The sequence below is a fragment of the Elgaria multicarinata genome, chromosome 16 (assembly GCF_023053635.1).
Source record: "Elgaria multicarinata webbii isolate HBS135686 ecotype San Diego chromosome 16, rElgMul1.1.pri, whole genome shotgun sequence".
NCBI classification, from domain to species: domain Eukaryota; kingdom Metazoa; phylum Chordata; class Lepidosauria; order Squamata; family Anguidae; genus Elgaria; species Elgaria multicarinata.
This window is the reverse complement of record NC_086186.1, coordinates 28824356-28968534: the sequence shown is the minus strand read 5'-3', so window position 1 is coordinate 28968534 and position 144179 is coordinate 28824356. Positions and strand designations below refer to the sequence as shown.

The 144179-nt window shown below is 46.6% G+C and overlaps 2 protein-coding genes across 3 annotated transcripts; one reads left to right on the top strand and one right to left on the bottom strand.

Annotated features, from left to right (window-relative positions):
- The first annotated feature begins 7235 nt into the window (after positions 1-7235).
- Positions 7236-28687, top strand: AAGAB (alpha and gamma adaptin binding protein). Its single transcript, XM_063142355.1, has 10 exons — positions 7236-7336; positions 15886-16076; positions 18399-18495; positions 19532-19621; positions 20926-21009; positions 23748-23830; positions 24339-24432; positions 24700-24804; positions 27448-27497; positions 28216-28687. Exons 1-10 carry the CDS (start codon positions 7270-7272, stop codon positions 28291-28293), a joined length of 939 nt encoding a protein of 312 aa, XP_062998425.1. The 5' UTR covers positions 7236-7269; the 3' UTR covers positions 28294-28687.
- An 8029-nt stretch (positions 28688-36716) lies between these two features.
- Positions 36717-106400, bottom strand: SMAD3 (SMAD family member 3). Of its 2 annotated transcripts, none has more exons than XM_063142846.1 (9): positions 106195-106400; positions 55228-55421; positions 54921-55055; positions 53052-53126; positions 52005-52055; positions 48211-48423; positions 46476-46613; positions 41128-41272; positions 36717-38598 (listed from the first exon to the last, which is right to left on the bottom strand). In XM_063142846.1, exons 1-9 carry the CDS (start codon positions 106398-106400, stop codon positions 38475-38477), a joined length of 1281 nt encoding a protein of 426 aa, XP_062998916.1. In that variant the 3' UTR covers positions 36717-38474. The 2 variants fall into 2 exon arrangements, with proteins under 2 accessions (XP_062998916.1, XP_062998918.1); XM_063142848.1 differs by lacking the exon at positions 106195-106400 and adding an exon at positions 58708-58732.
- Positions 106401-144179: the final 37779 nt, after the last annotated feature.

Here is a 144179-nt window from a genome sequence, read left to right as displayed (position 1 = left end):
TTCTATCCTATCAGATCCTCAACATAAAGAAAAATTACACAGATTTGCCAAAATGCATCTCATTTCTATGCCAATTTTAAGTGATGGTTTTTCACTGAATTTAGAAAACGTAGGCAGTGTTCGGACAATACAATAGTCAACAGTGGGATAATAATCAACTGGACAATTGTTTATCTAGGGGTATTCCCCACACAGCATGATAATAATCAACCATGGTTTGGATTAGGATCAGCAGGGGATGAGTTGACTCACTCATCCCCTGCCCTCTCTCTCCCCGGCTCAGTCCTCCCACTAATGCCGAAAGTCTGTCTTGATGGATGGATTAGAGCAGCAGTCACCGCTTTCATAATTCTTGCCTTGCGACTCTGTGTCTGAGGAAATAACCAATGGTGCCCTCCACACGACACGATAACCAACGGTGGTTCAAATAGCCAACTCTGCACAGCGTTTGTTCTTTGTGTTATTTCAGCCAAATAACCAACCGTTGGTTAAAAACTCCCACCACACAACATAACCCATGGTGTGTTAAACTATAACTATTTAAACTACCACTGGTTATGGTTCCAAGGCTCTGGAACTCCCTTCCTAGGGAGGCTAGGCTGGCTCCCTCTGTGCTACAGTTTTGGAGGCAGGTAAAGACTTTTTTTCTTTCAGCAGCCTTTTGGAACTATACTGGACCTGTGTTAATGCACTGGATTCCCCCCCCCCCCCTTTAACCTGTTTTTTTAAAAAAATTAACATGTTTTTAATTTTACTGTAGGTTTAATTCTATTTTAACTTTTGTAATTTATATTTATATGTTTTAATTGTACATGTTTTAATCTTGTAAACTGCCTTGAGTCCCAGTACTGGGAAAAAGGCAGGATGATGATGATGATGATAATAATAATAATAATAATAATAATAATAATGATGTTGTCTGAACCCAGGCGTAATCAACTCATGTAAATTTCTAACCTGCCCTGTGCTCAAAACCAAAGGACAGGTAACAGGCCTCAATTTCTTAGCTGGATTTCACAACTATTTAAGAATAAAAAGCCATTTGGCCAATACGCCAATCACAGAGAGCAGCTGACCAAACAGAATACATTTATTTTTGGAAGGAAATTATTATGACTCCCTTACGTGTCAGCAGATGTCATAGTGATATGACGTGGAAGGGCAATGGCAATCAACCACGCACACTGAAGTGGAGACTTTAAGAACATATATAAAGGGCCCTGCTGGATCAGACCAACGGTCCATCTAGTCTAGCATCCTTATGACATGCTATACACACGTTGCCAAAAGAAAATATTCCACTCCGAGTACTGTCATTTTTGAGATGGGGCTCACATTTTCTAGTCACAACGCTCATAGCAGTATTAAAAGCAGGGAGAATCCTTATCCTGTAGTCTTGCCACACCTTTCTCTAGCCCCAGCTCATGCATGCAAGGCCTCACATGGTGCAGCTGCATCCATGCCATTGGTGGGGAAAGGATCCACTTTTTGCCAGAGCAAAACACTGCACTGACCCTGACCCTGAGGATTCAAACGGCCTGGTTCACATGATGAAAGAACCCACAATTCGTTAGTTATGAGTTGTTGGAGAGCATGCAGGAGCAAGCGAGTGTACTGGCTCCCGACTGCTGGCCTACTTCTGGTGCAAACCCAGAACTCTGGATTGTTGGGGGAGAAACAACCTATAATGATAACCCATGGTTTGTTTTTGGGTTATAACTCTGGATTGTTTCTCCCTCAACAACCCAGAGTTCTGGATTCACACATCACAGAGAATAACCCAGGGATGGGCCATCCCCAAGTTGTTTTGCACGCTGGAAGCGGGCGGGCAGCTGGGAGCCAGCACACTCCCTCCCTTCTGCATGCTCCCAAATCATCCATGGTTAACAACCCGTGGCTTGTTTCATCGTGCAAACCAGGTCAGAAGGGTCTTTGGGAGAGCACTTGGGGAAGGGGGATCAGTCAGAAGCATAAGATGGCTGCAAAACTGTGGGAAGGGTTCTGGAGTAAGCGTTGCTTCACACCTTTGAACCTGAAGACATTTGCACTGATGACCTGCCAGGCTGAGTGGCAATCGCAGACGTCTCCGGGAAAATTATTTCTTTCTGAGACGTCTCCAAGGGGATCCCCCTGAGTTAGAGATACAGAGAGAGAGAATGGAATAGTAAAGAGTTGCAAAGTTTGGTTCAGTTTCAGCATTTTTTTCTACACCTAGAAGAGCTAGAAGTGCTGCAATTTGGGTGAACTACAGGAAACCACAACAGTCATTGTCATTAACTCTATAAAATAGACATAGATTTGAGGAGTCCAGGCAATATCTAGTCCAACCCTTGCTATGAGACATTGAGCAATTCTTCTGGTACAACAGTTTGGGTGGGGTCGGGTGGGGTGGGGGGTCATTGGTAGGGCTGGGCAAAGCTGGTAATAGGCCTGAGCCAGATAGGAAATGTAGGCCTCATTTCAAACTGCTCATTAAGTATTTTTTTAATCAGTTCTAAATACATATGAACTAGAACGATTTATTAAAAAGGTAATGGAAAGCACTCTTATTCAAGATGTATATAAGACATCGCTTCTTCACATCCAGAAATGCTTTACATGCTTTTCTTTGGGCAAATTCATCATCAACAACAACAAAATCAAGCAACTTTGCCCAGGGGGACTCGGAGTAGGCCCCCTCAAAAACATAGGCCCATGCTAACTGGCCCCACTGCCCCCCCCTCTCTGCCCAGCCCTGGTCATTTGTAAAAAAAATAAAAAAATAAAAAAATAAAAACCCACTCTTTGAACAATACAGATAATCAAATAATGCACTTATTAATACATTATGGTTTAATATGCAACAAACCAAGTGTTCTTACCATTTGGAAATCTGTCTTGAACTCAGGTCCACATTATCAGTTGACGAAATAGTTAATACAGATCTGTTTATAGCATTCAAATACTTCTCAGCATGTTTCTGTTTAGAGGTAGCAGAAAAGAAAAAAGCAGACTGTTAGGATATTGTCAGAGCTAGTTAAGCTAAGGAACCCGGGCAAATTTAGCCTTTGATAATGAAGTGAAAGACGTAACAGGTTCTGCATTTCTTGGAGATTGTGCCATGTCTAAGGTAAGAAGCCAGCCAAATACTGACAATCCAAAAAGTGCAGTCATGGCTCTGCTCCAGAGTACTTGGCACATCAAACTCTTTATTACAAATATGAGGTTTGGCCCCATAAGCTGAGAAGGAAATACTGACTCAGACTTTACTGGGGGCCAGTTTTCCCTTTTCCACTAGACTAGAAGAATCGCAATCCATTTACCCGCAGTCCACTCTCTGTCCTTTCAATAGCCGCTTCAAGGCTCTGAGCATCCAACACTTCCCGGTCATGGCTGACATCGCGAAGTTTCTCCTTCAGCTGATGGAGGTCTTCTTGAACCTAGAAAATTAGTTGTAGCTTACAATGTACACATGTATCTCCAGAAGTTATTAACGTGTTTCGCTAAGGTTAAAAGCAAAACAGATTTCTTAAATACAGCGCACAAAGACACCTCTGTGAACCCTGCAAAATGGAACACAGAAAGGAGAAGAGCAGGCTGAAAGTTAGCTTTTGAAGTGGTGGGTGGGATGGGGCAAAACAGTACTGCATGTGTAAAACATTTTCCAAAAATGGCATACAACAGCAGAAACTGGTAACTATTTATTTAATTGATTTAGGGTGCAATCCTATCCATGTTTAGACAGAAAAAAGCCCTACAATTCCCGGCATTTCCTAGCCAGCAGGGCTGGCTGAGGAATGCTGGGAGTTAAATGACGTTTTGTCTTTCTAAACATACATAGTTTTGCACCCTTAGGCAGCAATCAGAAACACCCTTCCTAGGAAGTATGCTCACTGAATGCAAAGGGACTTGAATAAACCTGCCTAGGCTTGACCTGCATGGTTGCAATCCTATGCATACTGATCTGGGGAAAAATCCTATTGGATTGAATAGAACTTGCTTTTGAGTAAACATGCTTAAGACTGTCCTGTCAGATTTTTTAATGCACAACCATCTAAAGTGCTTAGGGCAAGTAACCATAGTAAATATATAGTTAAAATCACAGGTGAAAATATCCACTAAATATGAAGTAAAATGTCAAATTAACTCTTCAGAGCTTGAACAAAACAAGAAAGGCACACGGTACTTTGGGCATGGACTTTTGTCAAATCTGTACGGGAAGAGGACAGCCAGCAAGAATGTCATTGCATACACCATTAGCAAATGAGTGTTGTATTATAAAAACAAAGGAGTGATCTCAGCCGACTGCCAATATGGCAATGTATCGCAGGGAAGGAAGCGGCTTCTAAGTACAGAGGCCAAGGCATTTAGGGCTATATAGGCTAACATGAGCACCTCAGTTTGTATCTAGAAACAAGAGATGCCTGTGTGCCTGATGTAATATGTGTCCAGCAACGAGGCAGGCTTGTTCTGCACCTGAGCAGTCTGTTACTATTCAGCTGTGCGGTGGTGGTATGAACAGTGGTGTCTGCTACCAGTGGATAGCTACCTGGAAGGCAGCATCCTCCAAAGGAAGTATGGTGCGCAAAGGTTAATGGGAACTGGGCCCAAGAGAAAAAGGGCATAAACTGATGGAAATGGAAGCTAGTCTCATGTGAGAGAGCGTATTATAAGCAGGACTGGGCAACTTGTGGCCCTCCAGGCGTTGTGCAGTGCAACTCCCATCAAACAGTATAGCCAATGATGAGTTGCAATCCAATAACATATGGAGGGCTGCAAGTTGTCTACCTATTATAAAAGCTCATGAGAGTTATTATTTATTTTATTTATTACATTTATATCCCACCTTTTTTCCTCCAAGGAACCCAAGGTGGCACGCATAATCCTCCTCCTCTCCATGTTATCCTCACAACAACAACCCTGTAAGGTAGATTGGGCTGAGAGTCTGTGACTGGCCCAAAGTCACCCAATGGGTTTCCATGGCTGAGTGGGGACTAGAACCCGGATCTCCCGACTCCCAGTCCAACACCGTAGCCACTTATGCCAAAGAAAACCTTTCTTCAGCAGTGGGCAATCTGTGGTGCTCCAGATGTTTTGGCGTACAACTGCCATCCACCCTAGCCAGCAGAGTCAATGGTGAGGGATCATGGGAGTTATAGGTCAAAAGCTCTGGAGGGCCACACCTGCACCTCTGTCCTCTGCAATAGGAGTCACTTGATTTTAAGGCTGATCTCTCTAAGCACTGCCTTCCTTCTGGTCAAGTCCACATTCATGGATTCCATTTCCTAAACAGTGTTACTAGCAATTAAAGTAGCATTTCCAAGATTAAAGCAAGGCCAGCTCAATTGCAGACTAATCAAATGTGCTGTCCAATCCTAAACATTTTTACTCAGAAGTAATTCTGCTATTCTATTTTTAATTGTTTTAATGCAGTGGTTTATTATTGTTCTAAGTTTTATTTATGATTTTAAGTCACCTTGAGAGCCATTTTTCTTAGAACGGCAGGTTACAAATCAAATCAATAATAAATACAGTAAGGCCCACTGAATTATGTAATATATATGTAAGTATGCCAGTGTGGTGTTAGTGGCTAGAGTGTTGGACTGGGAGTCAGGAGATCCAGGTTCTAGTCCCCACTCGGCCATGGAAACCCACTGGGTGACTTTGGGCCAGTCACAGACTCTCAGCTTAATCCACCTCACAGGGTTGTTTTTGTTGTGAGGATAAAGTGGAGAGGAGGAGGATTATGTATGCTGCCTTGGGTTCCTTGCAGGAAAAAAGGCGGGATATAAATGCAATAATAAACAAATAAAATAAGAAATATCTGAGCAGTGAACAAAACCAAATCGAATTATACCAAAGAAAGCAACACTAGTAGGGTGACCATATGGAAAGGAGGACAGGACTTCTGTGTCTCTAACAGTTGTATAGAAAAGGGAATTTCAGCAAGTGTTATTTGTATGTGTTCAGCACCTGGTTAAATTCCCTCTTCATCACAACAATTAGAGCTGCAGCAGCCCTACCCTCTTGACCAGATGCAAAGGAGGGGCAGGGCTCCTGCAGCTTTAACTGTCCTGATGAAGAGGGAATTTCACCAGCTGCTGCATGCACACGAATGACACCTGCTGAAATTCCCTTTTCTATACAACTGTTAAAGATGCAGGAGCCCTGCCCTCCTTTCCATAGGGCCACCCTAAACCACTAACACATTTCTTCACACACAAAACAGCAGAACTCCCCCTGCGTAGAAATCCAGCACACCAGGGAGAAGGCTTGGCTCGAGCCCCCCTGTCTATGTGCAGAGTGACACAGTGGTTGATGGCCCCAGGGAGAACCAGGCCAGGCCCCCCTGTAAGCTAGGGTGACCCTATGAAAAGGAGGACAGGGCTCCTGTATCTTTAACAGTTGCATAGAAAAAGGAATTTCAGCAGGTGTCGTTTGCATGCATGTCGCACCTGGTGAAATTCCCTCTTCATCACAACAGTTAAAGCTGCAGGAGCTATACTGTGACCAGATTTAAAAGAGGGCAGGGCTCCTGCAGCTTTAACTGTTGTGATGAAGAGAGAATTTCACCAGGTTCTCCATATATACCAATGACACCTGCTGGAATTCCCTTTTCAATACAACTGTTAAAAGATACAGGAGCCCTGTCCTCCTTTTTTTATGGTCACTCTATGTAAGCCTCCCCAATATTAAGGCCGACATTAGCGAGCTCCTCCACGCTGGCTCCCACCCAAGCAGTGAGTTAATCCACACACCGGAGCAGTGCATCTTGGGAAATTTGGGGCCTGTATGTGTGCGGGTGATAGAAGCAAAGGCTCATGGGAGTTTGGTCAAGCGGCCACTTGGCCAATGAGCCCCTTCCCCCCGACCCACCTGGGCTAAAATGCTCCCTATCTCCGCCCCCGGCTCGGCCACCTCAGCCATGGCTCCTCCCGCCGGAGTCTCCCCCCTCCCACACACACAGCGACGCGCCACGTGACCGAGGCCTTAGCAACGGGACGCGCGGCCCGGGCGGGACCATTTGCGCCTGCCAGAGGAGGGGGGAGGGCAAGACCAGGGAGAAAATGTAGCCCCCTGGGGGGTGGGGGAAGCCCCTCGCGCCCTCCTCCCGAAGAGGGAGGAGCCTCTTCTTAACCCCTCAGCTTCCCGGCGTACAAGGCTGAAGACGCAGTTCACGTCGCCACCCTATCTCTGGCGCTCTCATGGTACAGCCCAAAGGGGCGGAAGAGGCGGGGCCTGCACCGGAAGGGGAAGCGCAGGGCCGCGTCAGGAGGACGAGGCAGTGCCATGGCCGCTCCTTGCGCCTTAGTTACCAGCTGCGCCGCGGAGTTCCCCGGGGAAGAGCTGGTGAAATGTGAGTCGCCTCAAGGCCCCCATCTCTCTCTCTCTCTTTCTGGTCATGGCCGCGGTGATGTCATCTCCCGGCGCCGCCTCTGTGCTGGGCAGTGGTTCCCTTGGGATTCCTCCCGGGCCCCACAGAGTTCTCCTCTCCCCAGCTTGTAAGATAACGAAGAGCCCCTGAGCATGTGCGGAGCGCCACCAGCAGAGGAAGGCTTCGCAAGGCTGCTGCTCTCCGTGCACGGGTCAGACATGCTAGACCGGCTCCCCTCCGTGAGGTGCTTTCGGGGTCAGGCAAAAGCTTCTTCGTCCCGGCAGGGCCTTTGGCGGTTAATCTGGGCCTCCGCCTGTGCTAAAGGACTTTTAAAACTCTCATGTATTTTAAATGTTTTCATGTTGGAATATAGGCTTAACTTTAGTGTACTTCTATTCATAGGTTTTAAAATGTATATGCTTTAAATTTTGTTAGGCTGCCTTGAGGCCCAGTATTGGGCAAAAGGCGGGTTACAAGTAAATATAATAATAAATAATGATAAATGCCTAATGTCAAACGACGGGTGGGGAGAGGCTGTCTCTGCAGGGGTGCACTGAGTGCTTTTTGCCATGTGTGGAGGAAGCTTTTAATAAAATTATTATTATATTAGTATTATTATTAAGGGGCCTCCGTTCAGGTACTCAAAGGTCAAGCTCTGAACCCTGGAGGTCCTGTGCCAAGTGACAGATAGTGCCTCTGAGCATCACGTGTAGAAGGGCTTTCACTTGCCTGCTTGGTGGCTGGAGACAGCCCTCGCATACGCAGGGAAGGGCTTCCATGCCCCTAGCGTCACAGAGTTGGAAGAGTTCTTGGCGGTCATCTAGTCCAACCCCCTGCTCAAAGCAGGGTGTGCAATGCAGGGTGCAAACTGCAGCATCCTTGAGAGAGGGCCAAATGCTTAAGTACTTACAGTAGAAGGGAGCCCACCACCTCACAAGGCAGTCTTCTCCCCTGTCAAACAGCTAGCGTCAGCAGGTGGTTTCTACCTATGTTTCGCTGGAATCTGTTTCCCTGTAATTTGTACCCATTTGTTCTAGCTACTCCCCTTGATTTTCCGTTATTCAAGCTAAACATGCCAGCTGTTTCAACCATTCTTAGTAGGAAATGGTTTCCAGGCTCACTGTCCTGCTCACCTGTGTGACATGTCAATGTCCTTATAACTTGGTGCCAAGTACTCTAGGTGCAATCTGACCTGCACAAAATAGAGCAAAACTATTCTGGACACTGTGTTTCTGTTAAGATTGGATTAGCTGGCTCATGTTCAGCTTGTGATCTGTGAGGACAATTCTTTACCATTCTATACTTTCGCCTATGCCTCGTTTTGTATCTAAATGCAGGACATTAGTCATCTCTGTTGAATTTCAGCTTGTTTGCAGCCAGTCAAGATTATTCTGAATCTTGATTCTGTGTTTTGTAATATTAGCTAGTCATCCCAGCTGTCATCAGCAAATTTTGTAAGTATACCCTCTATATCTTCATCCAAGTAATCTATGAAAACTTTGAACAGCACAGGGCCAAAGAGAGAGCCCTATGGGACTCCACTTGAGATATCCCTCTAGGTTGACTCCATTATTAATAAGCTGGGTGAGGGTGTTCAAACAGCTGTGGAGCCATCTAACAGTCTTGTTAAGTGAAACCACAGGTTTTACCATCTTGTTAACTAGAATCATAGGAGACTTTAGATGCTTTGCTGAAATCAAGGTAGACTGTGCCCATGATCTACCAAATTAGTAACTCTGTTAAAAGTGAGAAAAAGAGAAAAAGAGAAAAGATTTATCTGGCATTGTTTATTCTGGATAAACTTGTGCTAGCAGTTGGTAATCAATGTGTTCTTTTCTAGATACTCACAAACCAGCTGCTTAATCTAGAATTCTGCTTAGTAACAACATCAGGCTGGCCCATCTAATTGCGCAGATGTGCCTCCCCTCCCCCTCTTTTGAAGATAGGGTCAAGGGATTTGCCCATCTCCAGTCTTCTGGCACTTCATATGTCCTCCATAAATTCTCAGATTAGACAGCAAGCTTCTTCAATATTCTGGGATAGAATTCATCTGGCCCTGGAGACTTGGACCCATTTAAAGTAGCCATATGTTCTCTAATGATTTCCTCACTTTTAATAACAGCTAAGCTTTCTCCAATGGAAATTCACTATTCCCTCTCTGACCTTCCCTGGCATTGCCTTCCATGTTTCCTTTCCCCCCGTTATCCATGTAGAAAGCTTTCCATTAACTTATTCTATTTTCTTATAACACCTCTATGCTGTTTTCCTATCGTTTGCCTACAAGTTGTGTCATAAAATAATCAGAACCCACCCCCGGCCAGATTCTTGAAACCAGTCTGTGCAGTGGATCATTGTCACTTCCTTTGTAGAGAGAGGGGATCAAAGCTGTTAATGTGTCACTTGTCTAAGGGTGCAATCATATGCATGTTTAGACAGAAAAAAGTCCCACAACTCCTAGGATCCCTCAGTTGTCTAAACGTGCTTCTGCTTCTTCTGCTTCTTATTATTATATCCCACCTTTTCCCCAGTACTGGGACTCAAGGCGGCTTACAAGATTAAAACATGTACAATTAAAACATATAAATATAAATTTACAAAAGTAAAATAGAATTTTAAACCTGCAGTAAAATTAAAAACATAAAAAAATTAAAAACAGTAACAGGTTAAAAGGGGGGGGGGGGAATCCAATACATTAACACAGGTCCAGAGTAGTTCCAAAAGCCTGACAGAACAAAAAAGTTTTTGCCTGCCTCTGAAAGTGTAGCACAGAGGGAGCCAGCCTAGCCTCCCAGGGAAGGGAGTTCCAGAGCCTTGGAGCAGCCACTCAGAAGGCCCTCTCCCGTGTACCCATCAGGTGTGCTTGGGATGTTTGTGGGACTGAGAGAAAGGCCTCCCCGGAAGATCTCAGAGCACAGGCAGGGCTCATATGGGGGAATACGGTCTTTCAGATAACCTGGACCTGAGCCATATAGGGCTTTATAAGTGAAAACGAGCACTTTGAATTGTGCCCAGAAACAGACCAGAAGCCAGTGAAGCTGTTTTAACAGGGGAGTTGTCTGCTCCTTGTAATCATCATTTATGATTGCACCCTAAGTTATTTATAAGGACAGGCAGGCTGTTCTTACAGTTTATGTCCAGGGTATATTTATCTTAATTTCTCAGCTTTGTATCTCAAAATTCCATCCAAACTGCTGTCCTCATAAAATAGTACATTTTGCTACTTATTTCTTGGTGAGAACAGGATTAAAAAACATTGGGAAGTCCACAGTCTTGAAAGGGAACTAATAAATAATTAGCATTTGTTAAATTCTGGGAGTTGCAGGACATTTTTCTGTCTAAAATGCATCTTAAATGCTTAATTTCATTCTAACAATAATTCCAATATGTCCCGTAATAGGCTGCAAGAGGTTACAGCTTTATCTCCAAGGCACTTACATCTTAGTTTATGCCACTGGGGAAAATAGGAATACAATAAAATAGGAATTGTCAACATTGTACAATATAGAAACTATCAATCTTGTAGTAAACAAACAAACAAAAGTTTTATCCAGCCTTAGAAAAGAGCCTGGATATAAAGAACCATGCGATTCAGTTTTGTATGCCCAAGGAGGCTTTTGGCTTCTGTTTCTGAAATGATCCTTTTTGAAACCTAGCAGGGGTTTAACAATAGCTAGTGATTTGGCAGTAGTGTCTTCCACTCAAAATATGAGCTGGGGGAATCAAATACTCCACTAAACTCATACTCATACTCTGGGTATGCCTAACGTTTCTCTTTGGGTCCCAGCTGGTGCATAGACTTCTGTGTTATCCTGCAGAAATAGAAGAAACATATTTTTATTTATTTGTTACATTTATACCCTGCCTCTTCCTCCAAGGAGCTGAAAGAACGGTGCATGATTCTCCTCCGCTTCATTTTATTCTCACAACAACCCTGTGAGGTAGCTTTGGCTGTGAGTCAGTGGGCCAGTTTGCATGACACAGCCAGCTCTCTAGGGGTTATTTAACCCACAATGAGATGCGGCGTGTAGGGCTGTAATTTTGAATACGCAACCCCTGATCAGGGCAATTTTAACTCTCACATAAAACTACAGTGGCTGGGTTTGCATGACAAGGCGCAACTCCCAATTGGGGATTGCATGTTCAAAAAGTGGCCACACGTGCCATAGCTCATTGTGGGTTAAATAATCCACAATGAGCTGCCCGTATCATGCATACCATGTCTGTGACTGGCCCAAAGTCATCCAGTGAGCCCCATGGCCATGTAGGGTTTAGAGCCCAAATCTCCTGAGTCCAGCACTCTAACCGCTACATCACACTGACTCTCTGAAAATAAACATCCCTATAATATAATTAAGGAGTGACAGTAAGCTTGGCTATTTGGTTAAACTTCAAAGTAATACACATTGACCTCAATGGGACTTGCTTCTTAGTAAATACCTAAGATCGGGTTGGATGATGTCATAGTAACTATAGACAACATCCTGAACCCGTGTTTGTTCATTTTTTGTATTTTTATACTAGCCTGTCCTAATAAATAGTATATCCTTGAAAATGCTAGCACAGCTTAGTCTTATTTCTCTAATTGGAATCCATGTCTGAAAGATCCGTAGCTTCTGATTCTGAGCTTTCACTCTCAGCTTCAAGGACTTTAGAAAATGGAAGGTTTGCATGAACTGAAGTTTGCTTCTCAGCTCTTCACATAGCTTGCACCTTGCTTTTCCGTTGGCATCTTCACATATTTGTCAGTTTATTTCAGTTATTGCAAAAGAAACTGAGGCGAGTGAGACGCAAGAGCTGTCAGAGGCAGTACTGTACAAAGCCTCCCCCCCTCCCCGTCTTTGCCACCATGTTCCAGGCGTCGTAAGCCTGGAAGGCTCCCACTACGGCGTTCTGCATTCTGCAGTGTTTGAAAGTAATTTCCTAACTGACGGGGAATTGTCTTGGGTCTAACATTTGCAGTAGGGTGAATGGACTGCAGCAATATTATTTCAAAACATTGCTTCCCAACTGATGGGGCATTACTGGTATTTCTTTTAAAAGCTGGATGTTCTACTTTGGAGAAATTCTTATGTCTCATCCTTAAAGAGGCACAACAAAGCATCTATGATAATGGTTTTGCATAAGGCAACAGTAGAATTAACTACTGCAGTTACGCAGAAAATTAAACAATTAAAATTACAATCGGATTACAGAGCCCGTTGTCTTTGTAAAGCAGAAATTATTTTTGGAAATAACCAGAATTATACCAACAAGCATAAATTCCTGTACAGTCTTTATGGAACAGGAAAAAAATGCTACTTGAATTATGGGTTTTGTTTTAGCAAGAGGGGTTTGTTTTTGGTTTTGCTTGAATCTCATGCACGTCCTTCCTTGCAGTTGTATGGGAGGATTTCTGAGGTTCATTCCACCAGATGGCTCTCCAGACACACAAAGGAGTAGCTCTTTTTGCAACTCAGCCCAACAGAAGAAAATAAATAGGATCACTTTAAAAGCACTTGAGAATTAAACAGCTTACACTATAAAGCAAACTGAAGACCAGTTGGGAACACTGTCAAAAGTTAGGTGAGAAGGAATTTGCAGGGGTAGTTTTGGAGCTGTAAAAGTTCAGCTAGTTGTACTATACTAAGCATTTTTCATGTTCTGGGTTGGACTCAAGACAACAGCTAGCTATAAACTGGATGTGGAAAGCCAGAATTCTACCACTGCATGGTCTTGTCTCATTCTCCTGCCTAAGTACTATTATACAAAGCCAGGAGCACAGAACCCGTGCCACAAAAAAGGTGTGATATTGCAGTGTGGTGTTTTATACGTGACTGTTAGGTATTTGAGATAAACAACTATCCTCTTCTTTTAGGGTTGGAAATAAGAGAGCATATAATAAATATGAGGTCATGGTAAGTCAGATGTGTCTTTCTCAAAAGCTAAATGAGATGATGGAAGAAGAATCCTGACACACCTTCGTTGATGAAGGAGATGAAAAATGAGTCTGGTTTAGTTGTGTCTGTGACCACATGTTGCACCCCCAAAGGGGCCACAGCGGAAGCCTCTGATCCGGGCCCTGCCTCCAATCCTAAGTGAGAGTAGAAAGGTAGTCTCTTGCTTCAGTTCTGAGGGAAAGGCCTTGTATACAGGACTGCAGCCATTGTTGAATCCTTCTGCTTTTGCACGTTTTAGGCCGTGCTCTTCTATTCAGAATGGGTCCTATTCTACCATGCATGGTGGACCTGCAAAAAAACGCAAAGACTTTCTGGATACAAATCCATTCTGTAATCCCAAAAATCCCAAAAATTAATATCCAGTTGAAACCAGAATACTTTCTTTTGGAATTTATGGATGAGCAGATGAAAAAGAACCATGGGACTCTATTCTTATATATGACGACAGCTGCAAGACTGATATATGCACAAAGATGGAAGGGCAAAATAGTGCCCACAACAGAGGAATGGCTACTGAAGACGTTTGAGCTAGCGGAGATGGCGAAACTCACGGCAATAATGAGGGGGAAATCGACTGTAAGATTTATAACCGAATGGGAACCTTTTGTAAACTTTATGAAGGGACGAGAAAAAGATGACTTGTATATATGTGGATTCAACCAATAGTGTAGAAAATGTGGAGAGAGAAATTAGAGATTTGGACTTGACAGTGATAAAGAAAAACAATAATAATAACGATAACATTGCTAAGGAGAATATTGGAAGAACATTTTATTTGGTGTTTTGTTTGTTGTCTTATTTTTGTGGGCGTGTCTTTATATGTATATTTTGTTTTGTTAGTGTTTTTTTTATTTACTGATGTTTGGAAATAATGTAAAGATTAAAACTTAAAAAGAATGGGTCCTCTGGTTCAAATGGTAGCCTGCATCTATCCCTGGGCTCAGCAGTTCACTTTGCAAAAGCTGGGTCAGACGCATGCCAGCAGCAGGTTTGAAGGAGCAGAGTGAGAAGGTAGTGTCAGAAAGCTGGCTTTCGTCCTGTGAAAACCCACGCCTTGAGGCGTGCTGCCATGTTGTGGGCATCAAGTGCGTCAGCTAAAAATGTTTTCAAGACGCTTTGGATGTGAGACCACAGGCCCTCCCAAGGGTTGGGAAGATCAAAAATGAAAAGTGAGCAATTCTCTTAAGACACGGTTGTTTCCAAACCCACACACTTTTGCCGTTATAGCAGTTTCTGGAAAGACTTTTGAGGACCTAAAGCAAGTGTGGACTTGAAAGCTTATCCTAAAATGGATATGTTTCACTCCAGCCAGATATAGAAAGGTGTCATTACCGTGGGAGGGTTGGATGATATTTGCATTAAAATGTACAGTTTGGGGGACAATTTCGAAACCCAGTGGTCTGAACACATCTATTCCAAAGTTCTGGAAGGCTTGTGGGTGTTCTTCTACACAAATGTGTGGGATATACCTTTGAGCTATTTAATGCGAAATGGTTGGCAGATGGATATCAGCCTTAACTGGACTAGCAACTAGTTTTATGGGTGGGCCGCTTCGAGGATAGGGTGGGTGGCGGCAGGCCACAATTCTCCCCAAACCACAGCTAGTAAGCCCTATGGCCACATGACTCTCTGCACAATTCCTGTTGTCTCTGCATAGCAACTGGAGGGAGGAAGTTGGGGCCTGGTCCTTAGCGACTGCCTACTCCTTCCCAAAGCCCTTGCCCATCATCCGTGACTCTACTCTGCCCCCCTTTAAAACCTGTGCGTAGGTGGAGAGTATACCAGCAAGAGTGATTTCCCTGTCGTGATGTACCCGGAATATCCTCCCCAGAGAAGCTCACCTGACATCAACACTGATGTCTTCTTCTTTTTTAATTTGCCTAGGCATTTCATCACGTTTTATTAACCGGGTTTAGTCGTATGTGAGTTTATTGTATTTGTTACTATATTTGTTGTACAGCTGTGCCCCGGGAGTCTCATACTGGAGGGCAGCTTATAAATAAATCAGTAGCGTGGGCTGGATTTAGCCACAGGAGCTTTCAGCTGATGATCCGTAGTTGAGATGGTAATTGCAGAAGACTGCACTGTGCCCGTTTACTCAAAAGTAAATCCCAGTGTGGTCAATGAGGTAGGTGTGAGTAAGATTGCAGCCTACATTTGACAGGGTGCCCTCTTGGGGCAGCATCTCTTCTCTTTGGCCGTGGTGCTCACAGGGTGACCTTGGGCCGGTCTTGTGCACTCAGCCTCACCTGCTTCCCGTGGTGATTGCAGTGAAGGGGAAGGAGCCGTGTCTGCAGCCTTGAGCTCCTTGGAGGAACGGCGAGATATAAATGTAGCTAATAAACGAGAACAAACCAGAAAGGAGCAGCCGTACTTAATATCCATTAAAACGGAGAGAATGCTGCAGTAGTGACACATTTGACTGTGCTATCGTAGTACGTTCCTCCTTTAGCTTGTGCTTGGAAAAGCATGTGCCAGAGCACTCTGTGGGAGGCGTCTCTCTTCCCCTCCCCTGGGCTCACTTTTCAGCCAAGGCTTTCCAAAGAGAACAGCAACTGTTGGCGTGTCTCCAGGTGACTTTTGTTCCTCCTACAGGTATCATTGGGAAAGATGAGCTGCCAGAGGATGTTTCCACAGGGAGTGGAGCCCGGTTTTACCCCTGGACAATAGACAACAAATACTACTCGGCTGCCATCCATCTCTGTGTTGTGACAAATCCGTTTCTTGTGACAGCTGAAATTGCAGAGTCCGTGCAGGCCTTCTTGGTCTATTTTGACAGCACAACGGTAAGTATTTCAGGATGTCAATGCCGCCTGTCTTAATTAATCTTGATCTCTGTAATCCTGTACGTGGAAAATGTAACGGCCCGTAATAGAACTGACTCCAACAAATAGCTAGATAAATTCCTCAAGATAATTCTTGGGTTGTTTTTATCCGAATACCTATATAATTTAGAGGTTGTAACAACAAGAGAGCGCTCATTTGTGTTCCTTTATTTATTATTTGTTCATAAAACTGCTGTTTGGCTGCCTTTCTGCCCAAACTGGCCCTTCCCAGCCCTTTAGGAACAGCAACCTGTGCATTGATAATTCCAGTGTCAACATTCACATTTGCTTGATGTTTCTTCATTGAGCACCTGTGGGGGACGTGGGGGCCCCAGGTGTCGTTAAAATGCAATTCCAATCAGTCCTAGCCAGAGTAGCTAGTGGCGAGGGAAGATGGACATTGCAGGCCAATAACATCAGGAGGGCCAAGCGTTCCCCGTTCCTACTTTAATATCACCCTTGTAGATCTCTGCTTTCAAAACAGTACCCACCCAACTTTTGAAAGGTGGTTGTAGGGAAATTCCAGCACAGCAGAATCATTTCCATTTGCGGAGTGCAGTCAGGAGAAACGTTTGTCATTACGTTCTATATATAATGGTCTCAGAAATAATTTTACTGATAATTTGTTAAGCAGCTTGCAAGGTGTTGCTGATTTTATATGAAACAATATAGCTTCGGTCCAGTGAGGATGACGTTGTTACCTGTAATATCTTTGTGAGATTTGCTGTGGCGCTATTAGAATGTTGTTCCTGCTTTAACAGAGGCTTATGTTACTTTTGCAACAACTACGTTGGTTAAACAATAATTTGAAATACAAATACAAATGTGTGTTTAATCCAGGTTTTAGAAACTCAGTCCAAAGGTCCAGAACTCTGAGTTGCTCTTCTTCATGTGTCCACTAGGAGGCAGGCTCCTTCCCAGGTGGAAGACTTAGCTGGGGTGGATGTGGAGGCTCCTCCCACTTCCTCTCGAGAGCCAACCTGTTAATCAATCAGCCACAGGACTTCCTCTTGACCAACACCTCTTCTAGAGACATGGAGCGACTGCAGTATGGTGGAGGAACTCTTCCTCCTCCCCTTTGCATTGTACTAGTTGCGTGCCTGCCATTTCTAGCGTTTACATTGTTGCTTCAAGGTAGGCGAGCCGTAACGCCTTCCAAGGCACAGACCCCAAGCGAGCATCCAGCTGCAGAGTCAAGTCTTCCACACGGGTCCCTCGCTTAACCACAGAAGCGCCTGAGATGAGTAGTGCAAGAGTTCTCCGTCATGCTTGCAAGCCTTCCTTCCTGGAAAGAAGAGGTGGTTGAAACCGAGGGCTGCAACTAGCTGAGCTCCTGCCCAGACCTGCCCCCTTCTACCCATTTCATTCACCTCAACAAGGCAGGAGTTTCCAGCCTAATTGGAGATGCTTGATTGTTGCTAAGTGGTGGCAATTAAAGAACAGGAGGAAATCAAGTGTGGAGTAATTGAACAATGTTCTCAAAAGCAATGGAAGTGATCCTGGAACCTAAATCTCTCCCTTTTCTCCCCCCGTAGAAAGTCAAAGTTTACCAACTAGGGTTAGATGTCAGTCCCAAATCACAACTTGTAAATATCCTTGAGCAAGTTGCTCTTCCAGGCATTAATTCCCTGTCAAAATACATCAATGAATGGAATGTTTTGAACACCAATTAGGAGTCTATTTACTGAGCACAAAATGGTTTAGCAGGAGTAACGGGATTTAAATAGACTGTGCATGCTGGCTCACATGCCCGTCCTCTATGTTCTGCTCTTGTCCCTTAATTAGGAACACCACAAGCTGCCTTCTACTGCGTCAGACTCGGGTCCATCTAGCCCAGTATTGTCGGCACTGACTGGCAGCGATAGCTCTCCAGGGTTTCAGGCACGATTCTTTCCAAACTTTACCTGGAGATGCCGGGGATCGAACCTGGGGCCTTCTGTGTGCAAAGCAGGGGCTCTGTCACGCTGAGCTGCGGCCTCTCGTGGTTGGCAATAGGGGACCAGAGAGCAACCCTTAGAGTTTGGCCCAGGGGCTCTCCAGTAGTTGGCCCTTATCTGCAAAGACACCCCACTTTTAAAAAACAACAACATTCTAGGATTTGCATTGCATCTTTTCACACATGCTTCAAGGCAGATTTTCCTCTGGCGGGACTCTCTCTCTCTCCTCTTTGGCTCTCTGCTTTGCTTTCTTATCAGGACACTTGTAGTACTTAAGACATGTTGACTTGCAATGCTGTAGAAGTTATGTATAGAGGAAGCCAGCAACTCTTAGGTCTCTTTACAGATATCTGGGCTGGACAGCATCTCTGCGTGGCTTCCTCTTGTAGAAGAGTGGCTTCCAGAAGTGATGATTTTGGTCTGTGACAGAGTCTCTGAAAATGGTAAGGCCAAGCTTTTGGGTGGGCAGCGTGGTTCCAATAAGGGTGGGCAGCAATGGGTCTAGTAAGGGTGGGCCGCAATATGTCCAGCTTGTGGAAAATCTGAGCTTGAGAGTTTGCCCATGGATGTGTCACTGTCAAGGACAGGTGGATTCTATGGGATATTTTCCCAGGACAAATTTTGTCAATATCCATGTTACGGCCACTGTAGAGGATAACTTCTCTGTAATCACAGCTTGTTGTTCTACATGGAGCATTTACTCCGGAATACAACTGCCGCAGATTGTAAGATGTAAAGGTGGTGATGCACGCATGCATGGACACACAAGCGGGGTTCACTCAACATGTTAGCCCACCATGGGTTATCGTCTTGTCTGAAGCCAGTGCGTGGGTTGGGTCAACATGTTGTCTGAACACAGTACATTTTCTGCAGCGTGGGTTAACGTGTTGTCTGAATGCAGTATGTTTTCTACACGGTGGGTTGCTAACTATGCAGTGTGTTTTATTTTTATTGAACAAGCCACCTTGAGAAGCCATGGCTTGTAGTTGGCTTGTTCAGGGTGACTAACAAGCCACACTGCAAGGTTAACAAGCCACCCTGTGGAAAACATGCAACATTCAGATTGCACAATAACCCACCCTGCAGAAGAAGTGCTGCATTCAGACAACACGTTGACCTACCCTGGAGTGCCACCATTGGTGATAGTGTGCTAAATGCTGACCCTTTATGTATTTAGAACACCTATATCCTGCCTTTCTTCCATCGTGGAACAGAAAGCAGCAATTGATGTTCTGCACAAGCTGAAAATCCCACCTTCCGTTTTTAGGTTTCCAGTTCGTATCGTTGCAGAAATTAGTTTTAAGCCTGATGAGTCAGTGCTTCAAGGACCTCTGGGTTTTTGTGCTGAGCAACTTGTCCACATATAGCTTCCACCAAGACAAACCAGGCGTCGGCACCATGTGTACTATAGTTCTAACACAGATGCAAATGGAAGTGTTACCAAATTCTGGAAAACCAAATTCTATCTACTTATTTTAGGCATCAGTCGCCAGAAAGCCCAAGAGTGGTGCATCAAGCACAGTTTTGAGCTGGTGGAACTCAGCCCAGAGGAGCTGCCTGATGAGGATGGTACGTTTCCGCCTCTTGCCTTCCACCCCCGAAGGAACGTGATGCCAGGCCTGGGCTTCCATGGAGTTAACTTCACAGGTTGCCTCCTTTGGTGTCCGCATAGATGGCTGCAGATTCTCACTTCTGGGCATGTTTCTTTCCTTATTTCCTCCAGCCCCTTAGTCCCCCCCGCTCCATTTTCTCTGCCAGCAGCTGTGCCTTCCATTGTGGGTAGCACATGTGCCATCAGAATTATAAACAGGCTGTCTTCCATGTCATAGACCTGTCGGAGCTGCTTTTTGCCTGCCCTTGCTTTAGGATTGCCATACAGTATCATCAACACCATTGCTTTTCAGAGTGTTGGTTTCAAAAATTACTAATATTTTATTGGAGAGCTTGCAGATGGGTGGGCAGAATTCAAGGTGACTCATCCATTTGACAATAAAACTGAGCCAGCTAAATTGTCCCAAGCCTTTTGATGGCGTTGCCATTTCTGTAGCTTGTTTTGAGTCAGTGCTGAAGAAAATCCGCCCCCACGATTTTCTTTGTTTACGGTCCTCATTCCATCCACTTAGGGCCAAGCAACACGTGGCATTAGTCACTGGGTTTGTCTTTGAGTGCCGGTCTTGAATACTCCCCCCACCACCACCACCACTGTGGTCTGGATTGGGGGCCCACACCTGCGATTTGCATTGGTGGTGGGAGATTCCATTGGCTTCAATGGGGGCTTTTCCCACCATGCATGTAGCTGCCACAAAAGGCCCATTCCAGATTGCGATTGTAGCTGGAGGGCAAAGTGTTAAAGTCCCACTGCCTCCAACCACACTCTGGTCTCAGTCTGGATTAGTGTCTGTGCCCCCCCTGCACACACACCCCCCCAGCACTGGCTATTGGGAGAAAAATCCTGCACTCATTCGCAAACCACACAGCTAACATTCCAGGTAGTTCGGCCTTATTTGCATCCTGCTCTGTCCCAAATGTTCAGGATGGACAAGACCACTTTTGACTTTCGTTGGAAAGTAAGAGTGTGATGTGAGTCACTGCAGCAAAACACGTTTTGTGCTGATCTCAGGAATTTGAATGAATAATCTGGATTGATGTTTATCTGTAGACAATCTGAAAGTGTTTCCCAGAATTTACAGACAGGCTTTTAAAAAAACGAGACTGTTCTCAGAGAGATCTCCCTGCAAGTTTAGATTAATGCACGCGCAATAACCAAGAGTAAAACCCACACTGTGTATGTCCTTCCCAGGTTCTGAATTCACATTAATCTCTTTCTGAAGAAGCCTTTTTACAAAGCACATTGCATCCCCTCCCCTGTTTAGATGACTTTCCAGAATCTACAGGAGTGAAACGAATCATTCAAGCCTTGAATGCCAATGTCTGGTCAAACGTGGTGATGAAAAGTGGTACGTTGTTTTTAGTTCTGCTTTTAGAAATCAATGTGTCTTTTTGCCATGTGTGCAGAGCAAGTTTAACCATATTTACTCAGAAGTAAGTCCCGTTGTGTTCAGCGGGATTTACTCCCCAGTAAGTGTGCCTAGGATTGTCCGTCGGCCGGTCACCCAGTTTCTCTGCAACGTGAGCACTTGGGCTAACGATGGGCTGCGAGCGAGAGCCTCTTGGGAAATAAGCCGGCGATGCTTCACGCACAGCCTCTTGGCTTAAAAGGCGAACCCCCCAGGGAATCCTTGACTCTGCCCCGCCAAGTGTCTTCCGCGTCTTCCTTTTCAGCCAGAGCTCCGTGCGTTCTGTCCGTGCTTTGCTTCAGATCCTCTTTATAGCTGTCTGTAACAGAATTGGCGCTTGAGGCTTATGAGAAATTAAAGTTCATTCAAGCAGAGCTCGGGCAGCCCAGCCGCCAGCTTCAGGGCGGCTGTAGCCCCTAAAATGAGTACTGAAGCTCCCTCTGGTGCTCTGTGCTTCCTGACCAAATTGACTGCCCTGGACCCCATCACAGAGTGAAGGCTTGGAGCACGTCTCCTAAAACTGGGTTTGCCGCGATGCGGCTGGCAGGAAATACCTGGCTGGGCTGACGCTGTGGCTGCTTGGAGTGGGTGCCATCCTTGGCAGCGAGGAGAAGCAAAGCACGCCTGGATCGGTCAGATAACACGACCAGTTCAGCCTCTCCTTCTTATTATTTTTAACGTGCAAGTTACGATAGATGCTAGCAGAAAGTTGTCCTTTGGTTGTCTTGTACTGTGTTTATTTATTTATTTTATTTATTACATTTCTATACCGCCCAATAGCCGAAGCTCTCTGGGCGGTTCACAAGAGTTAAAACCATAATAAAACAACCAACATGTTAAAAGCACGTGTTCCTCCCCTCACGGCTTCCGTTTACCTTTGCGTTCCTGGGGGTGTGGAGATGGGCCGGGCTTTCACTGTGTTTCACCGAGTAGAATGCGCTGAAGGTGTCACTGCGTCACTGCGAACACGAGAGCATAAGCAGTGGAGGCTCACTGTTTGAATCTTCCACGCTCGTTAGTCCCATGATCGCAGAATGAGATTCCAGAAGTTTTGGAGCTCATCTGTTTCTCTTGTGATACATGAAAAGTCAACCATCTCGTGGCCTGAAGGTGGGAGATGACGATTCCTGGTGGTATTTAACCTGCATGCACAGATGTTACTTACGGACACGCACATGAGTCAAGCATTGTCCTCTGCTGGATTCTATGGGGAGAGCGAAGAGGGAAATTCCTCACTCATCTCATATAGACGGCTGAGGGAACTCAGAGGTCTTCACCAATTTCAAGCGTTCCAAAGTGGCCTTTCCTAGCTTGTTTGGCTCACACACTTGTGTGCGCTTACATACAAACAGTTGTTCTGAAGGGGGGGAGTGGGAGACAGAAGGTCAGGTCAGTGATCTTCACTACTTCTCAAGTGGGAGGCACTTCGGCAGAAAATCTTCGCTGCGAGGGCCCCTACAAGCAAAATTAACGTAGAATAATGCCATGCAATACTTCCTTTGGACTCCATCTCCCATCAGCCCTAGCCAGTACGCCCAGTGGTCAGGAATGCTGGGAGTTGCTGTCCAGAACATCTGGAAGGCCTTGATGAAAAAAGGGAATTGAGATCTCTGCTCGCTCCTTTGCAGGGCAGGGTGGAGGGTGACCCTCCAACACAAAAGAAACCACCCAAACCAGGCCAGGGTCACCTCCAGGCTGCTGCTGGCCGGCACAGGCTAGGAAGCGGAGGGCGGCCTCAATCCCAAGGCTTCAGCCGCATGCCCTTTAATTTAAAGCACGAGAGTGGCAGCGTACTCAGCCAATCAGACTTCACCTGTCGGGTCACACAGCCAATGGGAGCATCAGTGGATGGGCAAGGGGTCCCCCTCGTTGGGTGGAGTCAGGCTGAGTTTGCGGCTGCCATTGCTCCTCCAGGTGGGAGGCTGGAAGTTCCATGGGGCTGTCAGGGAGGGAGGGAAGGAAGGAAGGAAGGAGAGGGGCTGGAAATGGGCCTGGGGCCGCCAGTGGCCGTGAAGAACAGTGGGTGAAGTGTCCTCTTTGGATTTTAATCGGGGTAGTTTGCGGGTGTGTATAAATCATTGCTACCTGCCCCAAACCTTGTATATGGGGGGTGGGGGGAGAAGGGGCAAATGAATCTGCCTGATCAGGGGGACCTTTAACCTGGACAGAGGAGCATCCAGAGCCTGTTTCACTTCATATCAAGAGTACCAGGAATGCTTCGCATGGCAGCCCAAGGAGAGACTCTGGCCATGCCAGATGGCTCCTGTTTGATTTGCCTCTGCTTACAGGCAGAGTTATCTGCACACTCGGGCTGCTCCCTCCCTTTGCACTTGGGAGAACACCTTCTCTGCCCTCCCCCCCCCCCCCCAGCCTCCTGCTGCTCTCCTGCTGGGCTGCTTTAATGGCCTCCCAGTCCATGAAAGTGTAAACTTCTGGCTTGTGTTTGCTGCATTGATTAGCTCTGGGCTGTTCCTGATGGGCTTCCTTTCCTGTGCTGATGACTCCAACGACTCCTGGGGGGTTGGATCTGTGGATCCAAGGAGTGTCTGTGGTGCCCCCAGATGCTCCTGTGGGTGGGCTTCCCACATTCCTCTCTCTCCATACCCCCCCCCCCCCGCCTGTACCTAGCAAAGCTTCCCAAGGGCGCGCGTGTTAAACTAACAGCTCTTTCTTTTCAGATGTGAATCAGGGCTTTGGTTTCCTTCCTGCCTTAGTGGGTGCAAATCGCAGCGTTCAGTCAGAAGAAAATGACGCTCCAGAAGTAAACAGTAATTTTTAAATTCCTTTTTGTATATTTGTTCCCCCCTGCTGGTTCAGCCTTCCGCGTCTCTCGCGGCTCAGCCTTCCGCACCCTCCTGCCTGTGTAATGGCAGCGGGACGTCGCTGGGCTTTCGCTGTTGGTGCCCCTTGGCCAGCTGCCGAATCCTCTCTCTGCCTTCGTTCATTTCGCCACAGAGGGTCCTTAACTTCTTCCCAAGCTTTTCAACACAGTCATAAGGGCTGTAAACTTGACCTGTTTTTTACCAGGGCTTTAAAAAACAACAACACAGATTCCAGGGATTCTTGGTCAAGTACCAGGATTGTCTGACGTGTGGAATCAGCCCTGCCCTGCCTTGCCTGGGTTTGGGGAGGAATGTCCTTTTGAATGGGCTTGGGACGTGTTGCCCTGGCAGGCCGTGGAATGGCTCAACACAGTCCGTGCGGCAGCTCTGCACTCTTCGTTGTTGCTTACGATGCCGTGTCTGATTTTCTGTCCCCCTCTCTCCCAGCCCAATCCCTTGCCAGCCGAGAGAGCCGAGTGCACTGTAGACCCAGGACAGGATGCAGCTGATGCGAAAGGCTTGCCGGCCGACTCCGTTGCTGGTGAGAGATGCCTTTGTTTAGTAGGACACTGCAACGGGGGGTGGGTGGGAGGCCGGCTGGCCGGCCCGCCCGCCCTCTCCCTTGGAGCCCCGAGGGGCCTGTTCCTCTGTAAGCGTCCTGCAGACCGTACACAGCCAGCCACCCAACTCTTTGTGCCCAGAAGGACCGTGGAGACCGTGATCCTATCTGAATTGTGGGTGTCTTTGGGCCTGAACCCCCTTGCTGAGCAAAACCATCTAGTTAAATCCACTCTTGTGCTTCTTGTAGATCCCATGCTGGATATGGACATCCAAGAGCTGGCAAGTCTCACTGCAGGAGAAGGGGACCTAGAGAACTTTGAGCGGCTGTTCTCCAAGTTGAAGGAAATGAAAGGTACGCTCTTGTTTCCCCAGACTCGGGGAACAGCTCGGTTTGATTCCAGGCCTGTTTGTGCTCCACCCGCCCACCCTCGCCCCCTGACATGGGGATAGCTGCAGCAGCCTGTCTTCTTCGCTGCTTCAGCAGGGAAATGAAGGGAGGTGCCCCTCCCCTCCCCTCCCCGACAGCTGGTGTGTTGCCTCAGCAGTGTGCCGGCAGGAGGAATGCTGGGAAATGTAGTTTTCCCCAATGCTATTGCCATGGGAGCGACATGGCAAGAAACGCATAGCCCAGTGCTCCGTATGTCCTGGTCTGCTGCCGTAGCAATGTCCCAGGCATCTGGGTGGGAGGGAAGGAGGGGCGGAGAAGCCTGCCCCCCGCCCTCACAGCAGGAAGCAAAGGTAGGTGAGAGGGTTAGAGGGGAGCAGGGATGGTGGAGTAAGAGCTGGGCCAGAGAAGAACTTCTGAGCTCATCATGCTAGCCTTCCCTTTGCCGTGAACATTACAAGCCACCTGGACTCTTACTTCTGAGGTTGGAAATACACATGTTGGGTTCATCAGTGGTTTCAGCCTGTATTGAGCCATGCAGATTTGGTGTGGTCGAAATCTAGATGAGTGAAACAGCCGCTGGAACCAGTGACCAGGCCATGTGTAGAAGGGGGACATCTGGGGGGTGGGACCTCCCCTTCCTTGCAAATCCTCGCGTGGCTCCAACTGCGCCTGGTGAGCGTAAAAGACCACGGAGAAAGGTTGAGCAGGCAGCGAAATGCCCCCAGTGACACGTTCCAGACCATCTCCTTTTCCTGCTGCAGTAGCAAGAGCCACTTTGCAGCCAGCTCAGGTCCCAGTCCCCTTTGAGGAGGTGGCTATGCTGGATCCGGCCCAACGGGCTCTGTACGAGGATGCCATGCTGGGGAATTACGAGCATGTGACCTCAAGGGGTGGTTGGAAATGTGGCACTCTCTGCAGTACCCTGGGTAGCTACCACACCCCTGCTGTTTGTGTGGGAACTGCCCTGGCCCTTGGCTAAACTCGCCGACCTGCTTGACTTCTTACCGCCCTTTACGTTTTGTCCCTGGGGCTGAGATGCTCCGGCTGGGCTTCGCCTTGCGCTCACAGAGCAGACGCCTTCACAGGTTCGTCCCACCTCCTGTACTCCCCCCCCCCCCCGCTCCCACGACCTTCCCCACTGAGCCCTCCCTGTTTGGAACCACCGCCGCATGTCGTCCCTGGGACTGGCAAGCTTATCGCAGAGATGCGCAACTAGCTCAGTGGTGCACCTCCAGCAGCAGAATCCCCCTCCCGTCAGAACCCTGGGCCAGAGCACCTGGCAGCAGCTATGGAGAAGAAACGGACCCAGAGCAGTTCCCGAACCACCAAAGCGCCTCAAGCAAGGAGCCGCAAACTCAGCCCCTCTTGGCCTCTCCCACCACTCCTGCGTAGAACTCCCTGTTTGTTCCTGGTTGCTCCCATCATCGGGCTTCTGTGGGTGGGAACTGAGAGCACCGATGCAGGAATGCAGCGGATGCCATTCGCCACCCAGCAGCTGCTCCCTCCAGGCCGTTGCCATTCGCTGCAGACGAGCTGGGCTAATAAAGCACCCACACGTTGCATGTTTCTAGAAAGTTATGCTGCGAGCCAGTATGTGGAGAAGTCAGTGTGTGTGTGTGTGTGTGTGTGTCTCCCCAGCTGCTTTACTAGGGGGAGTTCTCCAAGCCCTACTGGGATTTTATTTATTTATTTATTTATTGTTGCCTTTATATCCTGCCTTTTTTCCTCTAAGGAACCCAAGGCGGCATACATGACCCTTGTCTCAGTTTTATCCTCACAACAACAACCCTGTTGAGCTGAGAGTCTGTGACTGGCCCAAAGTCACCCAGTGGGTTTCCATGGCTGAGTGGGGACTAGAACCCAGATCTCCCAGCTCCCAGTCCAACACTTTAGCCACTGCACCACACTGGCTCTCCACTGGGATTGGATGTGTATTTGGTCTATCCATTGTGGGAGCAGTTTCCAGTCGGGCTCTGGTTCTTCAGCAATATTTATTTTATTTAAGGATTTTTATGCCGCCATTCAGCCAAAAAAGGCTCTCACGTCGGCTTACAAAAGTATTTCTTGACAGTCCCTGCCCACAGGCTTACAATCTAAAAGACGTGACACAAAAGGAAAGGGGATTGGGAGGGAGGAGGAGGAGGAGGGGGGGGAAAAGGAAAGCAAATTTAGGCACTACAATCTTAGTTGGGAAGTTCAGCAGTTGCAATTGGTAGCAGGAGGGAGGGGGCTCTCAGCTGGAGCTGGACCCAGGCACGGTGGAGAGGTGCCTGGCTGCTGCTTCCTCCCTCACTGGTGGCCTCTCCAGAGACACTTGGTGGCAGGAGGGAGGGGGCTCTCAGCTGGAGCTGGACCCAGGCACGGTAGAGAGGTGCCTGGCTGCTGCTTCCTCCCTCACTGGTGGCCTCTGCAGTGACCCAATGAAATCGTAACATGGCTGCCAGGCTCAGCTTCTATGTGATCCTCTTTGCTTTTTTGTGTGTATCTTCCTCTGGCCTTGGCCTCTTTCCCACCCTATCTGCCCATCTGGAGAAACGGCCTTCTGCTCTAGCTAGTCACTTTTGGCAAATCAGAATCTTAACTTTTCTTTCCCTTTCATCCCTGCAGAAAAGGCAGCGACCCTGCCTCATGAACAGAGAAAACTGCATGCAGAAAAGGTGAGGGAGCCAGAAGGGCTAGAGACCCTAAACGTGCCGTTCCTGTCGAACCTTTCTAGAAGCAGTGGCAATTCCACTCCAAGCATTCTTTGCGAGGGGTGGGGGAGGGGCAGGGAGGCTGAATTGCCGGATCACACCTGGTCCTCTAAGAGTTAATTATCATATTCCCAGCTAGAATCAGGTGGGCTTCGTCTCTCCCCATTAGCAAAACCAGAATGGTTTGTACAAGAGAAGAGACCTTGTTCAACCTGACGCAGGTTGCAGAATTTGGTTTAAGTGTGGAGTCTATGCATCTGTGTCCTTATATCATGTTAAAGACCTAACATTGAAGCCTGTGTGTGTGGCAGGGGCAGCCTTGGCAGATCGTGTTTTGTATCTGCTGCAGGTGTGGTGTGAAGATCTCCAGCGGCTTTAGCTTATAGAATCATAGAATAGTAGACTTGGAAGGGGCCTACAAGGCCATCAAATTCAACTCCCTGCTCAAGGCAAGGATCCACCTTAAAGCATCCCTGACAGGTGGTTGTCCAGCTGCCTCTTGAAGGCCTCTAGGGTGGGAGAGCCCATGGCCTCCCGAGGTAACTGATTCCATTGTCGTACTGCTCTAACAGTCAGGAAGTTTTTCCTGATGTTCAGCTGGAATCTGGCTTCCTGTCACTTGAGCCCATTGTTCCGTGTCCTGCACTCTGGGAGGATTGTCTTGTTCACTCTTGACCTCTAGGTTGCCAAAGCGTTCTGGATGGCCATTGGCGGGGACAGGGATGAGATCGAAGGGCTGTCTTCGGATGAAGACAACTGAGGCCCATAGGAGGGCACGTCGTGGAGCGGATGGAGATGATTGTCTTGCAAGTACCAGCAGTTGTTGGCTGCCGTGATTTTTCTTTGACGAAGGCCTCGTTTTTTGCAGCGGGTGCAGAGACACGAGAGGCTGCTCCTTGCTTATTTTGTTTATCTGCCATCCCACAGAAGAGGAGATGGCTCAGTTTTGTTTCCTTGCCTGGATTCGGCAAGGGGAACATAGATTATCAAGTCAACGAAGTAGCAGATGATCTTGTTGCATCTTGGAAAACGTAATGGCCCAGACCAAACAGAAAGAGTTGCGCAGGATCTCTCCTTGTAACTATATCCTTTGTGTGCCCTGTTCCTCTTCCCACTTTCATTTGTCTTCATTTCAAGTCAGAGACCAAGATCTGGGGCAGGGCGGGGTGGGAGGGAGGCCGTTTATTTCTAGTGGGGGTGGGGGAAGAGGAGGCGTGATCTCTCTGGAAATACTTACACATGAAGGAGAAGCTCTCTGTTCCAGGATGGTAACTTGCATAGGCTAAAATGCATTTTGGACATTTATTTTGAGTATTTATCAACCAATTGTCATGGCAGGGGTGACAAAGGTATGGCTTTGAGTGGCCCCTGCCTTCTCCCACCCCTCCGGCAGCTGAAAAACACATGGCAATAACAGGCAGGAGGAGAAAAATCATGCATCGTTCCAATCGCACATTTTGACATGCCCCGTTTGGCTTTCAAATAATTTCCCCCCTGTGACAGTGGGCCTTGGCTACCAGTTCCCTGTAAGTTGTACAAGATAAATGAGAAAAATATACTACAGAGGATGAATGCGGAGAGTTGCAGTCCTCACTTTGATTTAAAGCACAAAGCGGAGTGCAGCGACTTCAGAAATTCTCGTGTGAGCAGATGGAGCATTTTACTACACCACAGGGGTGAGGGAGGGGGTTCTCTGAGACAAGTCGAAAAGGCCACCCTAGTCTACCTTGGCTCTCAAGTCACAGTAGCAGCTTGCTGTGCACGAGTGTGGTGCTCACACTTCAGATCTCTATCAGCCTACAGAGAGTAAGGTTAGAGGGCTGCTGCATGCAGTTTTAGCCAGATTGCAGTCTTGAAGAGCAGTTGTTTGTGGGCAAAATGCTGCGTATACATCCCCCCCGAGGGGTATTTTATCTCTGACCAATCAATGTCTGAACATAATGATCCATTACACTGGAATAAAGGAATCCAACTGCTCTTGGTATAAGCATCTTTCAAATCGGTTGAAGCACTTTAAACCCTAAAGAATCTTGTTAAAATTTAAGTGTGGGTGGAAAAGCAGTGGTTTCCTTTTCTCCCTTTGGAGTAGATTCAGGCCAGCGTCCACTGGGAAACTTCCCTGCATAAGGGAAGGACACAGAGTTCTCGCGTAGCTTCAGTTCATCACAGGGGCTTATGTAGAAGTGCTTTGCCATAGGTGATGGCTAAGGCAGTCATGGAAAAAACGCAGCAAAAGCCTGTTGTACTCTTGTTTCTCTTGTGTACTTTAAATGGGCTGAATAAAGTCTGCTTAAAATACAGCCTCCGGCATGGTCCTTTTGCATCCTTCGCTCTCCCTTTGAAGTCTTAGGATGTAGACTGGGCTTGGAGCAGCACAACTAAGTCTTGACCCACTTGCAAGCTTTGCCCGTGTGGTGCAGCGGTTAGACTGCTGGACTGGGCCTCGGGAGACTCCGGTTCAGTGCACTGGTTGACTGTGGGCCCATCACGGACTCTGAAGCTGACCTTCCGCAACAGGGTTGTTAGGGTAAAAATGCAGAGGGAGGGGATCACCACAGAAGTCACCTTGGGTTCCTTGCAAGAGGGAAAAAGGGCAGGATAGAAGTGAAATAAATAAATAATGGAGAGATGCAGGGAGAACAAGCAAGGTGATTGCAGCCCAGGGAGGACCTCAATGTTTGGCCCACAACTCCCATCAGCTCCAGCTAGCATGGCCAGTGGTGAGGATGATGGGAACTGTAGGCCAGAACCACTGGAGAGGTGCAGGTTGTGGTCTAAAGCCAAGCGGGTAGGGTTAGAGGGAGGACTATAATGCACGTGTTATGAAACTTCTTTCAGAATTATGAAACTCCTTCCCACTCGTTCTACTGGGACTTGGGGCACTTGCTGAATTGAGTAAGTATGTTTGGGACTGATATAAGGCAGTAAGTAGCACATACAGGGCACAGAAACATGGGGATTCTAAAGTTGTAGTTCCAGGATGGGGAGCCTCTGTAGGTACCTCCCGGGGGGCAGGGGGGTTCCCTGGAAGAATCCCACTGTTCTCTCCGATGGAAAATAACAGTGGGATGTAGGCATTGGCCAAGCCTTCCTTTGGCCTCTCTGCCCTGGATGGGGATGGCACAGAGAAGGCGTCTGACTTGGCTGGTGTGCGCTGGCTTCGTCTGTTCATGTGCTACTCATCGCTTCTAGTGGGTGGGGGGTGCCAGCATGGAGAAAGGGACTATGCCAAGAGAGGCAGTTTTCCGTGCCTTGTGCAGCTACAATCAGAAAGCTGAATTTGACAGAACGACACCTTAACAAGCAAGACAATTCTGACATTTACTTTTACTGCAATGTTTACTTTTGGGGTAAAAAAAACAACCCCAGGTAAGGCCCGAGATGGTTGGGGCCTCTGAGTTGAATGCGTCTCATTTTATGGGGAATAAATCCAGGTCATAAAATGAACAAGAATTTTGTCATGACTGCGTGAAGTGATACATACAGGGAAGGCCTGAACCATGAACAGCCAATGCACAGTGCTGCAAGGCTATCATCTGTCTAGAAAAAAAAAACACCATTCATGCTGTTTGCAATTTAAACGTACAATTCTTGAGAAATCAAGCTCCGCACCAGCCGCTTCCCCATCACTGCCGTGTGCTGCTCCTGTCCTCTCTGTCTACGTGCTGAGAGGTAGGAGAAACACCAAAGCGGGATTTTGTTTTGTTAGGTGAGAACTGTGAGTAAGCCCTGCATCTCCGGCACTCGTGGTCTACAGGTTGTGGACAGAGGCCCTTCCGGAGTAGTCAAGGCTGGTTGACTCTGTGGCTGCCACCATAGAGGAGGGGAGCAGATTTCCAACGCAAGTTTGGCACGCTCTGAGTCAAGCAGAACAGGAATACATGGCAACCCATCTCTTTTTCAGTTGAAATTGCCTTTTCTTTGTCATTGCCTGCGAAGACTAGTTAGGACTTGCGCTCAAAATAAATGCAAGAAACAGGAGAACAGATCGTCCTAAAACTACCTCTGTGGTACAAGGTGCTCTAATGTCTAAAGAAGAAAAAAAAGAAGGTTTGACCATGTGCTTAGTCAAGCCCAGCCATCATTTGAATTACCTAAAGAACCAAGGCAGACAAGGGATTGACAATTCGCATTTCACGGCCACCCAGCCTGCATTTCAGCAGGGGCTCCCACGGCCTCCCACGTTCAACCTGGTCCCTCCTGACTTGAAGCTACTGGCCTCGGTGTCATTTTAATTCAAAAGCTCTTCTAGGGAGTAGAGAGGGATCATTAAAAGTTTATTAGGATGACAAAAACAGAACTTACAAGTTTCATGTAAGAAATACGAGGGCAAGGATGTTACAGGCTTTTGATAAAAAATAAGCTAAAGACCCCTAGATGACAGACAAGGTTCATAATACACAGTCTCAGGTATAAAATACATAGAAAATAAACACTGGATGCAAACCATTTCACATGAGCTAGAGATAAGACTGTTTCTCCTCAAGGACTCATCTACCTTTATCTAAAGACGAAGGCTTACATATGAGGACCTTGAAGAACACGGCAGCCTCTTAAAACAAGTGGCTACTAATTGCAGGGAAATGGATGGGAAAAGGTGAACCAAACCAATTTTTTACTCAGAACATGTTACCTTGCTGAACAAACAGCCTGAAATACTCAGAATCCTTGGAGCACTGAGAGTAACGGCTCGTCTACATGAAGATGTTGAGCCACTAAGCAGGACAAGGCATAGAGGACTGTTACAACCCAGCCACCATTCATTTCAGTGAGGTTAGCACAGAATCTCCATTTAACCATCCTGAAAATAGAGGATGCGTGATAGCAGCACTTGGTGTATTGTACCAAGAATATGTCATTTATCAAACTTTTCAGACTGAGGGGGAACGTTGTGGGCACAATCCACCCAAGGGTAACTACTTTTCCATTGATCCAAGCATGCACATGGCTTAACTCCCCTGTTTCGGTCAATGAGATGTAAAAGTGCTTAACTATAACTGGGCTGTGTCATTTGTCTCTTCTCCCCTCCTTGGGTCCTGCTGTTTGTTACTGTCCAAAATACAGCTCCGTCAGTAGTAGTATTTTTTTTAAAAAGATTTCCCCCAAATTAAGTCTTCAAATCTTCAATCTCAAAATGTTATGTTTAGATTAAAAAAAATTAAATATCTGATCCAATCTGACTACTGAAAGAAGTTATATAAATAAGGAAATATATAAAGCTATATTAAACATAAGCACACAGCTCGAAATTGACTACTCTATGAAAGGGGCTAATAATTTTTCACTCTATCCTAGAAAAGTTCTTACGCTGCCGGCCCCTTCCCAACCCCAGGTGGCTGATAAAGATCTAGAACAGCCGTCAGGGCTAACACAGCCTCAGCCGCATCCTGCCTGTTTAAGTCCAATCAGAAACTGGCATCAGATGGTGGCAGATGTAAGCATTTTTCCGAAGTGAGCTGACACCCGCCTGCTCCGGTCCATTTCTCCAACTGCCACATTTATTCAGCCATGGACCTATTTCCAATTCCTCCTGCAAGTTATTGCTGCTAATTTTGATTCTACAGCACAGCCTTTAACCCTACAGCAAGCTAAATGCAAAATAATGCACACTGCAACTTGGTTCAATACGTTAATTAAAAAACAACCTCCCCCCACACAAATTAATAGTTTCACCAGAGTCACTTAAAAAAAAAATCAAAATCAAGGCTCTCTGGGTGTGCCCGCCAGCAGCCATATAAGACAAGGACAAGCGTAAGAGTCAAAGGGCCAGCTAGTGACTCAGTAGCCGGTAACAGAAGACCCAAGAGCTCCTCGTAACCGTCGCCAAGAGGCACAGCGAAGAGGAGATCCCAGTAAGGACACACACACACAATCTGATAGCATATGCTGGTGCTACATATCCAAGACCTGTACAAGTCAAAACTTTAAAAGCCCCATCACCTCCCATAGCATGAGGGCAGAGCTTCATTTCAGCCAGGGCCCCGCCCCGGAACGTAGTTTGAAAGCCAGGAACACACAAAAGCATTGTTAACAGGCCCCTGGACAGGTGCGCAGTTAAGATCATGAAGCCACAGGGGTGCGCATGAGAGCCCCTCGTTTTAGACATTAAATACGGCACATGGAATACCAGACCACAACAAGCAAGGCCCAAGTGCTTACGATTCCCTCCCAATTAGTGTCAAACAAGCCTCTTTAAGACAAAACTCGGGGATTATATTTCAAGGGAAGCAGGAAGTTATTTATCTTATGCAGCAACCCATGTGGTCACCCCCCCCCCCGACCACAGGACTCCGCTACTGCCATATGCCCCCCCCATTTCATTTCAGCCGAGGAAGCAATGCTACTGTCCTTTGACATAAACTGAAAGGGCAGCAAGGGAGGGGTGGGCTAGGGTGACCCTATGGAAAGGATGACAGGGCTCCTGTATCTTTTAACAGTTGTGTAGAAAAGGGAAATTCAGCAGGTGTCATTTGCGTGCATGCAGCACCTGGTGAAATTCCCTCTTCATCACAATTAAAGTTGCAGGTGCCTATACTAGAGTGACCAGATACAAAAAAGGGCAGGGCTCCTGCAGCTTTAACTGTTGTGATGAAGAGGGAATTTCACCAGGTTCTCCATATATACAAATGACACCTGCTGAAATTTCCTTTCCTACACAACTGTTGAAGATACAGGAGCCCTGTCCTCTTTTCCATAGGGTCACCCCAAATCTTCAAGGCAGGATTTCAAAGAGTTTATCATTTGGGCACTATGGAAGAATATGTCTTTTGTATTCACTTTATATGGATGTCTGATCAAATTATCACTTAGGCTGGTCAAAGCCTTTCTACACTAAAGTCTGCTCTCTCTCTCTCTCTCTCTCTTTTTAAAAAACACCTTTATGTCACTCCAAACCTATCAGAATTGTGTGGAATAATTAAGTCTCTAAAGTGCAGCTCCAGCCCAAGCAAGGAAGTTGCAAGCTTCAGGGTTCTGGGCAGCTTTACCATGGCGTGTGCTTCTTTTGCAGGCCCCGCCCCCATTTTAATTATCTCAGATGACAAGTATGCGATCTGAAGAGTTTGCATGTGGCATTTAAATTTGAATTTTTTTAAACCTGCAGAATAAAATTTGCAGCTCCTGCACTGATCTGAAAGGGGTCACATGGTCTTCTTCTGTAGCAAAGGCTAGGGAGGCGCTTTCATGTGAGGGTGCAGGGTTGGGTGGGATCTCCTGGCATGGCACCTGTCATTCCTAGGGATTGACAGCTGCAAGAGAGGAAGACACCTCCTCCCACGCTACTAGTTCCCTGATCCCATTGGCCACCCACCCTTGTATGAAGTGGGGCGAGACGGGACTTGTGTTCTAGCAGGTGAGCAACAGGTCCAAGGAAAGAATGTCGTAGGGGAAGTCACGACTGAGTCCCCTTTTGCAACACCTTTTCCAGGTTGCTATCTACTGACCACTAGCAAGGCACAAGGAGTGGCTGGACAGGTTGCAAGGATGCAATTCAAAGGAAGTTAAGTGCACTTGAGTAAATTTTGCTAGATTGCACCCTGTATCAGGAAACTCAAATCTCATCATTTTTCTTTAAACGTGACTAATTAAAGATCAACTTAAGAAGTATATATATATATATATTTAAAAACCCAGCAGGACTTAGTGTATGTTCTTTAACTGCACAAAAGGCTCACGGAAGATCCCCTAAAGGAAGTTCATTCAGTCAATGGGCCAGGTAAGGGCAAAAAGTTATACTGAAAGGATCCGAGCCTTTAAAACCCATTTAGGTACTTCTGAGAATCTCACTGCATGATTTGAGTTCTTCTAGTTCGATGTGAAGAGTGTTAGCCACGTCTCTTAAAACCACAGCAGCCTTTTCACTGACGTCGGGGCTGTGTTGCGTCCCTTGCTGTCTTCAAGGACCTTTTGCGTTGGAGGAAAGGGAAGACCCTCCTGCCTGCCTCTTTTTAGGGGCACTTCGCAGAAGTTCCCTAGATGAAACTGCACACATCCTGGCTGCACACAGATCTTTTGGCTGTATGTGGGAAGCCTTCATTGGCTGTGAGCGGATTCACCTGGTGTGAGAGGGACACAAGTAGTTGAATGACGAATAATTCAGGAGGCGTGATTTCCTACACAGACCAAAGTGATATCCATGAAGGAAGCCTGGCTTGTGTGAAGCGTTCTTGAGAAGCTACTAAGACACATACACGCAGGCTGGAAAGAGAAATCCTCTACGGCAGTTTTTGATTTTTGAAGGTTTCTTCTCCTACTAATTTTTGCAGACTATAATGGGAGTCTGTTTACTCAATCCCTTGGGAAATGAATATAGCTTCAAAGGCAGAATATGTATATAAGACAGATCCATGAAGACCACACCATCCAGTTATGACCGATTATGTCTACCAGATGCTACAACTATATCACATAGTTTTATTAACATGAGTAGTACCACTGAGTTTAGTGGCATTGTAGTGTTTCAGGTAAAGAATAGGCGATGAGCGAAATGGAATTCCCTGACCCAGAAGTTTTGTTTCCATTATGGAATACCTGCCTGTTCTACAAGTATCCCATGGCCCCCGCTCTGACAAGCCCATTGGAATCAAGAGTGGCGATTGAGCTCAAAAATGTGTAGAGCTGCTCAAGCGAAAATATTCCTACATGGGTGAATACAAGGCCTGCATGACTCAATCGAGGGCCATTTTGAAAAAGCTGGCAAAGAGTGTCTTTGGACTGACCACGCTCTGTAGTACAAATGTTACAACAGAACACTGTAGAAATGCCTCGTCTCCCTGAATTAGCAAAACCATCTCTGGGAAACAGCCTTCTCCTGAACATTCAAAGACTCTGCTGTGCAACTTCTCATCACAAGGCATGCAAGGAGCGGCCAAATTCTACACTGCCCTCTTTGTTTATTTTTAAGTGCACATGCAGGTGAACCTTTTAGGTAATATTCTATAAATCGAAGGCTGCTGTTGCAAACTACCTATTTGGCAATGATTTTTCTGGGTATAAAATAGTTCTCAACAGGGACCCCTCTCCTGTACAAGGTCCACCTGTCGCTTCACTGGATTCTTCCAACCTCCTATTCACAGCAGTGAAATCTCGTGGGCAGGTTTGTCCTGGATGACATCTAGTGGGGAGCAATTTCTGTTCCAGCAGGGTGTGGGAGGCAGGGACTTCAATATGCAAAAACATTAAAACTATAACTGAAATGGTATCATATTGCATAGGCACAGAATCCATTTAACACATTTTAAAACAGCCCCTTTTGGCCACAAGGTGTCTCAAATGACGACCTCGAAACTATTTTAGGCAGGTACCCTTATTAAGCATCGGTTCACACCCAGAGCCAAGGTAACAGTCGAGTGATTCCCAGCTGCAGCGCTGAAGAGATCTGCCACTCCGGGCTGGTAGCAGGGGGAGAATCTCCTAGAAATCTTGGAAGTCTCCTCGAAATGGGAATATGCGGGCTCTTAAATCGCAAGTGCCTGTCGCAGGTTCTGGCTGGGCACGGGTGATCTCATTTCTGGATTCGATCAAGGAAGTCACACACAGTTTTTGTCCTCACAATCAAGAATACTGGCCAATACACACACACACACCTACCAGTCTAACAAGGCAGCAACAGTGAATCTGTTTACAGTTCATGAATCACTGAGAACGAAAAATGTATGGTCAGTTAAGTAATCTTGGAACTACAGGGTGGTCAAACATGCATTTCTTACCAATCACTGACGGTATCTTGGTCCAGTGACCAAGGAGATGACAAAGCCATTGCAAAGACCCACCATTGGCTGAATTTGTTTTTAACCTTCCTCTTTCCAGTCCTTCTCTCTTTCCAGTCCTTCAGGATGAGCCTTTGGCTGTCAGCCCTTGAAAGCAGGCCTGGCTAGCTCCCTTTCCTAAAAAAAAAGCAGGCCTGGCTAGCTCTCTTTCCTGAAGGTCTCTACCAGTGAATTTTCAGAACCCTTAAAACAATCTCTCAAAGTCAAGATGGCGCATCAGGAGGGGAAACACAGGAGATATGCAAAATTAATGCAAAAGGGACCACCAGATTTGGCATGTGCCAAGCTTTTCCACAGGAAGTGGCAAGGTCTTGCTGTGATAAGCAACTCTAAACAAGAGAAAGAAGCAACATTAAAACATGCACTGATATGGGAAGAGGTGGTGGCGGTGGTGGGCTGTGTGCTTCACCTCTGAGGTTGTTGTGACAACAGTACAATTCATGCTTCCCACGCTGCGAGGAGTGAGAGATTCCTGCTCTTGGGGCAATGCTTCTTCATTCAATTCCAGCTCTCTTCCTTCCCGCACCCGTCGCTACAGATCGTAAAGCAAAAGGCTTTCCCCACCATTCCTGCAAATGGTGTCGCAGAGACGTGCCCAGCAGGAGGAAATGCAGGCGTAGAAGCAAACACTTAAAAAGGAATGTTAAAAGCTGTCTCGGTCCTTCCTGAGCTGCACCACCCGGTACCAGGTGGATCTTCTTGAACGAAGTGGGGGTGGGGGGGAGAAGAGAGGGCGGCCTTCGCCTTGCCCTTTCCCACCCTGCGAACTGCCGTACGCGCAGAGCCTTGGCGAGGAAAACCATCCCACACAAGCTTTGCTCCACTAAACTGGAAGCCCGAGGAGGCGGTGCGTCAAAACACCTCCGATAATGGTCCAAACGACGACCACGACTGAAGTGCCATCGATCCGGGCAAGAGCCGTCAAACGCTGCTACTGCAAAGTTTCCGTTCATTTCAACGGTGCCGGAACAGTCTTCCACTGAAAGGAAGGACCAGCCACGAGGCAGGATTGGGCCGGGGAAGAGGTGTGGCCACAAGCCAAAATGGTCGTTTTCATTGTGACCAGTTATTCAGGTAGAGAGGGGAATTCTCAGGGAAGGGACTGGCGGATTTTGTTCTTTGCCAGAAGCTAAACCGATCCTACATTCAAGTCTTCGCTTCTGCTTCACTCTCTTTAGGACACACTGGAACAACGGATGCTTGGGGAGCCCATCTGCGTGAGGACTTTGTCCAGCCACTGCAATGGGCCGTTCAGGTGAAGCTCAATCCAGCAGGGAGTACTTGTGACGGTCTGCCGCCTGGAAATCACAAGGGGGAAAAGAATTACTGACATGACAGCCCATTTCCCACGATAAAAGCGCAGGGCGGGGTGGGCCGGAGGAAGGAGGTCCCAAAGTCCTGTGTCGAGGAAAATAACAACCCTACGGCTGTATAGTTGCCGGTTCAGTAAAATTGCCTATCTGAAAGTGTTCATCACTTGCTCTTGCTGCTAATCCATCGGGGCGGGGGAGAGGCAAAGGCCCCTGACAAATGAAGTCGAAGACCAGCCCTCCGGCTAAATACTGTGACCTGCCAAGTGCTTGGCAACCCTGGTCAGAAACAGGAGGTTTATGGAGCCCCTGAGGAGCGGCTGGTAGTCAGGCTCTGTTCAGCTGGGTGGGTCGCAAATTGTGCAAACTTTAGGGTGACCATATGAAAAGGAGGACAGGGCTCCTGTATCTTTAATAGTCGCATAGAAAAGGGAATTTCAGCAGGTATTATTTGTATATATGGAGAACCTGGTGAAATTCCCTCTTCATCACAACAGTTAAAGCTACTAGGGTGACCATTTTAAAAGAGGGCAGGGCTCCTGCAGCTTTAATGGTTGTGAAGAAGAGGAAATTTCATCAGGTTCCCCATATATACAAATGACACCTGCTGAAATTTCCTTTTCAATACAACTGTTATAGATACGGAAGCCCTGTCCTCCTTTTCATAGGGTCACCCTAGCAAACTTGGCAAAGAGGTACCTTGGGGCTCTGCCCAACAGGCCCTGACATTTCACACGCATGGAAGTCTCTCTCCATAGCCTTGAGAACTAGAAACGTGCTTTCAAAAACAGTTTCCCAAAAAAATAAAAAAGAGGGGACGGAGGCTTTGCAGGACGACGCTTTCCGTAGCTCAGCCTCTGGAGGCCACGCACAACTGCTGCCTTGCTCCAAGGCCTCCCTGCAAGCTTTGCAGGCCTCAGGGAGCCGCCCCCCCTCCCAGCTGTCCGCCGTGCTTCCCAAAGATCTCCCTGAGCACCACCCAAAGCCATGCGGGCTACCCTATAATCTTCCAAGTGGGCCACCACACCCGTTCCCAAACTGGGAGGGGCCGGCCACAGTCTACGCCGGGCCGTAGGAGAGGGTCGCCCGGCCGGCTGACTTTGCGCAGCTCCACGGCTCCCCCAGTCCCTCTTTTGCCTCCAAAGCCCGAAAGCGGCAAAAGTGGCTCAGCTGACTGGTTCAGGGAGGGAGGCTTTATTATGCTGGGACGGAGACTGCCGGACGCCATCCCTCGTGACCCCTTCGAGAACTCGCGGGAGGATGGCGGGTGCACGATGCCAAGCGCAAACCCTGCGCTGGACTGGGCTACAATAGCCGGACGAGGGCCAACTTCTCCCCACCCAAGGCAACCGGCTCATCTGGATCTCATTAAGAGCCCTGGCTGTCGGCCAAGACGACAACGCAGCCCGGGCAGGGAGTGAGCCCGTTGCAAAACAAAATGGACTCCAGACATCTGGAGAAACGGCAAGAGGTAACCCGAGAGCTCCGGCTCAGACTCCGGCATCAGCTGCTCGATGGAAAGGAGGGACTGCAAAGCTGCAGCTGAAAGCAGCGCTCAGAAGCTCGCTGAGCCCACTGAACAGGAGCACGGGCTTCAAGGAGCGACACCGCAGGACACCCTTTGGGAAGCTGTCCGGGCGCCTTCTGCCTGCGAAAGTCCCATGAGCCTCCGCCCAAGCCCTCTTTGTATAGCCACAAACATCCATTGCATCTCCACGCTTCCGCCTTCTGCTTGCAGGCTGCCTAACCCAGCTGCTCCCCCTCTTTCTCGTATGCTACTGCCATTCCTCACGTAGTAAAGTCCCTTTATTGCCTTGTTTGCAGAACAGCCTCATAGAATCATAGACTCATAGAATAGCAGAGCTGGAAGGGGCCTCTTAAGGCCATCGAGTCCAACCCCCTGCTCAATGCAGGAATCCACCCTAAAGCATCCCTGACAGATGGTTGTCCAGCTGCCTCTTGAAGGCCTCTAGTGTGGGAGAGCCCACAACCTCCCTAGGTAACAGATTCCATTGTCGTACTGCTCTAACAGTCAGGAAGTTTTTCCTGATGTCCAGCTGGAATCTGGCTTCCTTTAACTTGAGCCCGTTATTCCGTGTCCTGCACTTCCGTGTCCTGCACTCCTCCCTCCCTCCCCAATTCCCTGGCCCTCCCCATGAAATATAAAAGCAAATTTAAAAAAGCAAAGACCTTGAGAGGCGGTTTGAGCCGCTAGGATCCCCTCCCCCCCACATACTAGCAGGGCCACAACCTGGAGACTTGGACCAGCCTCCTCTCTCCACGCTTTGGCCTTGCAGAACATTCTGCCTGTTGGGGCGCAGCCCTCCACGCTCGTCCTCAACACACTCCGCCAACTCTGGGCACAACAGGTGCGCCCCTCCCCTTTCTTGGTGCAGTGGGAAGGGAGGGAGGGAGGGAGGGAGGAAAGCAGCCCCCAGGGACCCCCAGAAGAGAGAAACCCTAGGACGTCGCTCTCTCTTCTCTCCACACTCTCCGCCTTCTGGACAAAGGCGCTACCTGTACTCAGCACCCCAACCCTTGACGAAGCTCATCCGGATGGTGCACATTCTGGTCAGCTGATAGACTGCCTCGAAGCCCTGGTTCACAGACTGGGCCAGAAGGGCAGCAAATTCCTGGTTGTTAAAAATCTTCAAGTTGCATCCTGTTGAGAGAGAACACAACACCAGGGCAAATATTAGCATGTGACCAGGGAAGTACACACACACACACACACACACACACACACTTACTTTTCTATTACAACTTCTCTATTCTTCACCACCCTGTTGCAATAGACAACGCCATGCTGCAAAACCCAGAACTTTTCACAAAAGGCATTCAGGATAGTAAAAAAGGCACACACAAAATTGTGCAAACCCTGGCTAAAACTATTTGCAAAGACGAATGTCTCTTGAAGAGAGAAAGAGGAAAGCTTACTAATATTATAAAAGTCTCATTCTCTCCCACAAACCAAAAATCCCATTCAAAGGTAAAGTTCCTACTAAATAGTAGTTCCAAAGCTTGCCTTTTAAAAAAAGAGGGTCAAGCTACACAGAATATTAAGATACACAGTACTTTTTATTTTCCGTAGTTGGGTGAATATCTATATTGCTAAATATAGCACATATTCCAATGCTATTCCAATGTTTTACCCTTAAAGGCAGACTAAAAATTATTTTAAATAAATAAAATATATGAATGTCTTAAGATTTGGGTGACTGCCTAATTAATAAAATGGTCTTATTTTACGAAAATCCACCTTGGACATCAAATAGATACACTTATTGAGAGATGGTGGCCATTTGCTAACTTTTGGAACAAGTAGGAGGACAAAATGGAACCATATATTCCCACACACACCCCAATCTCCACCCACCCATGTCATAACAGACCATTAATCTGTTGATAAAGCAATTGTTTTCTTACATTAGCTCTGATGTATCTCCTGAAACTTTTCTTATTTTTTGTAAATGATCTGTTACACTACAATGAAGATTATGACCAAAAGGCAGGCAAGCCGTGAAAATGAGCAGCAGCCATCAGTTTCTCTCAGCAGGGAGTTCCAAAGAGCTTGACCCATGGCCGTAACCATACTGGCAGTACTTCCACAACATACTGAAGTTTAATCTTTGGGGCCGGTGTCTCCGGGGTGGTTGCTCTCAACATGCATTCCCGGGAGCCCTTGGAAGCTTATCAGCCCCCCCCCCCCCCCCCAGTAGAGGGGCACAAGATGCCCTGAAATGGCAGCCGATTCACCACAACTGATCCCCGCCTCTCGCACTGTGGGCTCTCAGGAGAGTTCCGTTCCAGGGCAGGCTTTTCAGTTCATGGAGAGCAATGGTAACACCCAAGAAGCTAAGGCAGTGCCCAGAATCCTTTGCAGCAACCTGTGTTTCATGGCAGAGGTTTATCAGGAAAGACAAGCTGATGTCAAAATGGTTCCCCGGAGACAGAAAATATAAAGGGTGAATGGAAGGCCTGCTGCAGCTGTGGGGAAGCCACCAAGAACACCTCTCCACATAGAATCATAGAATAGTAGAGTTGAAAGGGGCCTAAAAGGCCATTGAGTCCAAAGCCCTGCTCAATGCAGGAATCCACCCTAAAGCATCCCTGACAGATGGTTGCCCAGCTGCCTCTAGGGTGAGACAGCCCACAACCTCCCTAGGTAACTGGTTCCATTATCGTACTGCTCTAACAGTCATGTCCACTACCAGGTAGGTAATGCTGCAAATTAAAACCAAGGTCTGACCCCAGGGATCAATCTCATCTGCTCCCATCTCCAGCGAGAGACTTGGGGTGGCAGGGACCAGGGGAGCTCTCTGAGCATTGTGCAGGAGGGGGATGAAAACAACACACACACAGTTCGGGTGGGCAAACCACTCTACGGAATGCCTCCGTTTCCAACCCCCTATGCACTCTTATTACTCGCTCAACGGTTGAAGGAACTCCTCCTTTCAAGCCCAAGTTTCCCATGCATGGGCCCAGCCGCAAGCTAAAAGGACACACACACACACACACACACACACACACACACACACACACATATATATATATATTCACAGCTGTTTTGGAGTGCAAGGAGGTAGAAAAACAAACGCTCCCGGCTGTCAAATGCGTCCCAGTGTGGCCATGCTTCCCTCAGACTCCTCAACCCCAACCAGATGAACTCTGAAACCTGGCATGTGAGAAGCTGCTGATGTAGGCATGAGCCCAGGGTCACACTTGGAAGCCCCTGCGTCTTTTCTGACAGCAGGGTTAGATGGCAACTGAAAAGGAAAGCTCAGTTCCTAGATCTAAAAAAGTATCCCTCCCTGGCACATGTGAATATGTTGAAGTATTCCAGACCTCTGTTTTCAATTAAGTATCACAGATAAACCCTACAAACAATATACACTAGAACACTGTTAGCCCATTATCTATTTTTGATGACGCACAGAAACAGTTATTGCATAAGGACCTAATTTTGTTGCTATTAGCAGGGGCAAGGAAGAAAACACCTCCGTGTTGGAAAACGAGTCAAAGATTTGCAGCGAGTGGATGGCTTTTAATAATTTGGACAGTAATTTTAGCTGAGAAGTTAACATAGCATCATAGGTTAATCAGAGGAATAATGAAAAAGGACACTGAATGGAAACGTGGCTTCCCTTCATGTATTGTGCTAATACATGCTCTGCCGACCGGCTTCCACCAAATCCTCAGTCATATTTCTGGAAGGGAATAATAGCTAGGAAGACTGGAAACTGAAATACAGGGATGTTACTGGTAGTAATAGATGGTGAAGCTTATTTCATAATTATAGATTTCATCTCAAAGTCTCCCGTATCTCCTAAGATATCTGTAAGGCAAGCTGTGCATACTATGTACTTTTGATGCTTGGTTATATGTTAAAGTCTTTATGTACCTTAGAACAAAAATGAAATAAAACATATCCCGCTGCCGGTCCTTTCTGAAATGAAGACACACAGGCTCAGTTCAGACAACATGTTTCTCAATAGTGGTTTTAGAACAACTCTACAGTGGAGTTTTTACACCACCGTTGAGAAATGTGTTGTCTGGAGGGAAAACTCCACCCCAGGGTGGAGGTTTATTTTTGGAAAACACTCCATGCAGAATATCCATGCTGCGCAGGGGAGAGTTCCTGCACAACCGTTGTGTGATGTGTAGAGGGCTCCATAGAGTTTTCCGTTGCGTTGCCTTTTCTCACTGGCTACAGAGTTCCCTGGCAAGAGCAGCGAAAGGAGCAAGTGCCGCTCTAGGGATTTTTTTTTTTTGCAGCAATGGCTGATGGGATACCATCAGGAGGGCTGGGTGAGGAGACAGGGTGGAGGAACCGTCAATCAAACATCCCGTTGACTTTTACCCAACTCCATGGGAGCCCACAGTCACACAACGGTGGAGTTAGAACATGTTGTGTGGGGAGAACCTCCTAAAAACACAACCGTTGAGTGGAGTTTTCACACTGCGTTGACTAATGTGTTGTCTGAACTGAGACACAGAAGGACTTTGAGATTAAGGTTAAGGGCCCCCGTGCATAAAGACTGCCCCTGCCACTGAAAAACTGCATGATTTAGGCCTCAACTAGACCTATCTGGTCTAGCGTGACGGAGGGGTGAAGATCTCACGATATTTCTCTCGCAAGATCTCCCCGTTTACACGCTGCGCATGACGACTTCGGAAGGAGAGGACATCACACCCGCCATTTTGGGTTTTTTTTTTTTTGTTAAAGAAGAAGAGCGCATGAATGCTTGTACGCAAAAGGTAAGTTTTTTTTTATTTTAAACAATTTTCCCCACTCCCCCCACCCCCCACGGACGCAGAGCTAATCAGGAGCTCTGTGTCCCATGTGTGGGTTCTGGCTCCTCATGAATAACCATGAGGAGCTGGGACAAACTGCGACGCCCGTGGAAAAAGCAGGCTCAAATCATCCCTCCCTGCTCCTGGGATCCCCCGTGCGTCATGTGGATGCACAGGGATGATCCCAGGAATCGCCCTGAGATATCGGCCCGTCTAGCTATGGCCTTTGTCTACCATAGTTGCTGAAGATTATTATTCTGTCTTATTTCTTCTGCTAACTGTAGTGCACGTAAGTAACTATGTAGAGAACTGAAGTCTTTCCCTGTTCCTGCTAGAAATATTATTCAGCCACCTTTCTGACTGTTCAGATTTCACCAGATATTACACACACTCTCAATCTTCAGTCATAACAACTAGAAATGTGTTTTTTTCCCTATATGAAAGCTGAGGTGTGTGTTTTGCCCCTAAATGCATCATTTGAGATTTTCATTATCTATAGTGATAAATAATAGGAAAAGAACTATAATTAAAAGGAAAAGAACTATAATTAAAATTCGTACAAAAGCTTGAAAAGTGGGCCATCTTCTCCTGTTGGGTAGTACAGAACGATCGGAAAGAAAAGAGGATTTTGAAAATTCACTTTGATTATGACTCTGTTGTTACAGTCTTGGTCCTCTCTGGGATTACTGGATATTCAGTCTTCTGTTTCTTTATTTGCAGACCAAAACAGAACAAGAGAGAGGAAAAGGGAAACTAGAGGTATGAAGGAGGAGGAGAATGGGGGGTGGTATAAAATTTTATGGGTCAGCTGGACAAGGAGTCAGGTCACCACGTCACAGCAATTACTGTTGAAAAGGGGATGATACGGTTGAGACCAGAGCGTTTTGGACGTTCTGTATGCCATTACGTTTGTGCAAGGTTAAATCTACTGAGCCGGTTCTGCTGCCTTGTCCTCTCTCAGGTGGAGAGCAAGATTTTGAGGCTGGTCAAGCCACTTAGCAACTTGTTCAACATGTTGCATCTCAGCTGCAGGCATCTTATTCGGAGCCCACTGGGCTGGACGTAACCAAGGGTATAGAGAGCGAATGACAATCCGCAGACTGTGCCTTGTGTGTGGTTGATCTTTTGCTTGACATCTTTCAAAACGAACAAGCAAACAGACCCTTTTCAGTTCCAAACAGGCACGTAAGAACAACCGCTGCTTCTCCACCAAGCAGGGCTGTCAGAGTAGTTCAGTCTGACCAGTAGGGAAGGGGAGCAATGAACGTTGTTTTGAAGGAGTGGAGAGCACAGCCAAAGAGAGGTTTGGGGAAGCTGAATCCTGCACCCAATCGCACAATTTGGGCGTGTGCAGAATCATGGAAACGCACCAAAGCCCTTCTGCTTAAGTCTGATTTTCCCCTGGAAAGTTCGCCGGGGCAGCTTCCATCCAGACAGTTGTGTCCCACCTGAAGATCCAACAAACGCTGCAGCAGCCAATTCTCCCAGGCCGCTCCCTGGGCCTTCGCCAGGACAGAAGAAATGGCCGCAGATATGCAGCAATGAACAGAAGGGGAGCCACACTGAGTTACCTGGTGGGATCTTGCACACGGTGGCTGGATGCCAACCGTAGCGCTGGTTGCAGTTGGGAGACTGGACAAAAATGGCGCTGTCGCTAAGGCACTCGGCAAAGACCTCCCCTCCGATGTAGTATAGCCTCACTCCTCTCCCTAGGAAAAGACAAAGTCAATGGCGTCAGGGCAACCGGTCGAAGGCAGCAAGGCACGCGGGCTGAACTCATCCCTCTCACTCCACCCCTAAAATGGCTGGCCCAGCGTCCTTGGGGCTTCCATTAGTTCACTGTAGACATGGTTGACTTAGGATTTCAATTTTAACCCACCCTCCCTTCAAAGGGCAACACACTCTTTAATTGACCTTCACAGCCACCCTATGAAGTAGTTCAGGCTGTGAGTGTGACTGGCCCAGGGTCACGGAGTGAGCTTCATGGCTGGAGATGATTTGGACCGGAGTCTCCCTAGCCGGAATCCAGCACTTGAGCCTCTGGCTCTCTTACGCTACGAACTGCTTTCCAAAAAGCAAGTAATCTTGTTTTTAACCACCAGGGGTAGGAATCGAGAGGAATTCAATTCTCTGAAGGATCCTTAAGTGATGAAATCTATTCACAGCGGTTGCAGCACAGCCCATTTTTCTAAAAACGGCAGTCGCGGGGTCAATCTTGTGTTGGACTCCTAACAACACCGTCCTATTCAGTTCCCACACAGTTCATTGTCTCCAAAAAGTAATTTGCTTGTCGGGAGAAAACTGGTTGTCTGAGTCTGGCCTATCATAGCATAACTCAGGCGCAGCTCCATAAAAAGCTTTAACTCTTTCAGAATTGGTAGGAGATTTGACAGGTGGGCTTGCAAAGTCATTTGTAGTCTTGCAATTGAGCTTTTGAGCAGACCCAATGGAAGAAAGTCAGGCATTCAGCCTCTATTTGTGAGAGAGAAGGAAAGAAAAGTAACCTCTCGTGCAAGCACTGAGTCATTACTGACTCTTGGAGGGACGCCCGCTTTCGCTGACGTTTTTCTTGGCAGGCCTTATAGCGGGGTGGTTTGCCGTTGCCTTCCCCGGCCGTTATCACCTTTCCGCCAGCTAACTGGGGACTCATTTTACCGACCTCGGGAGGATGGAAGGTTGAGTCGACCCGAGCCGGCTGCCTGAGAACCAGCTTCCGCTGGGATCGAACTCAGGCCGTGGGGAGAGTTTCAGCTGCAGAAACTGCTGCTTTACCACTCTGCGCCACACGAGGCTTCGTGAGAGAGAACCAGCTCTAATAAATGGAGATATCCGGGTTGTAGAGCAAAGAAGATTGAGAATTACAGAAATGTCATGAGAGCCAGTGTGGTGTAGCAGCTACAGTGCTGGACAGGCAATTGGGAGACCACTCAGCCATGAAGCTCATTGGGTGACTTTGGGCCAGTCACTGCCCCATCCCACAGAGTTGTTGTTGTGAGGATAAAATGGAGAGGAAGAGAAGGATCATGTACACTGCCCTGGGCTTCTTGGAGGAAAGGTGGGATGGAAACATAACAAATAAACAAATGTGTTCAAAATGTTAAATTTCCACATACTATGTACACAACATAAGTAACAAAACCAGCCCATTTCACGTGATTAAAATTGAACTGAATAATCAAAGCTAATCCAAGGAGCTACGAAGCCCTCTCAAGGACAGGCGGGCTGCTCCTGCCCTACTGGAGTGCGTTACAGGGGAGCCCACTGCCCAGGGCAACCCCAACCCAACAAGAAGACAACAGATGCTACCAATGTGCCGCCTGGTGAGTTCCACCGCTGCATTGCGGTTCACGTTTGACAGCAATCCAAGGCAGAACCGCTCCGAGTTGGAAGGGTCGGTGAAGCCGTCCACGGTCATCGAGGGCTGAGAAGCGTGGAACGTCTCCCCAACTCGCTGGTTGAGCTCATAGTAGGATATGGAACACCAGAACGCTGGTTCACAGTAGGTTACAGGTTGCAGGTCTGCAGGAGAGAAAGAAGAGGAAAACAGTAAGATCCAGCTACAAGAGTATTCCTTCTTTGGCAGTGTTTGCCACCCAAAGCTCTTGAACGATTTCCAGTGAGATTCCAAGTAGAAAGTAGCGCTATGCGCCTCCCTTGCCTGTTCAAACGGTTCCTTTAATCCTTAAGGTGGCTAGGCTCTCTGGGTGCTTCCAGAGAGAGGGATCCCAGCGAGACCAATCACCGCTCTTCTGCTATCAGCTATGAGCACAAGTGCATCTGACCATGAGGACCTCTGGCACCTGGTGGGGTTTTGGGTGTGTGCACCTTGCTATGTTCTTATCCACAAGGTGAGCTTGACGGGGGCTGTGTGGGCGGGATTTCCCCCTTCCCCTTTCATCCCCTCCACGTTGGTCATCACTCTCAAATTGCCCAAATTGCAATGAAAACAACAACAGCCCTGCAGCACAGGGAAAGAGGATGGCAGCTAAGCTGTAAACATGGCTACAGATTGGGTGTTTATTCCCATCCATTTCACCTGAGAATATTCGATCTCTAGTCCTTTCACACCCAGATAAAACCAGACAACCCATCTAGTCAGTTTCACAACCTGACATAGTTGGTTTCACAATCTGCACCTCTGCACACCTCAGAAGTAAATGCTGCCGATTTATTAATCTACTACTTAAATAGCTAATTGAAGTGTGTGGGTTGAGGAAACGTCATTCCAGGAAGCAATTATTTAAGGAAAAAGACTGGGGGTGCAGGACACTGAAATGAAAAATGCACGGCAAGCCATAGAGAAAGGATGCCCCACCACCACCATCCACCTCCCCCAGGGGCAGCCGTGCCTCAGTGGTGCATTTTCCTGTCCGCACCTGCCAAGGGATTGTGCTGCTGTGCTGCTGTCTCCCTCCTGAATGGATTTTCTATAGTATGAAAAAGGACCTAAGAGGTGTTGCGAAGATACAGGACGATTACAACTGGCAGACCAGGTCATCTGGACCCACTGCAAAACTATGTGAAAAAGGCATTAGAATTGCACACTACAAGCCTTGTCTGGAAACACCTCTGCCTGGGATCCTGGAGAGCAGCTGCCACTCAGTAGCCCTAAGAACTCTGTTCCCACAGCGGCCAGCCAATTGCCTATGGGAAAGCCACGCGCTGAACATGAACGCAATGGTATCCTCTCACTCAGATTCCACAGCCACTGAAATTGAGAGCCATATTGCCTCTGGTCTGGAGAGAATATAGAGCCACCGCTAGCCAAATTGCAGGGATTCGTCTAATTCCCATTTTTAAAGCCGTCCACATTGGCGGCCATCACAATTCCACCATTTAACTAAGTGCTGTATGAAGAAGTACTTCCTTTTGTCTGTCCTGAACCTCCCAGAATTCAGCTTCACTGGATGACCTGATATTGGGGCTGGATGAACAAAGAGTCTGACCTGCAAAGAGGCAGCTTCCTGCGTTCACCAAGAATGCGCCCCACATTTGGGTGGAGAACTGTAGCGCATGATTTGCATTGAGAGAGTATCAGGCGCAACCCCTAACCTCTCCAGATAGGGCTGTGAAAGGTCCCTTTCAGACCTTCCTAACCTGGTGCCCTCCAGACATGTTGGCCAACAATTCCCATCATTCCCAACCAGCCCCGCTGGCAGGGGAAGACCGGGGTTAGAGTCCCAACACATCTGGAGGGCATCCAGTTAGGTAAGGCTGCTACAAGCAACACTGAGCAAAATGGACCAAGGATCTGTGTCGACATAAGACAACTTTTTATGTTCCTACATTATGGCTCCAAATTGACCATTTCCTCCCCGCTCCTCTCCCAGAAATCGGACTGTTTGCAAAAAGACATCCTATTGGCTCAGCATTTTGTGGCTCAGCAGCTACAATGTCTGTGAACAATCATGACATCTGAGCTGCTCAGCCAATCACGGGCAGTAGCTTCACCACCACAAAAATTCCTTCTGCATTGTAGTACAGATATATTGCATCCCCATGCAATCTCCACGCGTGGATTTCAGGTTTTAAGCCAGGGGTGGGGAATGTCCAGCCTGTGCCCCAATCTGCCCCCACCCCCAGATGTCCCGCCCCCTTCTCTCAGCTGCCAATCATTTGGTGGTGTCTTAACCTATTCTGAAAGGTTGAAACACCCCTCCTACGGCTTAGTTGCTGGTTCATTTTCTTTGCCATCAAAATCAGTCCTGACGGCTCATGCGCATTTCAGGTTGTTCGTGGGGACACGGGCACATCCCAGGTACAAACACCTCTAGGAGTTCCAAGTTACTCACAACTTCCACAGGAGTCGCAGCAACGTTAGTCTTGAGTTTAGTGAACCGCCCAGAGAGCTCCGGCTATTGTGTGGTATAGGAAAATGAAAGGAATCTCTCGTGCAAGCACCTGAGTCATTGCTGACTCCTAGAGGGACGCCTGCTTTCGCTGACGTTCTCTTGGCAGACTTTATAGCGGGGTGGTTTGCCATTGCCTTCCCCAGCCGCAGTTCCCTTTCCCCCAGCTAGCTGGGTACTCATTTTACCGACCTCGGAAGGATGGAAGGCTGAGTCGACCTGAGCCGGCTGCCTGAGAACCAGCTTCCGCTGGGATCGAACTCAGGCCGTGGGGAGAGTTTTGGCTGCAGTAACTGCCGCTTACCACTCTGCGCCACAAGAGGCTCTAATTGGGCGGTATAGAAATGCAATAAATAAATGAATAAATAAATGTTCGGTGGCTGCAGCGAAAACAACCAAGAGCCTTGTGGCACCTTAAAGAGCCGAACGCATGCATCATGCGTCATGGCATGAACTTTCATGGACTAGAGTTGCATCTGATGAAGTGGACTCTAGACCACGAAAGCATCCGCCACAATAAACGTACTCGTCAGATGGCACAAACCTCGATGTTGTTTTAGTTACCCACAAGGCATTCAAGAACTTCCTTGTTGCCACACAGTTGTCCTTGGAAGTGTGAGGAAAGAAAATGTTTTAAGGAAAGTAAAAAATGATCATAGAATCATAGAATCGCAGAGTTGGAAGGGGCCTACAAGGCCATGGAGTCCAACCCCCTGCTCAATGCAGGAATCCACCCTAAAGCATCCCTGACAGAGGGTTGTCCAGCTGCCTCTTGAAGGCCTCTAGTGTGGGAGAGCCCACAACCTCCCTAGGTAACTGATTCCATTGTCGTACTGCTCTAACAGTCAGGAAGTTTTTCCTGATATCCAGCTGGAATCTGGCTTCCTTTAACTTGAGCCCGTTATTCCGTGTCCTGCACTCTGGGAGGATCGAGAAGTGGGATTGCTTTTGTCCCACAGTCAAACAGGTGTGGTGAGATTTTGAAACAATAAAAAACAAAATCCTGAAAAATCTGTTTTCTGGGGCAAATGTGGGATGAGCCTACACACCACAAACAGCAGCCCCTCTGTATCAAAACCTGTGTTAGGCTATTAATGTTTTCAAAGCACCCAAACATATTTCTAAGAGATCTCCATGAACGTGCTTTACCCACCTCTGCTTCACATTCAATACTTAGGCCATTACTGAAGCATCATCACACAGAACCAACCATACAAATGTCAAAAGAGCCCCAAATTGTATCATCCTTACCCAGATTATTGTGTGCAGGGGACATTGGATTTGGAGATAAATTTGGAGAACCTAGGGAAAGAAAAGGACAATTATGGTAAGCTGCTACCTGCTAAATGAGAGAAAGTGACATGCTGTATTACTTTTAGAAGACAGATCTCGTTCATCTCCACAACAATCCCTTAAGGAAGTTCAGCGTTTCCATTGTACAGATTGGAAACCGCGGCTGAGAGGCAGGAACCTCTCCAAATATGTACCAAGCATTTTCAGACATGATGAAGTCAAGCTTACATCGTAACATGTCCCAACATACCTGCTGCACATCCGTTACATGTGTACATCCCTTTTTCCATTCCTCTTATGCATTTTTATTTTGCACTTTATTATATTATAAACACTTTTTTATTTTAAAAAGGTTGGGAATCCTGGGAGTCAACGAAGCGCTAGAAAGAATAGACATATGTTTCGCAAATAGATTGGGCACACATAGGGTATATTCAAAGCCAATGGCAATGCAAGTAATTACACCCCAAAGACCTCATATACATTTCAGAGATTGACCACATTACCCATAATTATACACGCCAAAAATGTAGTGTCGTACAGGCCACGCATGAGACCTACTGAAAATCCCACGCCTGCCTCCTTCCACCTGTATCATTATGGTAAAGGATGATAAATGCAGCATCCCCCCTTTTAGAATCCCACATGCATTCTTCAGCCTAAGCTACGCACAGGGAGATGGTAAACTTAATATGCCATTTGGATCAGGTTAACTTGTTCCATTCCCCTCCAAACTCTCCCTTCCTGGGCTTTGGTTTTAGTGTCTGCTGTTGCTTTCCTCTTCAGCTGCAATGGAAAGAAGAGGCATGTGGAGCAGAAGAGGAGGAAGGACAGAAGCCAAGTGGAGAAAAGTCAGTATAGGGCGGGCAAGAGCCAGGCCTTGGGAGAGAAGAGGATGTACCCGTTGAGTCTTCAAGCCCGGGGGCGGCGGTAAATCTGCTAAGAGGAGACGAGAGATGAACACAATTCCATCAATGCTGCAAAGTCATTTTCAGTGTCATCTACCTGCATCCATACTATGATTCATCTGAGGGTCACTGGTTTCTCCATCCTCGCTCAGATAGCCAGGTGGGGGTGTCTCTGCAGGGGTGGGGGGGAGAGGGAAAGAGCTGTCAAAACATCCAGCAAATATCCAGGGGTTTATAAACAACTTTGATCAAAATCCGCAGGCCAGACCTTTTTTCCTTGAAAGACACAAAAAGGGGGCTTTATCCCTTATAGCAACACTGCCAGGTAAGGAGCTATTGATTCCCATTTTACAGATGTCAGAAGACAACTGAGGCATGACCAAGGACCAGGATTTGGAAAAAGAAACTTGTCCTGTGGGTATCACTGTCTCTCTTTGTCCATAGAAAGATTCTGGGGCTTTGGAGTAAGGTGCCACCAATATGCTGGTAACACCCAGCTCTGTTGCTCTTTGTCACCTAACACTTAGGAAGCAGTCAAAACCCTCAAAGGTTGCCTGGGTTTGATAATAGGGTAGAAGAAGTTGAGGTTAAACCCAGATAAGACGGAGGTGGTGTTGGTCAGAAGAAAGCCTGACTCGGAGTTTGGGATTCAACCTGGGGCTGTGCCGCCCCACAAGGATCAGGTCTGTAGCTTGGGAGTGCTCCTTGATCCTACGCTGCCCCTGGATCTTCAGGTAGCAAGGAGTGCATTTGCACATTCATTTAGACATATATTTATTTTGGAATATAAAGCCCAAAGTGGTGTACAGCAGATTTTAAATTAATACATGGTTATAGAAGCACAGCAACATGTAGGCAAGTTCATGGCTGGGAAAAGCCGGGGTAAACAAGGAAGTTTTTAATAAATTGTAGTGCACCACCTTAATGGCTTTTTAGCCAACAAAGTGGTATATAAAAGTTAAAAATAAATACATAAGCAAATTGGAGTATCTGTATATTTGTCAAACGCCATCCTTCACCGTGCGCCTTCATTCAGTGTCAAGAAATACTTTTGTAAGCCGCCATGAGAGCCTTTTGGCTGAATGGCGGCATAAAAATCCTTAAATAAATAAATAAATAAAATAAATAAATAAAGGCAAACACAACGTTGAATTCCCACCGAAGATGGCCCATATAAGAAGTCCAGAAGTGACACCCTTCCCCCCACACCAAAATGCCCTCCAGATGTGTTGGACTGTAACTCCCATCATCCCAATGGCCATGTTGGCTGGGAACAATGGGAGCTTAAGCTCAAACACATCTGGAAGTCACCAGGTGGGGGCACGCCACATTAGTACTGCTGTTAACACCGCTTTCGTTGCTGATTTTACATGGTGTGGAGCAAGTGGATAGGGAGACATTTTTCTCCCTCTCTCATAATACTAGAACCCAATGGGGTCATCCCATTGGTGGGAGATTCAGGACAGATAGAAGTACTTCTTCACACTGCACGTAGTTAAACTATGGAATTTGCTACCACAAGATGTAGTGATGGCCACCAATTTGGATGGCTTTAAAAGGGGGTTAACATGGATGAATTCCTGGAGGAGGCCATCAATGGCTATGAGCTACCTCCAGTATCCAAGGCAGCATGCCTACATACACCAGTTGCTGGGGAACATGGGCAGGAGGGTGGTTGGCCACTGTGGGAACAGAGTGCTGGACTAGATGGACCCTTGTTCTGATTCAGCAGGGCTCTTACGTTCTTAAGATTGAAGGGCATTTGCAAACAGTGTACCTAGTCCATCCACACGCACGCACGCACGCAGGCACTACGAAGGAAAAGGTCGCCATTTATTTATTTATTTATTACATTTCTATACCGCCCAATAGCCGAAGCTCTCTGGGCGGTTCACAAAAATTAAAACCACAGTACCCAACAGGTTAAAACACAATAACACTCGTTTCTGGGGAAGTCGTACAATACCTGGAATGTAGTTGCTCTGAGGCTCTATGCCTGCTGGGAAGTTCGTGTTCTCTGGAATGGAATGGCTGTAGTCATCTAGCGGGGGGAATTCAGCTGGGATATCTGCATGCCTTGGAACCAATACTGGAGGTAATACTGAAGAGACAAGAAAAACAAGAGCGACATCAGCAACAAGCCTATCTATGAGCCGAACGTCCGGCAAAAAGCCTGGCTGCCCCTCCATCCTTTGGGCTTCTGATTTCCCAGCAATGAGCCTCCTGCTCAGCCCACCTGCCCCATCCTAAGGCCTCCCAGGGACCCGCAGTACCTGGCGTTTCCACTCTTTGATAGTGATACGGATTGACGCAGACTTCATCCTTCTTCATGTTGAACGCGTATTCACACATCTCCATGGCACGTAGTTCGTGATGGCTATGAAGATCCGGCCACCGCCACAGCCGGCAATAGATGACGTGGGGGAGACCCTTTCGGTGGGACACCTGCAGCCGCCCATCCAGCGATCTGAATTTTGGAAACACAGGATAATAATGAAGACGAAAAGCCTGAATAGGTTGGTTTGGAGTTCCTACACTTTTATGGCAATTAGAGAGAAATGATTCCCTGAAACAAGTTCAGCTAGTCACAGTCACGTATCTGTCCAAATAACCAGAACGAGAAAGATTTGCTTCTCTGATGTTGTTGTTCTTAAAAATCAAGGAACAACCCACTTCAACAGGATCCAACCCATAACACAGCTGACAGAGCTTCACTTTGAGTAGGGTATGTACCACAGAAAGAAGGGGAAAGAAGTGAGATGTTGCCCCCTCAACAACAACAAAAGCTACTGAGCCATTGGGTTGTTATTTACTGCGCATGTACTTAACTCTCACACACGTCCACCCATAAATAAATTTAAGGGGGGTTCTCTCTCTGGGCAGCAGCAGAACAGATAAACTCAGCTTTGTAAATAACAGAAGTTACTAGCCTGCAGAAAGTGTTAGTTGCCGACTAGCAGAGACGGGAGGAACATAGAGCCAAGGCTGGCATCAGTACCCGGCATTCTTGGGCAGTTGCCAGGGCCCTGATGGATGCCCGAGGGCCCACTTCCATTTTTTCCTAGTTGGTTCGGTCAAACCACCATTTTAGTTTGCCACCATGCCCCTAGGACCATCCCTCTGGGGCACAGTGGGGAATTAAAATTGTGGGCCCCACCCCCTGGCCCACAATTCTCTCAAATCTGGAGCCGGTTCTGGGGTGAGCTCCGTCCCTCCTGCGGCAGCTCATTCTACGATGGCTGTGAAGAAGGGGTTTTTCCATCCTCTGACAGCCTGTTATGTTTCTGTGCTGGGCGCAGAAGCGAGGTAGAATTGTACATCCCGTTTCTGCTAGTCCCACTCACTCAACTGCATGCAATCCCTGTTCACCTGTGACTACCGGGCTACTACTTTCATACAAGACTGGACTCAATAAAGGCATTACAACCCACACCAAAAAGAGCCACGCAATAATAAAATGCAACCAAGAAATTAACATATAAAATTAAAATCTATTCAACTGATTTTATAGGCTAGAAATTCTCAGTGCACTCATTTATTTTCCTTGATTCATAGGGATATGAGCCAGCTTAACTTCCTGTGTCTAGAATGCTGGGGCTGTAAAACTCTTCCCTGTAGAAAGAGTACGATGAGTCCTGTAGTCACGGGCATTGTCAGGCCTCAGCCCACAGGAACTTTTTCTCTCTGCTTAAAGAACACGCAGGGGGCAATTTTCAAGGGGGATTGCATCTGGGGAGGGAAGAGTCAACCCTTCTCTCCCCACAGGTGTAACACACACACACACACACAAACACACACACACACACACCAAATCCCACTCCCCTTGGCTTGCTTTTGGATTAGCTCATTGGTCCTGTTCAGACAACACGCTAAGCCATGGTTAGGCAAGCAACCCTTTAGAGCAAATGGTGAGTAAGTGCATTTAAACCATGGTTATGTAGCCATCACAGTTAGGAATGGTTCATGTGACACACTAAGCCATGGTTCACACGGCACGCTAAGCCAGGTTTAGTTCAAAATGCTTAACTACCATGGCTTAGTCATTTTTTTGGAAATTCATTTGTGGTGCAATAGTTGCTTTTTTAGGTGTGTGTATAGGGTGTGGGGGACTCATGAAAAACTCTACCACTTCACTGTCCTTTTTGCATCCCCCCCCCAATACCACTGAGGAGCTACTGATTGGGAATTATCTGGGGCAGGGTGCAAATTAATTGCATAATTTATTTTATTTGAAGTGATTTGAATGAGAAATTAATTGGCTGGCTTAGGCTTCTGTGAAATTTAAATACATCCTGGTAATTATTTGCAAATTACCTGTAGGTTTGCATCCTATGGGTCTAGGCACCAAATCTTTTAAGTGCCTACTGTGCCTGTAACACCAGACTCCTTTTGCAGAATGTTTTATAACAGTTTTCATTTTAAGAAGTGCAACGTGACTGATCGTAATGACAGAGAACTTCTCTTAGCTTAAAGCAGAGCAGAGATGAAGAAGAGAATTTCAGGAGTGGAGAGTAGCCACCACCCACATAGCTCTCAAAGAGGCACATTCAAGAGACTGCCGACAGCAGGTCCAAGCAAGAAAGACCACTTCTGTTGCACCTGCTTTTCCCCGGTAGGTCAGGATTAAAGTGACCAGGATGAAAGCCGTTCTGAGTGGCCGTAAAAACCATCAGACCCCAAGGTCAAAACCAGTAGAAATAAGTTGTCAACATGAAGCGAACACGGTGGCTTGACTGCACCCTACTTTGCTGTTCCCTTACCCGCCACTTAAGCAGTGTCTCTGGCTTGCCAGCATCATATTCTGGGATGGAACTCAGGCCAGCTGGGATGCTGTCCCACACCCACAGCTGACTGGCAACGTCCCTGTTTCAGTGTTCAAGCTTCTCATGAAAGGTTGCAACACTGGCCATTCCTGTCCAGTGCTGGGAAATGCCATTTCCTAGGGCAGGAAGTCATGTTCACGCACTGGTTATCTCTCGGTTGGACTACTGCAACCTTCTTCTCTCTGGCCTTCCTTCGTCTCACATCAGTCCGCTGGTCTCTGTCCACCACTCTGCCGCTAAGATCATCTTCTTGGCCCGCCGCTCTGACCATGTTACTCCGCTTCTGAAATCTCTTCATTGGCTTCCAACTCACTCCAGAATCCAATATAAACTTCTCCTGCTGACCTTCAAAGCTCTTCACGGTCTAGCTCCTGCCTATCTCTCCTCTCTCATCTCACACTATTGCCCCGCTCGTGCTCTCCGCTCCTCTGATGCCATGCTTCTCGCCTGCCCAAGGACCTCCACTTCCCTTACTCGGCTTCGTCCTTTTTCTTCTGCTGCCCCTTACGCCTGGAACGCTCTTCCAGAACACTTGAGAACTACAAACTCAATCACTGCTTTTAAAACTCAGCTAAAAACTTTTCTTTTCCCTATAGCCTTCAAATATTGAGTTTGTTCTGACTCTATACTGTTTAGCTTCACCCTACCCGGTGCCTGTTTACACTTCCCTGTGCCTGTTCGCATTCTCCTTCCCTCTTTATTGTTTACTACAACTTATTAGATTGTAAGCCTACGCGGCAGGGTCCTGCTATTTACTGTGTTATCTGTACAGCACCATGTACATTGATGGTGCTATATAAATAAATAATAATAATAATAATAATAATAATAATAATAATGTTTGCTCCCATGAGCTAAAACTGAACCCAACCAAATGCCCTGAATGCCCCCTCCCCATGTGTCGAGGAGATGCGGGGAAAACCTGCTCACCTGCAACGCACTTGGGAAGGTGGAGCCCCATGTGGTTACTCTGGGCTGCTCCTAATAATAACAATAACAATAATAACAATAATAATAATTTATTTCTTACCCGCCTCTCCATTTGGATTGAACAATAATAAGTATAAGACCAGGTAGGGAAGGTGGGTTCATTTAGGCAACTGATGTGCCACAAACATCAAACGGAGGCATGTGTGAGCAGGCGGGCTAGTAACCACTGTGAGAAGATTTTCAAGGGTGGCCTACATGTTTGTATTTTATTAGCCCTGGAACCAGTTTTATTCCAAAACATGCCACACTATGTTTGGCCAAAATAGTTCCAGGCCTAATTAAAAGCAAACGGATAAGCCCCACAAAGACATGGCAAAAAACGTAAAACAATCTTCCATCTCCTCAATAAAACTAGGACTTATTACGGCACTAAACCAACTCCTTTTCCATTTGTCCAGCCTCCAGTTTTCTCTGACCTCGATCAAGTTGCTAACGAGCGAGTGCGGGATGAATCATTTCCTGCACCACAACCGCATGCTGCATCACAGGAGAGGCTCTCGCAGACTTTCCCCATGGGTCAGATGCACCTGATGGCAAAAAGACTTGCTCTTCACTAATCAAAACAACCCCCCACCCCAGTTTCCACAAAAAGAGAAGAAGAAAAAGAAGAAGAAGAGGAGTAGTAGTTTATGCCTCTTGAGAGCAACAGATTGTGCTTTTGCGGGGGGGGGGGGGGAAGAAAGGTGAAAAGGACAGCAAAGAGACAACTGAGTTAGTTTTATAGCTCTGACTTCCTTCATTATGACTCACCATCCATAGAGAAAGAAAGTCCAGTTCCATAAACAGATAGAGAATGCACGCCAAACAGCGTGGGAAGGATAAACGGCTTGATAACGCATTTGCAAAAGTTAATTGTTGCACAATGCATAGATATCAAAGATTACTTGCAAACATCTGGATTTCCACTTTTTCTAGAAATGCAGGGTTTTTAAAAGCAATCTTATTTTCAACACCGCACGTCTAAAACTTAACGCAAACGTAGATGAGCCCTTCTGCTTCTCTCGAACAAAGCACAGGTCAAGACACACACAAAACCCAGTAAAGGAATTTAGGTAAAAAAGCCAAAAGGCACCTACCTCCTTCAGCACAGACCAAAACTAGCATCTCTACATGAAGGAAAAAAACCTCATTCTTACCAGGCTTTCTTCCTGTGGGGTCTTTTCTGTGTTTACTACAGCTTCTTTAGATGGCAACCATGTGATTTGTAACTGAAAACTTCTCTTCTGGGCAATACTCCATAGAGCTCTATAAAACAGCCCCATCTAGTGGCTGCATTATAGCGTATTGCTGACTTTACACACTGGGGATATTTTGCGATAATTTTAAATAGTGCATTATTTATTGTCTTTTTAAAGGAGAGTTTACTAGGGGAAGGTGCAGGAGACATCCTGGAGGTGGACAACATCATGTAAACGACTCACAAACGTCTGTGAGTGGCCAATCATGAGCATGCAATAGATATCTCATGTAGAGAGGTTCATTATGTTTATCATGTGATTGTGTCTCCCAGGCTTTTAGATTTCATTCAGTGCTCATTTTATTTAGTTATTTTATTACATCTATATCCCACCTTTTTTCCTCCAAGGAACCCAAGGCAGCGTACATAATCCTCCTCCTCCTCCTCCTCTCAATTTTATCATCACAACAACCCTGTGAGATAGGCTGGGATGAGAGTCAGTGATTGTCCCAAAGTCACCTTTATAGCCGAGTGGGGACAAGAACCCAACACCTTCCAACTCCCAATCCCAATCCAACACTCTAGGTCACTACATTCACAGTAAACTGACCTGATCAGCACTTCCCAGACTAAAATACAGACTGCAGCAACATAGCTGTCCTTCACTTTTTGCACTTCTCCAAATGCTGTAATGCCCACAAAAATCCATATTTTAGAATCAAAACACATACAAAAATAATGCAAGTTTTATGTGTGATGGATGGTGGATGATGGGAGCCGTAGTCCAACGTATCTGGAGAGCATCAGGTTGGGGAAGGCTGCTTTACATCACAGCACTGATAAGATTAGCATCAAGGGTCTGTTAGGTACTTCTAATGCCAGGAGATCTGGACGTATCATTTGTAAACGAAGTAATCCTAGAGCAACGATTTCATAATCCCTATTGCAGTATCCAAATGACATCACACACAGAGACATGAGGAGGAAAAAACACACACAGCCAGGATTCAGATCACGAGATCCAATTTTTGGAAAGAGAGAGAGAACACTCTCCCAGAAGGGACCACTAGTGGCAGAAGGAACAGCTTCTTCAACAGGATACAAAGGCCCCACCTGTAAACACCAAGTTCTACATGAAAAACCCCAATATCACAGCAATGGACATCTACTGCATTAGTACAAATACCAGAGGACTCTTTAAACAGAACATTGTTGCTTATTAAAGAAACAAAGGAGGAAGGTGAGAGCCAGACACTGCACACACTGGATTAAATTTTGCAAGATGCAAGGGAAGGACCCAGATCAAATCTATCTACAAGTACCTCCTCTAACATGGCATTTGCCAGCATCCACTCAAACACAGGGCCACGTACAAAGTTATCTGTCCATCCTGCCAACAGCCTTTATGGAAAATAGCTATCACTTTTCCCAATAGAGCGAGGGCACCTATAATTTTAGCATAACAGAGGCCTGACCTAAATCATGTAGCAGAATTAGAGGGCAGAGTGGATTATACCACTTGGGACGATAAATGTTCTTTGAAAAATTCCTGCCACAAAAATCTCCAGTAGGCAGAAAACCAGCATCTCAGGAAGAAGTGCTAGTTTTCTATTTGTGGGGATTTATAATTTCAGGAGGGGAAACTTAAGGGAACATTCCCCCCTCCACCTGTAGTCTGACATGGCACCGTTAATTCTATTTCCTTTTGCTGCATGAGTAGAGCAGAAAAGGCATGCTCATCTCGAACACCTTCAACGTCAGAAGAATGGTTACGAGCATCTAAGTGGTAGCTGAATGCATGAACCAACTCCACTGAGAAGCAGGGCCCTGGAGGCAAGAGTGAATCATAGAATAGCAGAGTTGGAAGGAGCCTACAAGGCCATCGAGTCCAACCCCCTGCTCAATGTAGGAATCCACCCTAAAGCAGCCCTGACAGATGCTTGTCCAGCTGCCTCTTGAAGGCCTCTAGTGTGGGAGAGCCCACCACCTCCCTAGGTAGCTGATTCCATTGTCGCACTGCTCTAACAGTCAGGAAGTTTTTCCTGATGTCCAGCTGGAATCTGGCTTCTGTGGCAGCACATTCACACATGCTGCTCGTCACTTGATGCTGCAATCACCAGGAGGCACAAAAGCACGCATAAACCAGTCCAGAGATTTCAACACCATGCAGTTTCAAACGTAGTGTTCATTCTTCTCTGCTGGGCCAGAGACCAGACTGTGTTTTTCTGTACGGTGGGAAGCAAGAAGTGGACACGCACAAATGTTGTTTGGGGGCGGTGATGGAGTAAAGGCAAATACAACTCTTCTTCCAAACCCCACATTTTCCTGTGACTAAGGGCTTTGCTTTGGACACCCACTCGCCCTCTGAAAGAGACACGCGCGTGTGCGCACACACACACCTCAGCAAAACCAACTGGCTTGCACATATGGGACAGCCAATCACTCCCCCTCACCACAGCAGTACGTCTGTTTACTAAGAGAGACTGTACCCCCGAAAGTCTGCTTCGTGAGAAAAATAATCCAACTCATCTCTTTCTCTTTTTTTAATCACAAAACTAAACCAAAAACACACACAATGTGTGCTAGAAACAGTCCAAAGCTCTTGCTGTTATTTCCTTTATTCAAATACCGTAACTTCTGCTATTCGCAGACCATTCTGTTCTTGGCTTTGCAGTGCGGTTTGTTTCAAGCTCATCAGGCATTTTATACCCTCTTCTTACAGCACCAAGGACACTCCTGGCAAGCAGTTCAATTAACCAGCCGCTGAGCAGCAATTAGAGATGAGTGCTTTGCATGCACCCCTTCCAGCATGTAAAGAGATAAAATGGTTTCGATTTAGAATTGGTACTGTATACTACAAAACAACACAGTCAAATCAAGCACCTGTCAACTTTCCATGAAACCAGCGTTGCTGGTGTTAAGCAACATGGCTATAAAGGCAGCTTTGTGAACGAGTCCGTCAAAGGTAGGAACCAGCCTACATCTACTTACATTAGACATTTATGGCTTTAAAGAAAGGAGCAGCCAACTTTTATAACACTTTTTGACTAGCCTTTTTGGACATCTGGAGCCAACCAGGCAATCAGGTTAGTACCACTTCCATGAAGTGTGAAGATTTAGTGAATAAATCTCCTGGAGGTGGAGCACACCTGAGGCAAGGTAAGGTGTGGACAATACCTGCTACTTATGATACCACACAGAATATGCCCCAAACTGGTTGGAACAGGCAGACCCTACAGCTTGGACATGCTAAGCTGACATGGATCACTCTCTTTCTTTGCATGCACAAGGTCCATATTCATTGCCTTGAGCACTGTTCATTCCATCACAGCCCCAAACACATTGTTGAGATTGGACATAATTCCCAAGATTTCTTCTTTCTAAATTCAGTAATTAGGACGCAAGATGAAAAGAGAAAGCTACCTGCAAAGGTACATTTTTATGGCCAATTGTCAAAGGCAGCATAAAACTCCAAGTTTTTCACTGCTTCCATCACAATGTCCACTGTGCTCTAGAGAAAAGATTATCTTAGTTGGCTCAGCAGTTTCTCTCAACAGTGGCTGAATGGACTTCATCTTGTTTTTCAGAACAAAATACTAAATTATATTTCTATTGACATTATGATGTGCCACTGAAAACGTTGCATTGGCGCTGCGCTACTAACTTCACCCCAAAAATCCGCAAAAATTCTTACATGAAGTAGAAAGAAAGAAAAGGAAGAAGACAGACCTGCTGCTTATTTCATATACTGTCACTAAGTCTTCTGTCATCTTAGCAATACGTGTAAGAACATTAAGTGAATATAAAGTGCATGGCTGTAGCTCATGCAATATATCTCAATTCATTTTTTTACACTTCTAGAATAAACAACGAAGCCCCAGAAACAACTGTTATCCAAAGACTTTAATTACCAATTGCAATAAAATTAAACACACACAACTTTCAGTACTCTGCACTCCCAAGTCTCAAAAATGCTGTGCCATACAGTTGATATAACTAAAATAGCATATCTGAAGCTGTCTTATAGTGAGACCATCTAGTCCAGTACTGGACCACCTAGAGAGAGTACTGGACCACCAGCAGAGAAAGATCTTTCACAGCTCTGCTAGCTTTTTAACTGGAAATGCACAGAATTGAACCCAGAAACTTCTGCACGCAAAGAAGCATGGACACTAGCAGCATTAGCCCTGAGCTATGGTCTGTCTTCACAGACCTTTATCCTAGGAGTGTGTCCGTTTGTTTTCCTGTAAACTTCAAGCATCATAAAAATAAAATGATTTATTTAAAAAAAAAGTAATTCAAAGCAATTTTTCTTTAATGTTTCCAATTTAAAACCCTTTAAAATAATTAATTGGGGATCCTAGTAAACATTACTTTGCTTGATAACAGCAAAGCAGTATTGTGTCATTTGAACAATAGTGGGAATGGTTTTTAAATTCTTTTTCCTCTGGCTGGCTGCCAGGGACAACTTTATTGGTCAACAGAGGCCCAGTGAAAGACACATTCTAAGTTTAAAGACATTTCCAGAGCTCCAGGTCTGAGGTGGAGATTTTTGCAAAAGGGCAATGAACAAAGTGCCTGTTGTGATTATGTCTTTAGAATCAGCAATGATTGCTCAACCACCCAAAATAAAATGCTCAAAGAAATGTTAGACTTCAGAGCTGATTTATCTCTTCTGTAAATGACATATTACTCTTCTGAGACAGGACTTTCGTTGTTTAGGGAATCTGGCATTCGACAACAACTGAGCAAATAAACTGAATCTTAAGGCCAAGATTTCGATTTCCAGTTTCCCCTGTTGAGAATAAATCAATAGAATGCAAACAAGATTAATTTGGTTTTGAATTAGCTGCCTTCTTTCAAATATCGGTACTGATAAGCTAACCACTGAAAATGAAGTTCTGCATTGTTGTGTGAAATAATTAATTTGGAATTCACTGCCGCAAGATGTGGATGTTGACATTAGTTTAGTTGGGCTTTTTTTTTTTAAAGGGGATTAGACAAACGCATGGAGCATAAACATCACACCCCCTTGTACAGCAATGGCACCACACCTTAGAATACATCAGATGTGGGGGGACACGTAACATGGAATGGGGCCACAACCTTCATGTTCCACTAGAGAGCATCCACAGGTACTGAATGCTGGATGAATGCTGGACTAGACGTGACCTTGGTCTGATCCACCTATTGTTCTTATCAACTGGTGAGAATGCTCCCAGGAATTCTCCCTGAAAGGAGTCAGCGTTCAGTCAAGGGCGAGATTTAGTTCCCTTCCTCCATTATTCTGCTGGCCCCATCCCTCATTGCCGATGGGAAGGAAGCTTTCTCCAGCACTTCTGTGGCTTGTTGAAGTACTCCGGAATCTCTTCCGAGGTTATAGTATCAGGCAGTGCTCCTTGGGCCAGGCCTTTGCGGCTCAGGAAACTTCACTGTGGTTTTTCAAGTGTTGTGCTTACACAGGAGGCTCCGAGGGAAATGAGATCACCAGCTCTTTCTACTTGACCAACTGAGTAGAAACAGCTGCTGTCAGGCACGCTACTTTTTTCCTCTTTTGTGCATGCTTTAACTTTCAGTAGCACCTTAAAGCTCCAGTACCTATTGCAACGTTGATTAAAATGGTGTCAATGGATTTGAATGTAAGGGTGCTTCCAGATGGAAGGTTCCTAGTCCTACCAAACAGAAGGCCGTGTGCAACTATTCTGTCTTTTCTTCCTTATTGGATTTTCTGCAGACAAAAAAAAAAAGATAGAAGAAGCAATGGGAAAACACAGGAGTCTCAGTGGAAGTTGCCACCATTTGGATGACCTGTAAAATTCCACAAATGAGGCAGAATAACTGCACGAGAAAAAATCTTATCTGGAAGCATCCAAGTACAGACAATAGAACACACGCTCATTTTAATCAGGCACAACTAATTGTTTTTCAATTTCAGGCTGCAGCGTGATGGCAATCTAAGTTTTCATGTCCTTGTTCAGCAAAAAGAAAAAAAGAGAGATAGCCTGACTGACTGACCAGACATCCCTGACTCTGGAGGATCTGGACCATGCTTGACCCTAAATCAATTTCATGCAGCAGGGAGTAGCACAGCACATGGTTTGCAAGTAGAAAGTCCTAGATTTTTTCCCCCTTGGGCTGCCTTTCTCTCCTGGCCTGCAACTGTGTCCCATGAAAATCTAGGTGAAGGTCTAGGCAGGTCCTAATCTTACAGATATTGACAGACTATGAAGGATAGAATGATTTCTTCCAAGTAAGACATGCAACAACTTCCATTAGGATACAGCAGGCAATTTCAATTCTGCTGCTTCAAGGCAGAGGAGCTGAAGGAGAATAGTTAGTCCAAATAGCTCTGAGGAGGCAGAGATAAGGGTCCAGGAGCCAATGGAAGAAGAATTTCCTACAGCCATGTGGGCTGGGTCATCTGGCCGTCTATATAAGTTCCTTACACCTTTACAGGACCAGTTTGACAATTAGAAAGGAAGGGACTCTCTCTCTTTCTCTGAGAAAACGTTCCACAGAATGTTCCTGGGCCTGGGGCCATATACCCTCTCTAGGCAATATGTAGGCTAGTTTCTCATGGCACCACAAAGGCAACAACCTCAGTGTAGATAAGGAGTCGAAATTTTGGGTTACTAAAATAAGGGGTTTTTATACCTCAAAATAGAGCTTTTCTCCATACTGACATTTTATTTATTTATTTATTTATTTATTGCATTTCTATACCGCCCAATAGCGCACAATTCAAAGTGTAAAACAACAGTATAAAACCATAATATAAAATACAACCAAGATAAAAACAGCAGCAATGCAAAAATACAAATTTAAAATACAAATTTAGAATGTATTTGTATTCGGAATCCAGAACCATCTTCTGCAGGAGAGAGAAATGCTCCAAATTTGTAAGGAAATTTAATATGTTGGCAAAAGACACTTGAAATCTGCCCTCAAAGTTGGTACATGCTAAGCCAGCCTTGTAAATACATACAAACATACATACGTAGTCAGTAGCCTGTAGAAAAGTGTTAATAGTCTGCCTGCCAATGCATACTTAAGTTATTTGAACCCTGAAAAAGAAAGGGAAATCCTTTACCAGTTTCCTTTCTGTTCGCCTAGAGACAATTCTTCCTTGCCACAGGTAACTCTCCTCCACCTCATTGCTCCAGCCCCGTGCATCATCCTTTGAACAAAAAAGTGAGTCCAAAGAAATGCCAGTGGTAATTTTTATTTTATTAAGTATTTATTAATAAGTGTCTATTCCATCCTTATTTTCCAGGGTGCTGTCTTTCACCCTTTTCTTTCTACCTTCTAAATAAGCATAAGTATGCAAACCAGGCAAACCAGGATGAGATATAGGCAAACCAGGATGAGACCAGGAGAGGGGCTCTTGTGTAACCCCTGCACAGATTTGAGTATCTCAGGGGACTGCATATGAACACCTCCCTCAATCAGGATCAAGATCTTAAGACACCAGCAGATTAGAAGGGTCTGACACTTGCTGCCCATGAAATATCAGTTAAATTGAGATCTCTGAGCAGCAACAAGAAACAAACATTATCTTTCAACCACCATTTGGCTACTTTCCTAAATCCACAAAAAATCATGACCATTACAGTCTCTTTCTCTGGGCTTAAAAAGAAACGAAAACCATGCATCAGTCCAGAGCACATTTTAAAAGGCACATCTAAAGCCGGCAACAAAACCTACTGATACCTACTTCACTGGCTTTTATAATCATGACTGATACACATCAGAACCTAAGGGATTTGAAAATATGCAAGAGCCACGAGGTTCTTCCCTCTTTTCCCAACAGCTGTCAAAATCAAAATAACATTGCATCCTGTGATTCACAGTTTACGCAAATTAAACCTCCAGTGTGATGGGAACAGGCAGAGAGAGTCATTCTAAGGCCAGATTTTTGACTTTCACTCTTACCCAATATTCCTGAAAGCAACTTCACTTGGTTCAATAGAACTATTTACTGGGCAGTAGCTCGCTCTATCCCATAGAAGCCAAAGTTTCCAAAGACCATTAGGACAACCTTATAGCCATTGGCAGCCAGGATTTCCACTACGGGGAAGTGAGCAAGCTGGTGAATAAGGGATGAAGCTGTCCCTCCTCTGCAACTACCAAAGAAACTAAGCAGGCTGCTAGATGATGGAAGCTCCCTCCTCCACACCCAGTACCCATAGAATCATAGAATCGTAGAGTTGGAAGGGGCCTCTAAGGCCATCGAGTCCAACCCTTTGCTCAATGCAGGAATCCACCTTAAAGCTTCCCTGACAGATGGCTGTCCAGCTGCCTCTTGAAGGCCTGCAGTGTGGGAGACCCCATGGCCTCCCTAGGTCATTGGTTCCATTGTCGTACTGCTCTAACAGTCAGGGAGTTTTTCCTGATGTCCAGCCGGAATCTGTTTTCCTGTAACCCAACACCTCTCCATCCTTATTCTGCGAGTTTGCAGCAGGCTAGTAAACATGTTTGCAGGCTAGTAGCTTCTGAAGGATTATTAACAAGGCTGCATTAAAGATAGTAGCCAATGTTAAAGAGTCACTGAAGAAGTCTCCCTTTTGGAGAGAGGATCCATACAGATGAACTTCATCTTAGCTTTTTCCATCTCAGATCTGGGGGCACGGATTGAGGTATCTTTGCCCAAACGATATATCAGGCCCTTAATAAAATTTAACAGTATGCAATATGGCATATTTTGGGCCTTCCTAGACGAGGCCTTAGCGCGCCTTCAGAATCGGTTTCCCTGCTGTGCGTCCAGATGACGCACAGGGGAATCCGGAGGCAGGCCGCACTGAGGCCTCGTCTAACGCGCCATAAGCAAAGTCGCTTATGACACGCCTTTTCCCCAGCTCCGGCCTCAGGCCGGGGCTGGGGGAAGTCTAGCTACTTCCGTGGCTTTTTGCGGCTACTCGCTTACTCGCGAGTAGCTGCGAAAAGCCACGGACCTGGCACAGCGCTCATACAAGCGCTGTGCCCATTGGCCCGGGGGGGGAAGAGAGGGGCAGGAAGGATGGCGGGGGGGTGGCAAGGGGGGATGACAGAGAGAGCGCCGCACGCCGCCGCCCGAGGAAGCAGGCGAGCGGCGCTTGCCCGGGCAAGAGCTGGCATGGGGCGGCATTGCCCGGGCAAGTGCCGCTTGCCTGCTTCCTCGGGCGGCGGCACGCGGCGCTCTCTCTGTCACCCCCCCTTCCCCCTTGCCACCCCCCCTGCCATCCTTCCCCCCACCCCGGTAAAAAAAAACGGACTTAGCAGTCCAGAGTCTTCGGGCCGCACGCGGCCCCTTTAAACTGAAAAAAAAAATGGCGGACGCTGCAGGGATCCGACGTCCCTGCACGTCCGCTGTCTGGAAGCTGCGGCGGCGCGCGCTAACGTTAGCGCGCCTTGGCCCCGCCTCCCTGCCGGGATAACCCGGCAGGTCTAGCAAAGCCCTTAGTTTAATATAAAATACTATGCTTGCCTGAGTTTGCAAATAACAGAAACAAAAGAAGTTTAATTTGGATATAGTGTGCTAGCCATGGGCCAAAGCACATCCATACACAACTCTTGCAGAAGTTCTGTTCATGTCTTGAAACGCAGGCTCCACTGAAACAAATGGGGCTGGAATGAGAAAGAAGGACCCAAACAACTGATGAGCAAAAGCAATGGTGGGTATAGAACTTGGGAGTCCTGCAGAGATACACACATACCCACCACGATACTTCTACTGTATAATCGTCATACTTTTTCCACCACTGGCCCCATGTAAGCATGAAGCAAATCCCAACCACCATTTCTAAAATAAATAAATCTTGCTTTTAAAATGCCCTGTAAATGCAAGCCTCTCCAGACGCTTGGGTAGCAATCCCTCCCCTCACAGATGGTGTTCCTGGTTACACAGAAAACCGAGTACATTGCTTCTCACTCCTCCTCAAACCACCACCAATGCCCGTCTGTTCTAGTAAATCAGCTAGACTCCCACCTAGCAATGATTTAAGCCAGCCTTCCCCAACCTGGAGCCCTCCAGATGTGTTGGACTACATCACACATCATCCTCAGCCAGAATGGCCATGATTAGAGTTGTAGTCCAACACATCTGGAAGACACCAAGGCCACAGCTAGACCTAAGGTTTATCCTGGGATCATCCAGGGTTCGCCCCTGCCTGAGCACTGGATCCCGTGTGGCACCTAGATGAACAGGTTTGACCCCTGGATGATCCAGGGATAAACCTTAGGTCTAGCTATGGCCCAAATTGGGGAATCCTAACCTCAGTGCAGTTCTGGCTGGTCACACGGAGCTTCTATGGCAATGCTACTAGGCATGCAAGTGTATTTCCAGTTGGCAAGAGCCCATTGACAAAAGTGATTTCTGTTTCTACCAGAACAAGCTGTTGCATGATATTCTCCACATTTGTGGCTAAGCATGCAGTTCCAGGCCTGCCGCACATCTTTTGACATACAAAGCCAAACACTACCCACTTTGATGGGCCTCCTGTTTTTGCAGTTCTTGGCAAGTGGCAAAGATAAGAGAGCTTGAGACAGGAGACCTGGTGGGGGCCACAAAAATCTCCACTGTAAAGAAGGCAAACTCCATGTTAGGCATTATAAGAAAAGGAATTGAGAATAGAATGGCCAGTATCCTACTGCCCTTATACAAATCTATGGTGCGACCAGACTTAGAATACTGTGTACAGTTCTGGTCACCACACATAAAAAAGGATATTATAGAGCTGGAAAAAGTGCAGAAAAGGGCAACTAAAATTATTAAAGGGCTGGAGCATCTCCCCTACGAGGGAAGGTTACATCAACTGGGAGTGTTTAGCTTGGGAAAAAGGAGACTAAGGGGAGACATGATAGAGGTGTACAAAATTATGCATGGTATGGACAAGGAGACATTTTTCTCCCTCTCTCAAAATACTTGAACCCGGGGCCTCATGCAACATTTATACCGTGTTGCCCTCCTCTGTGGCAGAGGGGTGTAATTAATTAATAAAACTGCCTTACAAAAAGGGCACTCCATATAAACGCAAGAGATGTGAAGGCCGGGGGGGGGGGAACCCAGAAAAATAATGTCCCCCACGATTTCTTTCGGATGACTGTTTTTATTTTTTCCAAAAAAAATTGAACAGCTTAAGATTATGAAATATTTTCTTTCAGAATTTAATTCAAAATATTTTTATATTGTCACTCAGCCTTTACTCCCCCACAAATCACTTCTAAAACACTATGTACTTACAACACTTTTATAAAAAGAGTAGAGATATAAAATGTCAGGAAATAATGAAGCTATGGGGGAAAACATTTTTTTAAATCCTCACTGTAAGATTCCCAGCATAATTATTTATTTCATTATTTAAATTATTGATCTAAAGTATATTTTATTGATAGACATTTATGCTCAGTTTCCCAACATGTGAGTAGAGTCACCACTGTGTATTCTTGACAGTATAGACTCCTGTGTTTCTGATGCTGTAGCAGTCACTTAATGTAGTTCTAATCTATTCAGACAATAATTACAAATTTACTTTAAAAAGTGTTAAGATATAATGATAATTTTAGGAGGAAACTAAGGCCGTAGCTAGACCTAAGGTTTATCCCAGGATCATCCCGGGTTTGTCCCTGCCTGAGCGCTGGATGCCCTGTGTGGCACTTAGATGAACAGGTTTGACCCCAGGACAATCCTGGGATAAACCTTAGGTCTAGCTACAGCCCCAGTCATATATAAAATAACTTTAGAAACAGAAAGGCTACTTTATCTTCCTAAAGCTGGAACATGGTCAAAGAACACGCTACCCAAGCTAGCATCCTCTGGAAGATTTGGACTACAGTGCCCAGCAGTCCTGACCATTGGCCATGCTGCCTGAGGCTGATGGGAGCTGAAGTCTAAAATATCTGAAGGGCACCCGGTTGGGGAAGGCTGTCTTAAAGCAGCAAGTGCCTTTATATCTGCAAAGAGCACTAAAAAAATAAGTATTGTTTATTTTTCAATTTCCTCCAAAATTTCCAATGTTTTCCCCCCCCATGGCTTCAAAATTTCTGGAAATTTTACATCTCCAACCCTAACCTTTTCCCCTTTTCCCTTTTTTAAGTGTTCCTACACAGCATAAAAGTTCACCCAACTGCAAAGGCAGCTCCATCACACAGAGATAGTGTCCTCGGTGGTTACAGCTCCTTGTCAAGTGCACATGCCCGGTGGGAAGCACTTGTGGAAAACACACTTGCTTTCCGAACTAGCCTGCTTCGGTTATCTGTAGCCATTTGCTCAGATGACAAAACTATTTCAATAACAGAAAGTCTGCTCCGTTCACTGTTTTCCCTTGTGGAGTGCCTCTTTATGTGGAACTGTGATGACCAGCCTCCGTTCGGGCCACAACACGGCCTCAACGCCAAACAGAGCAGAAGAAATAGAGCCATGGCACGTCGGCTTCTTCCGACAGGGCAGGCCTCCTGACCAATGGCCGGCCTTTAGAGAGCCGAAAGAAGGGGCGGCTGAAGAGGGGCTGATGTCGGGGGGGGGGGGGGAGAGGAGGCTGCACTCCCCCCCCACACACACCTGCCACCCTGAGCTCCTCCCCATGGACCCCCTCCTCCTCTCAGGGGGCTCCATATGGCCCCTCTCGAGGAGGGGCAGGCTTTTATTACCCTCCTCCGGTCATACGACAAGGGTGAAGGTTACTAAAGGTTACGTCTCCGGCCCAAGAGAGAGAGAGAGAGAGTCCATGCACAGCCAGTCGCCATGGTTACAGCATCTCTCCCATGGCCATCGTGGGCTTCCCAAGGCTGGTTGCTAGGGAAGGCCTAGCCTTCGCCCCCAGGCCTAATTTTTTGTACACATCTGGCTAAGCCAGGAATTGTTGGCTCGATGCCTCAATCCCCATCCAAGTGCCAAGTAAAAAAAAAGAAAAAAAACCCTTAATTATGTTCTTCCATTGTGATGATTAACATTTGAAATAGCCGTTTAGCTTCATTTATTAAATTCATATCCCTCCTTTCTATTAATTTGCTCAAGGCAGCTGACGGAATCAGAAGCGGCATAAAGGAATTACTAAACTAAACCCATATAAAGAAATTGAAAATTGAAGACAGATCAGCTCCGCCCTTGGCTGCTGGCAACTGGTGACGCTGGGTGGCCACAGAAGGGCTGGCAAAGCCTTTGGCCCACTCCTCTGCCGTGGCAATTTCTGTTCCCTGGGCCAGCAGCAGAGCTGGCAAGATGCAAGAAAATGCCTCCCCATCCTTCAGGAAAGAGCACTTGCAGCCTGAACAGGGGAGACTTTGCACGCTGCTCGGCCAGCTAGGAACCACACAAGGAAATGTCAGAGGTAGCCTGCTTCGCGGATGGAAACAGTAAGGCCTTCATCTAATGGAACCAATAAAACTCCAAGTGGACAATAAAAGCACAGAAGTTGGGCAGCTGATCCTGATGACTTTAAAACCAACAAGAGGGTTATAAACCTGACTTGGTTGACTGGAGGGACAACAACATTACAGCACATTGACCGAGGTCTCTTAAAGCCACAACACACCCTTTTCCCTTCTTTCCTGGTGGCCACCATTATATAAGCCCAGTGTAAAACATGAGACTCACAGTAAATGTTTCCGTCTTATGTATTATTTTGTCTCTAATATCTATCTCCCCCTTCCTTACCCCTCCAGTTCATTTAACTTCTCCCCACCCCATTGCCAAAAGGTGGGTGGGGCACCACTGGTACAACCCACCACGGGTACAACCCACATCACTAGCATAGATCTACCTTCCATGCATGTCGTCAATTCTGGGGGGGGGGGGAGGGAAACTGCCTCCAGCCTTACCCTTACGTAAAATTTTATTTATTTTAAAACATTGTTCCCCTGCTTTTCTAACTCCCATGCAAGAGCAGCTTACAATTAAAATGTTAAAAATATACATTTAAAATACACTAAACAATCAGAATTTCGGTGTGGGGTTGTGATCCACCAGCTGAAGGCTGCTGCTTTGGAAACTAACACTTCAAGCACTTTTTGTGGGGTGGGATGGGGGCGTTGTCTTGCCCTCCATTTCCAGGAGGACCACCGGCCACATGGCTAGCATTAGAAAATCAGAGAATCACAAACCAGGAGCTGATGCTCTTAACAATAAATAAAGTTCTGCCTTATCCCCCTCCCTGAAGAAGGCAAGATGGGGGCACAGGTCACTGGAAGCGTCCTCAGTAGGACATTTCCACTCTGGCTCTCCATATATGGTACAGTTTTGAGCACATAAATTGATGGATAATTGTAAGTAGGTGCCAAAGGAGAGCTCACTTACACTTCTTGCAGACGTCATCTGTTTATTATCTTCGTACCGCAGACTCTCTTGTGGTAAATGATTATAAAATGATTATATCAGTGTTTAAAGTTGAGTTAAAGTCCAAAACGTGTTCATCCTTACTGTTAAGGCCAAGAGATAGAAACTTGCCCCAGACCACACAGCGCATACACAACTGAGCGTGAATTGGGATCCAGGATTTCAAGGAACACATCCACTACTCTGCCCATCAGACGGCTTTGGCAGATTCTACAAATACGTAATAGTTCAGGCCGACCCTTTGCCAGGAGTGAATGATTAAGGAACTGTCTGCATGAGATGCTTGGCCAGAATTTAAACTATGATCTAATAAGGGACTTCCATTCCAGACTCCGTAGTATTAACTATCCTGTGCCCGTATATAAACTACTCTTATTTCATATTGGTTAAATACACATTTAGCCTCAGCAGACAGAGTTGGATTATTTTAATTCACCCCAAATGACCAATTGTTTAGAAGTACTGAACAATTAATCCAGGTTTGGAAAGATCCTCACATGTCCACCCTTCCTCCAACATAGGAGGGAGCACAGACGACCCCCCATGTAGGGTTCCCCACCAACACCTTCTACCAAATGGCCTTCTTATCTCCCTGGCTCTCTCCACCCTCCAGCCAATACAGGCTTTAAGTGGGGGAGAGTAAGACATGAGGAGTAAAAACTCAGAAATGGGCAGGGGAGCTATTCTAGCCCCTCTCAATGATAAGCACAAGCAAAATAAATTATGAAAATGCCAATTTCTTTCTATACACATAGCTTACCTACTGTTCATACAGAATTTTGCTTTTTAAAATTTGAACACAGAGTACAATGGCCATACTGGCTAAGGATAATGGCCAAGAAGGCCCATATAGAAACTGCCTAGTTAGCACCAGTTCTGCCCAGCAGGAAGGCACAATAAGAACTAGGAGCTGAAAACCGAAGCTTAAATTAGAAAGGGGAAATGTGGTTTTTTTAAAAAACAAAACAAAACATGCAGCACTCATTCATACACACTCCAACAGGGTTTTTCGTTGCGCCAAGCTGGACAAATCTCAGAGAGAAATAATTCCGAAACTCATGTAAGGTGACGCTACAGTTAGAGCATAGTAACTTTTTGAAGAATTCCCAGTGAAGGGTGAATGACTACTGCCTCAGGTAACTTTACTTGCAACAATCCCTCTAGAAGGTTCTAAGATTCAAATTTTGCACCCAGAAGTCATCACAAGAAAACTTTTCCCATTTGCATGCCAGTGTCAGAAGCCACTTTTAGACCTACTCATGCAGGCAGGAAGGAGGAAACAAGATCATGCCTCTGGTTCCAACAGCACCATTAGGGTGACCATATGGAAAGGAGGACCGGGCTCCTGTATCTTCAACAGTTGTTTAGCGAAAGGTATTTCAGGTGTCATTTGTATGCATGTAGCACCTGGTGAAATTCCCTCTTCACAACCATTAAAGCTGCAGGATCCCCTGCCTTCTTTTGTATCTGGTCACTCTAGTATAGTTCCTGCAGTTTTAATTGTTGTGATGAAGGGGGAATTTCACCAGGTGCTGCATGCATACAAAGGACACCTGGTGAAATACTCTTTTCTATGCAACTGTTAAAGATACAGGAGCCTGGTCCTCCTTTTCATATTGTCACCCTAAGCACCATGCCCATCCCCCAAATTTCAAACAGGCGGAGGATATGAAAAGTGGCACTGACGCACTCCTTACAATCAGCAATCCAGATGTTTCCAATTGTGCCAAGCACTGTGCAGAGCTGGGAGCTGTAGGACTTCTTTCTGTCTAAACATGGAAGGGATTGTGACCTTAGTCTATGCAACTTCTGAAGGGTCCTTTGCTCATCTATAGCTGTACTTCAAGCCTTACTTCTGGATTCATCCCCACAGTTTCTTGAGTAACAAGTGTAAGAAATCCAACGTGCTCAGAGATAAAAGCAACTAAGAGTCTTCTAGAAAAACAGTGCTACAAACAGCAGATGCCTCACAAGAGGGTTCCATCCCATCATGAGGCATCCAGGCTCTGTACTGGGCAAAATCATATCCCTGCTACTATGGCAGCAACCCTGCTATTAGACAGCAGTGAGCTTGTGAACAGCACTTTAAAAGAGCTGCTGCCATCAAAGTTGCTTCCTCGACCCCAGCAACAGATATGCCAAGCAGGGTTAACTTCGCAAGGTCACGGTCAACCAGCTGGCAGCTAGGGAGCTGGATGGAAAGATCCCACAGGCTGAAGGTGTGCTGTGCGCTGTAGTTTGCCCACTCTACAAGGGACAGCAGAGGAGAAACAAGTACAGAGTCCAATTAAATGAATGTAAGTTCCAATGAGTATGGCTGTAACCCATTCCTAACTAGCAACTACAGGTGACAGAGAGATCAATTGTGGAGACAAACACTTTGACGTATCATTCCTTTCTGAAGAAAGCTAGCAATTCCTAGTTCTACTGAGTCCAGGGTCCACAGTGTCAAATTTGCTAATGGATTCCAACATGGCAGCTTTGCCCTGGAGTCTCCCTTTGAAATCAATTTGCTGGAGTACACAGAGCTTGAGGATTGCTATGTCCTGGGATACTGTAAAGCTCTACACTGGTTTCAAATGTCCAGCATGCATCCTTTTCACCCAGATATGGGGAACCTGTGACCTTCCAGATGTGGTTGTTGCACAACAACTTCCATTTGTCCCCACTGACTGTGCTGGCTAAGGCTGATGGGACTTGAAGTCCAACAACATCAGGAGGGCCCCTGGTTCTTTACCTCTGCTTTAAACTCTTAGAATCATAGAATCATAGAACAGCAGAGTTGGAAGGGTCCTACAAGGCCATCAAGTCCAACCCTCTGCTCAATGCAGGAATCCACCCTAAAGCATCCCTGACAGATGGTTGTCCAGCTGCCTCTTGAAGGCCTCTAGGGTGGGAGAGCCCACCACCTCCCTAGGTAACTGATTCCATTGTCGTACTGCTCTAACAGTCAGGAAGTTTTTCCTGATGTCCAGCTGGAATCTGGCTTCCTTTAACTTGAGCCCGTTATTCCGTGTCCTGCACTCTGGGAGGATCGAGAAGAGATCCTGGCCCTCCTCTGTGTGACGACCTTTTAAGTATTTGAAGAGTGCTATCATGTCTCCCCTCAATCATATATAATAATATATATATTACATAGATCGGTCTTGTGTAGACCAATCTATGTAAATGGCAGAAAGGCATTGTTGACAAATGGTGGTATATGCAGCAGCAATAACTTAGCAAAAAATGTAGAGTATCAGATTATGACTTTAAAAAATGGGAAATCAAAAGACTCAGATATACTGGGGCCTAGTCATCAGGTACTGTAATGTGTACAGTTTGGCTCTGGTGTGTGTGCATCCTATTACTAATATTTCCTTGATCTTATATATATTGACTCAAAATGTTCTAAAATTTAAAGTATTTTCAGCAGCAAGCTCTCTTTCTTCAATTTATCAAAGAAGGCCTGCAAAACTGCCTTCAATATGAAATGCATCTTCTTGTTTCAAAATGCACTGCTCTAAAACAACAACAGGATATCCATCCCAATGGAAAACACATTTTATCACATCTCCTCCTTCTGGGAAAAAAGAGTTGTAGTGGGTACATTTGCAGAGAACACACAAGTCCTTTTCTGATAGTTTTTGCAGTGTTGGGGATAGGGCTCCTAATGCTAAGAATCAAAAGGCATTCAGCAGCTATTCTGTCTTTTCCTACTTAACAATTTTTGCTGGTAAGAAATAAGACAGACGACACTGCAGAAAACATGGCAGAACTACAAATGGAAGACGATGATGTATGGACACCCCTGTAAAATCCCATGAATGACTGTGCAGGGTGATTGAACGATTAAAGCCTTGTCTAGAAGCAACCAGTGAAAGCAGCACAGATTCAACTTGATAACGTTCAAGCGGCTAATGTTCCCTTTCCCCATCCGTTTGGGATAGAGTGCACATGGCTTCTTATGTTGCAATGTGCACTTGGACTGGGATCAGCCAAAGTTCACATTGAGCTCACAAAAACACCTGATGCTATTTTAACACTATCTTCTGCATTTTAAATTTCCTTTCTATATCTTTTGGTTACTACCACTGATGAGGCATAACAATGGCAGGATCTACACTACTGCTTTAAAACACTTTGAAGCGCTTTATAACAGTTTTGACAACTGCTGGGGCCCAGGACACACTCCATATACCGTTTTCAAAACTGTTATAAAGCACTTTAAAGCGGTAGTGTAGATCTGGCCCAGGGCCTTCCTGGAGACACTGAAAGACATTGGACTAAGACTGGGAAGACTCTCTCTCTCTCTCTCTCTCTCTCTCTCTCTCTCTCTTCTTAACCTCCCTCCCTCACAGGGTTATTTTTAGGATAATATGGGCACCACCTTGAGAGAGAAAAGCAGTATGCCTCATACCAGGCTGAAATGAAGCTCATGTTTGGGCAATTACATTTGTTTGCAATTCACTACCAAAAGATGTAGTGACAGCCACCATTTGGATGGCTTTAAAAGGGAGTTGGATAAATTCCTGTAGGAGAAGGCTATCAATGGCTACTAGCCCTGTTGGCTATGTGTTACCTCCAGTCTCAGGCCTTAGCTAGACCTAAGGCAGTGGTTCCCAAACTTTTTCAGGTAATCGCCCCCTTGGTCCCACAAACTCATGCCCAGTGCCCCCTACCCTACACTATAAAAATCATTCAGAATAGCAGTTTTCAATGACCTACTAAGGAAGATAATGACAATAAAATTCAAAACAGTAACAATTAATTGAATATTTATTCAAAATCCAATTACATTTTTTTAGTTTATTCAATTAAACATAATTGATGAACGTGATCCAGTGATATCATCTTTTCAAAGTCTGATAGTCATTTAACAAGAATATTAGATATCACATTTAGTAACTAGGGTAGAGTACCTCACTATTCTGTAAATTCTTAATGTGATGGATGGGCTTGATGAAGTGATACCAGTTTCCCAATGTCTGGTTTAAAGTCACTTAACATGAGTCTTAAATCACCACGTTTCGTAATCTGGAGTCGATTTCTTTGCTTGGAGAGAAGTAGGCAGACCACACTAAAACCACATTCCACCAAAAATGATGTTGGAAATGCAACCAGGAGCTTCTAAACCACTCTCCATAGTGCAGGATAGCAATTCACCGTTAAAAGGACTCTCTTCTTAAATGGTATTAATACATGTGTGGATTCTTCCCCTATATGGCTTGGGACCAAACTACCTTCTCCCATAAAAATGTCCCTGGGTTTTAAGACCTTCTGGAATGGTGCTTCTCGGAAAAGACCACCTCGAGCGCCCCCCTGCCGCCCCTTTGCCTCTTAGTGCCCCCCTGTTGCCCCCTTGCCTCTTAGTGCCCCCCTGCTGCCCCCTTGCCTCTTAGTGCCCCCCTGCTGCCCCCTTGCCTCTTAACGCCCCATATGCAATCCCACCGCCCACTTTGGGAACCACTGACCTAAGGTTTATCCCAGGATCGTCACGGGATCATCCCCGTTCATGTAAATGACACACAGGATATCCTGGGAGCAGGCAGGGATGACCCCAGGATAAACCTTAGGTCTAGCTAAGGCCTCAGAGGCAGTAAGCCTGTATACACCAGTTGCTGGGGAACATGGGCGAGAGAGTGCTGTTGCACTGTGTCCTGCTTGTGGGTCCCTGGTTGACAGCTGATTGGCCACTATGTGAACAGAGTACTGGACTGGATGGACCCTTGGTCTGATCCAGCAGGGCTCTTCTGATGTTCTGTTGGTGCCTTCGTTTCTCCGAAGCCCTCTGCATTGCCTAACTTTTGATTGTAACATCAGGGCATTTGCTTATTTTACTCTGTTAGAAACACCAAATATAAATAAAGGTGCTGTGCAAACAACAAACAAACCCATTCCTCCCAGATCAGAACTCTTTGATTGTTAAAGGCATCTTCAGATTAAACATTTTGCTTCAGGGCAAGAAGTCCAGGAGTTTATAAATGCCACAAAGCATAAACACACAACTCTGGCTTAAAACGTTGTGCGGATGTTAGCAGCAACCCCCCCTATGAATGATTTCTTTTTTCAAGCTGTTAGGCTAAATTTCATGAGACAGATCGACACCAGGAAACGCCCCCCCCCCCCAGCTTACTTGCCATTTAGGACATGTGTCTAAAGCAGCTATTATTTAAACAAGGAGGGGGGGGAGGTTCTTGAAACACAGACACACTCACACACACACAGACACACTCAGTCGTGCATCATCCAATCCATAGCAAGGAGCTGCAAACTAAACAAACGCCCACACAGCCAAGCTGAAACAAGCCGTTGCGTTCCCAGCCCTGATGAAACTGGAGACTTTTGAATGGATTATGCTTTTCTTCTCCGCCTCTTGCAGGCCTTGTGGAGAGAGCGATTTTGGAACAGCAGCACAGGAGAGCTTCCATAAGCAAAATACAAAGCAAACCACCACCAGAGCTTCTCCAAAAAGCAAAGCAAAAAAACCAGGGACGCTGCTCATTTTCTGGGAGCACTACTAGCCCTGTGAGTAATGTCCACAGGAGACCTTGAGGTCTGGTAGAGATGTAAACCCATCCTCCTCCATTTCTTCACCCATAAATGGGGGGGGGGGAGAAAGAAGCAAGGAGGTCCCTGTGCTGTTCATAAATCATCTGGAATTCGGAAATATAGATTTTGTACAAGGTGGGATTACAAAAAGCTCCAAAATGAACTTTCCAAATAGGATGAATGGTCAATAAAATGGGCAGTGTGGCTCCGTTTGGCAAACTGATTCGCATTGGGTTAAAAGAAAATATCCTCGCTTCTCTCCCTCCCTCCCTCTCACACACACTGATGAGACATGAACTGGTGGTGACGAATCAGGAAAAAGATCTTGGGGTTGTGGAGGATAATTCAATTACAATGTCAAGCCAGTAACTGCCATTTCAAATGTGAAAAGGGCAAATGCCATGCTGGTGATTACTACGAAAGCAAACTTTTTAAAATAATAATAATAATAATAATCCAATCTTGTAGTGCCCATATACAAATCTGTAGTGCAGACACATTTGTAATACTGTGCACAGTTCTGTTTGCCAGATCTTCGAACGAATACTGTAGCGCTGGCAACTTTTTCATATATTTCCTGAACAATGGTGCAGATCTTTTTAATTTACAACTAAATAGAGTATTATTTACACTGTTCCATTCTTACAAGCAGACTTTGCATCCCTTTGTCTCACTGTATATATTAGGCATTCAATCCTTTTCACCTATAGAGGGAATTTTTTTAAAAAAATATATATTCACATGCATGGTCTTTCTTATGACCCATGATCGTTTGGGGTTAACAGCACAATGTCTCTTCAAAAATATGTTCCACTGTGTTCAATGGGGCTTACTTCCTGCTAAGGGGGTGCAGGATTTCAGCTTTAGTATGAGGATTCAGTAAGATGCACACGTAACAATTTTTTCTTCCCTTCTTCCTTTTTGCTTCACAGTCTTGGCCCAGCTTTGCCCTCACAAAAAAACAAAGTAGTGAACAACAATGAAATGCCCATGATTGATAGTTTGATAGTTACTGGACTAAAAAAATCCAAATTGTTTGGATGTATTTTAAGCACCAATTTTTATTCGCCCTATGCTTGGGTCAAACTGCAATATCACATAAGCCCAGAACAATCATCCTAGCTTGCGACTTTATACATGTGACTTTAGTCAGATAAACTGAAAACCGAGAATTTTCAAGAAGCAAGAGCCGGTAGTTAGGGTGTATAGAGCCATTTTCATGAGATGAGTAATTTAAATTAATGTCCATGTTTGATTGGTGGGTGACTTTTTAATGAGAAGAAGCCCAGATTCGGACGACAAGTCACTGTGCCCACGGGCACTAGGTTGCACATACAATCCTCATATAACTCACACTCGACAGGTTCGTACATGTCATGACATGCGAACAGCCCCTAAGTGTAGAGTTAGCATGTTTATGATGGGATTTGATTGCAACTACATTATTTTTTAAATTAGAGAGAAATTCAGCATTTTTAAAAAACAGATTACATTTTTTTTTTAAATCCAATTAAAATTTTAAAAATCTAATTTAAAAAAACAAACTTTGATTTTTACCATCCAGGTTAAAATGCATGTGTGCATACTTTAGGATAAAATACATTAATGCTTATTTTGTGAAAAAATACTTTAAAATAATAATGCAAGCTGTTGCGTGGCTTTTAAAGAAAACATTCAGAGAATGATGCAGAAATGGACCAGGGGCGGGGGGGGGGGGGGCGGGGAGGTCATGAATAAACACATCTGAAATGGACACGGACTGGAAACAGACTGATCCATCCATTGCTATCATAAGCCACTTTGAGGATTTAATAGTCAAAACGCAGGATCTAAACGCAAACACACACTGCAGTTAAGGCGAGACTCCTACAACCACACGTCCCAGACCAAACCTGATGATCTCACGCCCATCAGTAAGGCATTGAAACAGAGCCATTGACAAAGCAAGAGGTTTCTGTTGCATACCGTATTTCTTCAATTCTAAGACGCATTCCCCCCCCCCATATAAACATCTCTAAAAACGGGGTGCATCTTAGAATCGCGGGTGTGTCTTAGGATTTTTTTTTCTGTTGGTGGTACTGAAATTAGTGTGCGTCTTACAATCGATGGCGTCTTACAATCAAAGAAATACGGTATTTGGGAATATGCTGTGCAGAAAAAATAATACTTTGTCATTGTTTTAAAAAGAAGAAGAAAAACCCTTCCTGACGAACGTACACAACATCAGAAAAACAGTTAAAGCCACCGGCAGTGATAAAAGCAACTGGGGGGAAGAATTGGTCCCAGAGGAGTTAATTTCCCTGCCTGTTTGATAAGGGAAAAAAAACTTTCCCAGACAATGTGGGGAGGGAGAGGAGAAGAAACACCCCTTTTCTATGAGCCCCTGAGGAACTCCCAATTTGTTTCCTCCAATAGCAAAGCGGGTGGCCTAGCGCTGATAAATAGAGCAGCACAACAGGGCCTCTCACAGACCAGGGGAATCCGCAGGTTTGATGAAAGTTAGTTGTTTATGCATTTAAAGGATGCACATTTCTGGCCTGGCAGCACATGGGAAGAGCATTTCCATGTATTAGGAAGCTGTTAGGCAAGTTTTACGAGGCAGGATAACTGGGGCTGGGGGGTGCACACCCTGGCCACACTTAAAGGACACGCATGGGTCACTCTGTCCTCTTCTGTGTCGGCACAGCATTGTCCGCAGCAGCACGAGCCTGACTCGCTCCTTACCAAGGTGTACAGTTAAAGTGATGGTGCCAAACCTCCGACAGCGATTCTTGCTAGCCTTAACCGTGCTTAGAGCCAAGGCACAGGCCACGTGGGGCCACGGTGAAAGCGAACGATGGAATAAAGGGGAGGCATTTGTGCAAGAGAGAAGTAGGAGATGCACAGTTGGGATACTGGGAACATTTCATTCGCCTCAGGCCGGAAGAGCAATTCCCCTTTGCATTTAGCATTTGCATTTATTTAAGAAGGGTGCCACTCTCTCTACAAAACGAGCACAATTTCTCGTGTACCGCTCATCCGTACATCTGAAGTCTCCGTTCAGCTCTCTAGGATAGCTGTTGGACGTGGCTCAAGCTCAAAATGGCTCCTCCTTTCACTAAGGCAGCGTGCTGAGCCGACCCGGGCCAGAGAAAAACTTTGGCCTGAATCAACAGGCAGCTGAGTGAAAACTCCAAGCCAGCACATGTGGGAGGAGAGCGGGGGTGCAGGGGGAGGGGAGAGGCTCCACATTTCTTGCACACGGCACACCCTGCACCAGGCCCCCCACTCGCCCCTCTCCCAAGCACAAGAGCCCGGTTGCTGGAGTTGAAACGCTGCTCTCGGGAAGCGGCACGGACAGCTGCAGAGGACCGACTGTGGAGAAGGAGCCTGAATAAAGGACACCCTCTCCTGCGAGCAGGAAGATTAAAAGGGAACAGCTGCGACTTCCTTCCCAGGCAGAGCGAGGCACAGGCGATGCTGGGGTTGAACCACTGGGTTTTTAAAAACCGTTGCTGGTGTATTTATACCCTTCTTTTCAGCCAAGATTGTTGCAAACCACTTTGGACGTGATTTAAACCATCTATCACAAACTGTTACTTCGTTATGAACTTGCAGTTCATCATTCTAGCTACCTTTCCCTGCTCTCTTGCACATTTTGCATGTTTTCTTGCCATTGCCTGCTTGGCAAAAGTGGTGGTGAAAGACAATGTCAGAACCTTCATAACATATACAGTCAGTATTCTAATGCCTGCAGAGAGATGTAAAGCCCCGAATTTCTCTCTCTCTCTCTCTCTCTCTGCACGCGCGCACGCGCACGCGCACGCGCACACACACACACACACACACACACACACACGTTTCACCAAAAACAGCCACATTTATTAGGGCCTGGAGGAACACTGAGAAACTAGCCCCATCAGATGAATAGAATCATAGAATAGCAGAGTTGGAAGGGGCCTACAAGGCCATCGAGTCCAACCCCCTGCTCAATGAAGATCCACCCTAAAGCATCCCAGACAGATGGTTGTCCAGCTGCCCCTTGAATGCCTCTAGTGTGGGAGAGCCCACAACCTCCCTAGGTAACTGATTCCATTCTTGTACTGCTCTAACAGTCAGGATGTTTTTCCTGATGTCCAGCTGGAATCTGGCTTCCTTTAACTTGAGCCCGTTATTCCGTGTCCTGCACCCTGGGAGGATCGAGAAGAGATCCTGCCTTATCCATACATAAGGATTAACGTACATTAATGTACATAAGGAGGATTATCCATACATAATCCTCCTCTTCTCCATTTTATCCTCACAACAACAACCCTGTGAGGTAGGTTGGGCTGAGAGTCTGTGACTGGCCCAAAGTCACCTAGTGGGTTTCCATGGCCGAGTGGGGACTAGAACCCGGATCTCCCGACTCCCAGTCCGACACTTTAGCCACTACACCACACTGGCTCTCCTGGGTTGTTGGTTCTAAGCTCTCCTGTTTCATACGTTTACTCAGAAATGTCCCATTTCTTTTAAAATGGCAAAGGCGTTCACTGATATGAGGGGAGCAACTAACACATAGTGCTCCATGTTTGTGGCATGAATGAACCCAATGTTTATCCTTAATAGGCAATTGCCTTTACAGATTTTAAGGAGGATGGAATTAAACTCCATCCTCCTTAAATTAAATTAAGGACAGCTCATGTATCCAAGCATATTGTTGCAGGAAGAGCGTAAGACACAAACCCCAAATTGATCAGACCCAGAACCAACACGGCAAAGATTTCACAAACAATGTAATTTGTGGTGAAACAAAGAGCACAGCAGCCAATTCAGGTTGTAGATTCCTCAACCACGGAGTCTATAAAAGAAACTCTTCCAAAGTGTGTTAGAGTTCTGTTGTGACTTCATATTTTCTGTTTCAAATAGAAAAACGCTGATCTCTTAGCAACTTATTCACTTTGCTATTCCTTGCACATGTTGAAAGAGGCAGAAGAGACTTTGTTATTCTCCCTCCAGAACAAATAAGAGTAGCTACTCTATATATGCAAGGTCTATGTGCGTCTCAGGTGCCTGGGTCTCATCCTGCAGTGGTGCTTCTTTAATATTTCCAAAGAACAGGGCAAGCAAGGACAAGGAACTCATTTCTCTTTGGTGCACTGTTAATCAGGGATCTTTATCCTCTGTGCTTTACACACAAATCCAGTATCTACTTCAACTAAAGCTCAGTTTTGTAACATGAACATTTGCATTAAGCGTTTCTTGGGGCCATCAGGGGACCAGGTGCTTCAAATCAGTATTAATTATTATTATTATTGTTTGTTTTTATCATCACCATCATCTTATAAAGTGCCTAATGTTTTCTATGCAATATGTGAGATTAAAAGTTAATCAGTCCCTGCCCATGGACACAGAAACTAATATAGACGATACAAAAGAAATAGGGAGAGGCAAAGAATACAAGTAAATTCAGGCACCAGTTGCAACCAGAACTAGAATAACAAGGCAAGACACACGTCACTAGGTTAACTGGGGCGGTCATTTTATTTAACTTTAACATAATAGGTTTTGCAAGAATGATAACACCCTGTGGGCTACTCCTACTGCCAACGAAGGAGCCGCCTTGCAGCTGTGAATTAGGGTGAGCCATACCAGGCCACGATTTGGAGGTAATGTAATAACTACCCCCTGCCTCTCCACTGGCTATAACTCTTCAGGTGCTGAGGGAGTGTTACAAATAGAAAAATACTGCGTCAACCCTGGATGGGTGAAACAAATTGCCCCCAAAGGGGCTTTGCACCTTGTCACACTGATCCCACGACCCTACATGGCAAGTTTTGGGAGACCCCAAATTCTCTTGAAAATGCCTCAGAGGCCGTAGCTAGACCGAAGGTTTATCCCAGGATTGTCCTGGGGTCAAACCTGTTCATCTAAGTGCCACACAGGGCATCCAGCGCTCAGGCAGGGATGATCCTGGGATAAACCTTAGGTCTAGCTACGGCCGGAGTGTTCGCTTATGCTCTTACGCAGATGCGTTACCCACTTGAACCAGAAGAGAACCAGGCTGCTGGTGCTTGATGTAAGTACGGTGGCAGAGCAGCTTTTAAACCGAGCCTTGGGGGAAATAAATAAATAAAGACAACAGGTGCTGAGAAGCATCCGGTTCAGGTTGAATCATCCCTAGGGAATGAAAGTGAAAATGTTTCTGAGTGCCCAAATAGGGACAGGAGGAAATAGGCCATGAGCCCATAAGGGAACATGACAGCCAGCAGAAGGGTCCTAAGGGCCCTAGCAGAAGATGCACAAGCCAGAGACACCATGTAGAGGTGTTTCTATGCTAATGCCAGAACCCTCCAAGCCAAGATGGGAGAGTTGGAGTACTTGGTTTTAAAGGAGAACCTAGATATAGTGAGCATTAGGGAAACCTGATGGGATGGAGAGAATCAGTGGCATCCGGTCACCTCTGGATATAAACTTTATAGGAAGGACAGGGAAGGGTGTACTGTGGGCGGTGTTGATCTGTACCTCAGGGAGCATAGTGTCAAGCAGGCTAGAAAACCTAAAAGACGCAGACTCCTCCACAGAAAGGCTGTGAGTGACAATACTGGCCTACAAAAATAATTCAGCACTAAGGGCATGCCATCATCCTCCAGGCCGATAATCTTGAAGGCCTTTGGAGGCCTCCAAATGAGAAAGTGGTTTACTAATGGGTGACTTCAGTTACCTCCACACTGACTGGATAAATGCATGTTCTAGTCACATGCAGGATGTTTTTATGATGTTTTAATAATGTGTGCTATGTTTTAAATCAATTTTATGTACTTATTGTTGTTCGCTGCCTTGATCCAAATGGAGAGGCGGGTAAGAAATATTTTAATTATTATTATTATTATTATTAGTAGTAGTAGTAGTAGTATTACTACTACTACTACTACTACAAAGAGGTTAAATTTCTCAATGCCCCAAATAACTGTGCCCTAGAACCGACCAAAGGTGCGATCAGATATATATATATTGGGAAATTGCTAAGGAAGTTGAACAGAGTCACATTTGATGTGAAAAGAGGAAACATCTCTAAAATGAGGGAACTAGGGGAAAGGAAGCTGGAAGGGGGAATCAAGAGGGTTAAATCCCTTCAAAATGCTTGGAGGTTACTCAAAACCACAATAATAGAAGCTCAGCTAGAGTGAATACCACAGGTTAGAAAAGGCAACGTCAAGTCCACAAGGTCACTAGTCTGGTTAACAAGCAATGTCAAGGAAGTCATTAGAGAAAAGAAGAGCCCTTCAGAAAATTGAAGTCTTGCCCAGGACTTTTCTAAACAAAGCATTTATCATGTGCTCATTAATCCCTATTCACAGTTGTTTATCACTTCTTTAGATGACACTGTGAGCCTCCAGTTTCACTTCTGTGTTTACAGAGCACTTTCGGTGAATTTATTTAGATCTGGGATAATGCAGCATTTAACTGTGAAACTGAAAGAAAGCGTGATTTCCACTTGCGTAATTGTGCTTTTCTGCTAATCCACAGCACCTCCTAGAGATTATGTAACAGAAAAGCAGGAAAGGAAATGCTCCTTGTGTAGTGCTCAGATCTCAATTCTGCAACAAAACCGAAAGTAAATACAGCAAATTAACAGCTGTTTACGCATGATGTGGAAAAAGTGGACAGGAAGACATGTTTCTCCTTTGTGAACCGACCAGAGAGCTTTGGCTATTGGGCGGTATAAAAATGTAATAAATAAATAAATAAATAAATAAATTTTCTCATAATATTAGAACTCAATGGGGTCATCCCATGAAGCTGATTGGTGGGAGATTCAGGACAGATAAAAGTACTTCTTCACACATGAAGAGGGAATTTCACCAGGTTCTCTTCATATACAAATAACACCTGCTGAAATTCCCTTTTCTACACAACTGTTAGAGATACAGGAGCCCTGTCCTTTCACATGTTGCACCAGTTATGCACTCTGTCCTGATCCAGGCTGGCTACAAAGCCACCCCAGCCTGAACCCCTTTGGGTCAGGCATGAAGAGCATGCTTGTTGAGGTGCCAGCATCTCAGCAGGATCGCCTGACCTGGACAGGTGGACCTCCCTGCCTTTAAGGAGACGTGTGCGGCACGTACAACCTGCTAGCTTAGGGATGGAGCCAAAGTGTTCTTTCCTTCATCTCTGCAGCCCCAGAGCAACGGATATCGCCTAGATCTAAAACAGCCTTCATCAACCTGGGCTCTTCCGATGTGTTGGCTGGGGATAATGGGGGCTGTAGTCCAACACATCTACAGGCATCAGGTTTGAGAAAGCTGGCGTAGATGCACAGGCCTCTCAGTTGCAACAGGATTTCATTTTTAAAGTGTTTGCTTTGTTAAGCACCTTTAAAGTGTATTTTGAATAATTATGAAGTCTTCCTTTATGTTATTACAGTGTGCATTGCGTAAGCTAAAAGCAAAGGTCTGTGTGAAGTAAACCCCCCACCCCCGGGCTGTTGAAAATGATTACCCAGTACACAAAGCTTGCATGGACACGTTGGTGTCTTCAGGGCAGGCATCTTAGCAATCGCTCGAAAAAGGCAAAATGCGCTTCTGTCCTAAATTTACCTAGCACAGGTATACCTGAAGCAACACACACCACCCAGCTCCTCCACCTCTATTATTCACAAAGCCATGCAAGAAATGGAAATAAGTTTTGCTTCTCCACATTTATTCAGGAATTGCTGCCCACTCGCCACAAGGCCAGACCACGAACAGGAGTCAGGATGGTGCTGGATGCCACCAGTAAGCCGGAAACACTCAGCTGTACTTTTTCATGAGCCATGGTGGGAGAATGACATGTAAGCCAACTGAAGTTGGCCGGAAGTCCTGGGGCTCCAGTCACAAAAGGACAGGATACAAGACAGGATTTGACTTTGTGTCTTTGGGCCGGTCACCAAGTCTAGCCGGCCATCACAGCTGTATCCAGCCCTTTCCCCAAAGAACTCAGGATAGCAAGCATGAGGTCCATTCCCCCAACCCCTGCCATCCCCCCCTTCATCCTCAGGGTCCTGGGAGATAGGTTGAGATAAGAGACCGGGGTTCCGCAGAGCTCTGAAGCCCAACACGCCAGCCCTACACCCAGACGCTGCCATCGACCTGCAATGTTTGTTTATTCAAATTTCTTATCCAGATCGATCCAGAAGGCTCGGGAGGCTTTACAGTAGCATGTAAAAAAGTTCAGAAACGAAACTACTAGATAATGACCTAAGGAACACCACAATAAAATCCCGCTACATGATGGAAACCCACCCAAGAGGCAGCCAAAGCGCACGACAGGGTTCTGCTGCAGCATGTGCCGAGACACGTCCCAAAGGCCCTTGGTCAACCGGACTTGCATTTCACAGCAAGAGGTCTTCCAAAGCTTCCGCTGGTCAACCCGTGAGCTGAGCTGTGACTCAAAAGCCTCAATACTCAGCAAAAAGCAGCAACTGACTCAGCCCTTATAAACGCTTTCCACATCACTGATGGGAAGTTCTCCGAGATATTAAAAAGTGAATCACTTAACAATAAACAAATGCTAGAAGGCCCTTTAAGTCTCAAAGCCCGGTGGGCGTTTTCCAGATCCAGAAGACTTACCAAGTATGGCTGATTTAACAAAGTCAACCCCTCGAGGCGAGGTGTTTTTCCTACCCCAAACCACACCTAAGTGCTGCTTGTAACTTAAGGAGTGTGCGTGGGAAATAGGACACACCCAGGAAATCATTCCTTCTTACAAACAGCATTGTTGACAGTGAGCAGGAAAGGGATACCAGCCCAAGGTTCAGAGTAGGTGCAAAGCAGCAGCAGAGAAGGCAAACCCTAAACGGGAGAATTCAGGAATGAATATGATGGCTATGCATGGAATTCCCTCAGGGAATACGTTAAGAACATAAGAAGAGCCCTGCTGGATCAGACCAAGGGTCCATCTAGTCCAGGGGGGCTGTCTGTACGTGCTCAAAGCCCTGCAGTGGCTGCGAATCTGCGCTACATCAATTATATGACGCAGCCGCAAATTCACAACCACCACAAGGCTTTTCCACGAAGCTACGCAGTAAAAAAGTCAGGGAGTTACTCTGACTTTTTCGGTGGGAGCAAGGTCGCCCCAACTCTTCCACCATCTGACCTCATTCCATGGCCGATCCAGGGGGTGTTCCTGGCAGAAGATGACCGGCAATTAGTCACTGGAAGCCAGGCTCCAGTACCTGGATGACCGCCAGAAACCCAGTGCTCCCTCCTTGACATGGGGCTTACCTGACTCTACCCTGGGTAAGAGAAACTGCGAGGTTTGGGGGGAAACCTGGCACCAACTTGCCGCCATGAAGACAGCCCCCAGCACTCTGTTCACATGGTGGCCAACCAGGTGTTGATCAAGGATCCACAAGCAGGACAGCACCCTCCCGCCCATGTTCCCCAGCAACTGGTGCACACAGGCTTACTGCCTCGAATACTGGAGGTAGCACACAACCATCAGAGCTAGCAGCCATGGACAGCCTTCTCCTCCAGGCACTTATCCAACCCCCTTTTAAAGCCATCCAAATTGGTGGCCTTCACCACATCTTGTGGTCATGAACCTCATCTTGTGGCAACATCTCTCTTCAGTCCTTTCCCTCCCTCTTCAAAACCTTTCTGGGTAGCCCTGACCTTAACCCCTCAATCCTCATTCCCAACCGTAATCAAGTTTCAAGTATGCATCAAACTGAGCTGCCACCGTCATTCTTCCCTCACCTGGCCTCTCCCTCCCCATCCATCACTGTGTTCCCCATCGCCAGTTTCAGACTGTAAGCTCCTTCAGAGAACTTCTGTTCATAAAACTCAGTGAAGTGCCAGGTACACCAATGGCCTGCACAATCCATACATAGCAACAACCATCCAAAGTTGCAATTCTCCCGTTTCAAACAGGTATCTGCAATGAGCTCTGAGATGCCTAGAAACGTACTTAATTTGACTGGGCCACTGAGAAAGTGCCCTTTTGTTCAGATTACCCGTCTTCTCTCCAAGATAAAGCTTAAAGCAAACTGTTCTATGCATGTTTGCAGAAGAATTTGACTGTGCTGTGAAGAGGAACAATCTATAGTTTAAAAAAACTACACCCCAGCCCCAGAAACATTTCCCTACAAGTACTTTAAAATTGATTGCGCTGTTGATGGTTGTTTTTTTAAAGCAATAAAACACATATATTTAACATAATTAGTATATATACATAAACAAAAGTGCATATGCAGTGCAACTGAATCAGCATTCAGAGTGCTAATAAGTATGTTAAATGTATTGTGAAGGTACAGAGAAGGCAAGCTCAGCCCACGGCTGTGTTTGTGTGCGTGTGTGCGTGTGTTGTGTATGTACAATGCCATGTGACCTGTATGCAGCCCTAGTTCTTGCCTAGTAGATCCTCCATTTTGTGTGCTGTGACGGCTGAATTACTGCCCTTGCCTCAGCTCTACCTAAATATAGAATATAGAAAAGAAATAAACTAAGTTAAACTCCAATAAACTGGAGTGTGGTAACCAGGATGATCAGGGGTCTGGAAACAAAGCCCTATGAGGAGAGACTGAAAGAACTGGGCATGTTTAGCCTGGAGAAGAGAAGACAGAGGGAAGACATGATAGCACTCTTCAAGTACTTAAAAGGTTGTCACACAGAGGAGGGCCAGGATCTCTTCTCGATCCTCCCAGAGTGCAGGACACGGAATAACGGGCTGAAGTTACAGGAAGCCAGATTCCGGCTGGACATCAGGAAAAACTTCCTGACTGTTAGAGCAGTACGACAATGGAACCAGTGACCTAGGGAGGTCGTGGGCTCTCCCACACTGGAGGCCTTCAAGAGGCAGCTGGACAGCCCTCTGTCAGGGATGCTTTAGGGTGGATTCCTGCATTGAGCAGGGGGTTGGACTCGATGGCCTTGTAGGCTCCTTCCAACTCTACTATTCTATGATTCTAAGTTAAAATAACAGAAAGCAAACAAAAAACAGGGTGTCTGACACTGTACATGAGCATGTGTGCATACATGGAAACTGTTTCTAACTTTAAAGGTAATATAGCCAATAATAATCCAATCAAAGCCATCTTCTTAAATAGAAAATAACATTCTGGGATTCTATTTTGATCCCTGTTTTGCAGCATCCGTCACAACCGGGATGTGGACTGCAAGATGTTACAAATTCACAATTCAAACCACAACTTCCAGGCTCCTGGCTTGACAATCTGACATGTAAGGCTGGCAACCCAGAATAGCAAGGCACATGAAGAAGGAGAGAGAGGGTGGGAGGGAGCAGAGAGTATAGATTAAAAAAAGAAAGGAGGAAGGAAGGAATTCAGGCAAGTGGGCAGGAACTTACTGGAAATGGGATACCTTTTGCCCAGAAAATTCATTAAGGGGGAGGGGGAGGGGGAGAAAGAGAGGAGTTAAGTTTCATCCTTCTTGGCTTCACATCATGTTCCACATGTGCAACAGCTGCACTCCTCTGGAGAGAAGTACTCACCGTATGTAACAAGCACAAGCCGCTGCATGCAAGCTGAGCAGCGTTATGCAGCAGGAACATACCCAGCACGTTAAAGCAAGGGTTTGAAGCCATCTGGAGGGAACGCTGTACGCCACGACGCATCTAGGAAGGAAACCCTGTGTGCAGCAGGAGACCCTGGAACACATTTTACAGCACACCCTCGGTCCACACACAGTGGACTTCCACCATTCTGTTTGCCACAGCCGGTGCGGCGCCACCCCCCACCCCACCCCCCGTGGCAAGCCACAGCCTTCTGCCCAACTTCGCAGCTGCAAGAGGTGGACGGGCACGGCTGTGATGGGTGCGCAGCAATCCCCACCCCCGCCCCAGCTCCACAGTGGATTGGGAGGCTGGGGGTTGTTTGGTGGCTGTGTAGCCAATGAGGTCCTTTAGACCCCTTGACCACACAGGGCCAAGCAGCCTATCCTGCTGTGGGGTTTGCTTGGGCGCCACTGCACAGAGGTCGGCAGGGGCACCTTCATCACACAGCGGCAGGGTGTGGGTGTGCTGGAAAGAGGGCCAACGGCAGATCTTGGCTTGCCCAGTGAAGGCCAGCCCACCATTGTAGATAGCCCGAACAATGCAGCACACTGTCTTCCTGGCTACCTTTTCTGTTGTGGCACCCCAGGTGTGGAATGAGCTCCCTAGAGCGCTTCACCTGGCACCTATACAGTACTCCTTCGAGCTCTAGGTAAACGCCCTTTTTATTTTCCCAGTATCTTAGCCTTTTAGCATCCTAGTCTTTTAGCTCCGCATTTTAAATCTCTGCATTGCTGTGAGGTTCTATTCTGGTTGTACTTTTATATTGTGGTTCTAAGCTTCCGTATTTTATGCTTTACCTTGTGGTTTTAATTTCTGCGAACTGCCCAGAGAGCTTTGGCTATTCAGTGGGATAGAAATGAAATTTACAAAATAGGCTGGCTAGACATTGCCGCGGCCGTGTGTGAACCCAGCCCACTGCCTGTGCAACCATAGGGAGCATTCAGGGCTGTGTTCTAAAGAAGTGAAAGAGCAGCCTTCTCCAGCCAGATGGCTTCCAAATGTTTTGGACTCCAACTCCCATCTGCTCCAGCCAGCAATACTGGGAGTTATAGTTCAAAAGTGGAGTGAGGCTCCAACCTCCGACAAATGTGAAGCTCCGTGAGTGACACCATGGTAGTCAGTCTCTCTCCCCCTAATTCTACCTTGCAGGTTGGGGAAAGCTAGCCTACCCTTTCTCCCAGATTAAACGGCTCCAGAGCCACAAAGACCACAACGGTAGAAGCAATCCATTAAAATGCCGTGTGTCTCTGGTGTGCAAACACAAGCACGTAAAGATGAATGCCGAAGTAGGACGGAGACCGGTTAAGGTTTACCACGAAACATCTGTGGAATGTTAAGGTGTGCCGGGAGGTGGCACAGGCCTCACTATAAAAAGGATGTTTTTAACTAAATCCAAAGTCAGCTGATTTACCACCGTTTAAAGACTAAAAAAGCTGCCTCTGGAAACAGAATAATCAATATTAGTGCCAATTTGAAAGGCTTCTGATCTTTGATCCAAGCATAATATGGGTTCATCTTGCTTCTTTTTTATATGGTTTCTTTTTATACGGTTTCAATACAACCTTCCTCAACTCCTATCAGTCCCAGCCGGCATGGCCAATGAACAGGAATGCTAAGAGTTGCAATCCAAGATGTCTGAAGGGCACCAGGCTGGGGAAGAATGGTTTTAGTGCATTATTGTTATAGCACACTGGACGTTGCCCGTCATTTACAATAGTCCAGTTCAGACCATCATACCTCAGCATTAAGCCTCCCGGTCACTAATGAAGGTCACCCTTCATACAAGGTGCAACTAAACTAGGAAGTCCTTAATTAAGCCTAGTTTCCTGCTTTATCTGACCCAGAAAACTAGGGCTAACAGTTTTGGAATAAACCAGGATCTTAAACCACAGTTTGAAGTTGGTTTAAGATCCTGGCTTGTTCCAAAGCTGATAACCATAATCTGATGGGTTAGAAGAAATAGGAAACTACGGCTACAGACTTCCTGATTTAATGGCATCTCATCAAAGGGATGAGCAAAGGGCTTGTGTTCATGCATAGCTCATCTTAATAAGTCAAGCTCTGATCATTCAAATACAGCCAGTCACACACTCTGTCGTACCCTTACAAAGAATCTCATTGCCCTATGAGGAATTGTGCCCCATGCTCTGTTTTATGAATCAGAGATATGAGAGATCACAAGGCCTCAGTGCAAATCCATGGCCAAACTAGGTGTCGAAGAGTCAATTTACTCATCCTCTAGAGCAGTGGTTCCCAAAGTGGGCGGTGGGATTGTATAGAGGGGCGCTAAGAGGCAAAGAGGTGGTCTTTTCCGAGAAGCGCCTCTCTGGAAGGTCTTAAAACCCAGGGACATTTTTATGGGAGAAGGTAGTTTGGTCCCAAGCCCACCCCAGGCTTGCCAAGGGAGGGTGGGAGGAAAAAGAGAGCAAACATCTGTTTTGCAACCGGCGTGGCGGGGCACACCAAGCAGGATATGTCTCTTCATTAGCGTTTTGGTGCTTTTGAAACATTTCAATTCACCGTTAAAAGGACTCTTCTTAAATGGTATTAATACATGTGTGGATTGAGGAGGGTCTTGTTGGCAGCATGGCTCCGGACAATTCAGGCTGATGGAGCACCTCTCCCGGCATGACCCTACCCAAATATACTACACTCATCATCTAAGGCCCTCCTCAGAGTGCCTCCTCCTAGCAGAGGTTTGCAAAAAATTGAGATTTTTTTAAAAAAATAATTAGGATATTGTTGTGATTGACCTGCTTCTTAAGCACATATGTTCTTTTGCAGCAGCATTTTGGCCTCGCCAGGCGCTCCTTGGCATGGGGGTTGCCACCGCTGTTAACCCCTCCCTCCCCGACCCCATTGGACTCCCAGGGGGCACTGGGCATGAGTTTGTGGAACCAAGGGGGTGATTACCTGAAAAAGTTTGGGAATCACTGCTCTAGAGTATAGACCATGAACACCTCTTAGACCAGAGGTGTACAACCTATGACAATACCCAGTGCAGCCCGCAGATCAGAGGAAAAGGAAGGGTTCCTGCCTGGCAAGGGAAACCCATGTTTGGAACTGGGGTGGGTGGGGAGTGTCTGTGTGTGTCAGGGGGGAAGTGTGTGTGTGCAGTAGCCCCCAGCCTTACAGAGGTTATTCTGCTTATCTTTAGTTCCTGTACATGCATACAAAGCAAGATAATTTAGAACAGATTTAGTCCTACTTAGGGCCTTGCTAGACCTACCAGGTAATCCGGTGGGGAGTAGGGGTGAGGCCACGCCGTTGCCCCCAGCTAGATGTAACACGCGATGGGGTAAGGGAAAGCCCTGTTGCGTTGGCCATTTTTTAAAACATTAAAGGGCCAGGTGCGCAAGAGGGCACCAACAAGAAGGTAAGGCTTTTTAAAAATAAATAAATAAAGGGTTCCCCGCTCCCCCTGCCCCTGATTTCCCTCCCCCCAATGTCTGATCCCCCCCCGCTCGCCCGCTTGCTCGCCTGTCCGCTCGCCCCCCCACTCGCCCACTTGCTTGCCCATCCGCTCATCCCCCTTAGCCCCCATCTCTCTCCCCCCCCCTGCGATTCCCTCGCCCCTGGCCCGGAGCGCTGTGCCCAGTGCACGGCTTCTCTTGGCTACTCGCAAGTAAGCCGCGTAGCCGGGAAAAGCCGCGGAATCTGCTAGACTTTCCGCAGCCCAGGGCTGCAGAAAAACCAGGCCAAAAGTGGACCCGGTTATCCCGGGTCAAAGGAGGGTTTAGCCCGGCCTGACCCTGGGATCCCCTGTGCGTCATCTGCACGCACAGGGGTGAGCCCGGGTTTCAGCCCAGGCTAAACCCTCGTCTAGCAACAGCCTTAGAGTAGCCCCACAGAAATCAGTGGGACTTGGGTTAGTCATGCTTAATGTATTATGTCTATGGGTCTTCTCTAAGCATGACTAAAGATGGATTCAAACCAGATATTATAGATTAAGGGCAGTACATCCACCAGTTTAAGTGTGACATCTTCCCCGTTCATGGAAATAGATATGCAGAGTTTGCTAGTGAGCTCTGGTCCCTTGCTTCATGGTAGCCTCCCCCACCTCCCGACCCCAGGGTGGAGCTCTTCACACTGGCCACTTTGCCAAATACTTTTGGAAGTTATCTTGAAAGAAGCATTTATTGCAACAGTCCACATAGTTGGGATGTGTTAATACAGAGTGTTTACCCAGAAAAAGGGCACATGTTGTATTTTCATTACCTGACGAGATGGGGGCTTAGACAAGCCACTATCCTCACACCTACCCCCTCCCCAATTTGGGGACGACGACAACAGTAACCTACTTTATAGGGCTGTTGTAAGGATTTTTTAGAGTGTTTGCAAAGATCTTCTATAGTCTTTCAGCACAAGGAAAAAGAAACTCACAAGACTGATGTTTAATACGGCTTATGAAATTCACGTTACAGCAGCAAATTATAACCTCCTGATTACTGTTGTGACTTTATCACTCCTTCCTGCCCCTCTTCCTACCAGGTGATGACAGCCTCAAAAGCTGCGCATATCTTTTCCAGCCCTCTCCCCCGCGTGCCTCCTTGCTTTAGCACCACGTGGGTCACTAGGAGTAAGCAGCTTTTGGGGCAGAAGACGGTCATAACACGTCTTCGGAGAAGCAACACAGGCTCTGCTGTAATAGTATCGCACTACTCTTCCTACCTTGGGACTCCCTAGTTTGCCATTTCCCACTCTACCCACGAGGTCATAACCCAGTAGCAGAGCACATAATGCTTTGCATGCAGAAGGCGCCAGGTCTGGTCTGCACCTCTCCGATTAAAAGGATTGTGGGGAAAAGATGTCCAGGCTCCGAAGCGGTACGCCTCGGAAGTACCAGTTGATGGGAAAACACCAGTGGGAGAAGGCCAGCACTCTCTTGCCATGCTCTTGGGCTTCCCAGGGGGCTCCCCAGCAGCTGGCCACTGTGGGAAACAGGATGCTAGATGGGATGGGCTCTTCTGGTGTTCTGCTGTCCCCGCAATGCCTGCTGGACAGGATCGGACTTGATCAATCAGTCATGCAATTTGGTACAAAGTGGCTTTCTAGGTTCCTATGATCTCACCGTACACAGACAGACAGGCCATGAACACCTCCCTGGGTGCTCCGAAAGCCCTCTGCCCCAACTGATTTTATTTATTTAGTTTAGTTGATCCCGGGAGAGAAAAGGTGTGCTTGTGGACGATCCAATTTGCCATCTGTGAAATGGATGTTTGGTTGTGCTTTGTGAGATCAAATGCAGGGCGGGATACCTGCGGCTCAAACCCAACCTCTGCCTTTACTCAGTTTCTTTTGGCAAGTTACTTGCCCCTTGTGACTTAACCCTGCTGCAGCCATTTTGTGACGGTGCCCATGAGTTTCTCAAATTCCCAAGTGTGCCCACAGGCCCCAAATGATCAGGGACCGTCGGGCGAACCACATCCTTGTTAATCCTTCAGCTGCTTAGAAATGAGTGAGGCACAGCTGAGCTCTATTAGGAACAAAAAATGCATTTTTTAGAATTTACAGACAAGGTTCACACAAACAAAAGCCCAATTAAAGCAACCATTTGCTAAAATTCATGGAGACAAGCCTCGTACAATTTGGATGTCTGGACAACTGTTACTGCGGTTACTTGCCGTCTGCTACCTTCACTGCCAATCAACACAAACTGCTTTGAACTGGAATTTCCCCCTTTTTTAATCCAACACATCAAAGCAGGCAAGGATGAACGATTTATTTGGACAAATCAAAAGTCCTGCAAAAATATGGGGCTGCTGCTACTGCAGATTTTGTGCACAATCCACTGGGGAAATGCTGCCATGTCCCATCCGAACAGAGAGGCGCATGAGCCCGAGTATGCCGTTCTTACACTTCTCCCATCCGTTTACACCTGAGAGCTCCTAGCAGTTATGTCAATGAATGTACTTTTGGGGGAATTTTAGGGTTCCTCCAAGGCGGTGTTTTGGCCCCAGAGGCCCAGCCTCCCTTCCATGTGAATTGATCCTGCTCCTTAGAACAACACCAATTGCCTCAAATCGTCCACAGTGCACCAGAGGAATTCTATGGCAAACAAGTCAATATGGAAGAGATTCTCTGGGGTAAAAAAAAGTTTGAGATCCACTGCTCTCAGGGTTTCCCAGCCATTTTTTTAAGTAGGCACCTCTCTCTCTCTCTCTCTCTCACACACACACACACACAGCAAATTCTTGCTGGAAATATTCCAAACTTTTAACAATGAACTAGAAACAAAGCCATTCTGCCAAGCTGCTTTCTGACTGTAATTGCTGTTAGCTTGTATTTACAGTCTCTGTAATTCTTATAAATAACTAACAGGTTTCACTTTTAACACAGACAGCAAGCATTTCAGAGGCTTCATTACTCCTGCATTGTTATTATGCATTATTCCACTTTAATTAACTAACCACAGAAGTCAATAGAATGACTCCGAGGAGCCAAACGGAAGCAAAAGACCTCTCCAGTCAATACACCCAGATCTTTGGAGAACATTTGTCAATTAAACAGCAGTGGCAACCAAAACCTCTCGTCTCTGCAATGCATAAGATGTGTTCAAACGCAGGGGCCTCCTGCTCTCCACGAAAGCCAAGATCACCATGATAAAACTTCAAGCTACCCTCACACAAAAGCGGCTTGCTATACATGAGCTGTAGATTTCTAATTTATTACAACAGAAATTAGAATCCAGCAATAAACTCGATGATGATGATGATGTATTGTATTTCTAAATCACCTTACTGAAGCCAATCAAGGCTGTTTACAAGGAGTTCAGAAAATGAAAACCATAATCAAATAGTAACATACTATTATTATTATTATTATTATTTATTTATATAGCACCATCAATGTACATGGTGCTGTACAGAGTAAAACAGTAAATAGCAAGACCCTGCCGCATAGGCTTACAATCTAATAAAATCATACTGTTAAAAGCAATCTTTAAAACCATAACAATTTAAAGAACTAACTTAAAAAGATGTGCCCCCTTTCGGCATGGAGAGCGTTCGTAGTTTCAGAATTTGGGACCAACATGGGAGAAATCCCCTTCCTGTATGCCCGACAAGTAGATCTCTGGAAGTGAGGGTGTCTCCCAAAGGGGCTCTCATGCTGATCTGAATAACAGGGCATGTTCATAACAAGACAGGTAGCCGGCCCTAAGCCGTTTATTATTATTATTATTATTATTATTATTATTATTATTATTATTATTATTAATTATTTATTTATTTATATAGCACCATCAATGTACATGGTGCTGTACAGATTACACAGAAAATAGCAAGACCCTGCCGCATAGGCTTACAATCTAATAAAGTTGTAGTAAACAATAAGGAGGGAAAGAGAATGCAAACAGGCACAGGGAAGTGTAAACAGGCACCGGGTAGGGTGAAGCTGACAGTATAGGGTCAGAACAAACTCAATATTTAAAAGCTATAGGGAAAAGAAAAGTTTTTAGCTGAGTTTTAAAAGCTGTGATTGAGTTTGTAGTTCTCAAGTGTTCTGGAAGAGCGTTCCAGGCGTAAGGGGCAGCAGAAGAAAAAGGACGAAGCCGAGTAAGGGAAGTAGAGACCCTTGGGCAGGCGAGAAACATGGCATCAGAGGAGCGAAGAGCATGAGCGGGGCAATAGTGTGAGATGAGAGAGGAGAGATAGGCAGGAGCTAGACCGTGAAAAGCTTTGAAGGTCAACAGGAGAAGTTTATATTGGATTCTGGAGTGAATTGGAAGCCAATGAAGAGATTTCAGAAGTGGAGTGACATGGTCAGAGCGGCGGGCCAAGAAGATGATCTTGGTGGCAGAGTGGTGGACACCAACGCCTGGAATTGAGCCCGGAAAACAACCAGCAGCCAGCGCAGCTCTTTCAGTGTCGGGGTGATGTGACCACGATACCGTGCGCTGGTGAGCAGCCTACACCAGTTGAAGCTTCTGGGTGTTCTACAAGGGAACCCCCATGTAGATTTCACAGGGCTTGAATGGAGTGGATCTCACCATGAAGGCGAACAGCAAGGCCTTAGCTAGACCTATGGTTTATCCTGGGTTCGTCCTGGGGTCATCCCTGTTCCTGTTAATGACACACAGGGGATCCCGTGAGCAGGCAGGGATGACCCCAAGACTATCCTGGGATATAAACCTTAGGTCTAGCTAAGGCCCAAGTGTGTTCAAAGGTTTAGATGCTCCATTAAATGTACTGAATTGGCATTTCCAAAGCCAGCTTTGACAATGTGGTTTTTCATATTCAACCCAAATCTAGTCCTCCTCTGGTTCATTTGATGTATCCTACACTGTACTTCAACCAGGAGGCATAGGCCTCATCTACACCAAGCAGGATATTGCACTATGAAAGCAGTATATAAAAGGCAGGAGCCACACGACTGCTTTATAGCAGTATTGAAGTGCACTGACAGCTGTTGGGGCCCATGGACAGATGCCATGTATCGCTTTCATACTGCTATATTCTGCTTGCTGTGGCTTTCATTGTGCAATATCCTGCTTGGTGTAGATTAGGCCATAAATGCCCCCAACCTTACTCATTCATATTTCACACCTGGGGGTCTTACCCCATGGAGACGTGTGCCATGAAATAATTAACAAGTCTTCCCCAACCTGGTGCCCTCCAGACATTTTGGACTACAAGTCCCAGAATTCCTGACCATGCTGGGTGGGGCGGATGGGAGCTGGGATCCAAAACACCTGGGAGGCTACAGGTTGGGGAAGGCTGCCCAGTGGTTTTGCAGATGAAACACGGCCACCGCCACCCACCACACCTACGGAATTGTTGCAGGCAAGAATTCAGGGGGAATTACCCTAACAGGAGGCAGGGCACCTGCCTTGCCTGCACAAGTCCCCAAGGTCCATCGCCACCATCTCCTGTCGAAAGTTCGCAAGTGGCTGAGGTGGGGAAGGCTTCCGGCTGCCAGTCAGAGTGCGCCGTCCCGTGCTAGACAAACCAGGGGTCTGTCTTGGCAAGTTTCATACCGCATATTGCAAGCCATGACAAAAATGGAGGCGCGCAAACATTTTTCAGAAGGCGGCAACTTCTGCAATGCAAACAAGCCCTGCGACTCATCACAGGAGGCCTTCTGGCCCACTTCTTTGCTTAGAGGCACATCGGCTCCCCTCATCCATCTTTCTTATCTAGGCTCCAGAACAATGTATGCAGAGCAAATGCCTCCAGTCCTCAAGAAAGCGATGGTGCTGGGCGGGTGGGGGGACACACACCAGGGTCATGGGCCAGTCTAATCAGGGGCGGAGGGGGGGGAGAGGGATTCCTGAGAAGGCATCTGAGATTCCTTCTCAGCCACAAATTCAGTGCATCGCCACGGACCCTGATCTTGAGCAACACCCATCCTTGGAGGGCATTTTCCACACAGTTTTGCACAGAGCGGGGACCAGAGACTCATCCCTCCTTGCTCGCAAAGCATAGCAGCACCAACTAGTTGAAAATAACGGGTCCGTCGGAAGTTGTCTTTTAAAAGAGAAACATTTCATTGCTACACGATCCTCTCAAAGCACGCATCTCCTCAGCTGGCCAGCCCAACAGATGCCTCTTTGTGCGAGCCAGCCATTCCGCACTAAATCATTCTGACAGCCAAGACACACATTTAAGGAACGTTAGGAAAGCAAGAGGCAAGGACAAAAACAAACAGGGGGAGAGCACCATTTCACAGCTTTCTGGGCTGTATGGCATGAACTTTAGCCTTCTTCAAAAAAAAGAAAGAGACAGGAGAAGCAACCGTGTTGACTTCTAGGGGAAAATTAAAGATTTCAAACAGCTCCATTTTTCCAGATCAGCAAAACTTTAAAATAGAAAGCCAGGAAAAGCTCCCACCCCTTATGGAACAGCTATGAAACTTTATGCACTCCCAGCTCAAGTGCGTGAGCTGCACGAGCGATAAGCACTCGACCACAAAAACACTCACAACGTGAAAAAATGAATGGTGACAATAATAACGCTGAACTCCTTGGCCCATAATATAATCCCACCCTGTTCAGTCTGGGCCTACTATCATTCTAATCAGAAAGGACAACAACAGCCCCTTGTGCCACAAAGAGTTCTACAAAAGATAGTTGTTTGTTTGAAAAAGAGTTATTTGCACACAAATCTGGATGCAGTTTTTTACTGGGGGTTGGACTCATAGAATCATAGAATAGCAGAGTTGGAAGGGGCCTACAAGGCCATCGGGTCCAACCCCCTGCTCAATGCAGGAATCCACCCTAAAGCATCCCTGACAGATGGTTGTCCAGCTGCCTCTTGAAGGCCTCTAGTGTGGGAGAGCCCACAAACTTACAGGCCCCTTCCAATTCTACTATTCTATGATTATACACCACCGGAATATTTGGAGAATCCCACATTCACATATGTTTCTTTTGGGCACCGAGTCTAGAAATGTAGGTATTTGTGACTTTCCTGTTTAATTCTAAGTCCGCCAGAATCTCCATGAGCTGTAAGGAAGATAAAGAAGCAGCATGGAGAGCTTGTGGTCCTCCAGATGTTGAATTACATTTTCTACCACTGGCCATTTTCTACCGCTGGGGCTGATGAGAAATACAGCCTGACACCTGGAGGGCCACAGTTTTCCCAGATGAGACACACAAGAACTGCTATGGTGGACCAGGCCAGACGTCCACCATTCCGGTTCCAACAGAATCCAGCCAGATGCCCCTTGGAAATTCACAGGCACAGCGTTTGTGGACTCCTCATTGGGGCATCTGATTGGCCACTGTGCAAAGAGAATGCCAGATTAGGGAAGTCTCTGGTCGGATCCAGCACAGCCCTTCTTATGTACGTCAACCTAAACATTCAGTGCTCAGAGGTGATTCTACCTGTGAAACGTGCGTGCTCTATTTAGTTATCAGTTCAGGAATCTGAGCAGATCTGCTTGAGTGTAACTTCCGGGGGAGGGAGGGTGTGTATGAATGCCAGGTTTCCTGTATGTGAGTGTGTCAGCTGAGTGAGGACGTGTTTTTAGCTGCCTCTCTGCCTAGATGCTTTAGGGTGGATTCCTGCATTGAGCAGGGGGTTGGACTCGATGGCCTTGTAGGCCCCTTCCAACTCTGCTATTCTATGATTCTATGATCTATCTGGAAGTGAGACCCACTGAAACTGGCTTCTGAGCAGGGTGTACTCATGTCTCTTGCCACACTAATGCCTGAACAGGTACCAGATACTTCTAAGCGAACTTTTAAAGCATCCATTCCCCTACACCTTCCTTTATTAACCTGGTGTCCTCCAGAAGTTTTCACTCACAACTCCCAGCATTCCTGACCATTGGCCATGCTGGCTGGACTGCTGGGTGTTGAAGTCCAAAACAGCTGGAGGACACCAGATTGCAGAAGGCTTGACTACACAGTAGGTACTGAATGAACAAGGATGCAGATACAGCTGCGGCAGGTCAGTCATCACACCTTCCATGAGGCCTTGACTAAAGCACTCACTCTGAAGCCCCTACTCAGTCATTGGGTTCGGACAAAATGCCATGGTTTGTTGTGGATCATTTAACCCACGACAAACCATGGTGCCTGCAGACACCAGATTATATATACAAATTCGAACTCTGGGCTTATCATGTCGTGCAATCCTGCCAAACATGGGTTATCCAAGGGTTAAACAACCCTCATGTAACCCTAAAACAGACTGTGGGTTATGCAAGGATTGTTTAACCCTCGCATAACCTACACTTGCTGGGTTCACACAATACAACAAGCCCTAAGTGGGGGTTGCATATTCAAACTGGCAGCCGCACATATCCTGCATGTGTCATAGACTCAGTGTGTGTTAAATAACCCACGGTGGGCTGTCGTGTTGTACGAATAGCCCCAGTATGTCAAAATGGAGCTGGGAGGGTTGTTGGAAGGCCTGTGTGCATTAAGACAAAAGATTCACCTGCAATTCTACTGTGCAAGTGGCAAATCTTGTACAGAATACTGAATCTCTAGAGTGGCTCCCGTTTATCGTATTTTATGACTTTTTTCTTGGGCCCCTTGAACTGTGGAAGGAAAGGCAGTGGGGCAGAAGTTTATGGACTTTCTCGCATTCATTTTATTTAATAAAATAAAATAAAATGGATGTAATGAAGACCGTAAAGCATTTCAATACATAAATTAATTTTAACATTTCGATATTGCTTTTAGAGTTTCGCACTATATAGTGTGAACCACCTCTGATGGCTCTAATCAGATTTTAAACACTCAGAATTAAATAATAGTAGTAGCATGTTTTAAAAAGTGTTTCAGAAAACACATGTTGCACATGTGTATATATTTATACATGGGGAACATTTCTACACCATGGAGCATTTACTGTACATGTCTAACAGCACAATCGTATCCATGGACTGTGTTCCACTGAGTTTAATGGAGCTTACTCCCAAATATGTGTGTGGATTTCCAGCTCCTTAGGCTGCAATCCTGAACCCATTTACCTGGGAGCAAGCGCCATTAAACTCAATGGAACAAAAGAGGTTCCATTGAACGCATGCAGTATTCTCAATGGATACAGGAAATGCCACACTTCTGCACTTGGAACGGAAAACTCACTACCTGGTTACTCTGCACTCGCCATCATCAGCACTGAGGAGCATCCTCCCAGCGGTCCAAAGATTTTAAAGACAACAAAGTGTATTGGAAAGTATCGGGGGGGGGGGGAGGAGGAGAAGGCGAAGAAGAAGAAAGCCTCCCCTTCCCCGATTGTTTCATAGACACCCTACGAACGCCGGGCGAGGAGAGCGCGGTCGAAGGTCCTCCGGCCGCGGTGCTGCGCGCACGACCCGCGCGGCCCCAGCGCGGGAGGCTTCCCCAGGCTTTGCGCCCAGGCAGGCAGGCAGGGGGTGCAACCGACGCCCCCCGCCCTGGAGACCGCGGCGCGGCGCCCCGAGGCCCGGCCCGGCCCGGCCCTACCTGGGGATGGTGATGCACTTGGTGGTGGCGCTCTGCGTGGTGATGGCCTTCTCCAGCTCGTCCAGCTGCCCCGTCTTCTTGAGCTTCTTCACCAGGCTCTTGACCGCCTTCTCGCACCACTTCTCCTCCTGCCCGTTCTGCTCGCCTTTCTTCCAGCCCAGCAGCCGCTTGACGATGGGCGGCGTGAAGGGCAGGATGGACGACATGGCTGGCCCAGGCAGCCCCGAGGCAGCGGGGCAGAAGAAAGAGAGGCGGCAGAGGCAGAGGCGGCGGCGGCGGCCGGGCTCCCTCCTCCCGCCGCCCAGCACTTCGCGGCGGCCCCCGGCAGGCCCGCTCCCACCCGGGACGGCCACGGGCAGCAGCAGCAGCAGCAGCAGCAGCAGGCACCGAGGCGGCGGGGCGCGCTGGGGTCGCGGCGGCTGGCGGCGGCGGCGGCTGCCGGCTGGGCCCGCGGACAAAGCGGGGGACGCAGCTGGCTCCGGCTCCAAACTTTGTCCCGACTTCTCCGAGCGCGCCTCCGGCGGCGGCGGCAGCGGCAGCGGCGGCGGCGCCCACGAGCTGCAGCTCCTCCCCCTCCCCTCCCCTCCCCTCCCCTCGCCCTCCTCTCCGCCCCCTCGGTGCGTGGGGCGCCCTTGTGCGCGCAAAGGCACAGGCACAGGCGCGCTCCGCGGCCCGTCTGAGCCGCATGCAAATGCGCAGGCCGCCCCCTCCGAAAGGCAGCGCTCCGGCGGGAGGGGGCGGCTCGGGAGGCCGCCTCCCTCCCTCCCTCCCTCCCTCGCCCGCCTGCCCGCCCCCCTGCCCGCCTTTGGGCCTCGGCTTCCTCCCTGGGCGCCCGCGCCCTCCCGCGCGCCTCGAACCACAACCTCGGCGGTCCACGAGCCGCCCGTGCGGGAATTCAGCGAGCGAGGAAGAAGTCCCCCCCCCCCCCGCCGCCGCCGCCTTTTGATCTCCGCCACCGCGGGGCGGCTGGACCTGCACGAACAAGCAGAAGAGCAGAGTCACGGAAAGAAGTTGGCGCTCAGGCTCGCTTTGCAATACCAGAGCCGAGGGCCGGAGCGCGAAATCACGACTCAAAAGTGTCTCGGAGCAAGTGCAAAGTGCCTTCATCATCTCACCACTAGGCAGACTGGATTATTCATTTATCTATTTATTTTCGAGTCTTAGGTGGCCCCCTTTAGTGGAGCTTTCAAATAGACAAACCAAGCATGGCAGCAATATGTTAAAAAGATCAATGCGTTTAAATCCACGGGGGTTTCCTCCTGCCCCTCTGCTCATTGGAATAAGCCAATATAGATGCACACACTTCACAATGGCCAAGTATCTGACCCTCTGCTCTTACAACAACCTTGCTGAGGTGGGACTATTCTTTCAGTGTTAGTGGATGAGAGGTTGAGAGATGGGTGGCATGACCAAGGCCAGACGGCAACTACTTGGCCCCTCCTAGTCACAGCTAACTCTTCATAACCCTGACCAGCAACTCATATTTAACTGAGAAAGAACTGAAAGGGCAAAAGCAGCAACCAACCCAGGAGCAGAAACAGGCATGCAAACAAGGCTTTGGGAAAGCTCTCCTTGTCAGGACCAGATTAAGGTATGCTGAAGCCTTAAACCATATCAAGAGTGTCATCAGAGGAGCATTTTATAGCACGCTTTTAACTGCCCACTTACGGATGTTCGCAGGTCCTTCCCCTGCCTCTCCCGCTCCTTCTAGGCTTCCTTCCATCACAAAATAGACCCCGGTAAATCCGATATTTGTTTTTTTGCTGTGTGCAGGAAATGCAGCGTGAGAAAAACACCCACTAAATGGGCCACGTGGTCTTTGTTTACTTCCTCTTTCATCTCCTGTGTGAAGAAAGAGGAAGTATCGTGGGACAGAAGCGGGAGGAAAACAACAGTAAGTAAATATGATCCTCCCCACATTTGATGATGCTCCAAGATTCAGAGGCCTCATACCATAAAAAAAGAGAAAGAAAAAGTGTATTACATTATAATAGGAAGGGTCATGAGAGGGTACCACCAAGCGTTAGGGCGGTGCTTATATAATTGAACAGTGTTAGCTGTCTCTGGAGATGTGTATAAAACTAGAGCCAGATTTTTTAAACTGACTCGAGTTTATACTTATTGCCTCCAATACTATATGTTGCGTTGCTGCACTTTCGCAACTCTGCTATAAGTCACACCAGACTTTCCAACATATTTAGGCCAAAGGGATTTCATCTTAGTTATCTTATGTCTTAATTACCTCCAACGTATTTAGAGGCTTCTCATGATATGAGGCCCTAAGGCATGGCGTGCTTGGTGTGTTCCTAAATCCAGAACTGCTCCTTTACTTTCCTGCTCACTTCCATTTCTCTGTGTCTTGGATTGTGCAGGAGCATGAACAAAGTGTGTAATAAGGGGGAGGGTTGTGCCAAAGGCCCCTTGCTGTTGATAGTGCAGGAGAGGCACTAAAAAAGCCCTTTGCCTGTGGCTCAGCTTGGGAGAAAGCTAAGTACATCAAAGCTAAGTAGCAGTAACATCCCAACATCTTTGTGAAAACAAAGATGATGCCGGGTGAACCACCCTGAGAGGAAATGCTAAATGTGAGGTGCCATAGCTTGAAAAGGGCCCATTTCCCGTCCCCGCACACTTCAGATGGTGCAAGGACTCAGAGCAAGGCTTGGACGCTGACCCTTAATGTCCAGGGAGGCTCATTCAGGAGAAGGCAGCTGTTTAGGTTCCATAGTCCCAAGCCATTTAAGGCTTTATGAATCGAAACCACTACTTTTAAACGGACAGGAAGGCAGTTTGGCTGCTTCAAATTTGGTGAGATATGTTCCACGTTGATCAGTGGAAGATGATTACTCCAAGGTCCATGGGACAGCGAGTCTGTGCCCGGTTTCAGTCAGAATTTTGAAGGAGTGAAGCTACAGAGCTGCTTCCAAAGCCCATAGACCGGGTGGCTTCCTTCCTTGCAAAAAGTTTTGGATGTTCTCATAATGGAAAAATTAACAAAAAGGAAAAGGACAGAGGCGTCCTAATTTTACACGGTCTGGATCCTTTTTCTGGCTTAATAAAAGCCTGGTGCCTTATGCTTCCTTCAGATTATGAAAATTGAATAATGTGCCCTTTTAAATTGTGTGGATGGTATTTCAGCACCTCCATAAGAAATTACTAGTAACAGAACTCTAACCCAGAGATTTTATTTTCTGTTAAATATTAATATGCACAACTGTCTGTGATCTGGAGAGTGAGATGAAAGTGCTCCATTCTCCATGGTTTATGTATTGGAAAAGCACTTAAAATAAAAACAATATTTTCATGGGCAGCACGCGCCACTCAGTCCCGTAATAACAAAACCTTGAGATCCTGGTAAATGTTTTTATGTGTCTAGCTAACATTTAAAGTCTCTTAGGGCTAAATCCTATGCACATTTAGACAAAAAAAGTGCCGTACAATTTCCATGGGACATGCTGGGACTTGCAACACTTTTTCCTGTCTAAACAGGATTAGAGTTGCACCCTTAGAGTACAATCCTACATACATCTACTCAGAAGTAAGTCCCGTTAAGTGCAATGTGGCTTACTCCCAGATAGGTACATAATAAATGAGTAGACGGTAGAGTAAAAAGTTTTCCCTAGGAACACTGTTTCTCACTTCAATTAACTAATAAATTACCATTTTATTTATTTATTTATTTATTTATTTATTTATTTCTATACCAATAGAAGGAGCTTTCTGTGCAGTTGACAAAAATTAAAACTGCACATACAAAATAAAACATAGCAGCAATGCTGAGATTTAAAATACAAATTAAAAAACAGTAGAGCTAAAAGACTAGAATGCCTGGGATAATATGACTTCACCTCATGTCTTCCTCATGCCGAAAGGAGTACAACGTAGGTTCCAGGCACCAGGTGAAGACTTGTATATTATCCCAGGCATCTTAGCATTCTTGGGAGCTCATTCTACAGCTTGGGTGCCACACAGAAAAGGCCCTTTTCCTGGTAGCCACCTGCATCAGATTCCTTTGGCAAGGGATCTCAGAGAGGGACCCTGAAGACGGTCTTAGGGTCTGGGCAGGTACGTATGGGAAGAAACAGATACCCTGACCCCAAGCTGTTCGGGGTTTTAAATTAATCGGGCCCGGAAATAGACTGGCAGCCAGTGCAGATGGAAAACTGCTGGCATAATATGATGTCGTTGGTCAGTCCCTGTTAACAATCTTGCTGCCCTGTTTTGGATCAGCTGGATTTTCTAGACTGTTTTCAAAGGCAGCCCTTTGTATAACGCAGTGCAGTAATCCAGACGAGAGGTTATCAGGGCATGGGTAACTGTAGGTAGGCTATCTCTATCCAGATAATTGCAAAGTTGGTATATTAGCCTAAGCAGATAAAAGGTGCTCTGTGCCACTGAGTCCACCTGCACCTCAAGAGACAGTTCTGAGTCCAACAGCATCCCCAAACTATGAACTTGATCTTTTAGGGGGAGCGCATCGTCATAGAGATGCATAGCATTTTTTGAAAACCCATTTCAAAAGGCTGTTAAGGAAGAACCATGTGCTTCTCTGCGTCTTGTTCACCTCAAGCCATTCAAGATGAATTGCAAAGTTTTATAACAAGAAGAGTCAAGTCAGACAAAACAGCTGCTGTGACCATGTTCAGTGTAAGAAGCCGCTGATATGTTTTAAACTCCTGTTGTGTTCTCACTGAAGCCTGTTTCATACATGCAGACATTGCATGGTCTTTCGCATTGCGTCACAGAATGTGCTTCCAGATGAAGGTTTTATGGTGCCATCGCCCTATCTCATTTATACTTTGGCGGGTTTCCCCCCCCCCCAAACAATGGGTTCTTCTACACAAGGCTACAATTAATCGGTTCTTAATTGTCTGCTAATCCGCTGTATCTACTTTTGGTTTCATCACAGAATTGAGATCCGAGCACCACACAAGGGCATTTCCTTTCCTGCTTCTCTGCTACATAACCTGTAGATGGTACTATGGTACAGCGGAATAGCACAAATATGCTAAAGGAAATTGTGCGGTCTTTTGCTTTCACAATTAAATGCCACATTTTCCCTGTGTAAAAAAAAAAGTGCTGGTTAGACACAGAAGCAAAACTGGAGGGTCACAACATTGTCTAAACAACTTGTAAACAACTGTAAATAAGGAATGGTGAATGTATGATAAATGCCTTGTAGAGAAAAGCCCATGTCTTCCGCTTGTAACCCTCCCCTGCTTTCCCCACGAGTTCTTCTTTCCATGAGAAACCCATTAAGGAAGAGAAGACAGATTAGCTGTAAATGCTTTCGGATTTGGAGGCTATTGTCTGAAAGCACCCAGTACTGTCCCCACCAAAGGCAGCATTTTCACACATTCAGAGCTTCATCACAGGGGGCGGGGCGGGGGGGGGGAATGCGTTTCCTTACTGTTGCTTTTTGGCACTTCCTCATTCTTCCTGGAAGGGAAAGAGGAAGTAAATAAAGACCACGTGGCCTGTTCAGAAGCTGTTTTTATCACACCATTTTTCCTGCACACAGCAGGAGATTGCGGCACATTCCGTGTTTTTTTTTAAAGTCGGAATAAAAGGGGTCTATTTTGCTACGGAAAAAGGAGTAGAAGGAGCAGGAGGCGGATATTGTCGTCTAAAGGATGACAATAAGTGGGCAGTAGTGAGTGTGTGATGAACGTCTCAGCCACGGGTCATCAAGTGTCCAGTCTTGTAAATCACCTATGGGGCAGGATTTCTTCTTCTTCTTCTTCTTCTTCTTCTTCTTCTTCTTCTTCTTCTTCTTCTTCTTCTTCTTCTTCTTCTTCTTCTTCTTCTTCCTCCTCTTCTTCTTCTTCTTCTTCTCCTCCTCCTCCTTCTTCTTCTTCTCCTCCTCCTCCTTCTCCTCCTCCTCCTCCTCTGCAACGACACACAGAGTAACTCAGGGTGTTATGTGCAGGTGTGACCCAGTCCTCTTCCGGGGGGAAATTGGGCAAGACATTTGGGCAAGACACCACGGCCCTGTGGTGTGTGTTTTTTCACTCTGAAAGGCAAGGAAAAGGGAGGAGATGGCTTCCGGGAATGGAAAGTTGGGGCGGATGATCCAGCAGACCACTGGGGATGATTTTACCTGGAGGTAGTACAGCTGCAAAGGGTGTGAGCTAGAGGCTGGTGATGGTGAGATGGAAGGAGAGGCAGTGTGTTCCCAGAGAGGGAGGGAAGGGGTGCATTCAGACTGGGCTGGGGATGCCCAGTCAGTCCCCCCCCTTTCCTTCCCCTACCGGCCATTACGTAACCCTCAAGCCAATCTGCACACAAGTGTCTGTTCCTCCCGTATAATTTCAATGTTTGTCTTTGCTGCCTTGCCAGAACACATCTGTTTAAATCTTCATTTTCCTTTTCGAACTGAGCATTCCATATCCGAGTCAGTATTTTTTTTAAAAAAATCCACCCCAAAGCCTTTAACAAGTAAATATTTTTTATATTTTTATGAATGGGGGCCCTGTTTTCCTGAATCTGCTCTGTAATGACTCTTTGTTCCCTGTCTGCTGGACTCCGATAAAAGGATATTCCTACTCCAGGAACATATTTGCATTTTTATTTTACTGGGTGGAAGAAGAGGGGAGGGATTATTACTGCCTCAGTAAATAGCTAAGTCACAAAAATGTGAGTTTTTGGAGAGTCAGTAACTTTGCCCTCCAAAATCTCAAATTCCCACTTGAGGCCAGGGCACTGGAGTGCTTTCTCCCATGGCTCATAGCTTTCGCTTTCTGTGCTGCAGGGTTAGTCACCAAATATGCCTTCCATTACTATTTATAATGAAGACATAGATTCCCCCCCACCCCAAATCTCTTGTCTATACTGACAAGTCCCCCTTCAGGAAAAAGTGATGAAATGGAGCAGAAACTAGGATTATATACCCATACTACAAATTAATAAATGACATTTATCTCACTTTAACTATCGTGGATACCCCCAAAGAATTCTGGGAAAGATACTTCAGTGAGGGTGCTGAAAATTCTCTGTTGGCGACCCTGAAACCCCGCTCTTCCCTTTCACAGATGTCTGTTCCCAGGGCTCCCTGGAGAGAGGGAATCGCTACTGGATTTGTTTAAGTATACTGCAGACTGGTCTATATCTCGCCCAGGCTGGTAGAAATATACCACGGCAGGGAACGTGTCTCCTCTGCTTCTCATGGCCCATCTTAAGTCATCCAAAGTGGCCTCTAATTGGAAGTAAAATAGTGTGGATGGAAACTCTGCTTTTTTTTTCTAGCCTCATGCTTAATCCAGTCCCATTGTAAATTCACTCTTGTGGGGTTCATTTCCAAGCAGAGCTGAATCCAGGTTTGAGGGGGTTCTAGGGTGGCCAGGTGGTCTCCTCTCTTACAGTCCTCGATTTGAAGAGCTGTCTGGTCCAATTCCAGTTTAAAGACAATGAACTGTAAGAACTGTTGCCCCAAACAGCTCCTGGTCAGCAGATGCAGAAGGAAGGCACACAGGTCACCTAGGCGGTCTTCCACGGTATGGTGAGATGCACTGCATTTCTATTTAAATTATACTTTCTAATTTTGCATCTGTAAATCTAATTTAGCATATGCAAATATTTTGCAAACCACTGCCCTTTTTTGTCCTCTTTTTTGGCAATGGATTTCCTCTTCTTTGGTGATTCATAAGTGACACGCTACCAAGTGACCTCTGGGGATCCTCTCCGAGAGGTTCATCAGATGAGCGTTTTATTACATGTTTGCTCCTGCCTGCTTACGGATGTGCGCGCATCCTTTAGACGACATCTGCTTCCCATGAGCCTCCTGCTCCTTCTTCCATAGCAAAACAGACCCCTTTTAATTTTAAAAAAAAACACCGGAATGTGCCGTAATCACCTACTGTGTGCAGGAAAAACAGCGCGATAAAAACATCCCCTGAATGGGCCACGTGGCCTTTGTTTACTTCCTCTTTCCCCTCCAGGAAAAAAGAGAGGAAGTAATGATGGACAAAAGTGGGGGTGGAGAAGTGGTGGTAAGGAAACATGATTTCCCCCCATGCGATGACGCTCCGACGCTGGTGGGCCCTGACGGGCTTCCTTGCGAATGACAACAGGGAAGGTCAGCAGCAGCAGCACTGGGAATCAAGGTGAAGCAGGTGGGAGCCGTTGTTTCAGTTTCCCACAATGCCTTGGAGAAATGCTACGCTGAGGGCATTGTGGGAGATTAAAAATGGCCACTCTCAGCTGCCTGGTGCTGATTCAGAGCATGGGGAGGGGATTATACAGTGGCCCAGGGCTGGCATTAGTGGTGGGCCATCAGCAAGCATGCCACATGCTTGCTGATCCAGCGCACTCCTGCTCCTTCCTTGGTTGATTTTTGGCAGGCATGGGAGCTCCCACACATGTGGGGCTCTTCCTGCCCAGAGCTCCTCTAATGGAAGGTGCCACTGGCTCCTTCCCAGAGGAGCTGTGGCGTGTGCATGAGGCTGTGGGCTGAGGCAAAGGCATCCCAACACCCCCCAAAGTAACATTCCCTGCCCCCAGAGAGGGCCTCTTGCCTGCTTGGCATTTGAGAATGCTCCATCACATGCCCGGGTCTTGGATTTCAATCTTCCCTGGTCTGTCCCTTAAGAGCAGCCCTCTGCCCACCTCACAAGTCTTCCTCTCTGGAGGACCGTCCTGGCAGGAAGAGGGAAGAAGGAGCGCCCTCATTACCAAACAGTCTGTTGACTTACTCATGCAGAACTGGAACGGTGCAGTTGGAACAGAAAGATGATTAAGCCAACCCCCCACTGCCGGAGTCGCCGATCATCATCATAATTATTTTTGCAATGTTGATTGATTTGACAGGTTAACTTTTACGTAAAATCAGCCCTGGGTGGTTGTTTTTCCATCTTAAAATAAAAATAAAAATCCCACTGGGTGAATAAGAGTGTTTTCCGTAGCTTTGCATCCAGTAAAAATAGAATACAGCTTACTTGAACTGAAACTCAAACTCCTCTTTACATTGCTGGAATGTAATATATAGATTTCTTAAAGCTGTAGAGCAAACAGCACATTAGAACATTCGTTGCATAAAGACGAACTGGTGCCAATTTGTTGTTCCTTAATGCCTTGGGACCATCCTCCCACACTGGTAAAGAAATAAGAGCTGCCTCCTTGGATCAGACCAAAGGTCTACTGAGTCCAGCATTCAGTCCCCAACTGCAGCCAGGCAGGGACAAGGCTCTCAGGGAGAGCCTGGAAGTGATAGCAATCACTGCAACAACCCTGTAAGGTAGGCCAGCATAGTATCATCCCCGTATTTTCAGTTTTGGGGTCTGTGCTGAAGTGGGGAGATCGGAATTTGCCTAAGGACATGGCTGGCTCTGCCATGAGGCAGAGAGAGGCAGTTGTTTCAGGCAGCAGATTTTGGTTGTCATAAAAGGGCAGCATTTTTTTTGAGTTATGTAGGGTGCAATCCTATGCATATGTGAGAGCCGGTGTGGTGTAGTGGCTAGAGTGTTGGACTTGGAGTCAGGAAATCTGGGTTCTAGTCCCCACTCGGCCATGGAAACCCACTGGGTGACTTTGGGCCAGTCACAGCCTCTCAGCCCAACCCACCTCACAGGGTTGTTGTTGTGAGGATAAAATGAGAGGAGGAGGATTATGTACGCCGCCTTGGGTTCCCTGGAGGAAAAAAGGTGAGATATAAACGCAATAATAAAATAAATAAATAAATATATAAAATATTTAGACAAAAAAAGGTTGTACAACTCCTGGCTGGCTGAGGAATGTTGGGAGCTGCAATACTTTTTCCTCCTGTCTGGATTGCCCCTTGCTTTGTTATTATTATATTTCTACTGCCAGGTATGGGAAGAGGGGTTTGTGGATTATCTGCCTCATGCACCAAAATAACTTGGCTGGCTTTTGATATGACACACCTTGACTGGGGTGGGGTGGGGGCACCGTTTGATGCTTCAGGCAGCAAAATATTTGCCCTAGTCCTGCCTAGGGGTACCCGATGAGTTCATGGCTGAGGTTTGAAGGATGCACTTCTTGGCTCACTGTTCACACTCATCAGACATCTATACTGCAAACCTGTAGCTCAGTACCATTTACCTTTCCTGACTTCCCTTGAAGAATCCTGGTAACTGTAGTTTGTTTGGGAGTACTGGGAGTATTCTCTAACAGAGATCTTTAAGCCCTTCTCACAGAGCTTGAGCCCTGGGGGGGGGGGGAGAAGACGGGATGTTTATTGCACCCGTTTAAGAGGCTGTGGTGTTGAGACTCTCGAAGCCACAAAACTAGGACAACATAAGAACCAAAACTCATTTAGCTTCTGGTCAGTCAAAGCACCAAGGAGATCTGTGACGCCGAGTGACATCATCACCCAACTTTGCAAATGTTGCTTTTCTGCCTCAGGTACCATCAAGTCTGCCAATGGCAGACAAGTAGGTGCCTGGGTGGTTGAGTGGGGAACATAATTTGAGAAGCTGTGTTTAGTAGGGTGACCCTATGGAAAGGAGGACAGGGCTCTTGTATCTTTAACAGTTGCATAGAAAAGGGAATTTCAGCAGGTGCCATTGATATGCATGCAGCACCTGGTGAAATTCCCTCTAGCTCTACTAGAGTGTAACTAGACTAGAGTGACCAGATACAAAAGAAGGCAGGGCTCCTGCAGCTTTCACTGTTGTGATGAAGAGGGAATTTCACCACGTGCTGCATGCATACAAATGACACCTGCTGAAATTCCCTTTCCTATACAACTGTTAAAGATAGAGGAGCCCGGTCCTCCTTGCCATATGGCCACCCTAGCCCAGGAGCTGGTTCTCAAGCTGGTTCTTTGCACTTTGCACTTCCAGGGCTGAGAAGAGGGTGCCCCAGGATGCTGAATAACAACACTGCCTAGGGCAGTGAAAAGCACGGGCCAGCCCACATCAAGTTGAGTCTTGGAAAACATTTGCTTCAGTCTTGTTATTTGCTTCTGCCTTTTGCCAGAGAGACCTTGGCGGAACATAGGTAGAGCCAAGCACAGCCGTGCCCATCCGGCTTTCCGTCTCCGTGGCCTTGCTCTTTGGACAGAGAGGCCTCCCACAGGAGCAGAGTTCCCAGATGCTTTGCCCACAACAGCCTCCCACAACCTGGTGACCTCCAGGTGTATTGGTTTGCAACTCCCATCATCCCCCACCAGCATGGATGGCAGTTGAAACCCAACACATCTGGAGGATGCCAGGCTGGGGAAGGCTGGTCTACAGCCTAAGCAGGAGCATCCATTTTCATTGATACTCAGGCTGCCATCTTGGTGGACAGAGTTTGGGCCAGGAGCCCATGATGGACACCGGTTCTCCATAAGACCGGAGTCGGTGTCAAAGCTAGGCATGCCTGGGCAGCTGCCAGCCCCCCCGAAGGGACCCGCTGACAAGACCCCCCCTGGAGTTGTTCCTCATCTTCTTCATTGTTGCAAACTCCTTGTTCATTTGCTTCTCCCTCTGGCCCAGACAACAGTGGTGGTGAGAAGGCGGAGCAGTGGATGGGTGGATGCCACGCCACGGTCTACTTGCTCTCCACCTGCCAAGCCTGGGAAACTGGTAGCTCCAATTTCAGTTGTAACAAAAAACCAATCTGGATTTTGGTTACAACCAGCCAGAAGTCTAAAAAGAGCTATCCAAGGTACTGAATCCTATCCCCCAAATGGACCCAGCACTTGCTAGTCCACTCTGGACAGGATGATACTGCAGTTGCACTTAATAGTCAGAAAACACACACCAAAAACCAATTCTTTGGGAAAACCAGGTTTGGCTTGACATTGTCTGTTTTGAAGATCAGCATCATAGGGGAGCCAGGTGTCCTCCGTTTGAAGGGATGCCAGAGGACCATCCTCTACTTGAAACCATCCTCTATTTGAAGGGCTGCCCTGTCTAATTCTACTTTAAAGATAATGAGCCATAAGAGCTGTTTCCTATCTACAGTTAGCACTTGGACTGTCCAGCAAGCTGAACAGACAGGTTCGCAGATCACCTAGGGCTTTTCTACATGAGACATTTATCATGTGCTCATCATTCCCTCCTCATGGTTGTTTATGGGTCCTTTAGACAATGTCATGACCATCAAATCTCGCTCCTCTGTCTAACCAGCACTTTCTGTAAAAAAAAATTAGAGCAAGGAAAATGCAACATTTAATTGTGAAAGTGAAAGAAAGTGCGATTTCCTCTTGTGTACTTGTGCTACTCCACTATACCCCAGTGCCACCTAGAGGTTATGTAGTGGGAAAGCAAGAAAGGAAATACTGCCAGTTAAGTTTCATTTCTTCATGATTGAAACAGTTCTTTCTGTTTTGGGGAAAGAAGGTCTAGAGAGCCAGGGAGGAGAGAGCTAAAAAAAAAAAAGAAAGAAAGACCAGAGCAGGAGGAAGGAGCAGAAAGAAGCAGCTTGAAGAAGTCTGGGGTAAAATAATTTGCACTTTTGCAACTTTTATTTCTTTTTAATGCTTTTTGTATCACTCAGCTGTATTGACTAAATACCTTTAAGTGTAATTTGCTTGTTTTAATATATTAGTAAACTGTTGTGCTAAACCTAAAATACCTGGTGTGTCACTCACCCCATGTCTACAGCCTAAACCCCCTGTTACTCGGATGGGAAGGGGTAGAGGAAAGAAGGAAGGAGGCAGAGATCCTTAAAGAGTTGCTCTGGGGGTCCAGGTCATAGAAGGAGCCCTGACACCCGGGTTTGGTATCCCACCTCCGATTCTTGCCTTTGTTCGAGCAGCAGTGCCTGCCCAAGGAATGGCCCGTGGCTCAAGACCCCCCAAGACCCAGAGGTCGTTTTCAAATCCACTTTTGCTTCCCTGCCATCAAAGGTGAATCGAGGTTTGTGGCTGCGTGAGCAACCCAACCAAGCACAAGTCAAGACTTGGCGGAACGTGTCCGTTTATATCTCACAGGAAGTCTGAGAGATCGAAGGCATTTTTTAAAAGAAGTTGTTTTGAAATGAGAAGCTTATTTTTATTAGAGAGGTCTTGGGAGGGGGGGCAGCAGACCCCTATTCTAGGGGATGTAAGAAAGTCAATCACATGTTGAAACGAAGAGACTTCTCTCATCTGCAAGAAGCTCAAGATGATCCATTACATCAGTGACACCAAAAAAGAGTGCGTGTTTTGCTTCGATAAGTCAGCTGTTTTTATCCTTGAACAGTGGACGCAGCCTCCCGCCAAAGCAGCAAGAGACTGTTTCTTCACGAGTGAATAAAACAACAGCAGCAGCATTTATATAGAAAAAAGTTGTAAACTGTCCCAGGAACTATGGTTACTACTAGGCAGGATATTATATCTTAAATAAACTGTAGCGCTTTTGAATGTCCAAAGTGCTTCTTGCTGTGATCCTGGCAACCCTGAAAGGCAGATCAGTATTTGCATTCTCATATTGCAGATGGGTGGCTGAAGCTGAGAACCCGTCTCACGAGGTCACAGCAGCGGTGAGAATCAAGGCTGTGACGTCCTAGTTTGTAGTTCCGCCTCTTACAGAGCAATTCTAGCCCCTGTCAAAGGCCAGCAGAGGGGAAAGGCTGGGGCAGAAGAGCCCTCTGGCAGCGGAGAGGATGTGCACCAGTGGAGTGGCCTGCTGGTCTTGAGGATCTCCATCAGTGGGGTGGCCTTGGGTCCTTCCCCCCCCCACTCCCCCAGCATGGCCCCAGCTTCGGCCCCAAAGCTACTCCAGTCTTGAAACCAAATGGGAGGAAGCTTAAAAAAGAAGTGTGGGGGGGAAGAACACCCCAAGTTCTGCAGCACTGAAGTCCCGAACTCACTTCACTCAGCCAGTCATAAAAACCACAAAGCGCCTTGTGGCTCTTGAAAGATGAATGCTTTCGTTCTGGGATTAAGCTTCTGCAGGCCAGAGCTGACTTCGTCAGATCCTCAGTCATCACTGAACTAGATCGGTCGATAGGATGCTTCCCGGTATATAGGCTGAGTGTGCAGCTCTTCTGCCTTTTCCTCGTTAGCGGCTTTCTTTTTTTTTTTTTTTGGTAGTAAGAAAAGAAATGGAAGAAGGGTGGGAAAACATGAGTGTTGGTTTACAAGAAGCAGACGACGGTATTTAGACCTTGCGTGAAACATCATGACCCTAGATACTGCTTCCAGACCAGGCTTTTATTGTGCATTCGCCCTCCCTCAAACAGGGAGTATTATGGGGGACTAGACAGCAAGGGATTAATCCTTGAATGTGCTTACTGTACTGTCCCAGAGCAGCAGAATGGCTTCATGTAATCTCAGTCCTCCAGGGCAACTAAGTTACAGTGGACAGAGTGGCTTCTTCCAACAGAGTTAAATGCAGAGGGCTGCGAGAGCTGGACCATAAGGAAAGCTGAGCGAAGGAAGATAGATGCTTTTGAACTGTGGTGTTGGAGGAAAATTCTGAGAGTGCCTTGGACTGCAAGAAGATCAAACCAGTCCATACTCCAGGAAATAAAGCCAGACTGCTCACTTGAGGGAATGGTATTAAAGGCAAAACTGAAGTACTTTGGCCACATAATGAGAAGACAGGACACCCTGGAGAAGAGGCTGATGCTAGGGAAAGTGGAAGGCAAAAGGAAGAGGGGCCGACCAAGGGCAAGATGGATGGATGATATTCTGGAGGTGACGGACTCGACCTTGGGGGAGCTAGGGGTGGCAACGGCCGATAGAAAGCTCTGGCGTGGGCTGGTCCATGAAGTCACGAAGAGTCAGAAGCGACTGAACGAATAAACAACAACAAGCCAAATTGCAAGGGCCAGTGCATGTGCACTGACACACCTGGGTTTGCCATGACTTTTTCTGCTTGCAGGGACTCTGTGCTCACAGCAAGGGGGTCATTTGGTTCACTGAGCAGGAGCAGACCTTTCAGGTTTTGCATGCCAGTGGCACATATTGAGGATGTCACCTGTAAAACTGCAGGTTCTATAATGAAGTCTAAAACACTACAGGGAGCCTAGGAGGGTGTTATTAACACACAGTTTCACGTCCTGCATTTTATAACAGCCATCACAGCAGCTTTTTCCTTCTGCTGCCTGCCTGTGGCAACTCCATGGTAGCTAGTAACAAACAGGTCTTGTGACTTGTTCACCATGGACAGAACAAGCAATAGTGTGTGTGTGTGTGTGTGTGTGTGTGTGTGTGTGTGTGTGTGAGCAGATGCATCAAGGGGACTATTTCTCATAAGCAGGGAGCCTCTGAAGGCAGAAAGAAAAACACACGTCCATCGTCACAAAGGTGTTCAGTACGGCGCAGCTCCAAAACTCAACTCTAAAACTTGGCTTCAGTCTGAAACTTGGAACATGAAACCCACAAGCCCTGGATCAATTCCAACAACAACAACAAATATATTTTGTTACTCCAGAAATCCTCATGCCTATTTTTAAACCTAAAATAATAATAATCTGCAATTTTAAAAAAGTGTGCTGTTCTTCTATTTTTATTTTCTTCTTTCGGTGGTTCCCTAGTTTGAAATGAACTTGTGTTATTAAACTCAGCAACCTGGAAAAGGGGATGTAACTTTTTTTGTTAGAACTTGATAGTGGGGGTGGGGATGGGAGAAATTTATTTTTACTCTTTATGAGACCAGGCAACAGTTCAGGATGTTTTCCTTACAACATTAACCAAGATATATGCTGATATTCTGCCTTGGGATTGAGACATTTTAAATAAACCCCATCCAAAGATACCACAATTTATGTATGTATTTTTTTTAACCTATCATTACAGTAGACCTCTGTGTTCACCATAATTGCGTTGATTTGGTGCAATGTTTATTTTGTTAGCTGATTTGAGCATGCAGAGTGACCATATGGAAAGGAGGACAGTGCTCCTGTATCTTTAACAGTTGTGTAGAAAAGGGAATTTCAGCAGGTGTCATTTGTATGTGTGCAGCACCTGCTGAAATTCCTGCTTTGTCAGAACAGTTAAAGCTGCAGGAGCCCTGCCCTCTTTTGTATTGGGTCACACTAGGCAGGGCTCCTGCAGCTTTAACTGTTGTGATGAAGAGGGAATTTCACCAGGTTCTCTTCATTTACAAATAACACCTGCTGAAATTCCCTTTTCTACACAACTGTTAGAGATACAGGAGCCCTGTCCTCCTTTTCATATGGTCACCCTAGGGATATAACTCCCCCACCATCTCTCTCATCTCCCATTGCCAACATTTAGGCCATAGCTAGACCAATCGTCCAGGGGTCAAACCTGTTCATCAAGGTGACACACAGGGGATCCAGTGCTCAGGCAGGGGCGAACCCTGGAGGATCCCAGGATAAACCTTAGGTCTAGCTGTGGCCCTAGTGTGTCGTCCCCTTGGTTCATGGACCTGTCTTTTTACTTTTGGTTCATAGAGCTTCATAAAATGCAGTCATAAGAAAAGCCGTACTAGACCAGACCAAAGGCCTATCTAGTTCAGCAGTCTATTCACACAGCGGCCAACCAGATGCCCCAATGGGAAGCGCATAGGCAGGACATGAGCGCAAGAGCTCCTTCCTGCTGCTGTTCACCAGCCACTGGTGTACACTGGCAGATGGCCTCTGATACTGGAGGTTAATAGCCATTGATAGCTGCATTCACCACGAGTACAGTAATGATGGTGCTATATAAATGAATGACAAAATGGCAATAATTGTTTTAGTTCTTAACTGTGATTCTACAGTATCACCTTATTCTATGGCCACCCTTGGATGGCTACAGCAGGATAAGTGGAAGAAATGGGCCTGGGGCAGCAGAGGTGTTCGCCTAGCTCTTGCGTGAAATCCCTGTCTGAAGGGCCCACCCCTGCCTTCCCTTCCCTTCCCTTCCCTTCCCTTCCCTTCCCTTCCCTTCCCTTCCCTTCCCTTCCCTTCCCTTCCCTTCCCTTCCCTTCCCTTCCCTTCCCTTCCCTTCCCTTCCCTCCTTCCTTCCTTCCTTCCTTCCTTGCCCAGGGCTGCGCTTGGGAACAACCTAGAGTAGTGACTCAAGCATCCCCCACCCCCGGCAGCTGCCTGCGGACGCTTGTGGTCTCTGCTGGCACCCGGCAGAAAACCGTCATTCCTCCAACCTTGACACAGGTCTGCCTGTTCATATTCCCATCCACGGAAGCTGCCTTGAAGCAGCCTTTGTTCCCCACTTCTCTCCCTGAAGCTCTGGTAACATCTGGCAGCCCAGGAGCAAGAACGCCCACTCAACCAAGAGGGGCATCAAAAAGACTCCCTGTATGTCCCATGGAGCAGCTTGGAGCAGCACCTTAGCATTGGCCAAGGGGCCCACAGAACTGGCTGGAGCAAAGGAAGTGGGGTGGCGGTGGCGGTGGCGGCGGTGGCGGCGGCGGCGGCGGCAGGGCCACACCAGGCGTTCTGCTGTCTGAGGTGAATGACAAGAGGACCGTTCCGTACACAGGAGCTGACCAGGCTGGTGATCTGAGTGTGTTAGAGCAGGCGTCAAGCTTGTGGACTTCCTCTGGGTTGGACTAGTCCCCCCAAATGGAGCCTGGTACCACAACTGACTGGAGCTCATAGTCCTCCTACACAAATAACAAAGTCCCTTTGCAACTCCGGAGTTGCGCAGCTCTGGAGCTAACAACTTATCAGAGAAGCAAATTAACACATTTCTGGAGTTAATTGACGCAGGAAGTGCTTAAACATCTCTCAACAGGAATGCTACGAATAGGAGTGGATGGGGGGGAGGGGCCAGCCCACGTCACAGCCCGGTCACAGGCACGGCCAGGATTTCATGCAGAGGCGCGGGGGCACATTGCCGATCGAGCGTCAATGAACGGAGTAAAAAGACTCTCTGATACTGCGGCTTTTCCAGGCAGAAGCGGCTGGTTGGGAGCACGCTGGCCACACAACACAGGTAAGCCACAGGGAAACCCCAATGAACACCGCCCCTTGGTTACCCCAAGCCTGTCTCTCCCCCCCCCCTCCATTTCAGCAGTATTCCTGGTTGTGCTCTTTCCATCATCAGGTGAAGACCTCTTCATTCATGCTAGGTTTGAGTGTGGGTGGTGCCCTGGGTGTCTCACAGTTCAGCTGCCATGGGGTTGAGGTGCAGTCACCCCAACGCTGTTCTCTGGAACCGACCCAGCAGGAACAAATTGAATCACTGTAGAACAGGGCCTTCAACTCCCAACTCATGGAGGCAATCCAGGACGATACCTGGAGATGGGAGAGGCTGAGCTCAGGGTTAAGAGTCCCTACTTGGCAGGCAGAAGGTCTCTGGTCCAATCCTTGGCTTCTCCAGGAAGAGGAAGAAAAGGAATCCTGGAGAGCCTTTGTGAACTGCCCAGAGAGCTCCGGCTATTGGGCGGTATAGAAATGTAATAAATAAATAAATAAATAAATAGCTGCCAGTCAGTGTAGACAATACTGGGCTAGAAGGACCAGTGGTCTGACTCAGTATAAGGCAGCTTCCTATGTCAATGGTATCGAAGGCCGCTAAGAGATTGAGAAGAAGTAACAGGATCACAATCCCCCTGTCTCTCTCCCGAAGAAGTTCATCCAACAGGACGACCAAGGCTGATTCCATCCCAAAACCGGGCCTGAATCCAGACTGGAGTGGATCCAGATAACCAGTTCCATCCAAGAGCGCCTGCAATTAAGACACCACCACTCTCTCGGGCACCTTACTCAAGAAAGGGGTGTTTGTGACCAGAGGATAGTTAGCACAGATCTCTAGATCAAGGGAAGGTTTTTTTCAGGAGTGGATACTGTTTTATATGAGCGTTCCAACGAAAAGGTTAGGTTTGTGTTGTTGTTTTTAAAAGATCCTGCCCCCCCCATCCCCGATGGGTATGGAGCGCCTGAAGAGCTCCGTGCCCCATGCCCGGTTCCTGGCTCCTCGCGATTACTCACAAGGAGCCGGGACAAAACCGGGATGGCTGCCCACAACTCCCATAGTCTCAGGATGATCCCAAGACCGCGGGAAAAATCGGGCTAAAAGCCATCCCGATAATCCCGGGAAAATGGAGGGACCATCCCTCCCCACCCCCGGGATCCCCTGTGCACCATGTGGGATGATCCTGGGGCGATCCCCAGGATAAGGCATGGTGTAGACATGCCCTATGTTAGAGTGTTTTATTTCAAGGATGAGGAAATGGGATCCTCCATCTAGTCTCCCGGTTACAGCTTGTCTTTCGTGTCTGCAGCTGGTTTCATGATCTCCTGCCTGGGAGGCTGAAGGCCAAGAGGCGTCTTGTCTTTCAGCATGGAACACGGCCTCCGCCTCCTTGTAAAGTTAGGGTTTTGTTCTCCTTCTGTTGCCAAATTTCTCTAAAGGGCACCATCAAGGCCAGCAAAGACAACATTCAATTCAAAGCGTATGAAGCCAGAGAAGCGTAAACAGATTCATACAGAATCCTCAAGTAGAATTATATTGGATTAGTACATACTAGTACATAAACACACAGAAACACTTCTCATTAGAGGGAAACAACGATGCGTCGTAACTAGAGAGGGATTCTTGGATGAAATGGGGAGGCACCCTTCTTGCCCCCCCACCCCAAGGGCTGCATGCAGCAATGAGTGGTGGGTCAGGTGAATGACAAATTGACTGAATTTACTTGTAAATGTTTTATTTAATTTTAATAATACTTTTATGAGCAAACCAAGTTATACAGTGTATGTTCCTATAGCAACTAACTGGCTTTAGATTAATAAAGAGAGCTTAAATTAAAAAAAAATCTTATATATTTTTCAGTTTTTCCCAGGGAAATTCTCTCTCTCTCCCCCTTCCTCCCTCCCCTCTCCCCGCTTCAACATTTCCAGACATTTTACATCTCTGCTCCCCTTGAAAAATCAGGTGTGTTGTTTGGAGGTGTTCCTGGATTTGGCTTTGCATCTAGATGACCAGATAGTAGTTTGGGCCAGGAGTGCACCAGCTGCACCTGTTCCAGAGCAAATCACCCTGGCTATGCTGCACTTACATCAAGATTGGATGGCTGTACATGGATGAGTTAGACACACTCTACTTAAATGAGTATCTGCAGGTGGTCCAGAATGCAACACAAAACTTACGTTTATTGTTTCCCATATTCTGCAGTGCATTGGTCTCCAATTTGCTAATGGGTAGGGCTGTGCTCCACTTCGCTTTGGAGCGTAGAAGCAATAGCAAGGCGGCCTGATTCGCCTCCGACAAAGGCAGAGACGAAGCGGATCGGAGGGGCTGCGGATTGAGGCGAAGAGGATCGAGACCAGGCGGATCCTTCGCCTCAATCTGGAGCTCAGAAAAAAAGGTAAGTCCCTACTCATGGTTGTTTACATTTTTTTTTACATGTTGTTGTGACCCTCCAGTTTTGCAGCTGTGTCTGAAGAGCACTTTCCGTGATTTTTTAGCAGGGAAAGTGCGGTATTTAATTGTAAAAATGAAAGAAATGCTTTTGTACTTGTGTAATTGCATTATTCTGCTATACCAAGGTGCCACCTAGAGTTCATGTAATAGAAAAGCAGGAAAGAAAACAACCTTTGTGTCGTGCTTGGATCTCAGTTCTGCCGCGAAACCAAAAGTAGATACTGTGGATGAACAGCTGGTTTACAGCCTCGTGTAGAAAAGCTCTAAGCCAGGGCTACACAACCCTTTTCAGTCTGAGAGCCAAATTCCAATTGACATTCTGCCCCTCTGCCTTAAGCTTTCATTCTCTGTCTGTAAAATGGGAAGAACATTGGCCTGCCTTTCAAGGGTGTTGAGAAACTTAGAAGTGCTCTGAGTGCCGTATCATCTGCTTGCCGTTCTGCTCTTCCATCTTGCGCTCTAGAAAGTCAACGAAAGTGGCTGAAAATCATGGCTCAGTTTGCTTTCTTTGCCTTTTAATTGCTGGGCCGTTTTGGAGCAGACACAGCCAGCCTTGCAAGAGAAACCAAGTCCCGCCCAGGTGGCCTCTGTTTGCCTAGATGTTTGACATACATAAAAGGAAAATTATTGTGCCAGGGGCATTAAACAGGGACTCCATTGAGAAGGAAACTGTGAATTTCAGCCAGTTTACTCAAATGCAAAGAGAGACTTTCCAGGTAGCTCTTTTCCACCTGCGCACACATCTCTGTTGACCGGTTTGGCTGCAATATTAAGGATGCGAGGCACGGACAAGCAGCCGACGGGTCTAAATGGAGCACCTCGTGGCAGGGGAGGGGACAGGCATTATTCCAGGGAAGGACTTCCATTAACTTGTTTGGAAGCAAGCGGATAAGCTGCCGTGCTTGGTGGATCATCAACGAACCGCTTTGCAATACGATAATCTCGCTTTCATTTGGGTGGGGGGCTTCTTCACATTCAGCAAAAATCCCGCAGCCGTACCAGGGCTTTCTCTTCTGGAGTCTTCACGGGTTTAACGATTGGCACAATACACAGCCACCCCTCACGCTTGTTTTTGCCAGTTGCTTCCTGTAGGTTTCAATTCTACCACCAGCAGATGGCGCTGTTTTATAGCGCGTGTTCCATTTATGACTGCATTTTTTCAGGGTTTTATAAAGTGACGGATTCCCGCTTGGAAACAGCAGGAGAGGCATCGGAGGGTGACGATGTCATTAAAAGGACCCGCAAACTTCCGTGAGGGACCAATTATGAGTGTGCAATAAATGGTTTGTGTGGAAAAGCTCTAAGTCCCCCAAAAGCCTACTTCAAACATAATAAATACATAAATTAGCTGGATGCTTTTTTCTTCATTTTCTCTTTTTAAAGTGGGATCATTAAAGGTTGGGAACTTCAATACGCTGCATCCACCAGGCTCTCTGCCCTTCCCAAATATATCTATATCTATACCAGATGTTTCAAATAATAATAATAATAAAATAACTGGAAGGCATGCATGCTCCAGCACCATCTTTATTTCCAAGAATTCCTCTAGGCACCACATGGCCCCCAAACACCTCCTTAGGAAATAAAGATGGCGAGCGGCTGAAGCCCAGCGCTGCTCAAGTATGCCCATAACCTCTAGGTGGTGCTGTGCTATAGCAGAATAGCACAAATACATAAGTAGTAAATTACCTTTTCTTTCACCATCAGAAATAATACCCAATTTTGGTGCTCTAAAAGAACCTGGAAAGTGCTCTTAAAACACAGAAGTGTAACTGGAGGGCCATGGCATTGTCTAAAGAACCCATAACAAACTGTGAGTAAGGAATCACCATAAATGCACACAATAAATGCCTTGTGTAGAAAAGCTCAAAGGTTTGATAGAAAAGGATTAACTGTGCATTTAAGTGTTCAAGCAGGAGTTGCTTTATACACCCTCTGTATTTAATTTCCTTTTTTGGAGTGATGTGGGAGTTGGAAAATGAATTAATTTTTCAATCCTCTATATGTAGTGCATTTGAAGACAGACACAGAATGTTCAGGGGCCCAGGGAATGAAACAGTTTTCCAATCCAGCTTCTGTGAGGATGGGAAAGTTGTCAGTTTGGATAGGGATAAAAACTTCTCACACTGAAGCTGACTGAGGATTTGGAACAGACCCTGAGGCTCAGAAACAAGGCCCAGAGGCAAGGAGGCGGAGCAAAAGTTGCAGTATACTAGGCAATGAGAAAGAGGAACTTGAAGGAAAGGTTGGTGGACAGTAAGACTTGGGAGGGGGCAGAGACAAAGGGGAACTGAGTAGGGTGACCATGTGGAAAGGAGGACTGGGCTCCTGCATCCTTAACAGTTGTATAGAAAAGGGAATTTCAGCAGGTGTCATTTATATGCATGCAGCACCTGGTGAAATTCCCTCTTCATTCCAACGATTAATGTTGCAGGAGCCCTGCCCTGTTTTGTATCTAGACACGCTAGTATAGCTCCTGTAGTTTTAATTGTTGCGATGAAAAGGGAATTTTACCAGGTGCTGCATGCATACAAAGGACACCTGCTGAAATTCCCTTTTCTATACAACTCTACAAGATACAAGAGCCCTGTCCTCCTTTCCATATGGTCACCCTATGCTTGGGCCCTGTCAGGGGGCATCTTATTTATTTATTTATATTTTTATTTATTGCATTTATATACTGCCCCATAGCCGAAGCTCTCTGGGTGGTTTACAAAAGTTAAAAACAGTAAACATTAAAAAGTATACAAAATTTAAAACCATCAAAAACATAAAAACAACAGTATCCATTTAAAAACAGCTTCTTCTGATACTGATGCTGCACCTGCATGACCTGGCAATCCAAAGAGATCAATGGAAGCCCCACAGCAGGTGTGTTTGTGTGCCGGGTTTCACATATTGATTCGAATGAAGCCAGCTATTCTTTGGCTGCAGGGCGCCTATTCTTTATTTCTCCACTTTCCCATCTGCCGAGGTCACTGGCCACAAGACGAAGGTCAAGTAACTGTAAATGAGTATAGGATCAGCTGGGGGTTGGGAGCCAGGACAGAGCTAATTGTACACAAACCCTTTCGTGAGACATACAGGGATAATGTTGGAGAGGCTGAGCCCTGGGATATGGGAAAAATAATGACGGGGTGTTTTTTGTTTTGCTTTTTTTTTTTAATCAGTAGATTAATAAACTAAAGTGCTAGTTGATTAATTGGTGGAAGCTGATTTTAATCCTAAGGGCTGTGTGTTTATATTTGGCAGCTATTTTGGTTTCGATATGTTACTGTAATAGTGAATGATAAAGAGATTACAAAAGGTGACCTGTCCTTTTCCAATCTAGGACTCGGAGCACCTTCCTGACAAAGAAAAGTTAAAGTGTTTGGTGCTTTTTAGTTTGAGAAAATGCTAACTACTGTATTTCTTCAATTCTAAGATGCACTTTTCCCCCCATATAAACATCTCTAAAAACAGGGTGCGTCTTAGAATCGCGGGTGTGTCTTAGGGTTTATTTTTTCTGTTGGTGGTACTGAAATTAGTGTGCGATGGAGTCTTACAATTGAAGAAATACAGTAAGAACTCAGAGGTTACACAATGAAATTGATTAACAATTGATCCAGGACAAACAAAAGATTTGATATTTTTTAAAATGGGCGATCTACCAGGGTTGATTGGTTTGTTCTCCCCAGCTACCCTTCAGAGGGTCTCAAGTGCAAATTGAAACCATCTCAATACTTAGTAGGTCGTAATTAGAATGATTGCACACACACCTGCCTTTTTAAAGGGAAGTACCTTTTGCTTTATTTACCATCTTGCCTGATGAAGAGTTTTGTAGCTCTTGAATGCTTGCACATTATTTTGTGACCTTTGAGCTGGCCTAATAAAACGATTGCATTCGTATGGGTTTTAGCATTTGGAAGTTTTCTTTTGACTAACCTGGTTACTTTTGTTTTCATACAACATGTAATACATTTAAAGAATTCACAAGACCTGGGGGTGTGCACCTGGCTTAGAGGGCATGAAAGGGGGATTCGGCTCTTCATGGAGGGGGAGGGGGGAGGAGTCGATCAAAAACTTCCTGACTTTTAGAGCAGTACGACAATGGAATCAGTTACCTAGGGAGGTTGTGGGCTCTCCCACACTAGAGGCCTTCAAGAGGCAGCTGGACAACCACCTGTCAGGGATGCTTTAAGGTGGATTCCTGCATTGAGGGGGGAGGGTTGGACTCGATGGCCTTGTAGGCCCCTGCCAACTCTGCTATTCTATGATTCTATGAGGGCTAAATGGCACCTCCAGAGTCAAAGGCAGCCTATCTCTCAGTACCAGTTGCCTAGGGAGAAATAGCAGGGAAGTGTTATTGCCTTTCACTGCTGCTTTTGCATCTCTGCGAGGTATGTGGTTGGTGGTTAAAGGAAGCAGGATGCTTCTGTTCTTCAAAGCATGTGTGATATCTTTTGTTTGCTAAGTTGTAAGTTTAGCTTCCTCCGCCTCTAATGCCTCAAGAAAGGCACTGACCAAGAGGTCCTGCATTTAGATGCAATACATTAAGTAAATGATTAAACAACTAAAGGTTGTTTTATTGGTTGACAGCCCTAAATATAAGAAAGGATGCTTCTGAGCCTGTGCAGAGTTCTAGGATTAACGGTGCATGTATGAGTCCAAATATGATTTGCTCTAATTTTCTGCTTGCAGGTAATATCCTCATTTTAAGAAAATGTGTGATGGGGTGGGGCAGGGAGAAGTTGAAGCATCCGTGTCTTTTGGATCAGCCGCTCTTGTCATCTCTTTGGCTCTTTCTTTCCTGTTTGGCAAAGGCCAGCTGCGAGGAGAGGAATGCCCGAGCACCTCTGATGACCCCTGGGGTCCTTCCCCCCATGGACGTGAGCAAGTCCTTACAGCAGCCGTGCAGCATGACGCCCACACATGCCAGGAGATTTTACTCACCACCTGACGGAGCCAGAATGAGTCACAGGTGGCTCTTTGCAACAATACCTGCCGGATGGGCCTCTGAACATATGGCTCAGAGGTATTATTAATAACAGAAATTGGAGATTTCCCATTAGTCACATGGGAAAGAACCAGACAGAGGGAAGAACACCTTGGCTGGAGAATATCCAATGCGCAAAAACACACGTGAATCACCTCTAATCAGGTCATTGCATCCCCCTTCGGCTTCCTTGCTACGTTAGAGGAGGAGGCACAGAAAGTTATTTATTGCCTTGGCAGAAGCCAGGCTAAATGAAGGCCAGTCCATCCGTTCTCCCAGGACTTTAGGCCCGTCACTGACTCTCAGCCTAACCTACCTCACAGGGTTGTTGAAAGGAGCAGAGGAGGAGGCTCATGTCGGCTTCCTTGGAAGAGAGGCAGGGAATAGATGTAATAAATAAATAAATGCTCCTCCCATCTAAAATCACCCGCCTTCCCAGCACATGCAAAACTAGCAAGTCAAGCAGTAGGTTTCAGCGACATTTATTTCTTTGCTTATGCACGCCCCCGCCCCCTCGGAGGGCTGAGGAGTGGCAAAGAACACGACAGCCCTCGCTGATCCCTGCCCTGAGTGCTGGAAGTCCTGCTCAGCCCCACTGCTGGCTACCACACACATTTCGAGGTGATCTTTGCAGCCATAGGGACTAGGAACTTGAGAGAGAGAAAGAGAGAGAGAGAGAGAGAGAGAGGGAGGGTGGGGGTGGAATACAATGCTTGATATTAAACTCCATCCTGTGGAGCCCAGGAGACATGGACAGCTGCATATGCGGGTACAGAGATGGGCTGCGAAAGCATCTCCCATCCCCTAACCTTTGAGCTCTTCTGGTTCAACTCCTGCCAGGGACAAGGGAGGTCAGAGAAATTTGTAACTGAACCAAATGAGTTCAGATTGTTTATGGATCGCAACTGTAGATTCTGCAGCAGAGCGGCTTTTGACCTGTAGGGTGGAGGAGTGCCACGCTAGAGGCCTTCATCAAGAGGCAGCTGCACAGCCGTCTGTCAGGGGGGCTTTAGGGTGGATTCCTGCATAGAGCAGGGGGGTGGACTCGATGGCCTTGTAGGCCCCATCCAACTCTACTGTTCTATGATTCTATGACTGCTGGACCATTTTTCTTACCCTTGGGAATTTTGCACAAATTTTGTTGTTGAAAAATATGCAAAAATAATAAATAAATAAAAACTGGCCAGAAATAAACGTTTTCCTCATAGGTTAAAACATGAAAATGTTTGGGAGGGGGAATTTGTGCATTTGCACATGTGCAAATCCAGAAACTGAAAAAAAAACCCTCATTCCATCGAACGGGGGATGATGGAACACAAGATGCCTGACAATCCACAAAATAGATTTTGCAGAATCTGTACATCCCTTAGCCAGGGGCATCGGTAAACCTGGGTCCAGCCCCCTCCCCCAACCCCATACCTATTTCCTAGAGCCCCAAATTAGAGCCCTGAGTAGCGATGTCAGAGGAATCTGGTTCAGGGGTGGAACTTGATGAGATTTCATCAGTGTGGGCCCCTGGACTTCGGTTTGTCTTCTGCTAGTCAGACCAGCTAGCGGATTTTTGGATTTTCAAGTCAGGGACGCTGCAGAAGTCCAGAGAATCCAAAAAGGTGCAGATTTCCTGGTGACGGACATCGCTAGCGCTAAGTCCCCATTAGTGTCAATGGGAAGAATTCTTTTCTCAACTTGTCATGCTGTTTTCAAGGAGGATTGCAGCCCTCCGCTCCCCTCCCCACATGTGCAGTAACACTCCCATGGCAATTAAGCTGAGGGGAAAAAATCCATTGATGCAAAAGGGAGATTTTCCTAAGCTTAATTGCCATGCCAGGGAAGGTGGAGTCCAGTGGCAGAGAAGGCAGTTCACTCTCCCCTCCTTTTACTCTGGGCCCCTGCCAAAAATGCCCCCCATGGCAATTCAGCTTAAGGGGGGGGAAGTTCCTGGGTGCCCCTGGAAAGAGGGGGTCGTGAGTCTTCTGAGTGCCTAGGAACACCCCGGGGGGCTGCTGTCGCTCCACCTTTATTGACTTGACTTCCATCGTGTCTAAGAACTCGCTGCTTTACAAAGCAGCGGTTTCCCACCGGTTCCTCTCCTCCAGGATTATTAGAATAGCCTCCAAATTCCATGGGGCTTTTCAGAGGTTGTGGAGGTCAAGGCATGTATCCCCGGAGGACGGAAGTCAGTTTCTCCGGATCTGGGACCGCTGACGTCGTTGTATCAGCCTTCGTACATCACCATGATTCCTCAAAAAGAGCTCAGAAGAAGCCGGGGGGGGGGGACCCCCTTTCATGCCTCCAGAGATGAAGCAGAAGTGAGTCCAGGCGCTCTGAATTCACCAGGGGCACCTGGCTGTGCTCCGCGTGGTTGAGCTTCAGCTGACGAAGGCGTCTGATGAACTACACAAACGAGAGGTGAAAGGCGTGTGCCGTTGTGTTTGCTCAGGAGAACTGCCAGTGTAAACAAGGCCCTGCGCACGGCATCCTCTCCTCTTCCCGAACCCCTCGTCTCGCCTGGATGCCTTCCTACGTCTCAGAGGCGGCACAAGGTCCTTTCTTCTCTCTGTTGACCTCCTGGGGTCCTGGGTAAGAGATCAAAGTGGCGGTGGTGGGAAGCTGGACGTGGGGGGAGCAGTGTCATTCAATACAAAGCACAATCCAAAGCCAGGCCCGGGCAGTGAGGAAGGAATGGCCCCCTGTCTCCGGCGAGCTGGGGCTAAACATCAAACATGCCGGCACGGTGGAAGGGAGAGCCAGAACCCTGCTTGGGACAGGTCCGCTCGTCATCACCGCCTCCTCTCCATCGGACTGGAAGCCAAGAGATACTGGAGAGCCGTCTCAGCTCTTTAGGGAGAGGCGCCGCCCCTGGCCCAGCGAGAGAGGAATGAGCTCTACCGGTTGGTTTTCAGGCTTCAGGAAAGAATCATAGAATCATAGAATAGCAGAGTTGGAAGGGAGCTACAAGGCCATCGAGTCCAACCCCCTGCTCAATGCAGGAAGCTGCCTGACACCAAGGCAGACCAGGGGTCAATCCAGGCCTGTCTTGTCTACACCACACGTGGGCCATGCGTGGCCCTCCAGATGCTTTGATCTACAATTTCCATCAGTCCAAGCTGGCATAGACAATGGTGAGGGGAGTTGTGTGACAAAAGATAAGGGGGGGGGGGGGCTATACGTTGCCCACACCCTGACTGGCAAGGGGTCTCCAGGGCTTCTTCTTTCCCTGAGCTACCTGGCATTGGCAGCGATTGGACTTTGCAGACAAAGCAGGTGTTGGGGTTCGAGGTGGTCTCTTTTACACAGGGCCAGTTTCACTGCCCCACCGACATCGGAGCCACCAGCCTCCACAGCAGAGGCCAGTCCTCGGTTTGAAGGCATCCTCTGCCCATCCAGCCCAATTCCAGTTTAAAGCGAATGAACCATGAAAACTGTGACCCCAAACAGCTCCTGGACAACATATCGAACTGACGGCCACACAGGTCACGGAGTCAGTCTTCCACCACGTCGTGAGAAGCACTGCATTTCTATTTAAATGAGAACACTTCCTAATTTTGCATCTATAAATATAATTTAGCATATGCAAAGGTTATGCAAATCATTGTCCTCTTTCTTGATGATGCATTTCCTGTCTTTTGGTGATTCATGAGGCGCTCGCCCTACTTCTGCTGCTGACTCAGGCTTAAGTGTGATTTCTACCTGGAGTCCAGGGAATGTGTTCGCATTTCCCCAGAACTTTTCACATTTTACCCCCAGGGAATCTTTTCACATTGATTTACCTACCAAAGAACTTCTGCATATCTGCTATGGAACCCCGAGGGTATGTTTCTCCCCATTTCTATCAGCATCACCTTCCTTGGATGTCTCCCTTATCATAGAACCATAGAATAGCAGAGTTGGAAGGGGCCCACAAGGCCATCGAGTCCAACCCCCTCCAATCTATCTCAATTTTAGATTGTAAGCTCCTTGGAGGCAGGAATCTGCCTTCTCATTCTTTGTAGTTAAAGCACCAGGTACATGACTGGTATTATGTAAATCAATAATTTTATAAGCTAGGGATCCCTAGGGGTCAGTGGGCACATTTGGAGCTTTGAGAGGCTGTTGCAGGCTGCCATGGTGGGCAATGACTGCTCACAGAACCTTTCCCAGAAGGCAAACGGGTGAGACTAAGCTTATATTTTATTTATTTATTTATTTATTACACTTATATACCGCTCCCATAGCCAGGGCTCTCTGGGCGGTTTACAGAAATTCTAAAATTGAGGTAAAAACAAGTATACAAAATTTAAAATTCTAAAACACAGAACATACACACATAAAGCATTAAAAACCGATTAAAAACTAAACATGTGGGTAATTAGGATGTGCCGCCATACGCCTGGGCAAAGAGGAAAGTCTTAACCTGGCGCCGGAAAGATAGCAGCGTTGATGCCAGGCGAGCCTCATCAGGGAGATCATTCCACAGTCTAGGGGCCACCACCAAAAAGGCCCTATCCCTTGTTGCCACACTCCGAGCCTCTCTCGGAGTAGGCACCCGGAGGAGGACCTTAGATGTTGAACGTAGTGACCGGGTATATTCACGTCGGGAGAGGCGTTCTGTCAGGTATTGTGGTCCCAAGCCATGTAAGGCTTTATAGGTCAAAACCAGCACCTTCTTCAGAGGAGCGTTTTATTGTACGCTCATGGCTGGCCACTCATGCAGTGATCCTCCTGCGCGTCTCCCGCTCTATTTCCCAGTTTTAGCGTTGTAAATTAATCTACAGAAAAGACGGTTTTTTAAAAATAAGACCGTATTTCCTGCCGTGTGCAGGAAAGTTGCACTATTAAATGCCCACTAGAGGGCGGTGTTCCCATTGATCTCCATGGGTCATTTAGTCTCTGCTCTTTTTCCCCATGTGGTTTCAACGCATTCCCAACGTGGAAGAAAGCAAGAAGCAAGAGCGACAGTACGCAACGGTAAGGGAACGCGATCCCCCGCCCCCGCCTGAAGATGCTCTAACAGCAACTTGCCCAAGAACCCAAGTACAAGGCAGCGGTGGGGGTCTGAGCTTCAAAACACAAAACCACTCTTTCGAAGATGGTCCTGGGGGGAAAGCCACCTCCTAGGGATGCTTTTCTGCCATTTCCGTTCTTGTGGGACAAACTTTGAACAGCACTGAGCAATATGGCCCAAGAGGAAATGAGGACAGTCTGTCTTCCCACCCAGCACTGGAGTTGCAGCCCAGGACATTTGGAGGGTACAGGTGGGGGGAAATTACCACACAGGGCCAGCGCAGCCATAGAGGCAGCTCAGGTGGCGGCCTAGAGCGCCAAGGTAAGGGGGCGCCAAACGGCGCACCCAGAAGCCGCTCTCCCACAGCGGCTCTGAGAAGGCTGCTCCGGGCGCGCAGTTCCGAAGCCCCCCGCCCGCCCCCCAACCCCAATGTCCTGGCTTTGCTTCGGCTGGGCGGGCGAGATGGCGCCCCGCGCCCAGGTACACTGGGGTGGGGATGCTGGGGTGGGGATGCTGGGGTGGGTGGGTGGGTGAAAGCAGCTCACCTGCCTAGGGCGCAAAATAGTCTGGCACCGGCCCTGCTGACACAGACAGACATGAACATTCAAATGTTATCACACTCCAGTGCTCAGTATATTAGGCCTGAACAGCCTGCTGTTTCTGCATAGAAGTTGATAGATACAGGCATCCCATTGCAGCAGGGAAGTGAGCAACCCACTACCTCCTGAAAAGTGCAGGGCACCATCTTGATGGTGCCGCGTCGGCACTGCGAGGCCTCAGGCTTCCGCATTGGCGCTCCTTCCTGGCATCTGCATGGGAAGGAGTGCTAATGTGGAGTTGCTGCTGCCACCAGGCCAAGCACCACGGAGGGGCAAGAAATGAGGCAGTTGGCTCTCCTCCCTCTGATCTCCCTCTGGCTGCCCTGTACCCCCCCTTTTTTTTTACAGTTTTTAATCTGTAGATGCGAACCTTCGCATCTACAGATTATAACAACAACAACGGGGTGGGGTGGGGAACCGCCAGGGAGAGGTCAGAGGGAGAAGAGCTGGTTCAGGCACCGTGGGTCCCTCTCTTCCTCCCCCTCCAGCTGCCCCATTATTCCCCTTTTTTTTAATCTATACATGCAAACGTTCGCATCTACAGATTTTTTTAAAAAAAAAATTAAAAGGGGGGGGAGTAACAGGGCAGCTGGATGGGGAGGGATGTGCAGTGCCTGATCCAGCCCTCCTCCAGCCAATGGTGACCAATCAGGGAGCCCCATTGGCTGTGGCACGCCTCCGCTTAAAAAAATGTCGGGGAAAGTGCCTGACTTTTTAAAAGCGGCGTTTAGGAGGTTTGCCCCTGGAAGGCTTTGGGATGGCGGCTGCATCATATAGATGACCTGCCCCCACTCCAAATCCATTCCGTGGCAAACCCTTCATCAAGACAGGCTCCAGGTGTCTTCCTGGATATGGGGCTTTCTGTAAGCAAACAGAAGGGATGCAAACTTCCGCAAAGAGCCTTTCCAGACCAGAACTAGGGATGAAAGTGTTTATTTTTGGGAAAATAAACCTTTTTATTCTCCCAACATTTTAACAATCTATAAATACATTTTAACATGGTGTTTTAAATTTGTAATTTTGCATTGCTGCTGTTTTTATCTGTTTGAGCTTTTTTATTGTATTTTATATTATGGTTTTATACTGTTGTTTTATATTATGAATGGTTTTAATTTTTGTGAACCGCCCAGAGAGCTCCGGCTATTGGGCGGTATAGAAATGTAATAAATAAATAAATAAATAAATAAAATAAATGAAAGAACCAGGGATGTTCAAGCTTGCTGAAATTCTCCAAACTTTGCTTTGAAGCTTGGTTTGGCTCACTTCTGTTTCCGTTTGCACCATGCTTTTCGGTTCGTTTAAATGGGGAAATTGTACATTTCAATGGACAGGTGTGCATATCTGTGCACATCTTTCAAAAGTGTGTACTTTCCCCCATCGCCTCAAGCATGAAAATGTCTTGTTGCGTGCCAAAAGACTCGGAGGGCTGCGCTGACTGGCGAGGGCTCTCCCGGGCTTCTTCTTTCCCTGAGCTACCTGGCGCTACTTTGCAGACGAAGCAGGGGTTGGGGTTCCAGGTATTTCAAAGGGTGCATTTCCCCAAAAATAAAATTATAAAAATGCATCTTTTGACCACGATTGCAGGTTTGGAAAGGTGAGAATGGTTCTTGAAAAAATGTGGTCCCGTTTGCGATTTGTGAACTAAAATGAAACGTTCTCATACATCCCGAAGTAAGTGTTTGTGCACCCTCTTGTGGCAATGAATGTATATTGCAGCATTCTGTTTGGAAAGTTGTAGCTGCTGAAGACGCAGACATCTAGTAATCATTATATATCTGTGGTGCGCGAGCTGTACGTCTCCCCTCACAAGATACTCTTGCAGGAAAGTCACCCTGCCTCAACATTGTTCTCCAGGAAAATGGGCCTACTTTCTGGTCTTGCTGCTGGAACAGATTGCTAACTAGCCACACTCAGGTTAAAGTAGGCTGTCATTTTGATGAACCAAGTGATGGAGGGATGGGAAGAGGACAGTGGAGGCGGGTGGCTCCGATGTCAGTGGAGCGGTGAATCCACTCCAGGTTTCAGTCAGAACCAGTCAGATCTCTGAAGGAGCTCTCCAAGGTTCAAAGCAGGGGCCCATTTGGATACTCTATCTAAGCAGGTAGAGTATTCTATTGAAACTCTATTTTGTTGTCTAAGTTGGTGGTTGTTGCATATTTACATTTTTATACCGTATTTTATTATCATGGACTGTTGTAAAGTGCTTAGAAAACTTTGGCCATTGGGAGTGGTGTAGGAATGAAATAAATAATAATAGCTCCTTTAGACTTCTGACTGAAACCTGGAGAGGATTCTCTGCCCCACTGACCTCAGAGCCACCAGCCTCCACTGCCTTTGATGTTAAAAAGAAAAGAAGAAAAAAAGCTGCCCCTCTTCTGTATCTGGTCACTCTAGTATCGCTCCTGCAGCTTTAACTGTTGTGATGAAGAGGGGATTTCAACAGGTGCTGCATACATACAAATGACGCCTGCTGAAATTCCCTTTCCTACACAACTGCTAAAGATCCAGGAGCCCTGTCCTCCTTTCCACATGGTCACTCTACTTTATGGATTCCAGCAAAAATTAAAGCCATACCAGGAGAAGGGTGCCAAAAGGTGTCCTCAGAACAGTTTGTTTATCAATGCGATTAAACCGATAGACTATTTATTTTCTTTCTTAACAAAAACAACAGCAGCAAAAGAAACCACAGTCCACACATCTGTTCTTGATTTAGATGTGGCATTGCGAGGCTAGTAGTGTGTAGCAGGTGCTGTGAGTATCTGGTGAACATTAGCGAAGATTCACTTTGGAGACAGCGGCGATGCCAGAAAGACTGCCTATTGGACAGATGTTAGTTCATTACTGTTAACTTGGAGCCACAGATATTTAAGGGAACAGTTGTTTGTTGGGGAAACACAGCTGTCAACAAAGGGGAAAGAAAGAGTTGGAAATCCCACCTCCTGGCCAAAGGACAAAGAAGGACAAAACCATGTAGGACACAAACTGCCCTTGACAAAAACAGAAACAAAAACCTCTTATGGAATCAGATATTCCTGGCTTGAATGCATCAGGTCTTTTCTCCTGCATCGGAGCTTGGTGGAAAATTTCACACAATTGGTTCAAACCGAGGTTAAAATCTAACAAAAAGAAGGGCCGGGGTCTCATCCTGCCATATTCCTTTGAACTGGGAGCTCAACACCCTCCTCCCTAATATCTAATCCCAGGAATTGAGGATACACTGGGATTACATTGCGCAGTGGGGTAAATGTTACAATTGCTGCAGCCAGCAAGAAAAAACGCTGGTCTCTTCCAGAACAAATGGATACCCAGTATGGAACATTTGCCTACATGCTTATTTTATTTTATTTTTGTTGGTTTGGGACTTTATATTATCAATGATATAATTGTTGTAGAACTTTTAATTGGCAACCAATTTCAGCATCTGGAATAAATCCTTCACTATGCATTCTTGTATCTGTGCATTACTTCCGCAGTTGACATATTTGCTGCAGAAAATGTGCCCCGTGCTGGAGTTAAACTGCCATTTCCTGCAGCAATGATTAAAGCCTTGCTGGTGGTCAATAACATGAAGCGTTATACCGCAAGATTGGTGGCCATTCCACTTGGCCGAAGCTGGTGGAGAGGGTATCTGGACCTGCGGGTTTTCCTCTCTCTTCCCCATCTTTCGTATTTGCGTCTTTTACAGGGCAAGCCTGCAGGCAGGGCCTGTGTTGTCATTTTTTAAAAATCACTTTATAGCGGAGTGTTACCATTTTAGTTATTATTTTTAAATTGTTGCACAGCGCCTCGAACCCTTTAGGCTAGGGTGACCCTATGGAAAGGAGGACAGGGCTCCTGGATCTTTAACAGTTGCATAGAGAATTGTTGTAAACCGTCCAGAGAGCTTTGGCTGTGGGGCGGTATATAAATGTAATTAAATAAATTAAATAAATAAATAAATAAATAAATAAATAAATAAAAGGGAATTTCCGCAGGTGTCTTTTGTATGCGTGGAGCCCCTGGTGAAATTCTCTCTTCATCACAACAGTTAAAGCTGCAGGAGCCCTGCCTAGTGTGACCAGATACAAAAGAGGGCAGGGCTGCACTAGGTGCTGCCGGCATACAAAGGACACCTGTGGAAATTCCCTTTTCTAGACAACTGTTAAAGATACAGGAGCCCAGTCCTCCTTTCCATAGGGTCACTCTACTTTAACCACTTTCTAATTCAGTAAGCAGGTAAGTTAACTTAGCTTCTCATTCAGGCAAACATTTCCCAGTGACGGAACTGCAGCAACAAGATGTGCTTCAAAGAGGAGACACTCGTGAACGGGGGAGTTTGGTGTGACTGCTGTGATTTGTGGGTCCCACTTTCAAACCTCCCAGGCTTATCTTCCCTTGTTGGTTTGGGCCATGATCGGGAGCATCAGGCAAAAGGTCCATGCAGGTTGCAAGAGGAGGTGTGCTGGTGCGAAGTTCCTCGTGCCCTCCACACGCCCTCTGCCCCGAAGAGCCCTTAACGGCTTCGCGTCACTTCTCCATCTGAAACGGCAAGTCTGTCTAACAGCCTTCCCCAACCTGGTGCCCTCCAGATGTGTAGGCCTACAACTCCCATAATTCTCAGCCGGCATGGCCAATGTTAATTCTGACTGGGAACGACGGGAGTTGCAGTCCAACACATCTGGATGGAACTGGGTTTGGGAGGGCTCCTGTATATTGTGAAGGCCCTAGAGGTCGTAGCAGTGGCCGTGAGACACATCCTCCTGTGCACAAATCTATCAAAGTCAACCCAGCTGAGTTGCCGACTTCAGCGTGGCAAAGGTAGGCAAAGACCTCCACGGCCCTTGGTGGAGCCGCTACGTATAAATATATGTTGGTAAGTTAAGCGAAATTAAAAGTGTTAAGAATTAACTAAGGGCAAGCTAGACTGAACGGATAATAAGATACCTCCGGATGTTCATCATCGTGGATTTCCAGACAGTTAAATTGTTTAATGCGTTTCCTTCGGTTCGCCTATCAATCTCCCGGCCCGTGCGAAAGGCCCTCCTAATATTCTTCCCCGTTCTACATGATTATCGCTTAAATGCCTCAGTGGCAGCAGCGGTGGCTCTCCCACCAGGTAGGGCCTGTGATTCATCGACAGCGCTCGGGTGTGGAAAATTGATTGCCAGCGATTGTCAGCAGGCTGCGATTAACTCGCCGGGGTTGTCTTTGCGACACAAATTAATAGCGGGGAGAATAAAAGCAGAGAGAATAATTTTATTAATTAATCACTTCCTGTAAATAAATGAATCTGTTTTTTAAAAAAACAAACTAAAACACAACAAAATCAAAGAGCTGAACCATCCGGTTTATTTCTAAAAATGGTGGCTCCTCCCTTCACACCCTGTTGCATGATGTCAGGGTAGAAGAGCTGATATATTTTTTAAAAAAATGCTGAAGGCAACCTGAATGGGAGCGGCACGGAGCGCTCTGAAACGTCCGATGTAAAGAGAGGAAAAAGGAGCGGTGAGTCAGGAGTGAGCTGTAGAATGTGACAGTAGGCTCTATCTTATCCCTTATGCTGTTTAACATATACATGAAGCCGCTGGGGGAGGTTATCCGGAGATGTGGACTGAGGTGTCACCAATATGCGGATGATACCCAGTTCTAACTTTCCTTTTCATCAAACCCAGGTGAGGCAGTGGCTGTTCTGAACCAGTGCCTGGGCATGGTAATGGACTGGATGAGGGCTAACAAACTGAGACTAATCCAGACAAGACGGAGGTACTGTTAGCGGGTGGTTCATGTGTCCGGCGAGGTGATGTTTGCCCTGTCCTGGACAGAGTTGCACTCTCCCTAAAGGATCAGGTCCGTAGTTTGGGGGTGCTCTTGGATCCAGAACTGTCACTTGAGGCACAGGTGAACTCAGTGGCAAAGAGCACCTTTTATCAGCTCAGGCTGATATACCAACTGCGCCCTTATCTGGACAGAGATAGCCTAGCTACAGTTATCCAGGCTCTGATAACCTCTCGTTTGGATTACTGCAATGCGTTATACGTGGGGCTGCCTTTGAAAACGGTCCGGAAACTTCAACTGGTACAAAACACGGCAGCACGGTTACTAACAGGGACTGGCCAACGAGATCACATCACGCCAGTCCTTTTCCAGCTTCATTGGCTGCCAGTGCAGGTCCGGGCCCGATTCAAAGTGTTGGTATTAACATTTAAAGCCCTAAACGGCTTGGGGCCAGGCTAACTGAAGGAACGCCTCCTCCCGTATGTACCTGCCCAGACCCTACGATTATCCTCAGGGGTCCTTCTCCGCGAGCCCCTGCCAAAGGAAGTGAGGCAGGTGGCTACCAGGAGGAGGGCCTTCTCTGCTGTGGCACCCTGGCTGTAGAATGAGCTCCCTAAGGAGGTTCGCTTGGCACCTACATTATATGCTTTTAGATGCCAGGTGAAGACCTTTTTATTCTCCCAGCATTTTAACAGTCTATAAATAAATTTTAACTTGGTGTTTTAAATTTGTAATTTTGCATTGCTGCTGTTTTTATCTGGTTGAGCTTTTATATTGCATTTTATAGTATGGTTTTATACTGTTGTTTTATACTTTGAACGGTTTTAATTTTTGTGAACCACCCAGAGAGCTCCGGCTATTGGGCGGTATAGAAATGTAATAAATAAATAAATAAATAGGCGGGAGTGATAAGGCTCTACATTCATTCCATACATTCGTACATTACATTCTATACCACCCAATAGCTAAGGTTCTCTGGGCAGTTCTCCAAATTTAAAACCTTAAAAAAAAATAAAAAAAATAAAAGAAAACCATAAATATAGAAAAATGTAAAGCACTTGAAGCAGCAAAAACAATTAAGAATTAAACAATAACTTATAAGGACCAAATAAACAACTAACATTAAAAGGTGCTGTCATATCCCGTCGTCTGCATAGAAGTAGAGGAAAGTCTTAACTTGGTGTCGGAAAGAGACACTTTTTTTGGCAGTGACTGACCAAAAAAAGGGATCTTGGGTTTTGGTAGACAGCTCGATGAAAATGTTGACCCAGAACTCCATCACACGTGAGAAAACACGCTCCCTACCATCGTATCTCTGCTCCTGGTTTCGTTGCTCAGTTACTTCCTGTTTGAAAACAGGAAGTAAACAAGGAGGACGAGGCCCATTTAGTCGGGCGCTCTAATCCCGCTGCTTCTCCTGCACGCTGCAGGGGAGAGCAGCAACTTCCTGCTTAAAAAATATTTTGG

Coding starts and splice junctions, on each gene's coding strand:
- AAGAB (XM_063142355.1), top strand. CDS start 7,270: ATGGCCGCTCCTTGCGCCTTAGTTACCAGCTGCGCCGCGGAGTTCCCC. Junction 21,010..23,747: donor AAACGTGGTGATGAAAAGTG/GTACGTTGTTTT, acceptor CTTTCTTTTCAG/ATGTGAATCAGGGCTTTGGT. Junction 27,498..28,215: donor GAAAACTGCATGCAGAAAAG/GTGAGGGAGCCA, acceptor CTTGACCTCTAG/GTTGCCAAAGCGTTCTGGAT.
- SMAD3 (XM_063142846.1), bottom strand. CDS start 106,400: ATGTCGTCCATCCTGCCCTTCACGCCGCCCATCGTCAAGCGGCTGCTG. Junction 55,056..55,227: donor TCAAAGAGTGGAAACGCCAG/GTACTGCGGGTC, acceptor TTGTCTCTTCAG/TATTACCTCCAGTATTGGTT. Junction 53,127..54,920: donor TCAGAGCAACTACATTCCAG/GTATTGTACGAC, acceptor CCACCCCTGCAG/AGACACCCCCACCTGGCTAT.